General features: G+C 38.6%; 10 protein-coding genes and 1 long non-coding RNA gene across 22 annotated transcripts in view; 4 read left to right on the top strand and 7 right to left on the bottom strand.

The window, feature by feature from the left end:
- The window catches only part of LOC117747834, a 19,877-nt gene extending 5,319 nt beyond the window's left edge, over positions 1–14,558 (bottom strand). For 2 of the 3 annotated variants that reach the window (XR_004611484.1, XR_004611485.1), the window contains exons 1-2: positions 14,428–14,558; positions 14,288–14,323 (exon numbers count right to left, since the gene is read on the bottom strand). Coding sequence is in view for 1 of the 3 variants with exons in the window: in XM_034557323.1 (XP_034413214.1) it covers positions 14,288–14,323; positions 14,428–14,470 (79 nt within the window). In the remaining 2 variants the exon portion in view is untranslated. The remainder of the gene's footprint in view (positions 1–14,287; positions 14,324–14,427) is intronic. The other variant, XM_034557323.1, reaches the window with a different exon arrangement.
- On the top strand, positions 4,548–11,480 carry LOC117747832. Of its 4 annotated transcripts, XM_034557320.1 has the most exons (13): positions 4,550–5,037; positions 5,142–5,177; positions 5,313–5,582; positions 6,358–6,657; positions 7,634–7,891; positions 9,472–9,735; positions 9,847–9,957; positions 10,080–10,095; positions 10,192–10,280; positions 10,432–10,494; positions 10,733–10,789; positions 11,070–11,135; positions 11,267–11,480. In XM_034557320.1, the coding sequence occupies exons 1-13, from the start codon at positions 4,881–4,883 to the stop codon at positions 11,272–11,274; spliced, it is 1,695 nt and encodes a 564-aa protein (XP_034413211.1). In that variant the 5' UTR covers positions 4,550–4,880; the 3' UTR covers positions 11,275–11,480. The 4 variants fall into 4 exon arrangements, 2 of the variants coding, with proteins under 2 accessions (XP_034413211.1, XP_034413210.1); XM_034557319.1 differs by having other exon boundaries at positions 11,070–11,480; XR_004611481.1 differs by lacking the exons at positions 10,733–10,789; positions 11,070–11,135; positions 11,267–11,480 and having other exon boundaries at positions 4,548–5,037; positions 10,060–10,095; positions 10,432–10,460.
- Positions 14,559–17,663: 3,105 nt separating the features above from the next.
- LOC117747835 lies at positions 17,664–23,101 on the bottom strand. Of its 4 annotated transcripts, XM_034557325.1 has the most exons (13): positions 22,985–23,093; positions 22,749–22,820; positions 22,609–22,644; positions 22,171–22,446; positions 20,345–20,641; positions 19,652–19,915; positions 19,180–19,443; positions 18,958–19,068; positions 18,820–18,835; positions 18,635–18,723; positions 18,432–18,482; positions 18,171–18,230; positions 17,664–17,828 (listed from the first exon to the last, which is right to left on the bottom strand). In XM_034557325.1, exons 2-13 carry the CDS (start codon positions 22,789–22,791, stop codon positions 17,821–17,823), a joined length of 1,515 nt encoding a protein of 504 aa, XP_034413216.1. In that variant the 5' UTR covers positions 22,792–22,820; positions 22,985–23,093; the 3' UTR covers positions 17,664–17,820. The 4 variants fall into 4 exon arrangements, 2 of the variants coding, with proteins under 2 accessions (XP_034413216.1, XP_034413217.1); XM_034557326.1 differs by lacking the exon at positions 22,985–23,093 and having other exon boundaries at positions 22,171–22,444; positions 22,749–22,826; XR_004611487.1 differs by lacking the exons at positions 17,664–17,828; positions 18,171–18,230 and having other exon boundaries at positions 18,454–18,482; positions 18,820–18,855; positions 22,985–23,101.
- Positions 23,102–24,231: 1,130 nt separating this feature from the next.
- LOC117747840 (Fc receptor-like protein 4) lies at positions 24,232–29,775 on the bottom strand (the record flags this gene model as incomplete). Its single annotated transcript, XM_034557332.1, has 11 exons — positions 24,232–24,975; positions 25,319–25,378; positions 25,580–25,630; positions 25,783–25,871; positions 25,968–25,983; positions 26,106–26,216; positions 26,328–26,591; positions 28,172–28,435; positions 28,816–29,112; positions 29,279–29,539; positions 29,655–29,775. Coding segments are annotated over 11 exons (1,542 nt in total), but the record flags the coding sequence as incomplete, so codon positions are not given.
- A 3,189-nt stretch (positions 29,776–32,964) lies between these two features.
- LOC117748126 lies at positions 32,965–69,597 on the bottom strand. The gene is made up of 32 exons (XM_034557757.1): positions 69,300–69,597; positions 69,079–69,195; positions 68,733–69,002; positions 67,640–68,023; positions 67,264–67,524; positions 66,801–67,097; positions 66,158–66,421; positions 64,314–64,577; positions 64,092–64,202; positions 63,954–63,969; positions 63,769–63,857; positions 63,566–63,616; positions 63,305–63,364; positions 60,364–60,434; positions 60,155–60,185; positions 58,320–58,616; positions 57,627–57,890; positions 57,159–57,422; positions 56,937–57,047; positions 56,799–56,814; positions 56,614–56,702; positions 56,411–56,461; positions 38,158–38,427; positions 37,257–37,556; positions 36,814–37,077; positions 36,182–36,445; positions 35,960–36,070; positions 35,822–35,837; positions 35,637–35,725; positions 35,434–35,484; positions 35,173–35,232; positions 32,965–33,519 (listed from the first exon to the last, which is right to left on the bottom strand). The coding sequence occupies exons 1-32, from the start codon at positions 69,334–69,336 to the stop codon at positions 33,512–33,514; spliced, it is 4,848 nt and encodes a 1,615-aa protein (XP_034413648.1). The 5' UTR covers positions 69,337–69,597; the 3' UTR covers positions 32,965–33,511.
- Positions 42,811–49,466, top strand: LOC117747837 (high affinity immunoglobulin gamma Fc receptor I-like). 2 transcript variants are annotated; one of them, XM_034557328.1, is made up of 13 exons: positions 42,811–42,925; positions 43,117–43,188; positions 43,293–43,328; positions 43,472–43,738; positions 44,343–44,639; positions 45,621–45,878; positions 47,460–47,723; positions 47,835–47,945; positions 48,068–48,083; positions 48,180–48,268; positions 48,420–48,482; positions 48,720–48,776; positions 49,056–49,466. In XM_034557328.1, the coding sequence occupies exons 6-13, from the start codon at positions 45,662–45,664 to the stop codon at positions 49,181–49,183; spliced, it is 945 nt and encodes a 314-aa protein (XP_034413219.1). In that variant the 5' UTR covers positions 42,811–42,925; positions 43,117–43,188; positions 43,293–43,328; positions 43,472–43,738; positions 44,343–44,639; positions 45,621–45,661; the 3' UTR covers positions 49,184–49,466. The 2 variants fall into 2 exon arrangements, with proteins under 2 accessions (XP_034413219.1, XP_034413220.1); XM_034557329.1 differs by lacking the exons at positions 42,811–42,925; positions 43,117–43,188; positions 43,293–43,328; positions 43,472–43,738; positions 44,343–44,639 and having other exon boundaries at positions 45,561–45,878; positions 49,056–49,121; positions 49,253–49,466.
- LOC117747841 lies at positions 60,191–60,786 on the bottom strand. 2 transcript variants are annotated; one of them, XR_004611489.1, is made up of 4 exons: positions 60,736–60,786; positions 60,597–60,632; positions 60,364–60,434; positions 60,191–60,246 (listed from the first exon to the last, which is right to left on the bottom strand). It is a non-coding gene; the product is annotated as an uncharacterized LOC117747841 (long non-coding RNA). The 2 variants fall into 2 exon arrangements; XR_004611488.1 differs by lacking the exon at positions 60,191–60,246 and having other exon boundaries at positions 60,302–60,434.
- A 1,799-nt stretch (positions 69,598–71,396) lies between the features above and the next one.
- On the bottom strand, positions 71,397–99,222 carry LOC117747831. The gene is made up of 20 exons (XM_034557318.1): positions 99,107–99,222; positions 98,871–98,942; positions 98,731–98,766; positions 98,292–98,567; positions 96,470–96,766; positions 95,777–96,040; positions 95,145–95,408; positions 94,923–95,033; positions 94,785–94,800; positions 94,600–94,688; positions 94,397–94,447; positions 76,150–76,419; positions 75,249–75,548; positions 74,806–75,069; positions 74,174–74,437; positions 73,952–74,062; positions 73,629–73,716; positions 73,426–73,476; positions 73,163–73,222; positions 71,397–71,507 (listed from the first exon to the last, which is right to left on the bottom strand). Exons 2-17 carry the CDS (start codon positions 98,911–98,913, stop codon positions 73,676–73,678), a joined length of 2,697 nt encoding a protein of 898 aa, XP_034413209.1. The 5' UTR covers positions 98,914–98,942; positions 99,107–99,222; the 3' UTR covers positions 71,397–71,507; positions 73,163–73,222; positions 73,426–73,476; positions 73,629–73,675.
- LOC117747838 (high affinity immunoglobulin gamma Fc receptor I-like) lies at positions 82,521–87,452 on the top strand. Of its 2 annotated transcripts, none has more exons than XM_034557330.1 (9): positions 82,521–82,624; positions 83,606–83,863; positions 85,444–85,707; positions 85,819–85,929; positions 86,052–86,067; positions 86,164–86,252; positions 86,404–86,466; positions 86,705–86,761; positions 87,042–87,452. In XM_034557330.1, exons 2-9 carry the CDS (start codon positions 83,647–83,649, stop codon positions 87,167–87,169), a joined length of 945 nt encoding a protein of 314 aa, XP_034413221.1. In that variant the 5' UTR covers positions 82,521–82,624; positions 83,606–83,646; the 3' UTR covers positions 87,170–87,452. The 2 variants fall into 2 exon arrangements, with proteins under 2 accessions (XP_034413221.1, XP_034413222.1); XM_034557331.1 differs by lacking the exon at positions 82,521–82,624 and having other exon boundaries at positions 83,546–83,863; positions 87,042–87,107; positions 87,239–87,452.
- Positions 99,223–100,658: 1,436 nt separating the features above from the next.
- Positions 100,659–115,987, bottom strand: LOC117748124. Its single transcript, XM_034557755.1, has 26 exons — positions 115,873–115,987; positions 115,610–115,681; positions 115,470–115,505; positions 115,060–115,326; positions 114,159–114,455; positions 112,920–113,177; positions 112,299–112,562; positions 112,077–112,187; positions 111,939–111,954; positions 111,754–111,842; positions 111,557–111,607; positions 111,296–111,355; positions 107,434–107,601; positions 107,213–107,329; positions 106,867–107,136; positions 105,774–106,157; positions 105,398–105,658; positions 104,938–105,234; positions 104,294–104,557; positions 102,450–102,713; positions 102,228–102,338; positions 102,090–102,105; positions 101,905–101,993; positions 101,702–101,752; positions 101,441–101,500; positions 100,659–101,097 (listed from the first exon to the last, which is right to left on the bottom strand). Exons 2-26 carry the CDS (start codon positions 115,644–115,646, stop codon positions 101,090–101,092), a joined length of 3,846 nt encoding a protein of 1,281 aa, XP_034413646.1. The 5' UTR covers positions 115,647–115,681; positions 115,873–115,987; the 3' UTR covers positions 100,659–101,089.
- Positions 115,988–119,976: 3,989 nt separating this feature from the next.
- Positions 119,977–130,654, top strand: LOC117748123. The gene is made up of 19 exons (XM_034557754.1): positions 119,977–120,089; positions 120,194–120,229; positions 120,365–120,634; positions 121,236–121,532; positions 121,712–121,975; positions 122,344–122,607; positions 122,719–122,829; positions 122,952–122,967; positions 123,064–123,152; positions 123,305–123,355; positions 123,557–123,616; positions 127,311–127,478; positions 127,583–127,699; positions 127,776–128,045; positions 128,755–129,087; positions 129,203–129,507; positions 129,660–129,710; positions 129,914–129,973; positions 130,315–130,654. The coding sequence occupies exons 1-16, from the start codon at positions 120,053–120,055 to the stop codon at positions 129,457–129,459; spliced, it is 2,640 nt and encodes an 879-aa protein (XP_034413645.1). The 5' UTR covers positions 119,977–120,052; the 3' UTR covers positions 129,460–129,507; positions 129,660–129,710; positions 129,914–129,973; positions 130,315–130,654.
- The last annotated feature ends 12,165 nt before the right edge of the window (positions 130,655–142,819 follow it).

The raw sequence follows: 142,819 nt of genomic DNA, 5'->3' as shown, positions 1-142,819 counted from the left end.
TCTCTTTCATACGAATGTCTTTTTCTTGTTTATTGGGGGAAATATATTTTAGTAATATTACTAAAAAGCACTTTAACTTGACATAAACGTGGCATTTCACACAAGGGGGATAACTGAACTAACTCCGATAGTTAAGGCACTGTAATAAATGATGAAATCCTGTGGTTCTATCTATCTATCTATCTATCTATCTATCTATCTATCTATCTATCTATCTATCTATCTATCTATCTATCTATCTATCTATCTATCTATCTATCTATCTATCTATAAATCTATCTATCTATCTATCTATCTATCTATCTATAAATCTATCTATCTATCTATCTATCTATCTATCTATCTATCTATCTATCTATCTATCTATCTATCTATCTATCTATCTATCTATCTATCTATCTATCTATAAATCTATCTATCTATCTATCTATCTATCTATCTATCTATCTATCTATCTATCTATCTATCTATCTATCTATCTATCTATCTATCTATCTATCTATCTATCTATCTATCTATCTATCTATCTATCTATAAATCTATCTATCTATCTATCTATCTATCTATCTATCTATCTATCTATCTATCTATCTATCTATCTATCTATCTATCTATCTATCTATCTATCTATCTATCTATCTATAAATCTATCTATCTATCTATCTATCTATCTATCTATCTATCTATCTATCTATCTATCTATCTATCTATCTATCTATCTATCTATCTATCTATCTATCTATCTATCTATCTATCTATCTATAAATCTATCTATCTATCTATCTATCTATCTATCTATCTATCTATCTATCTATCTATCTATCTATCTATCTATCTATCTATCTATCTATCTATCTATTTATCTATCTATCTATACATCTTCATTGCAACCCTTTTTAGTTGTATATTGGCATACCATTTTTGCATTGATAATGGTGAAAGGCAATTATACCACATTAAAAACCTACAGTCACATTAATAGTTTTTCACAATGCATAAACATACACACACACACACACACACACACACACACACACACACACACACACACACACATTATAACACATATTTACTAGTCTGCAGTCGGGCGGCTCGTTAAGGCACTTCAAGACATCTTAAAAATACATAGCAAACAAATGTAGTGTCTTAAATCCCCATCTGCTCTGTTTATTCACAAATAAATGCTCACAAATAGTTAAAATGAACTCAAACAACGCGCGTGTTACCGCGTGACCACTTCCGGCCTTTTGAGTGCACCTGCTGCATTCATGGTGAGCTGCACCCCGTAAACAGGAAACGCAGCTTTTACATGACTAGTGCCTCGAGAACTTCCAGTGGATTGAAGATGCTGCTTCTTCTGAGCTGTTGGATGATTGCAGGTAAAAATTAATAATGTTCAGAACCATGTCTATGTGTCTGTAACTATTTATTTGATGCCTCTTAAAGAAACCGGCTGTAATACAATGACAGTCAATTTTAGCATTATGCAAGTAGCTGTTTTTAAGTTAATGTAGTTTTTGTGTTTTGACAAAGTTCCTCTCAGGCCATTCAATTAAATAACTTTGCCTTTATGCTCCTGGTTTTCACGCAGTATAACAAAGACATGTCTTCTAAACTCATTTCATTTGGTTTAATGAGATTTAACATCCTCAAAGTACCTCAAAAAAGTCCTCAAAAAACATATTTTCCATCCACGCATGTATTTTAGGATATTTCTTGTCACATCATTGCTTGATATAACATTTCAAGTTAATATGCTGTGATGTATTTATTGTAATGTGTTGTTTCCCATCAGGGATTACAGCAAAGGACGCTCCGACGACGCGCTTCGGCTTGAAAAACAGTTCCATATGTCTACAAGTTAAAAACTCACCACCATATCATCAACTTATGTGGCTTTTTAATGAGCAAGCTATTGTTTTTGATCAAAAAATAATACCCAAGTACAAAGACAAAGTGACGTATGATCTAGAAGACCACTCGTTGTGCATCAACAAACTTGCTGAGAACGACAGTGGCATCTATAAATTGTCTTTCTTAGATGCTGAATACAAAACATTAAAGGAGTTCTCCAGACTCATTGTTGAAGGTACGTTTTAAATCATTTTCATGTTAAGCTTATGTGTTTTGTGAATATACGACCACAGACGCTGATATACTAAACATTGGGTAAAGCGACTGGATTCTACTGGCAAAATAAATAATATAATATTAGGCATTCGAACATTATTAACATTCAAATAATTGTATAAGTGCACACTTTTTTTTCGTCCTTTTTTCCTATTTAATAATTAATTTTGATTATTATACTTAGTTTGATATGATTTGCTTTTATCAGTATTTGTGTCATGTTCTCGGATGTGTCGTAATGTAACACGTGTGTTCCGTTTGAGCTTTTTGTTTTCGATAAAGTTGGGAAAAAAAGTCGATTAAATATACATAAAAACATTTCACTAAACAGTCGTAGCTGCAGTTTTCCAGGCGGCCGGTTACAGTACCTACTAGCTGCCACTAGAGGGTGCCAACAAATAACCTCATGCCTTTTTAATGCATCTGCTTGGACGGGCGGTGCAGAAACTGTTCCCAGACCTGTCATGAGGATGTCAGGACTGCACTCCAACCTGTCTGACGCATCGTGCAACGTCACGGTCAACTGCTCCATCGGGGACGAGTGGGTGTGGTCTGCCTGTGACGCGGAGGGTTGCGCAACATCTCGGAGATCCCTCCGGAAGGTCAACATCAGCGTATTCACCGAGGACGGCTCCGTCGTCTGCAGGGGCGACAACAACGTCAGCACAAGCCGTGCGTCCGAAGGCACCGAGGCCACGTGTGCGTATTACGTGTGACGATTTATGTGTTTTTTCGACGACGGCTTGAAATCCAGATGAACACATGTGTAAAATAAACGTGTTTCCACGTCTTTCCAGGCCTCAGAAAACCTGATCCTGAACACCAAGAGACGTCGGGGCCCCCCGATGTTATCGCCATAGTAATAATAATTGTGGCGTGTGTGTCCCTCTGTGCCTTTGCTGTCTGTGTGGCAAAGAGGCTCTTTCCCACACAGCATCATCAGCGTCAGGTATTGCATAAGCAATATTGAAATAGATCTTTAAGACAGACATTGACAATGTCCAATTAGAAAGGCGGTGCTTTTGAATGAACCCCTTTCAGAAGCGTTCAACCACAACCTTTCTTCGAGACGTGAAATCGAGCCTTAGCTCAATGCTCCGAGATGTCACATACGTATGTGACATTGTTGGAAAACACATTTCACTGCATTATTTCTAGGGGGAAACACCTGCTGCTCGGATCACACGAAGCCGGCCGGTGGAGGCAAAGTCCCAATCGGTGTCGGGGGTCTCCACCTCCTCCTCCTCCTCCTCTTCCTCCTCCTCCAGTGAAGCCGAGGCCTGTTGCGAACACGTGGGAGCCTCACAGCCCTGCCAGACCATCAGCCAGACCATCAGCCAGACCAGCAGCCCCAGAGAGGAGTCGGGGTCCATCAACACGGTCTACAGCGTTTTATCCATTGTGACTTCCTCTCTGGGCAAAGATCCAGAACGACACAAGACGACACAAGAGACAAAGACTTCCCAGCATGCCACCCTGGACGAGGAGGAGGACATTAACACTCTGTACAGTGTGTTGCAAATCCCCCAAAAGTCACAGCACCACCAGTAGGTCCAAGGAGATGGAGACGAGTGAAAGAAGCCCGATGGGCTCTGGGAAAGAAGCCAGAACGATGGCATGGACACTCCTGCCTTTATGGATTACGCAACTATTGTGCGCAGTCTTTTGGTTTTGTGGTATTTGTTTTTGTCACTGCACATTTAAATGAGGAATGTCCACAGAGGACCACTAGGGGGTGTCATGAACCTGCATTTATGTCTGGGACTCAGGCTGCTGTAGTTATGTCCCAGAGAGCCACATTCTCCATGTAGTACTCCATAACTAATACTTGTTTTAACTGTTTTAATTTTAAAGTCATCACAGTCTTATTTGCTAAAAATAATATCCTGCTTTGCTTAATACCCGGGGGCTCAAGTCCTGGTCGCAAATCTGCTCCAAAAAATACAACCATCTGCTGAGGGTTCATATTCTCAGCACTGCACTGCATGTATCCAATGGTTGGCTATTAAATAATAAATAAACATTATATTGATGCACAATACAGGCTAACGAGCTGCAGGCCTTTCTGTACGATGTCTTTACTGAAGATTAACGACTTGATAATTTTAAAGCAGAAAGAAAGTCGGGAACGTGTACGTCCGATTTTCACAGACGTTTTATTCTATTGCAAAAAGAATTACGAGTTATTGATATAATCCCGATTATGAACTACATTGTGTTTCCTCTTACACCATTGAGGTGGCTACATTGTGGCTGTAATTTAATAATAGTCCCTTTCCTCTTTTGCGGTGTGTTTGTTTGTATTGCGCAATATATATATATATATTTTTTGTCCTTTGCACGTCTGATGCTGCTGTTCAGTCGTGATAAAACAGGCGTCCGGAAATAAGCGACATCTTCCTGCAGTTGCTGTTGTGTAACATTCTGCTGTCGGAGTTCAACACAGGGCTGACGCTGATTATGATTAAGTTAAAATAGGATGTGTTTAATTTCTTTTGGTGTGCTGCAGCAAACTAAATGTATCACTTCCTACTTGAGAACAAAAAGACATGTACACACTCTGTGACGCCATAGGCAAAGGCAGCTTTATGCAGCTATTATCATATTTAAATGTAATGTTCTTCTGTCTTATGAGCATTACAACACGCTGTGTTCCAAGCAGTCTGGTTGTTTGAGCTTTGTGTAAAAGGGAAGGAAACACACGCTGAAAACTCAGAAGCAGAAGTTAAAACTTCAGATCCAATTGATTTATGAAATGCGTCTTCTTTTTCTCTCCATTTCCTGATTTCTTCAATTGCTTCATACGTTTGAAGCTTTCTGTAAAAATCTTTTCTCATAAGCAGAGTGTCAGAGTCAGTGAGGACATGAGGATGGGACTCACTTTAGTTTGTGTGCCGGGGCTTTTCTGTGAGTACTTTCTATGTTTTAATCATAGTTTTATAGAGAAAACCTTTTACATGCCTGATGTTAATAGTTTCAATTTGATGACGATGTTTCTAACTTTATTTTAGTGATGAATATTCTCCTCTACTGTGGACACGCTCAAGGTTTTTATACAACTTATTTTTATATATTCACTCAAGACAATTCTCCACCTATTGTCACTCTTTAACACATTATATTAATGTGTTCTGTTTAGTGAATTTATGATCACTCATTTTCACATTTCCCCTTGTTTCTAGATATTTGGCTGTCCACTGATCCAAACAGGTCCACTTTCTTTACTGGAGAGTCTGTTACCTTCACATGTGACGTGAGGACAGGAGAAGAGACTGACTGGTTGTACTCATTCAGGAGGAATGGCGTTAATTTTCTCGACTATCGCACAGACAAGATAATTAGATCACCACCTGTAACTCCAGGCTTCACTGGGGAATATCAGTGTTATGCAAATCACAAGAGATCACCAGCTGTTTTCATAGAAAGTAATAAAGTGTCTCTAACTGCAACAGGTAAGTGAACAGAGTTTTACCATCATGACCAAAATCACTAAAAACATTTGTTTATTTATTAGCCATGTTGATATAATAAACCTGTCTGTGACAAAGTGCTATTATAATATACCGTATAGTGATGTAAATATTAGTGTAAAATTCATAAACCTTAAAGTTTGACCACAATCCGGAGAACCAATTATCACATAATCTTGATTGTTAAAATAAAAACAAAGACAGATGGACGGGCTTCAGCTGTGTACATAAATACATCTAAGACAAACCATCCAACATTTTATCAATTTTTAGAAAGTAGTCGGTGAATAATTAGTGACAACATGAACGTATCTAACAGAGCAGCTGAGTGTGGCGCCTCCTTCAGGGGAAATGTGCTCATTACTTAGTGAACCTGTCATTTATTACAGGAAGAGTGACTTTGACATCTTCTTCTGTCTCCAACTTAATGTTAAATTATATTTATATTAAAAACATAAATCACTGATACCTTGTAACATTGTTAATGTATTTAAAGTGATTCACTATCCCTCCTCGTTTGAAGGAGAATCCATGTTATGTTCATTTAACCAACAACTTCAGTGGTTAATAAGTGAAACATAAACAAGAGTTCTGTTGATTTCCTTCAGTTTATTTTACGTTAATAAAATACACAGATTCAGAAGTGATTAAATGTGTACATTCACACCTGTTTTACACATTTGGAGACAGGAACATAATGTAGGTTACAAGCGGTGCATGTAACCCACTCACGACTCATAACATGTCTTCCCAACAGATAAACCCAAGCCGGTCCTCACTGTGTCTCCATTGTGGCCGAGTCCTGGAGACTCAGTGACTCTGACCTGCAGGGTTGAACATCCATCTGCAGGATGGAGGTTCTTCTGGTACCAGGCTGTTCCCAAACTACCATACTCCTACAGCTATGAGCTGCTACCTGGTAGCTCCACTGGGACTGAAGAGGACTCCTTCATTGTTCATGGACAGACGCACACAGCAGGATATGTGTGCAGAGCTGGAAGAGGAGATCCAGTGTTCTACTCTTCGTATAGTGAACCTCAGTTCATCTGGTCTGGAGGTAGGTTAGTTCAGACTAACTGTTGTGGTGACATTTGACCTCAAACAAGTTTTCTAAACTTCTCTCTAGAACATTTTAACATGAATGAATCTCTTGACCCTCCTTCTCATCTTCACACACAAAGTGTTCATGTTAATTCTAAACTTTTGAAATAAATAATCCAATTTTTTAAGGCCACGACATTACATATTGACATTTTTTTTATTTCAGTTGGGAATATGCCTTACAATCATATTTTCTCTCATGAATAGCATTTATTATTTCTATTGGTTAATTTAAATTTACCTTAAGACGTGTTTGATTTCAATACATGCAACTAAGGCCATTTACTTTTTGTTTCCCCTCTTTCCTTAAGTCCTTTCCTTCATTCATTTCCCTCCTTCTCTCTTTCCCCCCAAACCTTTAAATACAGCTTTTAGATGTAAGGGGGAGACGTCTAGTTTGGTACATGGCTGCTTTTACATTAGGGTTCACTCCAAAATGCAACTATACAATGACTTGTTATGCTTGCTATGCTAGATCTCTTCTTCAGGTCTTGTTCTTTTGGGATTCAAGGGCAGTAAAGGAATCATCCCATGCATTATTCTTCAGTGCACTTCAGGTTATTCTGCAGCTAACAAACATGAAGTCAGCAGCGTTTAAAAAAGGTGCAGTGAGAAGCACGTTGGTGGATCTAATAGCAGTAATGGAATATAACATTCATGATGGTCATATAGGTATCGTTTTGCTTTCGTAGCCTTAGAATGTCCCTAGGGTGGGGCAGTGCAAGAGAGCTGAAAAAACAGGCACAATCACAAGGTTTAAACTGAAGGGGAAGGTTTATTGTTGCCTGTCTCGGGAGATCAATTTAAACCAAAATAATTTTTTAAAAAGTCCATAAATAAAGATAAAGCGTTCCGGAGGAGAAAGTAGTTCCTTAAACAAAAGGAACTACTTTCTTTGTTGTGCTTTGTTTGTCTCCTCGTGTGTTTTTCAGATTTCCATCCAGCAGCGTCTCTCACAGTGAGACCTCCCAGAATGCAGTTCTTCAGCAAAGAGTCACTGTCACTGAGCTGTGAGGGAAACTCTACTGAGTGGAGAGTGAGAAGGTTTATTAAATACCTGACATACTGTTCTTCCTGGGGAACCATGACTGGATCTACATGCAGCATCAACTCTATTGGGATTAGTGGAGTGTACTGGTGTGAGTCTGAAACAGGACAGTTCAGTAATGCAGCCAACATCACTGTACAGAGTGAGTTTTAATTCATTTAAGAGATATTTGTTTATGAAGTATTTCAACATTCTATTATAAAGTGTTGACATCTATAGATGACTCGTATTAACCAAACTTATTTTCATAATGAGTTTAATAAGCCTGAGAGTCCCCTTCTAAGGACAGACAGATATGTGCATCTGTACATGTGTGCATGTGTATTTTAAGAATAAATAACAAATATAATAACTCCATGTACCATATTAAGCATCAGAGCCTGGTCTACAAGAATAAGTAAACCATTTGTACATGCTCCATACACGCAACTCAACAACCAAAGCCCAATAAGATGTATGATTATTATTGTGCCTTCAGTTACTGTTTTGATGGTGTATGAGTTTGAATTTTGCTTAAACATCTTTTATTCTTCCTTATCAGTATTTTATTCTTATTCTTACTTTCACCACCTATTCATTACTAGTATTATTATTATTCCCTATCTGTGCTGTTTTGATGGTGTATGTCAGCGTCAGTTTGGTTGCTAAAGTGTGTGTCAGCCTGTTGTGAGGAACAAGTGTATACTAATCTTGTCGTTGTAATACCTAATTTTGGCCACACGATGGTGTCAAAGGTTTAAGTCCATGCAGTACCCTCTCTGCCCACTGGGGTATGAGTGTTCGTACCTCTAGAGGCGCTATTTCTTATTTTGAGTGCAGAGAAGCTTCTACTGTACCAGAGGGATACAGCGGTCGATCACTGGGGTTTATAACACCAGTTCACAAATATTGTTTAATTTCTCCTTAACCCATTGTACCATAGACTATGATTTCCCCTTTTATTTCCCTTTTAATGCCCCACAGAGATGTAGTCTGGTCGAAAAACTTCTTCCGAGGAATTCTCAGCACACTTTTGTGTCCTGATACGCTCGGTTTTCAGGTCTCGTTAAACTCACCAAGATCTACAAAACCCACCCGCACAGTGCATTGAAAACAATAAAACTTTCCCTGTGTCCCTCCTCGCCTTCCGCGGTAATAAACTAAACTGACCGCGTCTGAGCCACCGGTCAGTTACAAGAGGTATCCACGTCTTCCCGCGAACTTCAACTTGTATTTCTATCGTCTAAGAGTCGACGTTGGTATCTCTCACGAGCGTCCCTTAGTCCTATTTAAACTCTTTATTCTTTTACCTAAATCCCTACCAGTGGACACTTATTCTCTTTCCCTCTGAAAAGCCCAGTGGAAATATGTGCTTTTACTTTACGTGTGATCAGGGACAACCTATTTCTAAACTACGGACGGAGGCTTATTCTGCTGTTGACAACTCAATTTAGTTTATCCAATCACAGACAGTCTAACTCAAGGTCGTCTGCTCACCTGTTCGTTATGAGGCACCTCTCGTTGTCAACCGCCAAACAGCCGCCGACCCTCGGCTGGGATCCGGGAAACGTCACCGCTCTTTGTCTTTACTCAGGTCAAACAATCACGTCGTCAAATAGCTCTTATGGTTGAGGAGGTACACTCGTTTTAGTCTGGTATGCAAATCTTCGCAATTTTTGTGAAAAAATGCCTCAAGAATAACCTAATATCTATAATAATACCTATTCTTTGTTCTCTTCACAGGCGGTGATGTCATCCTGGTGAGCTCTGTCCGTCCTGTGACTGAGGGACATTCTGTCACTCTCAGCTGCAGGTTGAGGACAGAAAAGGTTCTTTATAACGTGGATTTCTATAAAAATGAAAAACTCATCTCAAATGATGCCAGCGGGGAGCTGTTTATCTCTGAAGTTACAAAGTCAGATGAAGGTTTTTATAAATGTGAAGGAAGAGATTCACCACAAGGTTTCAGGAGTTTGACGTCACCAAAGAGTTGGTTGTCAGTTAAATGTGAGTATAAGATTAAAAACGCTGTTATAAGTTGGTTTAAACTATTTGTTTAAGTCAGACATACTTGTGTATCTATTGATGATTATGTGTATTTGTGTGTATATTCTGAAGCTGCAACAACAAGCTCTCCAGTTCCCGTGCTGTTGGTTGTTGGTCTGGTTTGTGGAGTTTCACTGATTATTCTGCTGCTGCTGGTTCTGTATTGCTACAGAAAGTCAAAAGGTGAGATCTGTTCCTTCTGATATTAGATTGATTACAATCTAAGAAGTCAGTCACAGATATAATGACATGTTGTGTAGTAACAATAGAACAATTCTAAAACAGCAAAAGTCTTTTTCTTCCAGATTCACGCCTCGTGAGGTTGGTACAAAACTCTCTTCTCTCTTTCTGAACATAACAGCAGTACTTTACACGTTCCTCATTAAATACATTTACTTCCTGTTCTGGGTCCACCAGGTCTCAGAGCACCAATCAGAGCCCAGCTACAGACCACGTGACCAACCAGGTTGAAACTCAAAACAATGCATATGCCTCTCTTATCCATGGTCAGCTTTTATCCTGATTCATTTATTAATGTATAATTTACTTTAAACATGAACATTCTATTGTTGGTTATCTGTTAAAGACGATTACATAAAAAAAAGGTCTTGAAGTGCAGGATGGACTCGTCATGCTCTCCTCTTATCTTTGTGACAGGGAAGAATAATGAAGCAGAAGAGAGCGCCGTTTACTCGGACGTGAAGATGTCTTCAGCTGCAGGTACAACAGATCTTTCTAAATAAGTCTTCATTTGGTATTTACTATGGCCCAGTGTCATCAAAAACAACAATATTCAAATCCTACACATTTTTGAAATAAATTGTTGTTAATCTTACTTTTTTAAATTGTAATATCTGACACTACTATGCAATCATAAAATAAACATAACCGCATGACACATTTCATTCATCTGTATTCATTCATCGATATATAACTAAAAATGTGTCTTTTGTTTTAGACGACAATGTGATGTACGCCCAGGTTTACCCTCACAATAAAGACAAGAGAGATGAACGTAAGTAAAGTCTTCGTCCACCTGCAGCCGCTCCTCCTCATCACACTGAGTCTTTGTGTAAAGTGAGTTATGTGTCACTTCAAAACGGACATTGTTTAAATAAAAAAATAAAAAAATAGTTTTAACATATTCTGAAACCATTGCTGTTTATTCCTACTTCCATTATCATTATAACCTATTCTGCCTAATATTGTAATCTATTTTCTCCTGTGTTGTTTTTTTGTATCAGTACAGGGGTATTACTAGTAAACATTATTCAAATTCATCTTTCCATTCATAGGGAGATCAAGATCTGCAGAAGCGGATGAAACTGTTTATTCTGAAATCAAACCAGGAACATCTCGTGGTAATAATGCAGTGATAATTAAACAATTTGTTTTACATATAGTCAATAGTCCAGTAGAGTAACATTTCTTGAAGCACCTTTAAGCACATTTTAAATAACGTTACTCTCTATATTCTTTTGTTCTCTTCCAGATCAATAAAGACATGAAAAACAAAATCTGTTTAATCAATATTTGCAGCTTTTTAAAAAATGTAATCCTTGCGGGCAGCTTTGCTATCTGACGAGTCTTTTGTACAGTTAATCTATTAGAAGATGATTTAAAAGAAATCATCACATGTTTTTAATCTTCTGTATTTTTAAAATGTTGGTTCTTTTAAATGTGTCAATAAACTTTTGTTTCCAATATACCGTCAATATACTTTTAGTTCTTTACACATGCATTTTAATTTGTCTCATAATCTGCACACTGATTTTGCTGATCCAGGTGAGTCATGCTTTTGGGGATAGAAATAATGAAGAAACGTATAACTTTGAACCATCAGGTAAAATAATTTGATCTAAAAACCTATGCAATTGTAAAAAAAAAAAAAAAGAAGCTCTCTTGGGAGAATAAATCCCTTTAATTAAGTGTATCTGTAATTAGTTTTACATCATGGGGTGGACAGCAGATGGAGCATGCTGAGGAACACAAACCTGCATTGCAACAATAAGATTCAGGTTGAAAATGAGTAAAATGGCACTTTAATACTTACAGAAGTTCAGGAGGAGTCTTAGTAAGCTTCCACATGTTGTCTCCCTTGAACTACAGCAAAGAAAATAACTACAGTGTTGTATGTTGTACTTATTATGTATTTAAACTAAACGGGCTGCATTGTATATCTTCAGGGCAATTCCTCACTGTCAATGTACTAAGAAAGTGTTTGTTCTTGCCACCGACGCGCTCAGATTGTTATTATATATATATTTTTTAGGCGTTCTCTTGATCCGGTCTGTTTATCGTCAAGCCGAAGTCTCATTCTGAAAATCTTGCGAGATGTGACTGAATGTTTGTCTGATTTCGACGATGTGTACGTAAAATGACGGTGCCGAACCGGCTGCCGAGACGTCATTACGTCACGTTTCGTGGCTGTAGCGCTCGCGCTCAAAACTGGACCACTACCAACATAAAACCGTTGGGTCGTCTGTTGTAGCAAACTGCTCTAAGATGGTGTATTTTTGGTCCTGCAACACTGTACCACTGAGCCGTATAAAGCGACTTCTGAAAACCACGATGATCAAGCTCCACAGAGACAACTGTGCAAAACTGTTGCCAATCTTTCACAGACATTAACCCCTCCCATCTAGTAACAACATCTACATCCTCTACACTGGCATATTCCTTGCTAGCCCCAAGTGCTACCATACCATTATTATACATAACCCTGTAAACATACCCGTTTAAGCCCTTGTGTTTTATCTCTAAGACCGGGGTCCTCTCAGTAGTAAGACCATCCTTCTGAAGTCTCTGGGGCCGGGCAGCATCCACAGTTGTATTGTTAGGTCTAAAGTCTGCCGACATACCTATAGCACGTCCAGTGGGGGTCTTATCCAAACCACCGGCAGACTGCATCTTGCAAAGAATCCAAATGAGCAGCAACAGAAACAGCAGCAGCAGTCCTGGTCAAAGAAGCAGCAGAAGAGGGGTCCAGAGGTGAAAGAATCAACAATACCTAACCACCCTGTATAATATATTACGTATACGCGCAAATTTACCCTATATATACTACTCATCTGTGCGAACAGGTTTCCTGCAGAGTACACCGTACACCGAAGCTTGTGCTTATCTTGTCCCTCTGCTGTGCGAGCGTGTGTTTGGGTCCACCAACTACACCATATCATAACAGTATGGGAAAAAAATTATGTTAATGTTAATATCCATATTTAACATTTGTTGTACTTGTGCAAAGTTGAATCCTGAATCTCAATTTGATACTATGTACATTTGATAAACACTTTGCCATGTAAACTAACCTGATTTTGCAGTTAGGCAGGATATCACCCCACCTCTTTAATAACAGGAAGTGAAGGAATCCTTACACCGCCAGATGTTAATCAAACCTTTCAAGCAAATGCTAGTTACACTTAATTAAGACACCAATATATATGTATTAGTTTAGAATTTGAAATTCTAAATATTTTGTGTGATTTCTTTTCTTTTTTTGGGTGAGTTTTCCTAATTCAGTTTGAGGGTCTAAGGACAAAGAGTTGTGTACGTTGCACAGATTGCAAAGCTCTTGTGAGTCTGAGTCTCTGGAATATTAATTGACTTATCCGCCACAATTTTAGACAGGGCCTCCTTTTTATTATTTATTGGGCTCAAAAAACGTGTGTGTGTAAGATACTGTATAGCTATCAAATGCATGTTTGTATATTTATCACACAGTGGTTCTCAACCTGGGGGTCGGGACCCTTAAGAGGGTTGGCAGACAGTTCTGGAGAATAAACACAATATTGTAAATAGAATAACATGTATCAGAATGGAAAAATAGTTGACATGACATCACCTGTACCAGTGTTATCATTTGTCTCAGAATCGATTTTATTAATGGTGTGAGTTTCTAACGAGGGATTTTCATTGAGGAAAGGGGGAGAGAAAAAGACCTGAAACGCCTCACAAATCCACAATACTATAAATGTATGATGTGTATTTACATGAACTGTCTGAGCCATCAAACAACAAAAGGTGTGCACCTGTCGACTTAAAGTTGTTAAGTAAAAGAGAAAAGGAAAAGGTGGTCGGAATTTACAAAAGCATGAGCAAAAATTGTCATAAAAAACGTTTCACAATAAAACAATGTTGTCTTCATCTTTTGAAGAAGTTTTACATTACAGTTTTACAAGACTTCTCAGAGGGTTTGCTCTGGGTTCTTCACAGAGTACAAAGCACTCGGTCTTTGTTTAAATGGTACAGATTAAGGACAATGTTGAAAAGAGGACAAAGCATCTGTAGTTTGTCAAGTTCTTTTATTTAGTTTACTACTATCACTAAGTGTGATAGTTTATTCTGCAGCCAAGATCTTGCATAGTGAAAGTCATGTGGTTTGTATTTAAATCTTGAATTGTTATACAACAGTATCAACCTGTATTATTGTGATTAATACACCTCTCAAGTATGGACATGCTGATGGTGATTAGACAAATTCTGTTTTTCTATTTATTCACAAAAGAAAAACCTTGAGCGTGTCCACAGTAGAGGAGAATATTCATCACTAAAATAAAGTTAGAAACATCATCATCAAATTGAAACTATTAACATCAGGCATTTAAAAGGTTTTCTCTATAAAACTATGATTAAAACATAGAAAGTACTCACAGAAAAGCCCCGGCACACAAACTAAAGTGAGTCCCATCCTCATGTCCTCACTGACTCTCTGACACTCTGCTTATGAGAAAAGATTTTTACAGAAAGCTTCAAACGTATGAAGCAAATGGAAAAAATCAGGAAATGGAGAGAAAAAGAAGACGCATTTCATAAATCAATTGGATCTGAAGTTTTATCTTCTGCTTCTGAGTTTTCAGCGTGTGTTTCCTTCTCTTTTACACAAAGCTCAAACAACCAGACTGCTTGGAACACAGCGTGTTGTAATGCTCATAAGACGGAAGAACATTACATTTAAATATGATAATGGGCCGATATTTCAATCTCCTTCCTACATATATGATCATCAGCAAAGGGACAGCAATTATTGATGTTACTGTAAAGGCAGCTGCATAAAGTCAAAGGTTTCCATTCTAGAATTATTAAACTACCCACGTACATACATTATGCATTATACATTATGCATTATACTAAAGATGCAGATGAAACTCAGGTGGCATACTCCCTTTGTAATCCGTGATCTTTCTCACCAAACTGGGTCAATATATAACATGTAAATATGTTTCTTCTACAGTTTGGATAACAAAATTGTCGGCCTATCGTATCACAGAATTTGTACATGTCTTCACTTTATGGTGAAATGATGGTGAAATTTTGCAACGTCTTCAGCCACAGGATGTGACTCAGCTCCAGCAAACAGAGTGAGTCCCATCCTGACGTCCAGCACTCACTCTGCTCCTCTCATTCTGAGAAAGGCGTTTCTAGTTTTTACGTATTCAAGATGTAAAATTAAAGAAACCGTTCTATCATTTTTTGGGGGAAATTAGCGAATAATTGCATACTCATACTAAAATGGCCTTCTCTCTGCAACCACAAGAGCTATTTGAATACTGTTGGTGTTATAATAAAGGCAAAACTTGTGAGATTTGACCAGATGTGTGGATATCAGTATATATGTTACTGGTTAAGAGTAAATGAAGATGGCACACATTAGTCTCAGGCTTGTGTGAAACAATGGACTAAACATGAACAAATATAATAAATAAATATAATGCTGTTGCACACCAAATTAAAGAAGAATACAAGAATGTGTAAGCCGTTTGTTCATGCTCCAAACACAACTCCAACACCAAAGATTGAAAAAAAATAGAATAAAAAGGATAAATAAAGAACTTTCAGGAGGATTATCTCTTTGGAATAATGCAGCTGTGGGTTTAAACCTCTAACAAATAATCGCACAATATGTCAACAGTCTCTCTGCAAAGTTTGACTTTGATAAAGTGAAGCATAATAAAATTAGAGAGGTTTTAGTACAGTGCCATTTCAATGTTCTCATTGACCATGCTATATTTCACTTGTATTTCACTATTGGTGTTCAATACATCCAAATACAGCAGAAACATAGACTAAATAAACCATAATAATGCTCTGTGCCCTCAAATCCTCAGTTTTCTGTCAAATGCTCACTACGATTCGCTGATAAAAAAGTAAAATCTGACTCAATGGACCCCAAGATACTGTTCTGCTCTAACAGGAAGTCAGCCGTCAGTTAGCGACCGTGTGCATGCGCCGCTTAAAGACCACCGATTGTCCTTTTTCAGCCAAAGTAAGTCATAATTCTCTAAGATCGCATTCACTGATGCTTTAGTGGAGAAGAAATTGAAGGAGATCTTGTGAATCTCCAGGTTGTCTACTTTCTAGAAAGCTATTCCGTTCATGTCTAGCTTGAAGCTAACAACAACAACACGAGCCACAAAGCTGCTGCGTGGTCCAACTGTTCGCGAGATCTTTTGATTGATATTTGGTCATTCATAACTTTGGTGTTTGGAGCATACAAACAGCTTACACATTCTTGTATTCTTCTTAACTTGTAAAACATCATTATATTCCTTCATGATTAGTCCATTGTTTCACACAAGCCTGAGACTAGCCCGACTTGGGGGGCTCTCGAGCTTCAACATCGAGCAACAGCTCCAGTAGTTAATACAGGACTCTATATGCAGAGACTTTAGGAATGCTATAAGTATTTTAAAGAGCCACTTTACTAATGTTCAACATTAATCTTCAATATAAGAATCTGGAAATGCTTCCTAGTAATCAGAGATGGCAGTCAGAAACTTGAAGTTTATTGATGTATAAAAAGGTCAAACATAGGAAAACAGATTAAATCTATCCAGATGAAACCAAATTACGTTCAGCACCTGTCAACCCATTGAAAAATAGAAAGGAACTTGAATGTTTTCCAAAAACAGATTAAATGTAGAATCTTTTTCATGAAAAATAAAAGAGAGGATGACTTTATATCCGCATTATCACCAACGTACTGAAGCTCAAAGATTAAACTTGTTCCTGCTTTTTAAACCAGCCTCCATTCAAAGTTGTCTACAAAAAAGTGACTACCAGAAGAGAGAAAACTGTATATACAAAACACTCAATCTTAACATTTGATTTATTATATGTAATAAAGTGAAGACATTTCACCAAGTAAAACTGAATATTAAAGCCATATGATGTATTTTCTTTTAAGCCCCAAGCTATTTTCTAGGTTTCTGCTCGAAATATCATAACCAAACTAAAAAGGGTGTAGCTCTGCAACCACAAAGACTATTTGAATAATGTTGGTGTTATAATAAAGGCAACACATGTGGGCTTCTGTTCAGATGTGTACATATTAGTATATATGTTACTGGTTAAGAGTAAATAAAGATGAAAGACAGCAAAAGTTGAATTTCCAGGTTCGCCTAGAAAAAAAAGCACTTTCAGGATGATTATCTTTTGGAAAGATGCACAGAAACAGCAAAGCACATCATAGATCATAGCACAATATGTGACCAGTCTCGGTGCAAAGTTTGACTTTGAAAAAGTAAAGCAGAACAAAGTTAGAGAGGTTTTAGTACAGATAAATTAGGCGAAATGGGCAATTTGAATTTTCTCATGTACCAAACCTTATATTTCACTTTTATATTACTTATGGTGTTGAATACATCAAAATATAGCAGTCTTTGTTGATTAGAAGAAGAACATTTTTTAAATAAGCAACATTTGTGACTGTAAGTGCTAAATCGATTCATGTTGCTGTGTTTTTTAGCTCATATCTCAGAGATGCTTTGGTGCAGAAGGATTTTGAAAATACATTTAGAATCTGTGTTAAGTCCTCTTGCTCTTTGCTATCTGCCTTTTTCTGATAGCACCGATCTACGGGTTTCTAGTTACGGAAACGTGCTGAGTGGGCTGACTCCTGACAAAATGATGATTATGATATTTTCACAAGTCTTTCAGTTGGTGTTTGAGTTGTGTGGAAGAAGTTCACACAATAATTATAAAAAAAGACCAGGATGTGGTTTTTCATGTTGTCATCCATTCTCTGGTTCTGTCCATAAAGATGTGTTATTGACCTGGAAGAACACAAATGAAAAATAGATTTAAGGTTAATTAAGAGTTACAGGTGCATTTTGACATTTTACTCATGTCGCTGAATATTGTGTAATACAGTTATCTATTGTGTCGCCAACTAATATTTGTGAGACATTAATAATCAGATTTATGTGATATTTATTGGATTAAACATGTCTGTAAAGCAACATGCTGCATGTGAAACAGACAAACTCAAACACATCCAAACTGTTTAAAAGCTCTTATTTACAGTCATTGTTGTATGTGAATTGGTGTCTCCAGCTGGTCGTAATAAAGAAATACACTCAAAGTCGTAGTACAAAGTCTGTTGTACTCGTCTGTACCTGCAGCTGTTCCCATCGTCACATTGGAGTAAACGCTCTCCTCTGGTTCATTATTGTTCCCTGTTAGAAGGATCAGATGAATGCATGAAAAGACCATTTTATGTCCTTTATTTAAAGACTGCTGGCCGACAAACACATTTAAACTATTGCATTTTATTCTCATTACATACTTTTTTTTTACTTAAGGAATTGTCAGCAGTCATTTCATCTTATTTTAGTATTTCTAACAGCTCTGTGATAAACACACAGTATATACTGTACCATGTCCAGGTTCTTCAGAGCCTCTGATTGTTTCATAGAGACAAGAATCACCTACAGAGCCGTGGAAATCAAGACAAGGTCATATCAGTCATTTTAACCACATTATATGAATTATGTAATATTATTAAACAGATAACCAGAAATAGAAATGTCAGTTTTAAATTAAACTATACAGTAATAAATGAATCAGGATAAAAGCTGACCATGGAGAAGAGAGGCATATGCATTGTTTTGAGTTTCAACCTGGTTGGTCATGTGGTCTGTAGCTGGGCTCTGATTGGTGCTCTGAGACCTGGTGGACCCAGAACAGGAAGTAAATGTATTTAATGAGGAACGTGTAAAGTACTGCTGTTATGTTCAGAAAGAGAGAAGAGAGTTTTGTACCAACCTCACGAGGCGTGAATCTGGAAGAAAAAGACTTTTGCTGTTTTATAATTGTTCTATTGTTACTACACAACATGTTATTATATCTGTGACTGACTTCTTAGATTGTAATCAATCTAATATCAGAAGGAACAGATCTCACCTTTTGACTTTCTGTAGCAATACAGAACCAGCAGCAGCAGAATAATCAGTGAAACTCCACAAACCAGACCAACAACCAACAGCACGGGAACTGGAGAGCTTGTTGTTGCAGCTTCAGAATATACACACAAATACACATAATCATCAATAGATACACAAGTATGTCTGACTTAAACAAATAGTTTAAACCAACTTATAACACTGTTTTTAATCTTATACTCACATTTAACTGACAACCAACTCTTTGGTGACTTCAAACTCCTGAAACCTTGTGATGAATCTCTTCCTTCACATTTATAAAAACCTTCATCTGACTTTGTAACTTCAGAGATAAACAGCTCCCCGCTGGCATCATTTGAGATGAGTTTGCCATTTTTATAGAAATCCACGCTATAAAGAACCTTTTCTGTCCTCAACCTGCAGCTGAGAGTGACAGAATGTCCCTCAGTCACAGGATGGACAGAGCTCACCAGGATGACATCACCGCCTGTGAAGAGAACAAAGAATAGGAAGTTTGGCTCAAAAACATCAGCTGGTTGAACAAGCTGCTGTAAATGATGAGGACACATTTATGAGGACTCTTTGATGAGTAAAATAAGTTTGGTTAATACGAGTCATCTGTAGATGTCAACACTTTATAATAGAATGTTGAAATACTTCAGAAACAAATATCTCTTAAATGAATTAAAACTCACTCTGTACAGTGATGTTGGCTGCATTGCTGAACTGTCCTGTTTCAGACTCACACCAGTACACTCCACTAATCCCATTAGAGTTGATGCTGCATGTAGATCCAGTCATGGTTCCCCAGGAAGAACAATATGCCAGGTGGTCATATTTAATAAACCTTCTCACTCTCCACTCAGTAGAGTTTCCCTCACAGCTCAGTGACAGTGAATCTTTGCTGAAGAACTGCATTCTGGGAGGACTCACTGTGAGAGACGCTGCTGGATGGAAATCTGAAAAACACACGAGGAGACAAACAAAGCACAGAAAAATAAAGTTTTAAAAAAGCTATATGAAAATAATCCTATTTATTATACTTTTAATCTTTTTACTTGTGAATAAAAACATAGGATCAAAAAGAAAAATGAATCAAGAGATGACATATGACATATAACTGAAAGAAAATAAAACCCTTTGAAAACATTTAAAGTATCTAGTTCATAAAAGAAAAGAATGCATTGCGGTACAAGATTGTATTATAGATTTCCAAACTGTGAAGGTGAAAAGGAGGGTCAAGAGTTTCATTAATGTTAAAATGTACTTAAAATGTTCTAGAGACAAGTTTAGAAAACTCAACGTTTGGTGCTGTTTGAGGGAAAATGTCACCACAATAATGACATTTCTTCCTCTGAGCAAGAACATAAAAGTCTGAACTAACCTACCTCCAGACCAGATGAACTGAGGTTCACTATACGAAGAGTAGAACAATGGATCTCCTCTTCCAGCTCTGCACACATATCCTGCTGTGTGCGTCTGTCCATGAACAATGAAGGAGTCCTCTTCAGTCCCAGTGGAGCTACCAGGTAGCAGCTCATAGCTGTAGGACTCCAGTTTGGGAACAACCTGGTACCAGAAGAACCTCCATCCTGCAGATGGATGTTCAACCCTGCAGGTCAGAGTCACTGAGTCTCCAGGACTCGGCCACAATGGAGACACAGTGAGGACCGGCTTGGGTTTATCTGTTGGGAAGACATGTTATGAGTCGTGAGTGGGTTACATGCACCGCTTGTAACCTACATTATGTTCCTGTCTCCAAATGTGTAAAACAGGTGTGAATGTACACATTTAATCACTTCTGAATCTGTGAATTTTATTAACGTAAAATAAACTGAAGGAAATCAAGAGAACTCATGTTTATGTTTCACTTATTAACCACTGAAGTTGTTGGTTAAATGAACATAACATGGATTCTCCTTCAAACGAGGAGGGATAGTGAATCACTTTAAATACATTAACAATGTTACAAGGTATCAGTGATTTATGTTTTTAATATAAATATAATTTAACATTAAGTTGGAGACAGAAGAAGATGTCAAAGTCACTCTTCCTGTAATAAATGACAGGTTCACTAAGTAATGAGTACATTTCCCCTGAAGGAGGCGCCACACTCACCTGCCCTGTTAGATACATTAATGCCACTAATTTTTCAAAAGGGATAGCATATTGCACTTATTCTGTAAATGTATTTATGTAAACAGCTGTAGCAAATAACTCTAAAAGGTAATTAACCTGAAAGTAAGTGTCATAATACGTGGTTAATTAAAATAATTGAGTAAAAATAAGGTAGGCAGTAACTCGTTAAAGTTATGTAAATAAACCATCCTACACTATATCGCAGGCCCACAATGGGTTAAATTCAGTTGGTGCCCTGAGGTAGCGCTATCTGGTTTGATTGGATAAGCCAGGTGTCACTCCGCCGATCTGTGAGTTTGATTGGCTGGTTCCTGCTCGGCTGAGGCAGCGACGCACCGGAGCTACGTTTGTTTGGGTGTACGTGAGTGTGTGTGTGTGTGTGTGTGTGTGTGTGTGTGTGTGCCCAATTCTAATGTTACATATCAGCCAATTAGAATGTATTACTATTAGGGTTAATTATTAGTCAAAAATGTATTCAGGATTAGTATTTAAAGTCCTGTTTGTAAGTCTGTTTTGTGTTGTTATTGTCCCCCAAAAGGGTAAATATAATTTAGTCATTAAACTCATTGCTTTTTAACAGAAAGCTGTTTTCTGGGGTCAGTCTTTTAAACTATAGTATAGTATAATTAAATAACCCCATTGCTAAATTAGAGGGGTTCTTTATTATTAGGAAGGTAATATAACTTCCACCAAATACAGGTACGCCTTCGTGGTAGCTACCTTTTTAACAAACAAACCCAAACACCGCCTGATTCCTGTTTAAATATGTTTTATGTAGATCTACTGAGAGAGTGTGGGTGCTACACAGCTGAAGCCCGTCCATCTTTCTTTGTTTTTATTTTAACGATCAAGATTATGTGATAATTGGTCCTTTACTCAAAGTTTAGGATTACATGGTTAAACAGCATCAGTGGTCAACCTTTAAGGTTTATAAATCTTACACTAGTTAACATTCACACAGTATCACTACATTATATTATATTAGCACTTTAAAGGATGTTATATAAACTCGGCTCATAAATAATAAGTACCTTTAGTGAATTTGGTCATGATGGAAAAAACTCTGTTCACTTACCTGATACAGTTATAGAGATTGTATTACTTTCTATTCTTATCAGTGAGACGATCTTGCAAGTTGCAACACATTGGTATTCACCACTGTATTCTGGAGTTAGAGATATAGATATCTTATTTAAAGTGTTGGAGAGAAACTTATGACCATTCCTAATGATTGAACAATCCCAGAGTTTGGGATTGTTGAAAGGTTCTCCCATCCTCACGTCACATGTGAAGGTAACAGACTCTCCAGTAAAGAAAGTGGACCTGTTTGGATCAATGGACAGCGAAGTCTCTAGAAACAAAAACAAAATGAGTGAAATGCGTTTTTTTTTATAGTATTCATCATGAATTAACTAAACAGAACACATTAATATAATGTGTTAAAGAGTGGCAATAGGTGAAGAATTGTCATGAGTGAATATATTTAAAAAAAGAAAGGAAGTTGTATAAAAACCTTGAGCGTGTCCACAGTAGAGGAGAATATTCATCACTGAAATAAAGTTAGAAACATCGTCATCAAATTGAAACTATTAACATCAGGCATGTAAAAGGTTTTCTCTATAAAACTATGATTAAAACATAGAAAGTACTCACAGAAAAGCCCCGGCACACAAACTAAAGTGAGTCCCATCCTCATGTCCTCACTGACTCTCTGACACTCTGCTTCTGAGGAAAGATTTTGTAACTCTTAGACTTTGAGCAAAGTTTTCTTCAGTTAAACTTCCTTCCCTTTTCCATAAAGCTCACTCAACTAGAGAGTAGATATCTAAAAAGTTACACATTAGATTTAGTGGTGGAATCGTGTTGTCTGAAGGAAAACACACACTTACTCTAGATAGCAGAGAAAGGTGGAGAAAGCCACTGATGCAGTTTATTTATTTTAAAATGATTTGGCTAAACCTTTTTGCACATCTTCCTCTCAGAATAAAAGCTGGCAATCATCCAACTATGGTGTATATACAAGATGTGAAAACAAGTTCAGACCGGAGCAGTTGATGAGTCATTCTCAGTCATTATTCTGTTAATTCATCGTCTCATAGTGTGGCTCACATCATCTTTGCCCTTTTTTAGCTCTTCCTCCATTTCCTTTGACATGTCAATCTTTTTTAATGAAACCCAGAACATCACAGGTGTGTCCCTTTTCCTGTCATGTGAGAGAGGGTCACGTTCGTATGGTTTCTAATGTCACTATTGCACGTACCAGTTGAAAGCCTTTCCCTCTTTTTTATCACAGCTCCGATGTTGTTATCACAGCATCAGCGGCCATCGCTGGCCTTTTCCATGATAGCCTGACCATACACCTGCTATGTCTCTTTAGTAGTAATGTCAGCCTTACTATACATATGCTATGCCTCTTTAGTAGTAATGTCAGCCTTACTATACACCTGCTTGTGTCTGTAGCTAATTACACATCAAAGCTGACTAGGATGACATGTGGTGTTCCCCAAGGTTCACTACTGGGGCCTCATCTGTTCAACATCTACATTATTCCACTGGCTCAGATTATGAAAAACAACAACGTGTGTTATCATAATTATGCAGACGACACAAATCCACATAACTATATCACCAGGGGATTATAATCCCATACAAGGGCTAGCTAAATGCATTGAAGAAATCAACAACTGGATGTTCCAGAATTTTCATCAATTAAATAAAGATAAAACAGAAGTAATTGTTTTTGGTCCCAAGGACGAACGACTGAAAGTCAGCGCTCAGCTCCAATCACTGATGTTGAAAACCACAAACCAAGCCCGAAATCTAGGTGTAGTTATGGAAATCTAATTATTTTATTTTTTTGCTAGAGAAATGGCAGTCAGAAACACTGCTGGCAGCTTTTTGCTGGAAGTTTATTGATGCATCAAAAGGTCAAACATAAGAAAACAAACTAAATACATCCAGGTGAAACCAAAGTACACACAGGAGCTGTCAAACCATCCATCCATCCATTTTCAATACCGCTTATCCTCATTAGGGTCGCAGGGGCGCTGGAGCCTATCCCAGCTGACATAGGGCGAAGGCAGGGGACACCCTGGACAGGCCGCCAGTCCATCGAGGGCGAGCTGTCAAACCATTTTTTTAAAATATTGGACAAATGCAAACTCCAAAAACAGATTCAATGTTAGAAATGTGGAAGCTCTATCCTCAAAAATGAAAGAGAGGATGACTTTATATCCGCATTATCATCCATTCAAAGTTGTGTACAACAAAGTGAATTGTGGTGGCTGGGTGTGGTTAGGCTCAGCTGCAGAGGGGAGTGGGGGAGTACGCTCAGGGAACGGTACCAGGTGGAGGCCTAATTGGCCTCACCTGGGTCTAATGATGATTGCTCATTATAAGTGTGCAGATGGACAAAGGTGAGGGGTTTTGGGATTCGGCAGAACGCCGGACCGACGCTGCTGTCCACGGGAGCAGATCAGCGGCAAGCACGACGGAGACCGCATCCGCCTGGAATTAATAAAAACAATTAACTAGCTCCTGTCTCTAGTGTCTCTGTGCTAGGGAGATACCACCCGCGGTAACACGTGTGTGTTACATTAATGTACCAGAAGAGAGAAGAAAACTGTATTTACAAAACACTCAATCCTAACATTTGATTTATATGTAATAAAGTGAAGACATTTCACCAAGTAACAATATTAATATATTAAAGCCATATGATGTATTTTATTTAAATGATGTGCTAATAGGTTAACTGTACAAAATACTGTCTTATTGAAGGAAAGAAGTTGTTCACACAATAATTATAAAAAAGACCAGGATGTGTTTTTTCATGTTGTCATCCATTCTCTGGTTCTGTCCATAAAGATGTGTTATTGACCTGGAAGAACGCAAATGAAAAATAGATTTAAGGTTGTTTAAGAGTTACAGGAACATTTTGACATTTTACTCATGTCTCTGAATATTGTTTTAATACAGTTATCTATTGTGTCGCCAACTAATATTTGTGAGACATTAATAATCAGATTTATGTGATATTTATTGGATTAAACATGTCTGTAAAGCAACATGCTGCATGTGAAACAGACAAACTCAAACACATCCAAACTGTTTAAAAGCTCTTATTTACAGTCATTGTTGTATGTGAATTGGTGTCTCCAGGTGGTCGTAATATAGAAATACACTCAAAGTCGTAGTACAAAGTCTGTTGTACTCGTCTGTACCTGCAGCTGTTCCCATCGTCACATTGGAGTAAACGCTCTCCTCTGGTTCATTATTGTTCCCTGTTAGAAGGATCAGATGAATGCATGAAAAGACCATTTTATGTCCTTTATTTAAAGACTGCTGGCCGACAAACACATTTAAACTATTGCATTTTATTTTCATTACATACTTTTTTTTTACTTAAGGAATTGTCAGCAGTCATTTCATCTTATTTTAGTATTTCTAACAGCTCTGTGATAAACACACAGTATATACTGTACCATGTCCAGGTTCTTCAGAGCCTCTGATTGTTTCATAGAGACAAGAATCACCTACAGAGCCGTGGAAATCAAGACAAGGTCATATCAGTCATTTTAACCACATTATATGAATTATGTAATATTATTAAACAGATAAATAGAAATAGAAATGTCAGGTTTAAATGTAATTATACATTATGAAATTAATCAGGATAGAAGCTGACCATGGAGAAGAGAGGCATATTCTCTTTCTTGAGTTTCAACCTGGTTGGTCACGTGGTCTGTAGCTGGGCTCTGATTGGTGCTCTGAGACCTGGTGGACCCAGAACAGGAAGTAAATGTATTTAATGAGGAACGTGTAAAGTACTGCTGTTATGTTCAGAAAGAGAGAAGAGAGTTTTGTACCAACCTCACGAGGCGTGAATCTGGAAGAAAAAGACTTTTGCTGTTTTAGAATTGTTCTATTGTTACTACACAACATGTTATTATATCTGTGACTGACTTCTTAGATTGTAATCAATCTAATATCAGAAGGAACAGATCTCACCTTTTGACTTTCTGTAGCAATACAGAACCAGCAGCAGCAGAATAATCAGTGAAACTCCACAAACCAGACCAACAACCAACAGCACGGGAACTGGAGAGCTTGTTGTTGCAGCTTCAGAATATACACACAAATACACATAATCATCAATAGATACACAAGTATGTCTGACTTAAACAAATAGTTTAAACCAACTTATAACAGCGTTTTTAATCTTATACTCACATTTAACTGACAACCAACTCTCTGGTGACGTCAAACTCCTGAAACCTTGTGGTGAATCTCTTCCTTCACATTTATAAAAACCTTCATCTGACTTTGTAACTTCAGAGATAAACAGCTCCCCGCTGGCATCATTTGAGATGAGTTTTTCATTTTTATAGAAATCCACGTTATAAAGAACCTTTTCTGTCCTCAACCTGCAGCTGAGAGTGACAGAATGTCCCTCAGTCACAGGATGGACAGAGCTCACCAGGATGACATCACCGCCTGTGAAGAGAACAAAGAATAGGTATTATTATAGATATTAGGTTATTCTTGAGGCATTTTTTCACAAAAATTGCGAAGATTTGCATACCAGACTAAAACGAGTGTACCTCCTCAACCATAAGAGCTATTTGACGACGTGATTGTTTGACCTGAGTAAAGACAAAGAGCGGTGACGTTTCCCGGATCCCAGCCGAGGGTCGGCGGCTGTTTGGCGGTTGACAACGAGAGGTGCCTCATAACGAACAGGTGAGCAGACGACCTTGAGTTAGACTGTCTGTGATTGGATAAACTAAATTGAGTTGTCAACAGCAGAATAAGCCTCCGTCCGTAGTTTAGAAATAGGTTGTCCCTGATCACACGTAAAGTAATAGCACATATTTCCACTGGGCTTTTCAGAGGGAAAGAGAATAAGTGTCCACTGGTAGGGATTTAGGTAAAAGAATAAAGAGTTTAAATAGGACTAAGGGACGCTCGTGAGAGATACCAACGTCGACTCTTAGACGATAGAAATACAAGTTGAAGTTCGCGGGAAGACGTTGATACCTCTTGTAACTGACCGGTGGCTCAGACGCGGTCAGTTTAGTTTATTACCGCGGAAGGCGAGGAGGGACACAGGGAAAGTTTTATTGTTTTCAATGCACTGTGCGGGTGGGTTTTGTAGATCTTGGTGAGTTTAACGAGACCTGAAAACCGAGCGTATCAGGACACAAAAGTGTGCTGAGAATTCCTCGGAAGAAGTTTTTCGACCAGACTACATCTCTGTGGGGCATTAAAAGGGAAATAAAAGGGGAAATCATAGTCTATGGTACAATGGGTTAAGGAGAAATTAAACAATATTTGTGAATTGGTGTTATAAACCCCAGTGATCGACCGCTGTATCCCTCTGGTACAGTAGAAGCTTCTCTGCACTCAAAATAAGAAATAGCGCCTCTAGAGGTACGAACACTCATACCCCAGTGGGCAGAGAGGGTACTGCACGGACTTAAACCTTTGACACCATCGTGTGGCCAAAATTAGGTATTACAACGACAAGATTAGTATACACTTGTTCCTCACAACAGGCTGACACACACTTTAGCAACCAAACTGACGCTGACATACACCATCAAAACAGCACAGATAGGGAATAATAATAATACTAGTAATGAATAGGTGGTGAAAGTAAGAATAAGAATAAAATACTGATAAGGAAGAATAAACGATGTTTAAGCAAAATTCAAACTCATACACCATCAAAACAGTAACTGAAGGCACAATAATAATCATACATCTTATTGGGCTTTGGTTGTTGAGTTGCGTGTATGGAGCATGTACAAATGGTTTACTTATTCTTGTAGACCAGGCTCTGATGCTTAATATGGTACATGGAGTTATTATATTTGTTATTTATTCTTAAAATACACATGCACACATGTACAGATGCACATATCTGTCTGTCCTTAGAAGGGGACTCTCAGGCTTATTAAACTCATTATGAAAATAAGTTTGGTTAATACGAGTCATCTATAGATGTCAACACTTTATAATAGAATGTTGAAATACTTCATAAACAAATATCTCTTAAATGAATTAAAACTCACTCTGTACAGTGATGTTGGCTGCATTGCTGAACTGTCCTGTTTCAGACTCACACCAGTACACTCCACTAATCCCATTAGAGTTGATGCTGCATGTAGATCCAGTCATGGTTCCCCAGGAAGAACAATATGCCAGGTGGTTATATTTAATAAACCTTCTCACTCTCCACTCAGTAGAGTTTCCCTCACAGCTCAGTGACAGTGAATCTTTGCTGAAGAACTGCATTCTGGGAGGACTCACTGTGAGAGACGCTGCTGGATGGAAATCTGAAAAACACACGAGGAGACAAACAAAGCACAGAAAAATAAAGATATAAAAAAGCTATATGAAAATAATCCTATTTATTATACTTTTAATCTTTTTACTTGTTGGTGAATAAAAACATAGGATTAAAAAGAAAAATAACATTTAAAGTATCTAGTTCATAAAAGAAAAGAATGCATTGCGGTACAAGATTGTATTATAGATTTCCAAACTGTGAAGGTGAAAAGGAGGGTCAAGAGTTTCATTAATGTTAAAATGTACTTAAAATGTTCTGGAGACAAGTTTAGAAAACTCAACGTTTGATGCTGTTTGAGGGAAAATGTCACCACAATAATGACATTTCTTCCTCTGAGCAAGAACATAAAAGTCTGAACTAACCTACCTCCAGACCAGATGAACTGAGGTTCACTATACGAAGAGTAGAACACTGGATCTCCTCTTCCAGCTCTGCACACATATCCTGCTGTGTGCGTCTGTCCATGAACAATGAAGGAGTCCTCTTCAGTCCCAGTGGAGCTACCAGGTAGCAGCTCATAGCTGTAGGACTCCAGTTTGGGAACAACCTGGTACCAGAAGAACCTCCATCCTGCAGATGGATGTTCAACCCTGCAGGTCAGAGTCACTGAGTCTCCAGGACTCGGCCACAATGGAGACACAGTGAGGACCGGCTTGGGTTTATCTCTTGGGAAGACATGTTATGATGAGTCGTGAGTGGGTTACATGCACCGCTTGTAACCTACATCATGTGTAATACAGGTGTGAAGGTACAGTGTCTTTAAATATATTAACAAAACTAACACGGCAAATATTCTGTTTACATTCAGCAAAATGAAACAAAGACTCACTGGGAGATATTCTTAATGTGAAAGTATCACTCCACTCTGATGAAGAGGTTTCATGGTTCAGTCTGCCCCTACACCAGTAGTCTCCACTGTGTGATGGTCTGATCATGGGGCCACTTGGGTTTCGAGGTGAACTGGATGTTTCCCATCGATACTCCCACTCAGCTTCTCCTCCGTCCTTTATGTCACAGGTGAGAGTGATGGTCTCTCCGGAGTAAATCACAGGCCAGTCGGGCTGCAGAGTCACAACAGCTCTGTGAGTGACTGTTCACAAATAGAAAAGTTAGAAAAGTGTGTTAGTCTTAATCCTTATTCGCAAATACTCTGTATTATGTATACATTCTGTGTTTTATACCAACTAGCCAGGTTAGTTCTTTACCGGCTGGTGTGCTGTACTCTGTGTAGTAAACTGGGTCTCCACTTCCTCCTCTGCACCAGTAGACTCCTTCTCCTCCTCCTTCTCGTCCTCGTCCTCCTCCTCCTCCTCCTCCTCCTCCTTCTCCTCCTTCTCCTCCTCCTCCTCTTCCTCCTCCTTCTCCTCCTCCTTCTCCTCCTCCTCCTCCTCCTCCTTGTGAGACACCGATTCGTCCGTTTGTGAGGAGAACATCATCTCGTGTGATCAGGGGTTCAGAGGTTTTCTTGCCTCTGTACCAGAAGTATTTCCAACCAGATGAAGATGGTGATGATGAACTCACAGAGCAGGTCAGGGACACACTGCCCCCTACAGGAGAACCTTTGCTCAGTCGGGCCTTTGGTCGCTCTGTTTTCACGGAGAACCAAAACATAACAGTGGTTGTTATTGTGCTTGTGAATTATTATAGTTTCATAAATAATGAAAAGAAATAATATTATACAATATTCTAGGGGGTGCGACAATTCATTGATAAAACAATGCAGAACTCATGTTTATGTTTCACTTATTAACCATTGAAGTTGTTCCTTCAACTGAGGAGGAAGCAGTTATCTTTGTTTTAATGAATCACTTTAAATATATTAACAATGTTACAAGGTATCAGTGATTTATGTTTTTTAATGTAAATATAATTTAACATTAAGTTGGAGACAGAAGAAGATGTCAAAGTCACTCTTCCTGTAACAAATGACATGTTCACTAAGTAATGAGCACATTTCCCCTGAAGGAGGCGCCACACTCACCTGCTCTATTTGATACATTCATGTTATCACTAATTAATCACAGACTAATTTATCAAAATGGATCAAATGTTTAATGGTTTGTCTTATTATGTAAATGTATTTATGTAAACAGCTGAAGCCCGTCCATCTTTCTTCGTTTATATTTTAATGACAATATGATGTAATAATATCTCCTTTACTCAAAGCTCAGGATTACACGGTTAAACAGCATTAATATACATAATATACATTATATTATATTAGCACTTTGCAGATTTATTATATCAACTCGGCTCATAAATAAATAAGTACTTTTAGTGAACTCGGTCACTTACCTGTTACAGTTATAGAGATTGTATTACTTTCTATGATAACAGCTGGTGAGCTCTTGTGAGCCGCGATACACTGATATCCACCACTGTGGCGTGAAGTTAGAGATTGTGATTTAAGTCTCTTCTTCGGGCTGTTGGGGGGAGATCTTTTTCCATCCAGGCTGATGGAGTAATACCAGTCAGGGTTTTCTCCTCTCCCCAGGTCACATACGAAGGTCACATACTCTCCAGTAAAGAAAGTGGACCTGTTCGGGTCAACGGACAGCCAAATATCTAGAAACAAATGCAAAGAGTGAAATGTGTTTTCTTTTTTTTAATGCATCATAAATTAACTAAACAGGACACTTACATATAATGTGTAAAAAGAGTGGCAATAAGTGGAGAATTGTCTTGAGTGAAGATTTAATAAGAAAGGAAGTTGTATAAAAACCTCGAGCGTGTCCACAGTCGAGGAGAATATTCATCACTAAAATAAAGTTAGAAACGTCATCATCAAATTGAAACTATTACCATCAGGCATTTAAAAGGTTTTCTCTATAAAACTATAACTTAAATGGAGACAGTACTCACAGAAAAGCCCCAGCACACAACACAAAGTGAGTCCCATCCTCACTCCGCTCTGCTTCTGAGAAGCTTTTGTAGCTTTTACACTTTGAGCAAAGTTTGAAACTGCAGCATTGGATTGGACGTTTTCTCCACCTTCTTCTTCAGTTAAACTTCCTCCCCTTTTCCATAAAGCTCACACAACCAAACTGGTTTGACCACAGCACACTATTCTAAGAAAAAAGAGGTGAATAAAGCATCCCATAAACACACCTACTATTTAATCTCTGCATGTAATATTGTGATGTGTGCTGTGTGCATATCTTTGAAAGCATGCGTCTCTAACACTCTCCAGAGTAAATGCGATACGAAGGAAATGTGGTCAAGACTTAGCGGTGGACTTGTGTTGTCTGAAAACACACACTTCCTCTGGTATCCGGTTGATACCAGAGGAAGTAGAAGAAAGCTGCTCAACGATGCCGTTTTTACATTTTTTATTATTTGGATCCACTCTTTTGGCACATCTTCCCTTCACAATAAAAGCTGGCAATCATCCAACTGTGGTGTATAGGAAAGGTGTCTCAAATCACTCAGTTGGTAACGCACTCTCTTCTCAATGTGAACTTCATGTTTCCTGTTACATTTACTATATTTCACCACTTATTGAAGGCCGATCCAGTCTCTGAGCACCAATCCGGGCTCTGCTCCACTTAATAAATAATAAACAGCCTCCTCTTATTCTAGATGTACAATTAAACAATAAAGAACGTATGTGTACGATACTGTATGAATATGAAATGCATGCTTATACATGCAGTAATGTATCAACCTGGGGTGGGGGTCGCGAGATGGTTCTGGAGAAGAAAGAAATATTGTAAATATAATAACAAATTTACATTTACACTGGAATAGTTGACATGACATCGCCTGTACCAGTCTTATCATTTGCGTGTCAGTTTCTGACGAGGGATTTCCGTCGGGGGAAGAAGGAAAAAAATAATAATTCTGAACGCTTCACTAATCCAGAGTACCTGGAGCACATTGGACAACATGTATCACACATATATATTAATACTGTAAATGTCTGATGTTAATTTACATTAACTTTCTGCGCCATCAAACAACAAAAAGTGTGACCAGTCAACTTAAAGTTGTTCTGTAAAAGAGAAAAAAAAGAGGAGGTTGAAATGTACAAAAGCCTGCGTGTGACATTTCATTTTGCAGCCAGGATCTTGGTGAATATCGTGGTTTGTATTTAAGTCTTTAATTTTTATACAACAAGCAAAACACTCTTAATCGTTTTTAAGCGTCGCGGTTTGCTCCTCATCCGTTTCACATATTCACATCGAGCAACAGCTGCAGTGGTGAATACAGGACTCTATATGCAGAGACTTTAAGGATGCAGTAATATCATATTTACATAGCTGTGATCTATTCCTGTTTAATTAGATTAAATCATGACCAGGTCAAATACTTTATAAGGGAAATATACAACTGGGAGACAACATGTGGAAGGTACTAAGCTTTAAGATTCTTAACTGTAGTTTAGTAAGTATTTTAAAGGGCCATTTTAATTGTTAAAAACATGAATCTTATGAATAGAATGTGTGGAAATGTGTTCCTAGTAATCTTATCGAATAATATTTTTTTTGCTAAAGAAATGGCAGTCAGAAACACTGCTGGCAGCTCAGTGCTGGAAGTTTATTGATGCATCAAAAGGTCAAACATAAGAAAACAAACTAAATACATCCAGGTGAAACCAAAATACACACAGCACCTGTCAAATCATTTTTAAAAATGTTGGACGAATACAAACTCCAAAAACAGATTCAATGTTATAAATGTGGAAGCTTTATATCCGCATTATCACCATAGTACTGAAGCTCAAAGATTTCACATTTGTTTCTGCTTTTTAAACCAGCCTCCATTCAAAGTTGTGTACAACAAAGTGACTGTACCAGAAGAGAGAAAAACACTATATACAAAACACTCAATCCTAACATTTGATTTATTACATGTAATAATGTGAAGTCTTTTCACAAAGTAAAACTGAATATTAAAGCTATATGATGTATTTTCCTTAGATTATGTGCTAATAGGTTAACTATGCAAAATACTGTCTCATAGAAGGAAAGAAGAAATTCACACAATGATTATAAAAAAAAAAGACAAGGATGTGGTTTTTCATATTGACATCCATTCCACTGGTTCTGTCATTAAAGGTGTGTTATTGACCTGGAAGAAAGCAAATGGAAAAGAGATGTAAGGTTATTTATGTCAGGACCCTCGTCTGACCCATTGAGTGTTAACCTCTGTTTCCCCCCAGTCTCCCCCGTGTGTTTTGTTATGCCATGTGTTCTTTTTCTCGGGCCTCCCTCCAGACACCTCCCATGGCCACATCCCTGATTGGTACACAGCTGTGGACAATCTGGCTCCTTACCACCGGTAGTATATCAACCCTGGCCAAACGGGGGCGCTGGCCAGTCGTGGTTGGGATACTGGTGAGCGGAGCCAAGCCTTCGCTCAACCCCCTACCAAGACTGTTGTTGCCTGTATCTCTCTCTTTGCACTCTTGCCCTCTCTCTCTCTCTTTCTCTCAAATGTGGTGGACCCTGGAGTGGAACAAAATGTCACAGACACAGAATCTATAGCCAGAGTCCAGATTCCCTTAGGGACGCTCGAGTGTCCGCTAGTGGTCACTTCCCTAGACGGCAGCTTCCTGGTCAGAATCACCCACCGGACCCGGCCGCTTCATCTCATCCTCTCTGATAACCACAGCGAGAGTCTTCAGTTTTATGTTTTTCCTCAAAACCGCCTAGTTCTGGGCCTCCCTTGACCTCCGTAATGCATACCACTGGGTGCACATCCGAGCAGGGGATGAGTGGAAAACAGGGTTCAACACCCCCCTGGGTCACTTCGAGTACTTGGTCATGCCGTTTGGACTAACCAACGCCCCCGCAGTATTCCAGGCATTGGTAAACAACGTACCCCCTGAACTGTTTTGTATTTGCGTACTTAGACGACATCCTCATCTATTCAGTGGACCTTCAGGAGCATCAGCGCCACGTCCGGATGGTCCTCCGGCGCCTACTAGAGAATAAGCTGTCGGTGAAGGCAGAGAAGTGTGAGTTCCATGTGAACCTCAGCTCAGTTCCTGGGGTTCATCATCGAGAAGGGTCAAGTGAGGACGGATCCGGAAAAAGTCGAGGCTGTCACATAGATCAAACCAGTGTCCACCAGTGCCCTCCGGCCAGACCCCCAGCACCCGCACGACTCATTGACGGAGGCCCATACGGTCAACAGACTTTTGGATGCTCGCCGTCGGGGTTTCCGATACCTCGTGGACTGGGAGGGATACGGTCCGGAGTAACGCTCATGGGTGCCCCTCTCTAGGATAACTTGACCCCACGCTAATTCAGGATTTCGGTCGGCTGCATCCAGACAAGATGGGCAGATCGCCTGGAGGCTCCCGTTGAGGGAGTAAATTGTCCTTTGACTATTCGTGGACTAGATCTCTCTCCTCTCCGGGTGTATCCGTTCCTGCCTCCGGTGACGAGCCACGGGACATCACACCGGATACTGTCTCTTGTGGTCTTGCTATTGGGTCCTAACCTTGAACTACCGTGACTATTTAAGAGTTGCAGGTGCATTATGACATTTTACTCATATCTCTGAATATTGTGTAATACAGTTATATATTGTGTTGCCAACTCAAACATGTCTGTAAAGCAACATGCTGCATGTGAAACAGACAAACTCAAACACATCCAAACTGTTTAAAAGCTCTTATTTACAGTCATTGTTGTATGTGAATTGGTGTCTCCAGGTGGTCGTAATAAAGAAATACACTCAAAGTCGTAGTACAAAGTCTGTTGTACTCGTCTGTACCTGCAGCTGTTCCCATCGTCACATTGGAGTAAACGCTCTCCTCTGGTTCATTATTGTTCCCTGTTAGAAGGATCAGATGAAAGCATGAAAAGACCATTTTATGTCCTTTATTTAAAGACTGCTGGCCGACAAACACATTTAAACTATTGCATTTTATTCTCATGACATACTTTTTTTTTACTTAAGGAATTGTCAGCAGTCACTTCATCTTATTTTAGTATTTCTAACAGCTCTGTGATAAACACACAGTATATACTGTACCATGTCCAGGTTCTTCAGAGCCTCTGATTGTTTCATAGAGACAAGAATCACCTACAGAGACGTGGAAATCAAGACAAGGTCATATCAGTCATTTTAACCACATTATATTAACTATGTAATATTATTAAACAGATAACCAGAAATAGAAATGTCAGTTTTAAATTTAACTATACATTAATAAATGAATCAGGATAAAAGCTGACCATGGAGAAGAGAGGCATATGCATTGTTTTGAGTTTCAACCTGGTTGGTCACGTGGTCTGTAGCTGGGCTCTGATTGGTGCTCTGAGACCTGGTGGACCCAGAACAGGAAGTAAATGTATTTAATGAGGAACGTGTAAAGTACTGCTGTTATGTTCAGAAAGAGAGAAGAGAGTTTTGTACCAACCTCACGAGGCGTGAATCTGGAAGAAAAAGACTTTTGCTGTTTTAGAATTGTTCTATTGTTACTACACAACATGTTATTATATCTGTGACTGACTTCTTAGATTGTAATCAATCTAATATCAGAAGGAACAGATCTCACCTTTTGACTTTCTGTAGCAATACAGAACCAGCAGCAGCAGAATAATCAGTGAAACTCCACAAACCAGACCAACAATCAACAGCACGGGAACTGGAGAGCTTGTTGTTGCAGCTTCAGAATATACACACAAATACACATAATCATCAATAGATACACAAGTATGTCTGACTTAAACAAATAGTTTAAACCAACTTATAACAGCGTTTTTAATCTTATACTCACATTTAACTGACAACCAACTCTCTGGTGACGTCAAACTCCTGAAACCTTGTGGTGAATCTCTTCCTTCACATTTATAAAAACCTTCATCTGACTTTGTAACTTCAGAGATAAACAGCTCCCCGCTGGCATCATTTGAGATGAGTTTGTCATTTTTATAGAAATCCACTTTATAAAGAACCTTTTCTGTCCTCAACCTGCAGCTGAGAGTGACAGAATGTCCCTCAGTCACAGGATGGACAGAGCTCACCAGGATGACATCACCGCCTGTGAAGAGAACAAAGAATAGGAAGTTTGGCTCAAAAACATCAGCTGGTTGAACAAGCTGCTGTAAATGATGAGGACACATTTCATCGTTTTTTATTGTGTTTTACAGATTCATAAAGTAGCCATTTTGAAAACGATGGCCCTTTGGAAATGTACATGGTCACATCTACAGCTATAATTAATGTTAAATATATTGGGCCAATGTCAATTTAGTGGCAGTGTGATACAGAATGGTCTAAAAAGGGCAAAAACTCTTTGATGAGTAAAATAAGTTTGGTTAATACAACTCATCCATAAATGTCAACACTTTATAATAGAATATTGAAATACTTCAGAATCAAATATCTTTTAAATGAATTAAAACTCACTCTGTACAGTGATGTTGGCTGCATTGCTGAACTGTCCTGTTTCAGACTCACACCAGTACACTCCACTAATCCCAATAGAGTTGATGCTGCATGTAGATCCAGTCATGGTTCCCAAGGAAGAACAATATGCCAGGTGTACATATTTAATAAACCTTCTCACTCTCCACTCAGGAGAGTTTCCCTCACAGCTCAGTGACAGTGACTCTTTGCTGAAGAACTGCATTCTGGGAGGACTCACTGTGAGAGACGCTGCTGGATGGAAATCTGAAAAACACACGAGGAGACAAACAAAGCACACTTTTTAATATTCTTTATTATAACGAGCATAATGAAAATAATATTCGTTGTTTTTTTAATGTTTTTAATATTTTTATTTGCTAGTGAATTTTGAGATGAAATACAACAGTAAAACATTTCCCAACTGAAATATTGAACTAACCTACCTCCAGACCAGATGAACTGAGGTTCACTATACGAAGAGTAGAACAATGGATCTCCTCTTCCAGCTCTGCACACATATCCTGCTGTGTGCGTCTGTCCATGAACAATGAAGGAGTCCTCTTCAGTCCCAGTGGAGCTACCAGGTAGCAGCTCATAGCTGTAGGAGTATGGTAGTTTGGGAACAACCTGGTACCAGAAGAACCTCCATCCTGCAGATGGATGTTCAACCCTGCAGGTCAGAGTCACTGAGTCTCCAGGACTCGGCCACAATGGAGACACAGTGAGGACCGGCTTGGGTTTATCTGTTGGGAAGACATGTTATGAGTCGTGAGTGGGTTACATGCACCGCTTGTAAACTACATCATGTTTTCACTTTAAATATATTAACAATGTTACATGCTATCAGTTACAATGTAAATAATTTAACATTAAGTTGGAGACAGAAGAAGATGTCAAAGTCACTCTTCCTGTAAGAAATGACAGGTTCACTAAGTAATGAGCACATTTCCCCTGAAGGAGGCGCCACACTCAGCTGCTCTGTTAGATACATTCATGTTGTCACTAATTATTCACCGACTACTTCCTAGGATGTGTTGTCCTATATTCATTTCTCAAAATGGATACAACACTGGATGGTTTGTCTTATTATTATTATGCAAATATCTCATGCAACATCTGAACCCTGTCAATCTATTGTGTTCATATATTTATGGTCCTTGGATTACACGGTTAAACAGCTGCATAAAAGCTTTATGTATCTTACAGTAATATTTACACATTATCACTATACGGTATATTATAATAGCACTTTGTCACGGACAGGTTTATTATATCAACATGGCTAATAAATAAACAAATGTTTTTAGTGATTTTGGTCATGATGGTAAAACTCTGTTCACTTACCTGTTACAGTTAGAGACACTTTATTACTTTCTATGAAAACAGCTGATGATCTCTTGTGAGTTGCATAACACTGATATTTCTCAGTGAAGCCTGGAGTTACAGGTGGTGATCTAATTATCTTGTCTGTGCTGTAGAAGAGAAAATTAACGCCATTCCTCCTGAATGAGTACAACCAGCCAGTCTCTTCTCCTGTCCTCACGTCACATGTGAAGGTAACAGACTCTCCAGTAAAGAAAGTGGACCTGTTTGGATCAGTGGACAGCCAAATATCTAGAAACAAGGGGAAATGTGAAAATGAGTGATCATAAATTCACTAAACAGAACACATTAATATAATGTGTTAAAGAGTGACAATAGGTGGAGAATTGTCTTGAGTGAATATATAAAAATAAGTTGTATAAAAACCTTGAGCGTGTCCACAGTAGAGGAGAATATTCATCACTAAAATAAAGTTAGAAACGTCATCATCAAATTGAAACTATTAACATCAGGCATGTAAAAGGTTTTCTCTATAAAACTATGATTAAAACATAGAAAGTACTCACAGAAAAGCCCCGGCACACAAACTAAAGTGAGTCCCATCCTCACGTCCTCACTGACTCTCTGACACTCTGCTTCTGAGGAAAGATTTTGTAACTCTTAGACTTTGAGCAAAGTTTGAAACAGTCATTATTCTGTTAAATCATCGTCTCATAGTGTGGCTGACATCATCTTTGCCCTTTTAAGCTCTTCCTCCATTTCCTTTGACATGTCAATCTTTTTTAATGAAACCCAGAACATCACAGGTGTGTCCCTTTTCCTGTCACCTGCTGTTGTAAATATGTACCTGCGCTGAACAATAGACCCAAAGGACTCTTGTTAATCCTCAGAGCAACGGAGGATTCATAAATAGGTAATGTGTCTATGATTGTCTGTAGTTAGTGTTAACTAATTAGGAATGTATATAAATAATAATAAATATAAATAATTTAAAAAATATAAATAATTAATATAAATAATATCTACATGATTACTCGGTTACACAATTGTATTATAAAATAAATAATCCGTTAAACAAAAGGTAACAGTCCAGTGTATCGAGTGGCAGAATAATCCACTGCAGCTATGTTGGTGACTGGTAGGCCACCCAGATCCCAATAGTTCAGGTTTATGTTAAATAACTGTTTCATTAATAAATGAATACATCTGTTAAGTGCCACCACAAGTTAAAATTCTGGAGAGATTTTGAAATGAAATGTATGTGGTTATGAAACTGTTACTTAGTAGTTGTAAGTTTTCCTAAGAACAGTTAGTCATGCAGAAGACGTTGACAGACGATGTGCCTTTTGCAGTACGTCTTAAATGACTCAAAGAAAGGGTGCTGGGTTCGTGTGTGAGGTTCACTTGTTAATAAAGTTGGGAGATCAGACATGTCGTTCAGGGCTTCCCTCTTTTCTTTAGTTTGACTTTGTACTACGACTTTGAGTGTATTTCTTTATTACGACCACCTGGAGACACCAATTCACATACAACAATGACTGAAAATAAGAGCTTTTAAACAGTTTGAATATGTTTAAGTTTGTCTGTTTCACATGCAGCATGTTGCTTTACAGATGTGTTTGAATGTCTGAAGTCAATAACTACAGACCTGTCTCTCTCCTCCCCTTACTTTCCAAAACTCTAGAGCGAGCTATCTTTAACCAAGTCTCCTCCTTTCTCCACTGTAACAACCTTCTAGACCCCCACCAGTCTGGATTCAAGGCAGGCCACTCAACAGAGACTGCCCTCCTTGCTGTCTCTGAGCAGCTTCACACTGCTAGAGCAGCCTCTCTCTCCTCTGTCCTTATCCTTCTAGACCTTTCCGCTGCCTTTGACACAGTGAACCACCAGATCCTCATGTCCTCCCTCCAGGACCTGGGTATCTCAGGCACCGCGCTCTCACTCTTCTCATCCTACCTCACCAACCGCTCTTACCGGGTAACCTGGAGAGGATCTGTGTCTGAGCCTTGTCCTCTGACTACTGGGGTCCCTCAGGGTTCAGTCCTTGGTCCTCTTCTCTTCTCCCTGTACACCAACTCTCTTGGCTCTGTCATTCGCTCGCATGGCTTCACCTACCACAGCTATGCTGACGACACCCAACTGATCCTCTCGTTTCCCCAATCTGAAACACAGGTAGCAGCACGAATCTCTGCCTGTCTGACCGACATCTCTCAGTGGATGTCCGCTCACCACCTGAAATTAACCTGGACAAGACTGAACTTCTCCTCCTTCCAGGAAAAGGCTCTCCCACCCACGACCTAACTATTAACTTCAACAACTCAGTGCTGGCTCCGACTCCGACTGCCAGGAACCTCGGAGTGACACTCGACAGTCAACTCTCCCTGACTGCCGACATTACCGCAATAACACGCTCCTGTAGATACATGCTGTACAGCATCAGGAGAATACGACCCCAATCGGCTTGTAGCTCCTTCACTTCGCGCTAAAACACTCAACAAAATCACGACTGTTTGCTGTACTGGCTCCTCATTGGTGGAACGAGCTCCCCATTGACATCAGGACAGCAGAAAGTCTCTACACCTTCTGTGGCAAACTAAAAACACATCTTTTTCGACTATACCTTGAATAGGGAAGGTAGAGCCGTAGTAGCACTCTAGTAGCACTTAAATGTCCCTTACCGATAGCACTTTGTTGTTTAGCACTTTAGTAGCACTTAAATGGCACTTACGGATAGTACTCTGTAGTTTGACGTTATTGAAGAAATTGTACTTGCTTGATTCTTGTTGTTCTGAGTTTGGACTCATGGTTTAATGCACTTATTGTAAGTCGCTTTGGATAAAAGCGTCAGCTAAATGTCATGTAATGTAATGTAATGTAATGTTTGATCCATTAAAAATCACATAAATCTGATTATTAATGTCTCAAAACATTAGTTGGCAACACAATAGATAACTGTATTACACAATATTCAGAGACATGAGTAACATGTCAAAAGGCACCTGTAACTCTTAAATAACCTTAAATCTATTTTTCATTTGCGTTCTTCCAGGTCAATAACATATCTTTATGGACAGAACCAGAGAATGGATGACAACATGAAAAACCACATCCTTGTCTTTTTTATAATTATTATTGTGTGAACTTCTTCTTTCCTTCAATAATACAGTATGTTGTACAGTTAACCCTATTAGCACATCATTTAAAGAAAATACATCATCTGGCTTTAATATTCAGTTTTACTTGGTGAAAGGTCTTCACTTTATTACATATAATAAATCAAATGTTAGGAATGAGTGTTTTGTATATACAGTTTTCTTCTCTCTTCTGGTACAGTCACTTTGTTGTACACAACTTTGAATGGATGATAATGCGGATATAAAGTCATCCTCTCTTTCATTTTTGAGGATAGAGCGTCCACATTTCTGTTTTTGGAGTTTGTATTTGTCCAACATTTAAAAAATGGTTTTTGACAGCTCCTGTGTGTACTTTGGTTTCACCTGGATGTATTTAGTTTGTTTTCTTATGTTTGACCTTTTGATGCATCAATAAACTTCCAGCACAAAGCTGACAGCAGTGTTTCTGACTGCCATTTCTCTAGCAAAAAAAAATATTATTAGATAACACATTTCCACACATTTATAAGTCAAATAGCCCTTTAAAATGCTTACTACACTACACTTAAGAGTATTAAAGCGGAGTAGTACCTTCCAAAGAATTAACAGTAATAAATGCATGGACAAGTTTCTCCAAATCCTGTTGAGACACAAGTCCTCTAATCCCTTGATATATACTTCAGGTGGTGGTAGGCTGATTTTGTAATTGTCTTGATATGGCTGTTCAGGTTAAGGTCTGAATCCATAACTACACCTAGAATTTCTGGCTTAGTTTGTGGTTTTCAACATCAGTGATTGGAGCTGAGCGCTGACGTTGGGACCAAAAAACAATTACTTCTGTTTTATCTTTATTTAATTGATGAAAATTCTGGAACATCCAGTTGTTGATTTCTTCAATGCATTTAGCTAGCCCTTGTATGGGATTATAATCCCCTGGTGATATAGTTATGTGGATTTGTGTCGTCTGCATAATTATGATAACACACGTTGTTGTTTTTCATAATCTGAGCCAGTGGAACCATGTAGATGTTGAACAGATGAGGCCCCAGTAGTGAACCTTGGGGAACACCACATGTCATCCTAGTCAGTTTTGATGTGTAATTAGCTACAGACACAAGCAGGTGTATAGTAAGGCTGACATTACTACTAAAGAGGCATAGCATATGTATAATAAGGCTGACATTACTACTAAAGAGACATAGCAGGTGTATGGTCAGGCTATCATGGAAAAGGCCAGCGATGGCCGCTGATGCTGTGATAACAACATCGGAGCTGTGATAAAAAAGAGGGAAAGGCTTTCAACTGGTACGTGCAATAGTGACATTAGAAACCATACGAACGTGACCCTCTCTCACATGACAGGAAAAGGGACACACCTGTGATGTTCTGGGTTTCATTAAAAAAGATTGACATGTCAAAGGAAATGGAGGAAGAGCTAAAAAAGGGCAAAGATGATGTGAGCCACACTATGAGTCGATGAATTAACAGAATAATGACTAAGAATGACTCATCAACTGCTCCGGTCTGAACTTGTTTTCACATCTTGTATATACACCATAGTTGGATGATTGCCAGCTTTTATTCTGAGAGGAAGATGTGCAAAAAGGTTTAGCCAAATAATTTTAAAATAAATAAACTGCATCAGTGGCTTTCTCCACCTTTCTCTGCTATCTAGCGTAAGTGTGTGTTTTCCTTCAGACAACACGATTCCACCACTAAATCTAATGTGTAACTTTTTAGATATAAACTCTCTAGTTGAGTGAGCTTTATGGAAAAGGGAAGGAAGTTTAACTGAAGAAGAAGTTGCAGAAAATGATGCGGTTTCAAACTTTGCTTAAAGTCTAAGAGTTACAAAATCTTTCCTCAGAAGCAGAGTGTCAGAGAGTCAGTGAGGACGTGAGGATGGGACTCACTTTAGTTTGTGTGGCGGAGCTTTTCTGTGAGTACTTTCTATGTTTTAATCATAGTTTTATAGAGAAAACCTTTTACATGCCTGATGTTAATAGTTTCAATTTGAGGATGATGTTTCTAACTTTATTTTAGTGATGAATATTCTCCTCTACTGTGGACACGCTCAAGGTTTTTATACAACTTCCTTTCTTATTTTTATATATTCACTCAAGACAATTCTCCACCTATTGTCACTCTTTAACACATTATATTAATGTGTTCTGTTTAGTGAATTTATGATCACTCATTTTCACATTTCCCCTTGTTTCTAGATATTTGGCTGTCCACTGATCCAAACAGGTCCACTTTCTTTACTGGAGAGTCTGTTACCTTCACATGTGACGTGAGGACAGGAGAAGAGACTGGCTGGTTGTACACATTCAGGAAGAATGGCGTTAATTTTCTCGACTATCGCACAGACAAGATAATTATATCACCACCTGTAACTCCAGGCTTCACTGGGGAATATCAGTGTTATGCAACTCACAAGAGATCACCAGCTGTTTTAGAAAGTAATAAAGTGTCTCTAAATGTAACAGGTAAGTGAACAGAGTTTTACCATCATGACCAAAATCACTAAAAACATTTGTTTATTTATTAGCCATGTTGATATAATAAACCTGTCCGTGACAAAGTGCTATTATAATATACCGTATAGTGATAATGTGTAAATATTACTGTAAGATACATAAAGCTTTTATGCAGCTGTTTAACCGTGTAATCCAAGGACCATAAATATATGAACAAAATAGATTGACAGGGTTCAGATGTTGCATGAGATATTTGCATAATAATAATAAGACAAACCATCCAGTGTTGTATCCATTTTGAGAAATGAATATAGGACAACACATCCTAGAAAGTAGTCGGTGAATAATTAGTGACAACATGAATGTATCTAACAGAGCAGCTGAGTGTGGCGCCTCCTTCAGGGGAAATGTGCTCATTACTTAGTGAACCTGTCATTTCTTAAAGGAAGAGTGACTTTGACATCTTCTTCTGTCTCCAACTTAATGTTAAATTATTTACATTGTAACTGATAGCATGTAACATTGTTAATATATTTAAAGTGAAAACATGATGTAGTTTACAAGCGGTGCATGTAACCCACTCACGACTCATCATAACATGTCTTCCCAACAGATAAACCCAAGCCGGTCCTCACTGTGTCTCCATTGTGGCCGAGTCCTGGAGACTCAGTGACTCTGACCTGCAGGGTTGAACATCCATCTGCAGGATGGAGGTTCTTCTGGTACCAGGTTGTTCCCAAACTGGAGTCCTACAGCTATGAGCTGCTACCTGGTAGCTCCACTGGGACTGAAGAGGACTCCTTCATTGTTCATGGACAGACGCACACAGCAGGATATGTGTGCAGAGCTGGAAGAGGAGATCCAGTGTTCTACTCTTCGTAGAGTGAACCTCAGTTCATCTGGTCTGGAGGTAGGTTAGTTCAGACTAACTGTTGTGGTGACATTTGACCTCAAACAAGTTTTCTAAACTTCTCTCTAGAACATTTTAACATGAATGAATCTCTTGACCCTCCTTCTCATCTTCACACACAAAGTGTTCATATTAATTCTAAACTTTTGAAATAAATAATCCAATTTTTTAAGGCCACGACATTACATATTGACATTTTTTTTATTTCAGTTGGCCTTACAATCATATGCCTTACAATCATATTTTCTCTCATGAATAGCATTTATTATTTCTATTGGTTAATTTAAATTTACCTTAAGACGTGTTTGATTTCAATACATGCAACTAAGGCCATTTACTTTTTGTTTCCCCTCTTTCCTTAAGTCCTTTCCTTCATTCATTTCCCTCCTTCTCTCTTTCCCCCCAAACCTTTAAATACAGCTTTTAGATGTAAGGGGGAGACGTCTAGTTTGGTACATGGCTGCTTTTACATTAGGGTTCACTCCAAAATGCAACTATACAATGACTTGTTATGCTTGCTATGCTAGATCTCTTCTTCAGGTCTTGTTCTTTTGGGATTCAAGGGCAGTAAAGGAATCATCCCATGCATTATTCTTCAGTGCACTTCAGGTTATTCTGCAGCTAACAAACATGAAGTCAGCAGCGTTTAAAAAAGGTGCAGTGAGAAGCACGTTGGTGGATCTAATAGCAGTAATGGAATATAACATTCATGATGGTCATATAGGTATCGTTTTGCTTTCGTAGCCTTAGAATGTCCCTAGGGTGGGGCAGTGCAAGAGAGCTGAAAAAACAGGCACAATCACAAGGTTTAAACTGGAGGGGAAGGTTTATTGTTGCCTGTCTCGGGACAATTTAAACCAAAATAATTTTTTAAAAAGTCCATAAATAAAGATAAAGCGTTCCGGAGGAGAAAGTAGTTCCTTAAACAAAAGGAATTACTTTCTTTGTTGTGCTTTGTTTGTCTCCTCGTGTGTTTTTCAGATTTCCATCCAGCAGCGTCTCTCACAGTGAGACCTCCCAGAATGCAGTTCTTCAGCAAAGAGTCACTGTCACTGAGCTGTGAGGGAAACTCTACTGAGTGGAGAGTGAGAAGGTTTATTAAATACCTGACATATTGTTCTTCTTGGGGAACCATGACTGGATCTACATGCAGCATCAACTCTATTGGGATTAGTGGAGTGTACTGGTGTGAGTCTGAAACAGGACAGTTCAGCAATGCAGCCAACATCACTGTACAGAGTGAGTTTTAATTCATTTAAGAGATATTTGTTTATGAAGTATTTCAACATTCTATTATAAAGTGTTGACATCTATAGATGACTCGTATTAACCAAACTTATTTTCATAATGAGTTTAATAAGCCTGAGAGTCCCCTTCTAAGGACAGACAGATATGTGCATCTGTACATGTGTGCATGTGTATTTTAAGAATAAATAACAAATATAATAACTCCATGTACCATATTAAGCATCAGAGCCTGGTCCTACAAGAATAAGTAAACCATTTGTACATGCTCCATACACGCAACTCAACAACCAAAGCCCAATAAGATGTATGATTATTATTGTGCCTTCAGTTACTGTTTTGATGGTGTATGAGTTTGAATTTTGCTTAAACATCTTTTATTCTTCCTTATCAGTATTTTATTCTTATTCTTACTTTCACCACCTATTCATTACTAGTATTATTATTATTCCCTATCTGTGCTGTTTTGATGGTGTATGTCAGCGTCAGTTTGGTTGCTAAAGTGTGTGTCAGCCTGTTGTGAGGAACAAGTGTATACTAATCTTGTCGTTGTAATACCTAATTTTGGCCACACGATGGTGTCAAAGGTTTAAGTCCGTGCAGTACCCTCTCTGCCCACTGGGGTATGAGTGTTCGTACCTCTAGAGGCGCTATTTCTTATTTTGAGTGCAGAGAAGCTTCTACTGTACCAGAGGGATACAGCGGTCGATCACTGGGGTTTATAACACCAGTTCACAAATATTGTTTAATTTCTCCTTAACCCATTGTACCATAGACTATGATTTCCCCTTTTATTTCCCTTTTAATGCCCCACAGAGATGTAGTCTGGTCGAAAAACTTCTTCCGAGGAATTCTCAGCACACTTTTGTGTCCTGATACGCTCGGTTTTCAGGTCTCGTTAAACTCACCAAGATCTACAAAACCCACCCGCACAGTGCATTGAAAACAATAAAACTTTCCCTGTGTCCCTCCTCGCCTTCCGCGGTAATAAACTAAACTGACCGCGTCTGAGCCACCGGTCAGTTACAAGAGGTATCAACGTCTTCCCGCGAACTTCAACTTGTATTTCTATCGTCTAAGAGTCGACGTTGGTATCTCTCACGAGCGTCCCTTAGTCCTATTTAAACTCTTTATTCTTTTACCTAAATCCCTACCAGTGGACACTTATTCTCTTTCCCTCTGAAAAGCCCAGTGGAAATATGTGCTTTTACTTTACGTGTGATCAGGGACAACCTATTTCTAAACTACGGACGGAGGCTTATTCTGCTGTTGACAACTCAATTTAGTTTATCCAATCACAGACAGTCCAACTCAAGGTCGTCTGCTCACCTGTTCGTTATGAGGCACCTCTCGTTGTCAACCGCCAAACAGCCGCCGACCCTCGGCTGGGATCCGGGAAACGTCACCGCTCTTTGTCTTTACTCAGGTCAAACAATCACGTCGTCAAATAGCTCTTATGGTTGAGGAGGTACACTCGTTTTAGTCTGGTATGCAAATCTTCGCAATTTTTGTGAAAAAATGCCTCAAGAATAACCTAATATCTATAATAATACCTATTCTTTGTTCTCTTCACAGGCGGTGATGTTATCCTGGTGAGCTCTGTCCGTCCTGTGACTGAGGGACATTCTGTCACTCTCAGCTGCAGGTTGAGGACAGAAAAGGTTCTTTATAACGTGGATTTCTATAAAAATGGCAAACTCATCTCAAATGATGCCAGCGGGGAGCTGTTTATCTCTGAAGTTACAAAGTCAGATGAAGGTTTTTATAAATGTGAAGGAAGAGATTCACCACAAGGTTTCAGGAGTTTGACGTCACCAGAGAGTTGGTTGTCAGTTAAATGTGAGTATAAGATTAAAAACGCTGTTTTAAGTTGGTTTAAACTATTTCTTTAAGTCAGACATACTTGTGTATCTATTGATGATTATGTGTATTTGTGTGTATATTCTGAAGCTGCAACAACAAGCTCTCCAGTTCCCGTGCTGTTGGTTGTTGGTCTGGTTTGTGGAGTTTCACTGATTATTCTGCTGCTGCTGGTTCTGTATTGCTACAGAAAGTCAAAAGGTGAGATCTGTTCCTTCTGATATTAGATTGATTACAATCTAAGAAGTCAGTCACAGATATAATAACATGTTGTGTAGTAACAATAGAACAATTATAAAACAGCAAAAGTCTTTTTCTTCCAGATTCACGCCTCGTGAGGTTGGTACAAAACTCTCTTCTCTCTTTCTGAACATAACAGCAGTACTTTACACGTTCCTCATTAAATACACTTACTTCCTGTTCTGGGTCCACCAGGTCTCAGAGCACCAATCAGAGCCCAGCTACAGACCACGTGACCAACCAGGTTGAAACTCAAAATAATGCATATGCCTCTCTTCTCCATGGTCAGCTTTTATCCTGATTCATTTATTAATGTATAATTTACTTTAAACATGAACATTCTATTGTTGGTTATCTGTTAAAGACGATTACATAAAAAAAAGGTCTTGAAGTGCAGGATGGACTCGTCATGCTCTCCTCTTATCTTTGTGACAGGGAAGAATAATGAAGCAGAAGAGAGCGCCGTTTACTCGGACGTGAAGATGTCTTCAGCTGCAGGTACAACAGATCTTTCTAAATAAGTCTTCATTTGGTATTTACTATGGCCCAGTGTCATCAAAACAACAATATTCAAATCCTACACATTTTTGAAATAAATTGTTGTTAATCTTACTTTTTTAAATTGTAATATCTGACACTACTATGCAATCATAAAATAAACATAACCGCATGACACATTTCATTCATCTGTATTCATTCATCGATATATAACTAAAAATGTGTCTTTTGTTTTAGACGACAATGTGATGTATGCCCAGGTTTACCCTCACAATAAAGACAAGAGAGATGAACGTAAGTAAAGTCTTCGTCCACCTGCAGCCGCTCCTCCTCATCACACTGAGTCTTTGTGTAAAGTGAGTTATGTGTCACTTCAAAACGGACATTGTTTAAATAAAAAAATAAAAAATAGTTTTAACATATTCTGAAACCATTGCTGTTTATTCCTACTTCCATTATCATTATAACCTATTCTGCCTAATATTGTAATCTATTTTCTCCTGTGTTGTTTTTTTGTATCAGTACAGGGGTATTACTAGTAAACATTATTCAAATTCATCTTTCCATTCATAGGGAGATCAAGATCTGCAGAAGCGGATGAAACTGTTTATTCTGAAATCAAACCAGGAACATCTCGTGGTAATAATGCAGTGATAATTAAACAATTTGTTTTACATATAGTCAATAGTCCAGTAGAGTAACATTTCTTGAAGCACCTTTAAGCACATTTTAAATAACGTTACTCTCTATATTCTTTTGTTCTCTTCCAGATCAATAAAGACATGAAAAACAAAATCTGTTTAATCAATATTTGCAGCTTTTTAAAAAATGTAATCCTTGCGGGCAGCTTTGCTATCTGACGAGTCTTTTGTACAGTTAATCTATTAGAAGATGATTTAAAAGAAATCATCACATGTTTTTAATCTTCTGTATTTTTAAAATGTTGGTTCTTTTAAATGTGTCAATAAACTTTTGTTTCCAATATACCGTCAATATACTTTTAGTTCTTTACACATGCATTTTAATTTGTCTCATAATCTGCACACTGATTTTGCTGATCCAGGTGAGTCATGCTTTTGGGGATAGAAATAATGAAGAAACGTATAACTTTGAACCATCAGGTAAAATAATTTGATCTAAAAACCTATGCAATTGTAAAAAAAAAAAAAAGAAGCTCTCTTGGGAGAATAAATCCCTTTAATTAAGTGTATCTGTAATTAGTTTACATCATGGGGTGGACAGCAGATGGAGCATGCTGAGGAACACAAACCTGCATTGCAACAATAAGATTCAGGTTGAAAATGAGTAAAATGGCACTTTAATACTTACAGAAGTTCAGGAGGAGTCTTAGTAAGCTTCCACATGTTGTCTCCCTTGAACTACAGCAAAGAAAATAACTACAGTGTTGTATGTTGTACTTATTATGTATTTAAACTAAACGGGCTGCATTGTATATCTTCAGGGCAATTCCTCACTGTCAATGTACTAAGAAAGTGTTTGTTCTTGCCACCGACGCGCTCAGATTGTTATTATATATATATTTTTTAGGCGTTCTCTTGATCCGGTCTGTTTATCGTCAAGCCGAAGTCTCATTCTGAAAATCTTGCGAGATGTGACTGAATGTTTGTCTGATTTCGACGATGTGTACGTAAAATGACGGTGCCGAACCGGCTGCCGAGACGTCATTACGTCACGTTTCGTGGCTGTAGCGCTCGCGCTCAAAACTGGACCACTACCAACATAAAAACCGTTGGGTCGTCTGTTGTAGCAAACTGCTCTAAGATGGTGTATTTTTGGTCCTGCAACACTGTACCACTGAGCCGTATAAAGCGACTTCTGAAAACCACGATGATCAAGCTCCACAGAGACAACTGTGCAAAACTGTTGCCAATCTTTCACAGACATTAACCCCTCCCATCTAGTAACAACATCTACATCCTCTACACTGTCATATTCCTTGCTAGCCCCAAGTGCTACCATACCATTATTATACATAACCCTGTAAACATACCCGTTTAAGCCCTTGTGTTCTATCTCTAAGACCGGGGTCCTCTCAGTAGTAAGACCATCCTTCTGAAGTCTCTGGGGCCGGGCAGCATCCACAGTTGTATTGTTAGGTCTAAAGTCTGCCGACATACCTATAGCACGTCCAGTGGGGGTCTTATCCAAACCACCGGCAGACTGCATCTTGCAAAGAATCCAAATGAGCAGCAACAGAAACAGCAGCAGCAGTCCTGGTCAAAGAAGCAGCAGAAGAGGGGTCCAGAGGTGAAAGAATCAACAATACCTAACCACCCTGTATAATATATTACGTATACGCGCAAATTTACCCTATATATACTACTCATCTGTGCGAACAGGTTTCCTGCAGAGTACACCGTACACCGAAGCTTGTGCTTATCTTGTCCCTCTGCTGTGCGAGCGTGTGTTTGGGTCCACCAACTACACCATATCATAACAGTATGGGAAAAAAATTATGTTAATGTAATATCCATATTTAACATTTGTTGTACTTGTGCAAGTTGAATCCTGAATCTCAATTTGATACTATGTACATTTGATAAACACTTTGCCATGTAAACTAACCTGATTTTGCAGTTAGGCAGGATATCACCCCACCTCTTTAATAACAGGAAGTGAAGGAATCCTTACACCGCCAGATGTTAATCAAACCTTTCAAGCAAATGCTAGTTACACTTAATTAAGACACCAATATATATGTATTAGTTTAGAATTTGAAATTCTAAATATTTTGTGGGATTTCTTTTCTTTTTTTGGGTGAGTTTTCCTAATTCAGTTTGAGGGTCTAAGGACAAAGAGTTGTGTACGTTGCACAGATTGCAAAGCTCTTGTGAGTCTGAGTCTCTGGAATATTAATTGACTTATCCGCCACAATTTTAGACAGGGCCTCCTTTTTATTATTTATTGGGCTCAAAAAAACGTGTGTGTGTAAGATACTGTATAGCTATCAAATGCATGTTTGTATATTTATCACACAGTGGTTCTCAACCTGGGGGTCGGGACCCTTAAGAGGGTTGGCAGACAGTTCTGGAGAATAAACACAATATTGTAAATAGAATAACATGTATCAGAATGGAAAAATAGTTGACATGACATCACCTGTACCAGTGTTATCATTTGTCTCAGAATCGATTTTATTAATGGTGTGAGTTTCTAACGAGGGATTTTCATTGAGGAAAGGGGGAGAGAAAAAGACCTGAAACGCCTCACAAATCCACAATACTATAAATGTATGATGTGTATTTACATGAACTGTCTGAGCCATCAAACAACAAAAGGTGTGCACCTGTCGACTTAAAGTTGTTAAGTAAAAGAGAAAAGGAAAAGGTGGTCGGAATTTACAAAAGCATGAGCAAAAATTGTCATAAAAAACGTTTCACAATAAAACAATGTTGTCTTCATCTTTTGAAGAAGTTTTACATTACAGTTTTACAAGACTTCTCAGAGGGTTTGCTCTGGGTTCTTCACAGAGTACAAAGCACTCGGTCCTTTGTTTAAATGGTACAGATTAAGGACAATGTTGAAAAGAGGACAAAGCATCTGTAGTTTGTCAAGTTCTTTTATTTAGTTTACTACTATCACTAAGTGTGATAGTTTATTCTGCAGCCAAGATCTTGCATAGTGAAAGTCATGTGGTTTGTATTTAAATCTTGAATTGTTATACAATAGTATCAACCTGTATTATTGTGATTAATACACCTCTCAAGTATGGACATGCTGATGGTGATTAGACAAATTCTGTTTTTCTATTTATTCACAAAAGAAAAAACCTTGAGCGTGTCCACAGTAGAGGAGAATATTCATCACTAAAATAAAGTTAGAAACATCATCATCAAATTGAAACTATTAACATCAGGCATTTAAAAGGTTTTCTCTATAAAACTATGATTAAAACATAGAAAGTACTCACAGAAAAGCCCCGGCACACAAACTAAAGTGAGTCCCATCCTCATGTCCTCACTGACTCTCTGACACTCTGCTTATGAGAAAAGATTTTTACAGAAAGCTTCAAACGTATGAAGCAAATGGAAAAAATCAGGAAATGGAGAGAAAAAGAAGACGCATTTCATAAATCAATTGGATCTGAAGTTTTATCTTCTGCTTCTGAGTTTTCAGCGTGTGTTTCCTTCTCTTTTACACAAAGCTCAAACAACCAGACTGCTTGGAACACAGCGTGTTGTAATGCTCATAAGACGGAAGAACATTACATTTAAATATGATAATGGGCCGATATTTCAATCTCCTTCCTACATATATGATCATCAGCAAAGGGACAGCAATTATTGATGTTACTGTAAAGGCAGCTGCATAAAGTCAAAGGTTTCCATTCTAGAATTATTAAACTACCCACGTACATACATTATGCATTATGCATTATACTAAAGATGCAGATGAAACTCAGGTGGCATACTCTCTTTGTAATCCGTGATCTTCTCACCAAACTGGGTCAATATATAACATGTAAATATGTTTCTTCTACAGTTTGGATAACAAAATTGTCGGCCTATCGTATCACAGAATTTGTACATGTCTTCACTTTATGGTGAAATGATGGTGAAATTTTGCAACGTCTTCAGCCTCAGGATGTGACTCAGCTCCAGCAAACAGAGTGAGTCCCATCCTGACGTCCAGCACTCACTCTGCTCCTCTCATTCTGAGAAAGGCGTTTCTAGTTTTTACGTATTCAAGATGTAAAATTAAAGAAACCGTTCTATCATTTTTTGGGGGAAATTAGCGAATAATTGCATACTCATACTAAAATGGCCTTCTCTCTGCAACCACAAGAGCTATTTGAATACTGTTGGTGTTATAATAAAGGCAAAACTTGTGAGATTTGACCAGATGTGTGGATATCAGTATATATGTTACTGGTTAAGAGTAAATGAAGATGGCACACATTAGTCTCAGGCTTGTGTGAAACAATGGACTAAACATGAACAAATATAATAAATAAATATAATGCTGTTGCACACCAAATTAAAGAAGAATACAAGAATGTGTAAGCCGTTTGTTCATGCTCCAAACACAACTCCAACACCAAAGATTGAAAAAAAATAGAATAAAAAGGATAAATAAAGAACTTTCAGGAGGATTATCTCTTTGGAATAATGCAGCTGTGGGTTTAAACCTCTAACAAATAATCGCACAATATGTCAACAGTCTCTCTGCAAAGTTTGACTTTGATAAAGTGAAGCATAATAAAATTAGAGAGGTTTTAGTACAGTGCCATTTCAATGTTCTCATTGACCATGCTATATTTCACTTGTATTTCACTATTGGTGTTCAATACATCCAAATACAGCAGAAACATAGACTAAATAAACCATAATAATGCTCTGTGCCCTCAAATCCTCAGTTTTCTGTCAAATGCTCACTACGATTCGCTGATAAAAAAGTAAAATCTGACTCAATGGACCCCAAGATACTGTTCTGCTCTAACAGGAAGTCAGCCGTCAGTTAGCGACCGTGTGCATGCGCCGCTTAAAGACCACCGATTGTCCTTTTTTAGCCAAAGTAAGTCATAATTCTCTAAGATCGCATTCACTGATGCTTTAGTGGAGAAGAAATTGAAGGAGATCTTGTGAATCTCCAGGTTGTCTACTTTCTAGAAAGCTATTCCGTTCATGTCTAGCTTGAAGCTAACAACAACAACACGAGCCACAAAGCTGCTGCGTGGTCCAACTGTTCGCGAGATCTTTTGATTGATATTTGGTCATTCATAACTTTGGTGTTTGGAGCATACAAACAGCTTACACATTCTTGTATTCTTCTTAACTTGTAAAACATCATTATATTCCTTCATGATTAGTCCATTGTTTCACACAAGCCTGAGACTAGCCCGACTTGGGGGGCTCTCGAGCTTCAACATCGAGCAACAGCTCCAGTAGTTAATACAGGACTCTATATGCAGAGACTTTAGGAATGCTATAAGTATTTTAAAGAGCCACTTTACTAATGTTCAACATTAATCTTCAATATAAGAATCTGGAAATGCTTCCTAGTAATCAGAGATGGCAGTCAGAAACTTGAAGTTTATTGATGTATAAAAAGGTCAAACATAGGAAAACAGATTAAATCTATCCAGATGAAACCAAATTACGTTCAGCACCTGTCAACCCATTGAAAAATAGAAAGGAACTTGAATGTTTTCCAAAAACAGATTAAATGTAGAATCTTTTTCATGAAAAATAAAAGAGAGGATGACTTTATATCCGCATTATCACCAACGTACTGAAGCTCAAAGATTAAACTTGTTCCTGCTTTTTAAACCAGCCTCCATTCAAAGTTGTCTACAAAAAAGTGACTACCAGAAGAGAGAAAACTGTATATACAAAACACTCAATCTTAACATTTGATTTATTATATGTAATAAAGTGAAGACATTTCACCAAGTAAAACTGAATATTAAAGCCATATGATGTATTTTCTTTTAAGCCCCAAGCTATTTTCTAGGTTTCTGCTCGAAATATCATAACCAAACTAAAAAGGGTGTAGCTCTGCAACCACAAAGACTATTTGAATAATGTTGGTGTTATAATAAAGGCAACACATGTGGGCTTCTGTTCAGATGTGTACATATTAGTATATATGTTACTGGTTAAGAGTAAATAAAGATGAAAGACAGCAAAAGTTTGAATTTCCAGGTTCGCCTAGAAAAAAAGCACTTTCAGGATGATTATCTTTTGGAAAGATGCACAGAAACAGCAAAGCACATCATAGATCATAGCACAATATGTGACCAGTCTCGGTGCAAAGTTTGACTTTGAAAAAGTAAAGCAGAACAAAGTTAGAGAGGTTTTAGTACAGATAAATTAGGCGAAATGGGCAATTTGAATTTTCTCATGTACCAAACCTTATATTTCACTTTTTATATTACTTATGGTGTTGAATACATCAAAATATAGCAGTCTTTGTTGATTAGAAGAAGGAACATTTTTTAAATAAGCAACATTTGTGACTGTAAGTGCTAAATCGATTCATGTTGCTGTGTTTTTTAGCTCATATCTCAGAGATGCTTTGGTGCAGAAGGATTTTGAAAATACATTTAGAATCTGTGTTAAGTCCTCTTGCTCTTTGCTATCTGCCTTTTCTGATAGCACCGATCTACGGGTTTCTAGTTACGGAAACGTGCTGAGTGGGCTGACTCCTGACAAAATGATGATTATGATATTTTCACAAGTCTTTCAGTTGGTGTTTGAGTTGTGTGGAAGAAGTTCACACAATAATTATAAAAAAAGACCAGGATGTGGTTTTTCATGTTTGTCATCCATTCTCTTGGTTCTGTCCATAAAGATGTGTTATTGACCTGGAAGAACACAAATGAAAAATAGATTTAAGGTTAATTAAGAGTTACAGGTGCATTTTGACATTTTACTCATGTCGCTGAATATTGTGTAATACAGTTATCTATTGTGTCGCCAACTAATATTTGTGAGACATTAATAATCAGATTTATGTGATATTTATTGGATTAACATGTCTGTAAAGCAACATGCTGCATGTGAAACAGACAAACTCAAACACATCCAAACTGTTTAAAAGCTCTTATTTACAGTCATTGTTGTATGTGAATTGGTGTCTCCAGCTGGTCGTAATAAAGAATACACTCAAAGTCGTAGTACAAAGTCTGTTGTACTCGTCTGTACCTGCAGCTGTTCCCATCGTCACATTGGAGTAAACGCTCTCCTCTGGTTCATTATTGTTCCCTGTTAGAAGGATCAGATGAATGCATGAAAAGACCATTTTATGTCCTTTATTTAAAGACTGCTGGCCGACAAACACATTTAAACTATTGCATTTTATTCTCATTACATACTTTTTTTTTACTTAAGGAATTGTCAGCAGTCATTTCATCTTATTTTAGTATTTCTAACAGCTCTGTGATAAACACACAGTATATACTGTACCATGTCCAGGTTCTTCAGAGCCTCTGATTGTTTCATAGAGACAAGAATCACCTACAGAGCCGTGGAAATCAAGACAAGGTCATATCAGTCATTTTAACCACATTATATGAATTATGTAATATTATTAAACAGATAACCAGAAATAGAAATGTCAGTTTTAAATTAAACTATACAGTAATAAATGAATCAGGATAAAAGCTGACCATGGAGAAGAGAGGCATATGCATTGTTTTGAGTTTCAACCTGGTTGGTCATGTGGTCTGTAGCTGGGCTCTGATTGGTGCTCTGAGACCTGGTGGACCCAGAACAGGAAGTAAATGTATTTAATGAGGAACGTGTAAAGTACTGCTGTTATGTTCAGAAAGAGAGAAGAGAGTTTTGTACCAACCTCACGAGGCGTGAATCTGGAAGAAAAAGACTTTTGCTGTTTTATAATTGTTCTATTGTTACTACACAACATGTTATTATATCTGTGACTGACTTCTTAGATTGTAATCAATCTAATATCAGAAGGAACAGATCTCACCTTTTGACTTTCTGTAGCAATACAGAACCAGCAGCAGCAGAATAATCAGTGAAACTCCACAAACCAGACCAACAACCAACAGCACGGGAACTGGAGAGCTTGTTGTTGCAGCTTCAGAATATACACACAAATACACATAATCATCAATAGATACACAAGTATGTCTGACTTAAACAAATAGTTTAAACCAACTTATAACACTGTTTTTAATCTTATACTCACATTTAACTGACAACCAACTCTTTGGTGACTTCAAACTCCTGAAACCTTGTGATGAATCTCTTCCTTCACATTTATAAAAACCTTCATCTGACTTTGTAACTTCAGAGATAAACAGCTCCCCGCTGGCATCATTTGAGATGAGTTTGCCATTTTTATAGAAATCCACGCTATAAAGAACCTTTTCTGTCCTCAACCTGCAGCTGAGAGTGACAGAATGTCCCTCAGTCACAGGATGGACAGAGCTCACCAGGATGACATCACCGCCTGTGAAGAGAACAAAGAATAGGAAGTTTGGCTCAAAAACATCAGCTGGTTGAACAAGCTGCTGTAAATGATGAGGACACATTTCATCGTTTTTTATTGTGTTTTACAGATTCATAAAGTAGCCATTTTGAAAACGATGGCCCTTTGGAAATGTACATGGTCACATCTCAGAAACAAATATCTCTTAAATGAATTAAAACTCACTCTGTACAGTGATGTTGGCTGCATTGCTGAACTGTCCTGTTTCAGACTCACACCAGTACACTCCACTAATCCCATTAGAGTTGATGCTGCATGTAGATCCAGTCATGGTTCCCCAGGAAGAACAATATGCCAGGTGGTCATATTTAATAAACCTTCTCACTCTCCACTCAGTAGAGTTTCCCTCACAGCTCAGTGACAGTGAATCTTTGCTGAAGAACTGCATTCTGGGAGGACTCACTGTGAGAGACGCTGCTGGATGGAAATCTGAAAAACACACGAGGAGACAAACAAAGCACAGAAAAATAAAGTTTTAAAAAAGCTATATGAAAATAATCCTATTTATTATACTTTTAATCTTTTTACTTGTGAATAAAAACATAGGATCAAAAAGAAAAATGAATCAAGAGATGACATATGACATATAACTGAAAGAAAATAAAACCCTTTGAAAACATTTAAAGTATCTAGTTCATAAAAGAAAAGAATGCATTGCGGTACAAGATTGTATTATAGATTTCCAAACTGTGAAGGTGAAAAGGAGGGTCAAGAGTTTCATTAATGTTAAAATGTACTTAAAATGTTCTAGAGACAAGTTTAGAAAACTCAACGTTTGGTGCTGTTTGAGGGAAAATGTCACCACAATAATGACATTTCTTCCTCTGAGCAAGAACATAAAAGTCTGAACTAACCTACCTCCAGACCAGATGAACTGAGGTTCACTATACGAAGAGTAGAACAATGGATCTCCTCTTCCAGCTCTGCACACATATCCTGCTGTGTGCGTCTGTCCATGAACAATGAAGGAGTCCTCTTCAGTCCCAGTGGAGCTACCAGGTAGCAGCTCATAGCTGTAGGACTCCAGTTTGGGAACAACCTGGTACCAGAAGAACCTCCATCCTGCAGATGGATGTTCAACCCTGCAGGTCAGAGTCACTGAGTCTCCAGGACTCGGCCACAATGGAGACACAGTGAGGACCGGCTTGGGTTTATCTGTTGGGAAGACATGTTATGAGTCGTGAGTGGGTTACATGCACCGCTTGTAACCTACATTATGTTCCTGTCTCCAAATGTGTAAAACAGGTGTGAATGTACACATTTAATCACTTCTGAATCTGTGAATTTTATTAACGTAAAATAAACTGAAGGAAATCAAGAGAACTCATGTTTATGTTTCACTTATTAACCACTGAAGTTGTTGGTTAAATGAACATAACATGGATTCTCCTTCAAACGAGGAGGGATAGTGAATCACTTTAAATACATTAACAATGTTACAAGGTATCAGTGATTTATGTTTTTAATATAAATATAATTTAACATTAAAGTTGGAGACAGAAGAAGATGTCAAGTCACTCTTCCTGTAATAAATGACAGGTTCACTAAGTAATGAGTACATTTCCCCTGAAGGAGGCGCCACACTCACCTGCCCTGTTAGATACATTAATGCCACTAATTTTTCAAAAGGGATAGCATATTGCACGTATTCTGTAAATGTATTTATGTAAACAGCTGTAGCAAATAACTCTAAAAAGGTAATTAACCTGAAAGTAAGTGTCATAATACGTGAGTTAATTAAAATAATTGAGTAAAATAAGTAGGCAGTAACTCGTTAAAGTTATGTAAATAAACCATCCTACACTATATCGCAGGCCCCACAATGGTGTTAAATTCAGTTGGTGCCCTGATGGGTAGCGCTATCTGGTTTGATTGGATAAGCCAGGTGTCACTCCGCCGATCTGTGAGTTTGATTGGCTGGTTCCTGCTCGGCTGACGGCAGCGACGCACCGGAGCTACGTTTGTTTGGGTGTACGTGAGTGTGTGTGTGGTGTGTGTCGTGTCGTGTGTGTGTGTGCCCAATTCTAATGTTACATATCAGCCAATTAGAATGTATTACTATTAGGGTTAATTATTAGTCAAAAATGTATTCAGGATTAGTATTTAAAGTCCTGTTTGTAAGTCTGTTTTGTGTTGTTATTGTCCCCCAAAAGGGTAAATATAATTTAGGTCATTAACTCATTGCTTTTTAACAGAAAGCTGTTTTTCTGGGGTCAGTCTTTTAAACTATAGTATAGTATAATTAAATAACCCCATTGCTAAATTAGAGGGGTTCTTTATTATTAGGAAGGTAATATAACTTCCACCAAATACAGGTACGCCTTCGTGGTAGCTACCTTTTTAACAAACAAACCCCAAACACCGCCTGATTCCTGTTTAAATATGTTTATGTAGATCTACTGAGAGAGTGTGGGTGCTACACAGCTGAAGCCCGTCCATCTTTCTTTGTTTTTATTTTAACGATCAAGATTATGTGATTAATTGGTCCTTTACTCAAAGTTTAGGATTAAATGGTTTAAACAGCATCAGTGGTCAACCTTTAAGGTTTATAAATCTTACACTAGTTAACATTCACACAGTATCACTACCTTATATTATATTAGCACTTTAAAGGATGTTTATATAAACTCGGCTCATAATAATAAGTACCTTTAGTGAATTTGGTCATGATGGAAAAAACTCTGTTCACTTACCTGATACAGTTATAGAGATTGTATTACTTTTCTATTTCTTATCAGTGAGACGATCTTGCAAGTTGCAACACATTGGTATTCACCACTGTATTCTGGAGTTAGAGGATATCGATATCGTATTTTAAAGTGTTGGAGAGAAAATTATGACCATTCCTAATGATTGAACAATCCCAGAGTTTGGGATTGTTGAAAGGTTCTCCCATCCTCACGTCACATGTGAAGGTAACAGACTCTCCAGTAAAGAAAGTGGACCTGTTTGGATCAATGGACAGCGAAGTCTCTAGAAACAAAAACAAAATGAGTGAAATGCGTTTTTTTTTATAGTATTCATCATGAATTAACTAAACAGAACACATTAATATAATGTGTTAAAGAGTGGCAATAGGTGAAGAATTGTCATGAGTGAATATATTTAAAAAAAGAAAGGAAGTTGTATAAAAACCTTGAGCGTGTCCACAGTAGAGGAGAATATTCATCACTGAAATAAGTTAGAAACATCGTCATCAAATTGAAACTATTAACATCAGGCATGTAAAAGGTTTTCTCTATAAAACTATGATTAAAACATAGAAAGTACTCACAGAAAAGCCCCGGCACACAAACTAAAGTGAGTCCCATCCTCATGTCCTCACGTGACTCTCTGACACTCTGCTTCTGAGGAAAGATTTTGTAACTCTTAGACTTTGAGCAAAGTTTTCTTCAGTTAAACTTCCTTCCCTTTTCCATAAAGCTCACTCAACTAGAGAGTAGATATCTAAAAGTTACACATTAGATTTAGTGGTGGAATCGTGTTGTCTGAAGGAAAACACACACTTACTCTAGATAGCAGAGAAAGGTGGAGAAAGCCACTGATGCAGTTTATTTATTTTAAAATGATTTGGCTAAACCTTTTTGCACATCTTCCTCTCAGAATAAAAGCTGGCAATCATCCAACTATGGTGTATATACAAGATGTGAAAACAAGTTCAGACCGGAGCAGTTGATGAGTCATTCTCAGTCATTATTCTGTTAATTCATCGTCTCATAGTGTGGCTCACATCATCTTTGCCCTTTTTTAGCTCTTCCTCCATTTCCTTTGACATGTCAATCTTTTTTAATGAAACCCAGAACATCACAGGTGTGTCCCTTTTCCTGTCATGTGAGAGAGGGTCACGTTCGTATGGTTTCTAATGTCACTATTGCACGTACCAGTTGAAAGCCTTTCCCTCTTTTTTATCACAGCTCCGATGTTGTTATCACAGCATCAGCGGCCATCGCTGGCCCTTTTCCATGATAGCCTGACCATACACCTGCTATGTCTCTTTAGTAGTAATGTCAGCCTTACTATACATATGCTATGCCTCTTTAGTAGTAATGTCAGCCTTACTATACACCTGCTTGTGTCTGTAGCTAATTACACATCAAAGCTGACTAGGATGACATGTGGTGTTCCCCAAGGTTCACTACTGGGGCCTCATCTGTTCAACATCTACATTATTCCACTGGCTCAGATTATGAAAAACAACAACGTGTGTTATCATAATTATGCAGACGACACAAATCCACATAACTATATCACCAGGGGATTATAATCCCATACAAGGGCTAGCTAAATGCATTGAAGAAATCAACAACTGATGTTCCAGAATTTTCATCAATTAAATAAAGATAAAACAGAAGTAATTGTTTTTGGTCCCAAGGACGAACGACTGAAAGTCAGCGCTCAGCTCCAATCACTGATGTTGAAAACCACAAACCAAGCCCGAAATCTAGGTGTAGTTATGGAAATCTAATTATTTTATTTTTTTGCTAGAGAAATGGCAGTCAGAAACACTGCTGGCAGCTTTTTGCTGGAAGTTTATTGATGCATCAAAAGGTCAAACATAAGAAAACAAACTAAATACATCCAGGTGAAACCAAAGTACACACAGGAGCTGTCAAACCATCCATCCATCCATTTTCAATACCGCTTATCCTCATTAGGGTCGCAGGGGCGCTGGAGCCTATCCCAGCTGACATAGGGCGAAGGCAGGGGACACCCTGGACAGGCCGCCAGTCCATCGAGGGGCGAGCTGTCAAACCATTTTTTTAAAATATTGGACAAATGCAAACTCCAAAAACAGATTCAATGTTAGAAATGTGGAAGCTCTATCCTCAAAAATGAAAGAGAGGATGACTTTATATCCGCATTATCATCCATTCAAAGTTGTGTACAACAAAGTGAATTGTGGTGGCTGGGTGTGGTTAGGCTCAGCTGCAGAGGGGAGTGGGGGAGTACGCTCAGGGAACGGTACCAGGTGGAGGCCTAATTGGCCTCACCTGGGTCTAATGATGATTGCTCATTATAAGTGTGCAGATGGACAAAGGTGAGGGGTTTTGGATTCGGCAGAACGCCGGACCGACGCTGCTGTCCACGGGAGCAGATCAGCGGCAAGCACGACGGAGACCGCATCCGCCTGGAATTAATAAAAACAATTAACTAGCTCCTGTCTCTAGTGTCTCTGTGCTAGGGAGATACCACCCGCGGTAACACGTGTGTGTTACATTAATGTACCAGAAGAGAGAAGAAAACTGTATTTACAAAACACTCAATCCTAACATTTGATTTATATGTAATAAAGTGAAGACATTTCACCAAGTAACAATATTAATATATTAAAGCCATATGATGTATTTTATTTAAATGATGTGCTAATAGGTTAACTGTACAAAATACTGTCTTATTGAAGGAAAGAAGTTGTTCACACAATAATTATAAAAAGACCAGGATGTGTTTTTTCATGTTGTCATCCATTCTCTGGTTCTGTCCATAAAGATGTGTTATTGACCTGGAAGAACGCAAATGAAAAATAGATTTAAGGTTGTTTAAGAGTTACAGGAACATTTTGACATTTTACTCATGTCTCTGAATATTGTTTTAATACAGTTATCTATTGTGTCGCCAACTAATATTTGTGAGACATTAATAATCAGATTTATGTGATATTTATTGGATTAAACATGTCTGTAAAGCAACATGCTGCATGTGAAACAGACAAACTCAAACACATCCAAACTGTTTAAAAGCTCTTATTTACAGTCATTGTTGTATGTGAATTGGTGTCTCCAGGTGGTCGTAATATAGAAATACACTCAAAGTCGTAGTACAAAGTCTGTTGTACTCGTCTGTACCTGCAGCTGTTCCCATCGTCACATTGGAGTAAACGCTCTCCTCTGGTTCATTATTGTTCCCTGTTAGAAGGATCAGATGAATGCATGAAAAGACCATTTTATGTCCTTTATTTAAAGACTGCTGGCCGACAAACACATTTAAACTATTGCATTTTATTTTCATTACATACTTTTTTTTTACTTAAGGAATTGTCAGCAGTCATTTCATCTTATTTTAGTATTTCTAACAGCTCTGTGATAAACACACAGTATATACTGTACCATGTCCAGGTTCTTCAGAGCCTCTGATTGTTTCATAGAGACAAGAATCACCTACAGAGCCGTGGAAATCAAGACAAGGTCATATCAGTCATTTTAACCACATTATATGAATTATGTAATATTATTAAACAGATAAATAGAAATAGAAATGTCAGGTTTAAATGTAATTATACATTATGAAATTAATCAGGATAGAAGCTGACCATGGAGAAGAGAGGCATATTCTCTTTCTTGAGTTTCAACCTGGTTGGTCACGTGGTCTGTAGCTGGGCTCTGATTGGTGCTCTGAGACCTGGTGGACCCAGAACAGGAAGTAAATGTATTTAATGAGGAACGTGTAAAGTACTGCTGTTATGTTCAGAAAGAGAGAAGAGAGTTTTGTACCAACCTCACGAGGCGTGAATCTGGAAGAAAAAGACTTTTGCTGTTTTAGAATTGTTCTATTGTTACTACACAACATGTTATTATATCTGTGACTGACTTCTTAGATTGTAATCAATCTAATATCAGAAGGAACAGATCTCACCTTTTGACTTTCTGTAGCAATACAGAACCAGCAGCAGCAGAATAATCAGTGAAACTCCACAAACCAGACCAACAACCAACAGCACGGGAACTGGAGAGCTTGTTGTTGCAGCTTCAGAATATACACACAAATACACATAATCATCAATAGATACACAAGTATGTCTGACTTAAACAAATAGTTTAAACCAACTTATAACAGCGTTTTTAATCTTATACTCACATTTAACTGACAACCAACTCTCTGGTGACGTCAAACTCCTGAAACCTTGTGGTGAATCTCTTCCTTCACATTTATAAAAACCTTCATCTGACTTTGTAACTTCAGAGATAAACAGCTCCCCGCTGGCATCATTTGAGATGAGTTTTTCATTTTTATAGAAATCCACGTTATAAAGAACCTTTTCTGTCCTCAACCTGCAGCTGAGAGTGACAGAATGTCCCTCAGTCACAGGATGGACAGAGCTCACCAGGATGACATCACCGCCTGTGAAGAGAACAAAGAATAGGTATTATTATAGATATTAGGTTATTCTTGAGGCATTTTTTCACAAAAATTGCGAAGATTTGCATACCAGACTAAAACGAGTGTACCTCCTCAACCATAAGAGCTATTTGACGACGTGATTGTTTGACCTGAGTAAAGACAAAGAGCGGTGACGTTTCCCGGATCCCAGCCGAGGGTCGGCGGCTGTTTGGCGGTTGACAACGAGAGGTGCCTCATAACGAACAGGTGAGCAGACGACCTTGAGTTAGACTGTCTGTGATTGGATAAACTAAATTGAGTTGTCAACAGCAGAATAAGCCTCCGTCCGTAGTTTAGAAATAGGTTGTCCCTGATCACACGTAAAGTAATAGCACATATTTCCACTGGGCTTTTCAGAGGGAAAGAGAATAAGTGTCCACTGGTAGGGATTTAGGTAAAAGAATAAAGAGTTTAAATAGGACTAAGGGACGCTCGTGAGAGATACCAACGTCGACTCTTAGACGATAGAAATACAAGTTGAAGTTCGCGGGAAGACGTTGATACCTCTTGTAACTGACCGGTGGCTCAGACGCGGTCAGTTTAGTTTATTACCGCGGAAGGCGAGGAGGGACACAGGGAAAGTTTTATTGTTTTCAATGCACTGTGCGGGTGGGTTTTGTAGATCTTGGTGAGTTTAACGAGACCTGAAAACCGAGCGTATCAGGACACAAAAGTGTGCTGAGAATTCCTCGGAAGAAGTTTTTCGACCAGACTACATCTCTGTGGGGCATTAAAAGGGAAATAAAAGGGGAAATCATAGTCTATGGTACAATGGGTTAAGGAGAAATTAAACAATATTTGTGAATTGGTGTTATAAACCCCAGTGATCGACCGCTGTATCCCTCTGGTACAGTAGAAGCTTCTCTGCACTCAAAATAAGAAATAGCGCCTCTAGAGGTACGAACACTCATACCCCAGTGGGCAGAGAGGGTACTGCACGGACTTAAACCTTTGACACCATCGTGTGGCCAAAATTAGGTATTACAACGACAAGATTAGTATACACTTGTTCCTCACAACAGGCTGACACACACTTTAGCAACCAAACTGACGCTGACATACACCATCAAAACAGCACAGATAGGGAATAATAATAATACTAGTAATGAATAGGTGGTGAAAGTAAGAATAAGAATAAAATACTGATAAGGAAGAATAAACGATGTTTAAGCAAAATTCAAACTCATACACCATCAAAACAGTAACTGAAGGCACAATAATAATCATACATCTTATTGGGCTTTGGTTGTTGAGTTGCGTGTATGGAGCATGTACAAATGGTTTACTTATTCTTGTAGACCAGGCTCTGATGCTTAATATGGTACATGGAGTTATTATATTTGTTATTTATTCTTAAAATACACATGCACACATGTACAGATGCACATATCTGTCTGTCCTTAGAAGGGGACTCTCAGGCTTATTAAACTCATTATGAAAATAAGTTTGGTTAATACGAGTCATCTATAGATGTCAACACTTTATAATAGAATGTTGAAATACTTCATAAACAAATATCTCTTAAATGAATTAAAACTCACTCTGTACAGTGATGTTGGCTGCATTGCTGAACTGTCCTGTTTCAGACTCACACCAGTACACTCCACTAATCCCATTAGAGTTGATGCTGCATGTAGATCCAGTCATGGTTCCCCAGGAAGAACAATATGCCAGGTGGTTATATTTAATAAACCTTCTCACTCTCCACTCAGTAGAGTTTCCCTCACAGCTCAGTGACAGTGAATCTTTGCTGAAGAACTGCATTCTGGGAGGACTCACTGTGAGAGACGCTGCTGGATGGAAATCTGAAAAACACACGAGGAGACAAACAAAGCACAGAAAAATAAAGATATAAAAAGCTATATGAAAATAATCCTATTTATTATACTTTTAATCTTTTTACTTGTTGGTGAATAAAAACATAGGATTAAAAAGAAAAATAACATTTAAAGTATCTAGTTCATAAAAGAAAAGAATGCATTGCGGTACAAGATTGTATTATAGATTTCCAAACTGTGAAGGTGAAAAGGAGGGTCAAGAGTTTCATTAATGTTAAAATGTACTTAAAATGTTCTGGAGACAAGTTTAGAAAACTCAACGTTTGATGCTGTTTGAGGGAAAATGTCACCACAATAATGACATTTCTTCCTCTGAGCAAGAACATAAAAGTCTGAACTAACCTACCTCCAGACCAGATGAACTGAGGTTCACTATACGAAGAGTAGAACACTGGATCTCCTCTTCCAGCTCTGCACACATATCCTGCTGTGTGCGTCTGTCCATGAACAATGAAGGAGTCCTCTTCAGTCCCAGTGGAGCTACCAGGTAGCAGCTCATAGCTGTAGGACTCCAGTTTGGGAACAACCTGGTACCAGAAGAACCTCCATCCTGCAGATGGATGTTCAACCCTGCAGGTCAGAGTCACTGAGTCTCCAGGACTCGGCCACAATGGAGACACAGTGAGGACCGGCTTGGGTTTATCTCTTGGGAAGACATGTTATGATGAGTCGTGAGTGGGTTACATGCACCGCTTGTAACCTACATCATGTGTAATACAGGTGTGAAGGTACAGTGTCTTTAAATATATTAACAAAACTAACACGGCAAATATTCTGTTTACATTCAGCAAAATGAAACAAAGACTCACTGGGAGATATTCTTAATGTGAAAGTATCACTCCACTCTGATGAAGAGGTTTCATGGTTCAGTCTGCCCCTACACCAGTAGTCTCCACTGTGTGATGGTCTGATCATGGGGCCACTTGGGTTTCGAGGTGAACTGGATGTTTCCCATCGATACTCCCACTCAGCTTCTCCTCCGTCCTTTATGTCACAGGTGAGAGTGATGGTCTCTCCGGAGTAAATCACAGGCCAGTCGGGCTGCAGAGTCACAACAGCTCTGTGAGTGACTGTTCACAAATAGAAAAGTTAGAAAAGTGTGTTAGTCTTAATCCTTATTCGCAAATACTCTGTATTATGTATACATTCTGTGTTTTATACCAACTAGCCAGGTTAGTTCTTTACCGGCTGGTGTGCTGTACTCTGTGTAGTAAACTGGGTCTCCACTTCCTCCTCTGCACCAGTAGACTCCTTCTCCTCCTCCTTCTCGTCCTCGTCCTCCTCCTCCTCCTCCTCCTTCTCCTTCTCCTCCTTCTCCTCCTCCTTCTCGTCCTCCTCCTCCTTCTCCTCCTCCTTCTCCTCCTCCTCCTCCTCCTCCTTGTGAGACACCGATTCGTCCGTTTGTGAGGAGAACATCATCTCGTGTGATCAGGGGTTCAGAGGTTTTCTTGCCTCTGTACCAGAAGTATTTCCAACCAGATGAAGATGGTGATGATGAACTCACAGAGCAGGTCAGGGACACACTGCCCCCTACAGGAGAACCTTTGCTCAGTCGGGCCTTTGGTCGCTCTGTTTTCACGGAGAACCAAAACATAACAGTGGTTGTTATTGTGCTTGTGAATTATTATAGTTTCATAAATAATGAAAAGAAATAATATTATACAATATTCTAGGGGGTGCGACAATTCATTGATAAAACAATGCAGAACTCATGTTTATGTTTCACTTATTAACCATTGAAGTTGTTCCTTCAACTGAGGAGGAAGCAGTTATCTTTGTTTTAATGAATCACTTTAAATATATTAACAATGTTACAAGGTATCAGTGATTTATGTTTTTTAATGTAAATATAATTTAACATTAAGTTGGAGACAGAAGAAGATGTCAAAGTCACTCTTCCTGTAACAAATGACATGTTCACTAAGTAATGAGCACATTTCCCCTGAAGGAGGCGCCACACTCACCTGCTCTATTTGATACATTCATGTTATCACTAATTAATCACAGACTAATTTATCAAAATGGATCAAATGTTTAATGGTTTGTCTTATTATGTAAATGTATTTATGTAAACAGCTGAAGCCCGTCCATCTTTCTTCGTTTATATTTTAATGACAATATGATGTAATAATATCTCCTTTACTCAAAGCTCAGGATTACACGGTTAAACAGCATTAATATACATAATATACATTATATTATATTAGCACTTTGCAGATTTATTATATCAACTCGGCTCATAAATAAATAAGTACTTTTAGTGAACTCGGTCACTTACCTGTTACAGTTATAGAGATTGTATTACTTTCTATGATAACAGCTGGTGAGCTCTTGTGAGCCGCGATACACTGATATCCACCACTGTGGCGTGAAGTTAGAGATTGTGATTTAAGTCTCTTCTTCGGGCTGTTGGGGGGAGATCTTTTTCCATCCAGGCTGATGGAGTAATACCAGTCAGGGTTTTCTCCTCTCCCCAGGTCACATACGAAGGTCACATACTCTCCAGTAAAGAAAGTGGACCTGTTCGGGTCAACGGACAGCCAAATATCTAGAAACAAATGCAAAGAGTGAAATGTGTTTTCTTTTTTTTAATGCATCATAAATTAACTAAACAGGACACTTACATATAATGTGTAAAAAGAGTGGCAATAAGTGGAGAATTGTCTTGAGTGAAGATTTAATAAGAAAGGAAGTTGTATAAAAACCTCGAGCGTGTCCACAGTCGAGGAGAATATTCATCACTAAAATAAAGTTAGAAACGTCATCATCAAATTGAAACTATTACCATCAGGCATTTAAAAGGTTTTCTCTATAAAACTATAACTTAAATGGAGACAGTACTCACAGAAAAGCCCCAGCACACAACACAAAGTGAGTCCCATCCTCACTCCGCTCTGCTTCTGAGAAGCTTTTGTAGCTTTTACACTTTGAGCAAAGTTTGAAACTGCAGCATTGGATTGGACGTTTTCTCCACCTTCTTCTTCAGTTAAACTTCCTCCCCTTTTCCATAAAGCTCACACAACCAAACTGGTTTGACCACAGCACACTATTCTAAGAAAAAAGAGGTGAATAAAGCATCCCATAAACACACCTACTATTTAATCTCTGCATGTAATATTGTGATGTGTGCTGTGTGCATATCTTTGAAAGCATGCGTCTCTAACACTCTCCAGAGTAAATGCGATACGAAGGAAATGTGGTCAAGACTTAGCGGTGGACTTGTGTTGTCTGAAAACACACACTTCCTCTGGTATCCGGTTGATACCAGAGGAAGTAGAAGAAAGCTGCTCAACGATGCCGTTTTTACATTTTTTATTATTTGGATCCACTCTTTTGGCACATCTTCCCTTCACAATAAAAGCTGGCAATCATCCAACTGTGGTGTATAGGAAAGGTGTCTCAAATCACTCAGTTGGTAACGCACTCTCTTCTCAATGTGAACTTCATGTTTCCTGTTACATTTACTATATTTCACCACTTATTGAAGGCCGATCCAGTCTCTGAGCACCAATCCGGGCTCTGCTCCACTTAATAAATAATAAACAGCCTCCTCTTATTCTAGATGTACAATTAAACAATAAAGAACGTATGTGTACGATACTGTATGAATATGAAATGCATGCTTATACATGCAGTAATGTATCAACCTGGGGTGGGGGTCGCGAGATGGTTCTGGAGAAGAAAGAAATATTGTAAATATAATAACAAATTTACATTTACACTGGAATAGTTGACATGACATCGCCTGTACCAGTCTTATCATTTGCGTGTCAGTTTCTGACGAGGGATTTCCGTCGGGGGAAGAAGGAAAAAAATAATAATTCTGAACGCTTCACTAATCCAGAGTACCTGGAGCACATTGGACAACATGTATCACACATATATATTAATACTGTAAATGTCTGATGTTAATTTACATTAACTTTCTGCGCCATCAAACAACAAAAAGTGTGACCAGTCAACTTAAAGTTGTTCTGTAAAAGAGAAAAAAAAGAGGAGGTTGAAATGTACAAAAGCCTGCGTGTGACATTTCATTTTGCAGCCAGGATCTTGGTGAATATCGTGGTTTGTATTTAAGTCTTTAATTTTTATACAACAAGCAAAACACTCTTAATCGTTTTTTAAGCGTCGCGGTTTGCTCCTCATCCGTTTCACATATTCACATCGAGCAACAGCTGCAGTGGTGAATACAGGACTCTATATGCAGAGACTTTAAGGATGCAGTAATATCATATTTACATAGCTGTGATCTATTCCTGTTTAATTAGATTAAATCATGACCAGGTCAAATACTTTATAAGGGAAATATACAACTGGGAGACAACATGTGGAAGGTACTAAGCTTTAAGATTCTTAACTGTAGTTTAGTAAGTATTTTAAAGGGCCATTTTAATTGTTAAAAACATGAATCTTATGAATAGAATGTGTGGAAATGTGTTCCTAGTAATCTTATCGAATAATATTTTTTTTGCTAAAGAAATGGCAGTCAGAAACACTGCTGGCAGCTCAGTGCTGGAAGTTTATTGATGCATCAAAAGGTCAAACATAAGAAAACAAACTAAATACATCCAGGTGAAACCAAAATACACACAGCACCTGTCAAATCATTTTTAAAAATGTTGGACGAATACAAACTCCAAAAACAGATTCAATGTTATAAATGTGGAAGCTTTATATCCGCATTATCACCATAGTACTGAAGCTCAAAGATTTCACATTTGTTTCTGCTTTTTAAACCAGCCTCCATTCAAAGTTGTGTACAACAAAGTGACTGTACCAGAAGAGAGAAAAACACTATATACAAAACACTCAATCCTAACATTTGATTTATTACATGTAATAATGTGAAGTCTTTTCACAAAGTAAAACTGAATATTAAAGCTATATGATGTATTTTCCTTAGATTATGTGCTAATAGGTTAACTATGCAAATACTGTCTCATAGAAGGAAAGAAGAAATTCACACAATGATTATAAAAAAAAAAGACAAGGATGTGGTTTTTCATATTGACATCCATTCCACTGGTTCTGTCATTAAAGGTGTGTTATTGACCTGGAAGAAAGCAAATGGAAAAGAGATGTAAGGTTATTTATGTCAGGACCCTCGTCTGACCCATTGAGTGTTAACCTCTGTTTCCCCCCAGTCTCCCCCGTGTGTTTTGTTATGCCATGTGTTCTTTTTCTCGGGCCTCCCTCCAGACACCTCCATGGCCCACATCCCTGATTGGTACACAGCTGTGGGACAATCTGGCTCCTTACCACCGGTAGTATATCAACCCTGGCCAAACGGGGGCGCTGGCCAGTCGTGGTTGGGATACTGGTGAGCGGAGCCAAGCCTTCGCTCAACCCCCTACCAAGACTGTTGTTGCCTGTATCTCTCTCTTTGCACTCTTGCCCTCTCTCTCTCTCTTTCTCTCAAATGTGGTGGACCCTGGAGTGGAACAAAATGTCACAGACACAGAATCTATAGCCAGAGTCCAGATTTCCCTTAGGGACGCTCGAGTGTCCGCTAGTGGTCACTTCCCTAGACGGCAGCTTCCTGGTCAGAATCACCCACCGGACCCGGCCGCTTCATCTCATCCTCTCTGATAACCACAGCGAGAGTCTTCAGTTTTATGTTTTTCCTCAAAACCGCCTAGTTCTGGGCCTCCCTTGACCTCCGTAATGCATACCACTGGGTGCACATCCGAGCAGGGGATGAGTGGAAAACAGGGTTCAACACCCCCCTGGGTCACTTCGAGTACTTGGTCATGCCGTTTGGACTAACCAACGCCCCCGCAGTATTCCAGGCATTGGTAAACAACGTACCCCCTGAACTGTTTTGTATTTGCGTACTTAGACGACATCCTCATCTATTCAGTGGACCTTCAGGAGCATCAGCGCCACGTCCGGATGGTCCTCCGGCGCCTACTAGAGAATAAGCTGTCGGTGAAGGCAGAGAAGTGTGAGTTCCATGTGAACCTCAGCTCAGTTCCTGGGGTTCATCATCGAGAAGGGTCAAGTGAGGACGGATCCGGAAAAAGTCGAGGCTGTCACATAGATCAAACCAGTGTCCACCAGTGCCCTCCGGCCAGACCCCCAGCACCCGCACGACTCATTGACGGAGGCCCATACGGTCAACAGACTTTTGGATGCTCGCCGTCGGGGTTTCCGATACCTCGTGGACTGGGAGGGATACGGTCCGGAGTAACGCTCATGGGTGCCCCTCTCTAGGATAACTTGACCCCACGCTAATTCAGGATTTCGGTCGGCTGCATCCAGACAAGATGGGCAGATCGCCTGGAGGCTCCCGTTGAGGGAGTAAATTGTCCTTTGACTATTCGTGGACTAGATCTCTCTCCTCTCCGGGTGTATCCGTTCCTGCCTCCGGTGACGAGCCACGGGACATCACACCGGATACTGTCTCTTGTGGTCTTGCTATTGGGTCCTAACCTTGAACTACCGTGACTATTTAAGAGTTGCAGGTGCATTATGACATTTTACTCATATCTCTGAATATTGTGTAATACAGTTATATATTGTGTTGCCAACTCAAACATGTCTGTAAAGCAACATGCTGCATGTGAAACAGACAAACTCAAACACATCCAAACTGTTTAAAAGCTCTTATTTACAGTCATTGTTGTATGTGAATTGGTGTCTCCAGGTGGTCGTAATAAAGAAATACACTCAAAGTCGTAGTACAAAGTCTGTTGTACTCGTCTGTACCTGCAGCTGTTCCCATCGTCACATTGGAGTAAACGCTCTCCTCTGGTTCATTATTGTTCCCTGTTAGAAGGATCAGATGAAAGCATGAAAAGACCATTTTATGTCCTTTATTTAAAGACTGCTGGCCGACAAACACATTTTAAAACTATTGCATTTTATTCTCATGACATACTTTTTTTTTACTTAAGGAATTGTCAGCAGTCACTTCATCTTATTTTAGTATTTCTAACAGCTCTGTGATAAACACACAGTATATACTGTACCATGTCCAGGTTCTTCAGAGCCTCTGATTGTTTCATAGAGACAAGAATCACCTACAGAGACGTGGAAATCAAGACAAGGTCATATCAGTCATTTTAACCACATTATATTAACTATGTAATATTATTAAACAGATAACCAGAAATAGAAATGTCAGTTTTAAATTTAACTATACATTAATAAATGAATCAGGATAAAAGCTGACCATGGAGAAGAGAGGCATATGCATTGTTTGAGTTTCAACCTGGTTGGTCACGTGGTCTGTAGCTGGGCTCTGATTGGTGCTCTGAGACCTGGTGGACCCAGAACAGGAAGTAAATGTATTTAATGAGGAACGTGTAAAGTACTGCTGTTATGTTCAGAAAGAGAGAAGAGAGTTTTGTACCAACCTCACGAGGCTGTGAATCTGGAAGAAAAAGACTTTTGCTGTTTTAGAATTGTTCTATTGTTACTACACAACATGTTATTATATCTGTGACTGACTTCTTAGATTGTAATCAATCTAATATCAGAAGGAACAGATCTCACCTTTTGACTTTCTGTAGCAATACAGAACCAGCAGCAGCAGAATAATCAGTGAAACTCCACAAACCAGACCAACAATCAACAGCACGGGAACTGGAGAGCTTGTTGTTGCAGCTTCAGAATATACACACAAATACACATAATCATCAATAGATACACAAGTATGTCTGACTTAAACAAATAGTTTAAACCAACTTATAACAGCGTTTTTAATCTTATACTCACATTTAACTGACAACCAACTCTCTGGTGACGTCAAACTCCTGAAACCTTGTGGTGAATCTCTTCCTTCACATTTATAAAAACCTTCATCTGACTTTGTAACTTCAGAGATAAACAGCTCCCCGCTGGCATCATTTGAGATGAGTTTGTCATTTTTATAGAAATCCACTTTATAAAGAACCTTTTCTGTCCTCAACCTGCAGCTGAGAGTGACAGAATGTCCCTCAGTCACAGGATGGACAGAGCTCACCAGGATGACATCACCGCCTGTGAAGAGAACAAAGAATAGGAAGTTTGGCTCAAAAACATCAGCTGGTTGAACAAGCTGCTGTAAATGATGAGGACACATTTCATCGTTTTTTATTGTGTTTTACAGATTCATAAAGTAGCCATTTTGAAAACGATGGCCCTTTGGAAATGTACATGGTCACATCTACAGCTATAATTAATGTTAAATATATTGGGCCAATGTCAATTTAGTGGCAGTGTGATACAGAATGGTCTAAAAAGGGCAAAAACTCTTTGATGAGTAAAATAAGTTTGGTTAATACAACTCATCCATAAATGTCAACACTTTATAATAGAATATTGAAATACTTCAGAATCAAATATCTTTTAAATGAATTAAAACTCACTCTGTACAGTGATGTTGGCTGCATTGCTGAACTGTCCTGTTTCAGACTCACACCAGTACACTCCACTAATCCCAATAGAGTTGATGCTGCATGTAGATCCAGTCATGGTTCCCAAGGAAGAACAATATGCCAGGTGTACATATTTAATAAACCTTCTCACTCTCCACTCAGGAGAGTTTCCCTCACAGCTCAGTGACAGTGACTCTTTGCTGAAGAACTGCATTCTGGGAGGACTCACTGTGAGAGACGCTGCTGGATGGAAATCTGAAAAACACACGAGGAGACAAACAAAGCACACTTTTTAATATTCTTTATTATAACGAGCATAATGAAAATAATATTCGTTGTTTTTTTAATGTTTTTAATATTTTTATTTGCTAGTGAATTTTGAGATGAAATACAACAGTAAAACATTTCCCAACTGAAATATTGAACTAACCTACCTCCAGACCAGATGAACTGAGGTTCACTATACGAAGAGTAGAACAATGGATCTCCTCTTCCAGCTCTGCACACATATCCTGCTGTGTGCGTCTGTCCATGAACAATGAAGGAGTCCTCTTCAGTCCCAGTGGAGCTACCAGGTAGCAGCTCATAGCTGTAGGAGTATGGTAGTTTGGGAACAACCTGGTACCAGAAGAACCTCCATCCTGCAGATGGATGTTCAACCCTGCAGGTCAGAGTCACTGAGTCTCCAGGACTCGGCCACAATGGAGACACAGTGAGGACCGGCTTGGGTTTATCTGTTGGGAAGACATGTTATGAGTCGTGAGTGGGTTACATGCACCGCTTGTAAACTACATCATGTTTTCACTTTAAATATATTAACAATGTTACATGCTATCAGTTACAATGTAAATAATTTAACATTAAGTTGGAGACAGAAGAAGATGTCAAAGTCACTCTTCCTGTAAGAAATGACAGGTTCACTAAGTAATGAGCACATTTCCCCTGAAGGAGGCGCCACACTCAGCTGCTCTGTTAGATACATTCATGTTGTCACTAATTATTCACCGACTACTTCCTAGGATGTGTTGTCCTATATTCATTTCTCAAAATGGATACAACACTGGATGGTTTGTCTTATTATTATTATGCAAATATCTCATGCAACATCTGAACCCTGTCAATCTATTGTGTTCATATATTTATGGTCCTTGGATTACACGGTTAAACAGCTGCATAAAAGCTTTATGTATCTTACAGTAATATTTACACATTATCACTATACGGTATATTATAATAGCACTTTGTCACGGACAGGTTTATTATATCAACATGGCTAATAAATAAACAAATGTTTTTAGTGATTTTGGTCATGATGGTAAAACTCTGTTCACTTACCTGTTACAGTTAGAGACACTTTATTACTTTCTATGAAAACAGCTGATGATCTCTTGTGAGTTGCATAACACTGATATTTCTCAGTGAAGCCTGGAGTTACAGGTGGTGATCTAATTATCTTGTCTGTGCTGTAGAAGAGAAAATTAACGCCATTCCTCCTGAATGAGTACAACCAGCCAGTCTCTTCTCCTGTCCTCACGTCACATGTGAAGGTAACAGACTCTCCAGTAAAGAAAGTGGACCTGTTTGGATCAGTGGACAGCCAAATATCTAGAAACAAGGGGAAATGTGAAAATGAGTGATCATAAATTCACTAAACAGAACACATTAATATAATGTGTTAAAGAGTGACAATAGGTGGAGAATTGTCTTGAGTGAATATATAAAAATAAGTTGTATAAAAACCTTGAGCGTGTCCACAGTAGAGGAGAATATTCATCACTAAAATAAAGTTAGAAACGTCATCATCAAATTGAAACTATTAACATCAGGCATGTAAAAGGTTTTCTCTATAAAACTATGATTAAAACATAGAAAGTACTCACAGAAAAGCCCCGGCACACAAACTAAAGTGAGTCCCATCCTCACGTCCTCACTGACTCTCTGACACTCTGCTTCTGAGGAAAGATTTTGTAACTCTTAGACTTTGAGCAAAGTTTGAAACAGTCATTATTCTGTTAAATCATCGTCTCATAGTGTGGCTGACATCATCTTTGCCCTTTTAAGCTCTTCCTCCATTTCCTTTGACATGTCAATCTTTTTTAATGAAACCCAGAACATCACAGGTGTGTCCCTTTTCCTGTCACCTGCTGTTGTAAATATGTACCTGCGCTGAACAATAGACCCAAAGGACTCTTGTTAATCCTCAGAGCAACGGAGGATTCATAAATAGGTAATGTGTCTATGATTGTCTGTAGTTAGTGTTAACTAATTAGGAATGTATATAAATAATAATAAATATAAATAATTTAAAAAATATAAATAATTAATATAAATAATATCTACATGATTACTCGGTTACACAATTGTTATTATAAAATAAATAATCCGTTAAACAAAAGGTAACAGTCCAGTGTATCGAGTGGCAGAATAATCCACTGCAGCTATGTTGGTGACTGGTAGGCCACCCAGATCCCAATAGTTCAGGTTTATGTTAAATAACTGTTTCATTAATAAATGAATACATCTGTTAAGTGCCACCACAAGTTTAAAATTCTGGAGAGATTTTGAAATGAAATGTATGTGGTTATGAAACTGTTACTTAGTAGTTGTAAGTTTTCCTAAGAACAGTTAGTCATGCAGAAGACGTTGACAGACGATGTGCCTTTTGCAGTACGTCTTAAATGACTCAAGAAAGGGTGCTGGGTTCGTGTGTGAGGTTCACTTGTTAATAAAGTTGGGAGATCAGACATGTCGTTCAGGGCTTCCCTCTTTTCTTTAGTTTGACTTTGTACTACGACTTTGAGTGTATTTCTTTATTACGACCACCTGGAGACACCAATTCACATACAACAATGACTGAAAATAAGAGCTTTTAAACAGTTTGAATATGTTTAAGTTTGTCTGTTTCACATGCAGCATGTTGCTTTACAGATGTGTTTGAATGTCTGAAGTCAATAACTACAGACCTGTCTCTCTCCTCCCCTTACTTTCCAAAACTCTAGAGCGAGCTATCTTTAACCAAGTCTCCTCCTTTCTCCACTGTAACAACCTTCTAGACCCCCACCAGTCTGGATTCAAGGCAGGCCACTCAACAGAGACTGCCCTCCTTGCTGTCTCTGAGCAGCTTCACACTGCTAGAGCAGCCTCTCTCTCCTCTGTCCTTATCCTTCTAGACCTTTCCGCTGCCTTTGACACAGTGAACCACCAGATCCTCATGTCCTCCCTCCAGGACCTGGGTATCTCAGGCACCGCGCTCTCACTCTTCTCATCCTACCTCACCAACCGCTCTTACCGGGTAACCTGGAGAGGATCTGTGTCTGAGCCTTGTCCTCTGACTACTGGGGTCCCTCAGGGTTCAGTCCTTGGTCCTCTTCTCTTCTCCCTGTACACCAACTCTCTTGGCTCTGTCATTCGCTCGCATGGCTTCACCTACCACAGCTATGCTGACGACACCCAACTGATCCTCTCGTTTCCCCAATCTGAAACACAGGTAGCAGCACGAATCTCTGCCTGTCTGACCGACATCTCTCAGTGGATGTCCGCTCACCACCTGAAAATTAACCTGGACAAGACTGAACTTCTCCTCCTTCCAGGAAAAGGCTCTCCCACCCACGACCTAACTATTAACTTCAACAACTCAGTGCTGGCTCCGACTCCGACTGCCAGGAACCTCGGAGTGACACTCGACAGTCAACTCTCCCTGACTGCCGACATTACCGCAATAACACGCTCCTGTAGATACATGCTGTACAGCATCAGGAGAATACGACCCCAATCGGCTTGTAGCTCCTTCACTTCGCGCTAAACACTCAACAAAATCACGACTGTTTGCTGTACTGGCTCCTCATTGGTGGAACGAGCTCCCCATTGACATCAGGACAGCAGAAAGTCTCTACACCTTCTGTGGCAAACTAAAAACACATCTTTTTCGACTATACCTTGAATAGGGAAGGTAGAGCCGTAGTAGCACTCTAGTAGCACTTAAATGTCCCTTACCGATAGCACTTTGTTGTTTAGCACTTTAGTAGCACTTAAATGGCACTTACGGATAGTACTCTGTAGTTTGACGTTATTGAAGAAATTGTACTTGCTTGATTCTTGTTGTTCTGAGTTTGGACTCATGGTTTAATGCACTTATTGTAAGTCGCTTTGGATAAAAGCGTCAGCTAAATGTCATGTAATGTAATGTAATGTAATGTTTGATCCATTAAAAATCACATAAATCTGATTATTAATGTCTCAAAACATTAGTTGGCAACACAATAGATAACTGTATTACACAATATTCAGAGACATGAGTAACATGTCAAAAGGCACCTGTAACTCTTAAATAACCTTAAATCTATTTTTCATTTGCGTTCTTCCAGGTCAATAACATATCTTTATGGACAGAACCAGAGAATGGATGACAACATGAAAAACCACATCCTTGTCTTTTTTATAATTATTATTGTGTGAACTTCTTCTTTCCTTCAATAATACAGTATGTTGTACAGTTAACCTATTAGCACATCATTTAAAGAAAATACATCATCTGGCTTTAATATTCAGTTTTACTTGGTGAAAGGTCTTCACTTTATTACATATAATAAATCAAATGTTAGGAATGAGTGTTTTGTATATACAGTTTTCTTCTCTCTTCTGGTACAGTCACTTTGTTGTACACAACTTTGAATGGATGATAATGCGGATATAAAGTCATCCTCTCTTTCATTTTTGAGGATAGAGCGTCCACATTTCTGTTTTTGGAGTTTGTATTTGTCCAACATTTAAAAAATGGTTTGACAGCTCCTGTGTGTACTTTGGTTTCACCTGGATGTATTTAGTTTGTTTTCTTATGTTTGACCTTTTGATGCATCAATAAACTTCCAGCACAAAGCTGACAGCAGTGTTTCTGACTGCCATTTCTCTAGCAAAAAAAAATATTATTAGATAACACATTTCCACACATTTATAAGTCAAATAGCCCTTTAAAATGCTTACTACACTACACTTAAGAGTATTAAAGCGGAGTACCTTCCAAAGAATTAACAGTAATAAATGCATGGACAAGTTTCTCCAAATCCTGTTGAGACACAAGTCCTCTAATCCTTGATATATACTTCAGGTGGTGGTAGGCTGATTTTGTAATTGTCTTGATATGGCTGTTCAGGTTAAGGTCTGAATCCATAACTACACCTAGATTTCTGGCTTAGTTTGTGGTTTTCAACATCAGTGATTGGAGCTGAGCGCTGACGTTGGGACCAAAAAACAATTACTTCTGTTTTATCTTTATTTAATTGATGAAAATTCTGGAACATCCAGTTGTTGATTTCTTCAATGCATTTAGCTAGCCCTTGTATGGGATTATAATCCCCTGGTGATATAGTTATGTGGATTTGTGTCGTCTGCATAATTATGATAACACACGTTGTTGTTTTTCATAATCTGAGCCAGTGGAACCATGTAGATGTTGAACAGATGAGGCCCCAGTAGTGAACCTTGGGGAACACCACATGTCATCCTAGTCAGTTTTGATGTGTAATTAGCTACAGACACAAGCAGGTGTATAGTAAGGCTGACATTACTACTAAAGAGGCATAGCATATGTATAATAAGGCTGACATTACTACTAAAGAGACATAGCAGGTGTATGGTCAGGCTATCATGGAAAAGGCCAGCGATGGCCGCTGATGCTGTGATAACAACATCGGAGCTGTGATAAAAAAGAGGGAAAGGCTTTCAACTGGTACGTGCAATAGTGACATTAGAAACCATACGAACGTGACCCTCTCTCACATGACAGGAAAAGGGACACACCTGTGATGTTCTGGGTTTCATTAAAAAAGATTGACATGTCAAAGGAAATGGAGGAAGAGCTAAAAAAGGGCAAAGATGATGTGAGCCACACTATGAGTCGATGAATTAACAGAATAATGACTAAGAATGACTCATCAACTGCTCCGGTCTGAACTTGTTTTCACATCTTGTATATACACCATAGTTGGATGATTGCCAGCTTTTATTCTGAGAGGAAGATGTGCAAAAAGGTTTAGCCAAATAATTTTAAAATAAATAAACTGCATCAGTGGCTTTCTCCACCTTTCTCTGCTATCTAGCGTAAGTGTGTGTTTTCCTTCAGACAACACGATTCCACCACTAAATCTAATGTGTAACTTTTTAGATATAAACTCTCTAGTTGAGTGAGCTTTATGGAAAAGGGAAGGAAGTTTAACTGAAGAAGAAGTTGCAGAAAATGATGCGGTTTCAAACTTTGCTTAAAGTCTAAGAGTTACAAAATCTTTCCTCAGAAGCAGAGTGTCAGAGAGTCAGTGAGGACGTGAGGATGGGACTCACTTTAGTTTGTGTGGCGGAGCTTTTCTGTGAGTACTTTCTATGTTTTAATCATAGTTTTATAGAGAAAACCTTTTACATGCCTGATGTTAATAGTTTCAATTTGAGGATGATGTTTCTAACTTTATTTTAGTGATGAATATTCTCCTCTACTGTGGACACGCTCAAGGTTTTTATACAACTTCCTTTCTTATTTTTATATATTCACTCAAGACAATTCTCCACCTATTGTCACTCTTTAACACATTATATTAATGTGTTCTGTTTAGTGAATTTATGATCACTCATTTTCACATTTCCCCTTGTTTCTAGATATTTGGCTGTCCACTGATCCAAACAGGTCCACTTTCTTTACTGGAGAGTCTGTTACCTTCACATGTGACGTGAGGACAGGAGAAGAGACTGGCTGGTTGTACACATTCAGGAAGAATGGCGTTAATTTTCTCGACTATCGCACAGACAAGATAATTATATCACCACCTGTAACTCCAGGCTTCACTGGGGAATATCAGTGTTATGCAACTCACAAGAGATCACCAGCTGTTTTAGAAAGTAATAAAGTGTCTCTAAATGTAACAGGTAAGTGAACAGAGTTTTACCATCATGACCAAAATCACTAAAAACATTTGTTTATTTATTAGCCATGTTGATATAATAAACCTGTCCGTGACAAAGTGCTATTATAATATACCGTATAGTGATAATGTGTAAATATTACTGTAAGATACATAAAGCTTTTATGCAGCTGTTTAACCGTGTAATCCAAGGACCATAAATATATGAACAAAATAGATTGACAGGGTTCAGATGTTGCATGAGATATTTGCATAATAATAATAAGACAAACCATCCAGTGTTGTATCCATTTTGAGAAATGAATATAGGACAACACATCCTAGAAAGTAGTCGGTGAATAATTAGTGACAACATGAATGTATCTAACAGAGCAGCTGAGTGTGGCGCCTCCTTCAGGGGAAATGTGCTCATTACTTAGTGAACCTGTCATTTCTTAAAGGAAGAGTGACTTTGACATCTTCTTCTGTCTCCAACTTAATGTTAAATTATTTACATTGTAACTGATAGCATGTAACATTGTTAATATATTTAAAGTGAAAACATGATGTAGTTTACAAGCGGTGCATGTAACCCACTCACGACTCATCATAACATGTCTTCCCAACAGATAAACCCAAGCCGGTCCTCACTGTGTCTCCATTGTGGCCGAGTCCTGGAGACTCAGTGACTCTGACCTGCAGGGTTGAACATCCATCTGCAGGATGGAGGTTCTTCTGGTACCAGGTTGTTCCCAAACTGGAGTCCTACAGCTATGAGCTGCTACCTGGTAGCTCCACTGGGACTGAAGAGGACTCCTTCATTGTTCATGGACAGACGCACACAGCAGGATATGTGTGCAGAGCTGGAAGAGGAGATCCAGTGTTCTACTCTTCGTAGAGTGAACCTCAGTTCATCTGGTCTGGAGGTAGGTTAGTTCAGACTAACTGTTGTGGTGACATTTGACCTCAAACAAGTTTTCTAAACTTCTCTCTAGAACATTTTAACATGAATGAATCTCTTGACCCTCCTTCTCATCTTCACACACAAAGTGTTCATATTAATTCTAAACTTTTGAAATAAATAATCCAATTTTTTAAGGCCACGACATTACATATTGACATTTTTTTTATTTCAGTTGGCCTTACAATCATATGCCTTACAATCATATTTTCTCTCATGAATAGCATTTATTATTTCTATTGGTTAATTTAAATTTACCTTAAGACGTGTTTGATTTCAATACATGCAACTAAGGCCATTTACTTTTTGTTTCCCCTCTTTCCTTAAGTCCTTTCCTTCATTCATTTCCCTCCTTCTCTCTTTCCCCCCAAACCTTTAAATACAGCTTTTAGATGTAAGGGGGAGACGTCTAGTTTGGTACATGGCTGCTTTTACATTAGGGTTCACTCCAAAATGCAACTATACAATGACTTGTTATGCTTGCTATGCTAGATCTCTTCTTCAGGTCTTGTTCTTTTGGGATTCAAGGGCAGTAAAGGAATCATCCCATGCATTATTCTTCAGTGCACTTCAGGTTATTCTGCAGCTAACAAACATGAAGTCAGCAGCGTTTAAAAAAGGTGCAGTGAGAAGCACGTTGGTGGATCTAATAGCAGTAATGGAATATAACATTCATGATGGTCATATAGGTATCGTTTTGCTTTCGTAGCCTTAGAATGTCCCTAGGGTGGGGCAGTGCAAGAGAGCTGAAAAAACAGGCACAATCACAAGGTTTAAACTGGAGGGGAAGGTTTATTGTTGCCTGTCTCGGGACAATTTAAACCAAAATAATTTTTTAAAAAGTCCATAAATAAAGATAAAGCGTTCCGGAGGAGAAAGTAGTTCCTTAAACAAAAGGAATTACTTTCTTTGTTGTGCTTTGTTTGTCTCCTCGTGTGTTTTTCAGATTTCCATCCAGCAGCGTCTCTCACAGTGAGACCTCCCAGAATGCAGTTCTTCAGCAAAGAGTCACTGTCACTGAGCTGTGAGGGAAACTCTACTGAGTGGAGAGTGAGAAGGTTTATTAAATACCTGACATATTGTTCTTCTTGGGGAACCATGACTGGATCTACATGCAGCATCAACTCTATTGGGATTAGTGGAGTGTACTGGTGTGAGTCTGAAACAGGACAGTTCAGCAATGCAGCCAACATCACTGTACAGAGTGAGTTTTAATTCATTTAAGAGATATTTGTTTATGAAGTATTTCAACATTCTATTATAAAGTGTTGACATCTATAGATGACTCGTATTAACCAAACTTATTTTCATAATGAGTTTAATAAGCCTGAGAGTCCCCTTCTAAGGACAGACAGATATGTGCATCTGTACATGTGTGCATGTGTATTTTAAGAATAAATAACAAATATAATAACTCCATGTACCATATTAAGCATCAGAGCCTGGTCTACAAGAATAAGTAAACCATTTGTACATGCTCCATACACGCAACTCAACAACCAAAGCCCAATAAGATGTATGATTATTATTGTGCCTTCAGTTACTGTTTTGATGGTGTATGAGTTTGAATTTTGCTTAAACATCTTTTATTCTTCCTTATCAGTATTTTATTCTTATTCTTACTTTCACCACCTATTCATTACTAGTATTATTATTATTCCCTATCTGTGCTGTTTTGATGGTGTATGTCAGCGTCAGTTTGGTTGCTAAAGTGTGTGTCAGCCTGTTGTGAGGAACAAGTGTATACTAATCTTGTCGTTGTAATACCTAATTTTGGCCACACGATGGTGTCAAAGGTTTAAGTCCGTGCAGTACCCTCTCTGCCCACTGGGGTATGAGTGTTCGTACCTCTAGAGGCGCTATTTCTTATTTTGAGTGCAGAGAAGCTTCTACTGTACCAGAGGGATACAGCGGTCGATCACTGGGGTTTATAACACCAGTTCACAAATATTGTTTAATTTCTCCTTAACCCATTGTACCATAGACTATGATTTCCCCTTTTATTTCCCTTTTAATGCCCCACAGAGATGTAGTCTGGTCGAAAAACTTCTTCCGAGGAATTCTCAGCACACTTTTGTGTCCTGATACGCTCGGTTTTCAGGTCTCGTTAAACTCACCAAGATCTACAAAACCCACCCGCACAGTGCATTGAAAACAATAAAACTTTCCCTGTGTCCCTCCTCGCCTTCCGCGGTAATAAACTAAACTGACCGCGTCTGAGCCACCGGTCAGTTACAAGAGGTATCAACGTCTTCCCGCGAACTTCAACTTGTATTTCTATCGTCTAAGAGTCGACGTTGGTATCTCTCACGAGCGTCCCTTAGTCCTATTTAAACTCTTTATTCTTTTACCTAAATCCCTACCAGTGGACACTTATTCTCTTTCCCTCTGAAAAGCCCAGTGGAAATATGTGCTTTTACTTTACGTGTGATCAGGGACAACCTATTTCTAAACTACGGACGGAGGCTTATTCTGCTGTTGACAACTCAATTTAGTTTATCCAATCACAGACAGTCCAACTCAAGGTCGTCTGCTCACCTGTTCGTTATGAGGCACCTCTCGTTGTCAACCGCCAAACAGCCGCCGACCCTCGGCTGGGATCCGGGAAACGTCACCGCTCTTTGTCTTTACTCAGGTCAAACAATCACGTCGTCAAATAGCTCTTATGGTTGAGGAGGTACACTCGTTTTAGTCTGGTATGCAAATCTTCGCAATTTTTGTGAAAAAATGCCTCAAGAATAACCTAATATCTATAATAATACCTATTCTTTGTTCTCTTCACAGGCGGTGATGTTATCCTGGTGAGCTCTGTCCGTCCTGTGACTGAGGGACATTCTGTCACTCTCAGCTGCAGGTTGAGGACAGAAAAGGTTCTTTATAACGTGGATTTCTATAAAAATGGCAAACTCATCTCAAATGATGCCAGCGGGGAGCTGTTTATCTCTGAAGTTACAAAGTCAGATGAAGGTTTTTATAAATGTGAAGGAAGAGATTCACCACAAGGTTTCAGGAGTTTGACGTCACCAGAGAGTTGGTTGTCAGTTAAATGTGAGTATAAGATTAAAAACGCTGTTTTAAGTTGGTTTAAACTATTTCTTTAAGTCAGACATACTTGTGTATCTATTGATGATTATGTGTATTTGTGTGTATATTCTGAAGCTGCAACAACAAGCTCTCCAGTTCCCGTGCTGTTGGTTGTTGGTCTGGTTTGTGGAGTTTCACTGATTATTCTGCTGCTGCTGGTTCTGTATTGCTACAGAAAGTCAAAAGGTGAGATCTGTTCCTTCTGATATTAGATTGATTACAATCTAAGAAGTCAGTCACAGATATAATAACATGTTGTGTAGTAACAATAGAACAATTATAAAACAGCAAAAGTCTTTTTCTTCCAGATTCACGCCTCGTGAGGTTGGTACAAAACTCTCTTCTCTCTTTCTGAACATAACAGCAGTACTTTACACGTTCCTCATTAAATACACTTACTTCCTGTTCTGGGTCCACCAGGTCTCAGAGCACCAATCAGAGCCCAGCTACAGACCACGTGACCAACCAGGTTGAAACTCAAAATAATGCATATGCCTCTCTTCTCCATGGTCAGCTTTTATCCTGATTCATTTATTAATGTATAATTTACTTTAAACATGAACATTCTATTGTTGGTTATCTGTTAAAGACGATTACATAAAAAAAAGGTCTTGAAGTGCAGGATGGACTCGTCATGCTCTCCTCTTATCTTTGTGACAGGGAAGAATAATGAAGCAGAAGAGAGCGCCGTTTACTCGGACGTGAAGATGTCTTCAGCTGCAGGTACAACAGATCTTTCTAAATAAGTCTTCATTTGGTATTTACTATGGCCCAGTGTCATCAAAAACAACAATATTCAAATCCTACACATTTTTGAAATAAATTGTTGTTAATCTTACTTTTTTAAATTGTAATATCTGACACTACTATGCAATCATAAAATAAACATAACCGCATGACACATTTCATTCATCTGTATTCATTCATCGATATATAACTAAAAATGTGTCTTTTGTTTTAGACGACAATGTGATGTATGCCCAGGTTTACCCTCACAATAAAGACAAGAGAGATGAACGTAAGTAAAGTCTTCGTCCACCTGCAGCCGCTCCTCCTCATCACACTGAGTCTTTGTGTAAAGTGAGTTATGTGTCACTTCAAAACGGACATTGTTTAAATAAAAAAATAAAAAAATAGTTTTAACATATTCTGAAACCATTGCTGTTTATTCCTACTTCCATTATCATTATAACCTATTCTGCCTAATATTGTAATCTATTTTCTCCTGTGTTGTTTTTTTGTATCAGTACAGGGGTATTACTAGTAAACATTATTCAAATTCATCTTTCCATTCATAGGGAGATCAAGATCTGCAGAAGCGGATGAAACTGTTTATTCTGAAATCAAACCAGGAACATCTCGTGGTAATAATGCAGTGATAATTAAACAATTTGTTTTACATATAGTCAATAGTCCAGTAGAGTAACATTTCTTGAAGCACCTTTAAGCACATTTTAAATAACGTTACTCTCTATATTCTTTTGTTCTCTTCCAGATCAATAAAGACATGAAAAACAAAATCTGTTTAATCAATATTTGCAGCTTTTTAAAAAATGTAATCCTTGCGGGCAGCTTTGCTATCTGACGAGTCTTTTGTACAGTTAATCTATTAGAAGATGATTTAAAAGAAATCATCACATGTTTTTAATCTTCTGTATTTTTAAAATGTTGGTTCTTTTAAATGTGTCAATAAACTTTTGTTTCCAATATACCGTCAATATACTTTTAGTTCTTTACACATGCATTTTAATTTGTCTCATAATCTGCACACTGATTTTGCTGATCCAGGTGAGTCATGCTTTTGGGGATAGAAATAATGAAGAAACGTATAACTTTGAACCATCAGGTAAAATAATTTGATCTAAAAACCTATGCAATTGTAAAAAAAAAAAAAAAGAAGCTCTCTTGGGAGAATAAATCCCTTTAATTAAGTGTATCTGTAATTAGTTTTACATCATGGGGTGGACAGCAGATGGAGCATGCTGAGGAACACAAACCTGCATTGCAACAATAAGATTCAGGTTGAAAATGAGTAAAATGGCACTTTAATACTTACAGAAGTTCAGGAGGAGTCTTAGTAAGCTTCCACATGTTGTCTCCCTTGAACTACAGCAAAGAAAATAACTACAGTGTTGTATGTTGTACTTATTATGTATTTAAACTAAACGGGCTGCATTGTATATCTTCAGGGCAATTCCTCACTGTCAATGTACTAAGAAAGTGTTTGTTCTTGCCACCGACGCGCTCAGATTGTTATTATATATATATTTTTTAGGCGTTCTCTTGATCCGGTCTGTTTATCGTCAAGCCGAAGTCTCATTCTGAAAATCTTGCGAGATGTGACTGAATGTTTGTCTGATTTCGACGATGTGTACGTAAAATGACGGTGCCGAACCGGCTGCCGAGACGTCATTACGTCACGTTTCGTGGCTGTAGCGCTCGCGCTCAAAACTGGACCACTACCAACATAAAACCGTTGGGTCGTCTGTTGTAGCAAACTGCTCTAAGATGGTGTATTTTTGGTCCTGCAACACTGTACCACTGAGCCGTATAAAGCGACTTCTGAAAACCACGATGATCAAGCTCCACAGAGACAACTGTGCAAAACTGTTGCCAATCTTTCACAGACATTAACCCCTCCCATCTAGTAACAACATCTACATCCTCTACACTGTCATATTCCTTGCTAGCCCCAAGTGCTACCATACCATTATTATACATAACCCTGTAAACATACCCGTTTAAGCCCTTGTGTTCTATCTCTAAGACCGGGGTCCTCTCAGTAGTAAGACCATCCTTCTGAAGTCTCTGGGGCCGGGCAGCATCCACAGTTGTATTGTTAGGTCTAAAGTCTGCCGACATACCTATAGCACGTCCAGTGGGGGTCTTATCCAAACCACCGGCAGACTGCATCTTGCAAAGAATCCAAATGAGCAGCAACAGAAACAGCAGCAGCAGTCCTGGTCAAAGAAGCAGCAGAAGAGGGGTCCAGAGGTGAAAGAATCAACAATACCTAACCACCCTGTATAATATATTACGTATACGCGCAAATTTACCCTATATATACTACTCATCTGTGCGAACAGGTTTCCTGCAGAGTACACCGTACACCGAAGCTTGTGCTTATCTTGTCCCTCTGCTGTGCGAGCGTGTGTTTGGGTCCACCAACTACACCATATCATAACAGTATGGGAAAAAAATTATGTTAATGTTAATATCCATATTTAACATTTGTTGTACTTGTGCAAAGTTGAATCCTGAATCTCAATTTGATACTATGTACATTTGATAAACACTTTGCCATGTAAACTAACCTGATTTTGCAGTTAGGCAGGATATCACCCCACCTCTTTAATAACAGGAAGTGAAGGAATCCTTACACCGCCAGATGTTAATCAAACCTTTCAAGCAAATGCTAGTTACACTTAATTAAGACACCAATATATATGTATTAGTTTAGAATTTGAAATTCTAAATATTTTGTGTGATTTCTTTTCTTTTTTTGGGTGAGTTTTCCTAATTCAGTTTGAGGGTCTAAGGACAAAGAGTTGTGTACGTTGCACAGATTGCAAAGCTCTTGTGAGTCTGAGTCTCTGGAATATTAATTGACTTATCCGCCACAATTTTAGACAGGGCCTCCTTTTTATTATTTATTGGGCTCAAAAAACGTGTGTGTGTAAGATACTGTATAGCTATCAAATGCATGTTTGTATATTTATCACACAGTGGTTCTCAACCTGGGGGTCGGGACCCTTAAGAGGGTTGGCAGACAGTTCTGGAGAATAAACACAATATTGTAAATAGAATAACATGTATCAGAATGGAAAAATAGTTGACATGACATCACCTGTACCAGTGTTATCATTTGTCTCAGAATCGATTTTATTAATGGTGTGAGTTTCTAACGAGGGATTTTCATTGAGGAAAGGGGGAGAGAAAAAGACCTGAAACGCCTCACAAATCCACAATACTATAAATGTATGATGTGTATTTACATGAACTGTCTGAGCCATCAAACAACAAAAGGTGTGCACCTGTCGACTTAAAGTTGTTAAGTAAAAGAGAAAAGGAAAAGGTGGTCGGAATTTACAAAAGCATGAGCAAAAATTGTCATAAAAAACGTTTCACAATAAAACAATGTTGTCTTCATCTTTTGAAGAAGTTTTACATTACAGTTTTACAAGACTTCTCAGAGGGTTTGCTCTGGGTTCTTCACAGAGTACAAAGCACTCGGTCTTTGTTTAAATGGTACAGATTAAGGACAATGTTGAAAAGAGGACAAAGCATCTGTAGTTTGTCAAGTTCTTTTATTTAGTTTACTACTATCACTAAGTGTGATAGTTTATTCTGCAGCCAAGATCTTGCATAGTGAAAGTCATGTGGTTTGTATTTAAATCTTGAATTGTTATACAATAGTATCAACCTGTATTATTGTGATTAATACACCTCTCAAGTATGGACATGCTGATGGTGATTAGACAAATTCTGTTTTTCTATTTATTCACAAAAGAAAAACCTTGAGCGTGTCCACAGTAGAGGAGAATATTCATCACTAAAATAAAGTTAGAAACATCATCATCAAATTGAAACTATTAACATCAGGCATTTAAAAGGTTTTCTCTATAAAACTATGATTAAAACATAGAAAGTACTCACAGAAAAGCCCCGGCACACAAACTAAAGTGAGTCCCATCCTCATGTCCTCACTGACTCTCTGACACTCTGCTTATGAGAAAAGATTTTTACAGAAAGCTTCAAACGTATGAAGCAAATGGAAAAAATCAGGAAATGGAGAGAAAAAGAAGACGCATTTCATAAATCAATTGGATCTGAAGTTTTATCTTCTGCTTCTGAGTTTTCAGCGTGTGTTTCCTTCTCTTTTACACAAAGCTCAAACAACCAGACTGCTTGGAACACAGCGTGTTGTAATGCTCATAAGACGGAAGAACATTACATTTAAATATGATAATGGGCCGATATTTCAATCTCCTTCCTACATATATGATCATCAGCAAAGGGACAGCAATTATTGATGTTACTGTAAAGGCAGCTGCATAAAGTCAAAGGTTTCCATTCTAGAATTATTAAACTACCCACGTACATACATTATGCATTATGCATTATACTAAAGATGCAGATGAAACTCAGGTGGCATACTCTCTTTGTAATCCGTGATCTTTCTCACCAAACTGGGTCAATATATAACATGTAAATATGTTTCTTCTACAGTTTGGATAACAAAATTGTCGGCCTATCGTATCACAGAATTTGTACATGTCTTCACTTTATGGTGAAATGATGGTGAAATTTTGCAACGTCTTCAGCCTCAGGATGTGACTCAGCTCCAGCAAACAGAGTGAGTCCCATCCTGACGTCCAGCACTCACTCTGCTCCTCTCATTCTGAGAAAGGCGTTTCTAGTTTTTACGTATTCAAGATGTAAAATTAAAGAAACCGTTCTATCATTTTTTGGGGGAAATTAGCGAATAATTGCATACTCATACTAAAATGGCCTTCTCTCTGCAACCACAAGAGCTATTTGAATACTGTTGGTGTTATAATAAAGGCAAAACTTGTGAGATTTGACCAGATGTGTGGATATCAGTATATATGTTACTGGTTAAGAGTAAATGAAGATGGCACACATTAGTCTCAGGCTTGTGTGAAACAATGGACTAAACATGAACAAATATAATAAATAAATATAATGCTGTTGCACACCAAATTAAAGAAGAATACAAGAATGTGTAAGCCGTTTGTTCATGCTCCAAACACAACTCCAACACCAAAGATTGAAAAAAAATAGAATAAAAAGGATAAATAAAGAACTTTCAGGAGGATTATCTCTTTGGAATAATGCAGCTGTGGGTTTAAACCTCTAACAAATAATCGCACAATATGTCAACAGTCTCTCTGCAAAGTTTGACTTTGATAAAGTGAAGCATAATAAAATTAGAGAGGTTTTAGTACAGTGCCATTTCAATGTTCTCATTGACCATGCTATATTTCACTTGTATTTCACTATTGGTGTTCAATACATCCAAATACAGCAGAAACATAGACTAAATAAACCATAATAATGCTCTGTGCCCTCAAATCCTCAGTTTTCTGTCAAATGCTCACTACGATTCGCTGATAAAAAAGTAAAATCTGACTCAATGGACCCCAAGATACTGTTCTGCTCTAACAGGAAGTCAGCCGTCAGTTAGCGACCGTGTGCATGCGCCGCTTAAAGACCACCGATTGTCCTTTTTTAGCCAAAGTAAGTCATAATTCTCTAAGATCGCATTCACTGATGCTTTAGTGGAGAAGAAATTGAAGGAGATCTTGTGAATCTCCAGGTTGTCTACTTTCTAGAAAGCTATTCCGTTCATGTCTAGCTTGAAGCTAACAACAACAACACGAGCCACAAAGCTGCTGCGTGGTCCAACTGTTCGCGAGATCTTTTGATTGATATTTGGTCATTCATAACTTTGGTGTTTGGAGCATACAAACAGCTTACACATTCTTGTATTCTTCTTAACTTGTAAAACATCATTATATTCCTTCATGATTAGTCCATTGTTTCACACAAGCCTGAGACTAGCCCGACTTGGGGGGCTCTCGAGCTTCAACATCGAGCAACAGCTCCAGTAGTTAATACAGGACTCTATATGCAGAGACTTTAGGAATGCTATAAGTATTTTAAAGAGCCACTTTACTAATGTTCAACATTAATCTTCAATATAAGAATCTGGAAATGCTTCCTAGTAATCAGAGATGGCAGTCAGAAACTTGAAGTTTATTGATGTATAAAAAGGTCAAACATAGGAAAACAGATTAAATCTATCCAGATGAAACCAAATTACGTTCAGCACCTGTCAACCCATTGAAAAATAGAAAGGAACTTGAATGTTTTCCAAAAACAGATTAAATGTAGAATCTTTTTCATGAAAAATAAAAGAGAGGATGACTTTATATCCGCATTATCACCAACGTACTGAAGCTCAAAGATTAAACTTGTTCCTGCTTTTTAAACCAGCCTCCATTCAAAGTTGTCTACAAAAAAGTGACTACCAGAAGAGAGAAAACTGTATATACAAAACACTCAATCTTAACATTTGATTTATTATATGTAATAAAGTGAAGACATTTCACCAAGTAAAACTGAATATTAAAGCCATATGATGTATTTTCTTTTAAGCCCCAAGCTATTTTCTAGGTTTCTGCTCGAAATATCATAACCAAACTAAAAAGGGTGTAGCTCTGCAACCACAAAGACTATTTGAATAATGTTGGTGTTATAATAAAGGCAACACATGTGGGCTTCTGTTCAGATGTGTACATATTAGTATATATGTTACTGGTTAAGAGTAAATAAAGATGAAAGACAGCAAAAGTTGAATTTCCAGGTTCGCCTAGAAAAAAAAGCACTTTCAGGATGATTATCTTTTGGAAAGATGCACAGAAACAGCAAAGCACATCATAGATCATAGCACAATATGTGACCAGTCTCGGTGCAAAGTTTGACTTTGAAAAAGTAAAGCAGAACAAAGTTAGAGAGGTTTTAGTACAGATAAATTAGGCGAAATGGGCAATTTGAATTTTCTCATGTACCAAACCTTATATTTCACTTTTATATTACTTATGGTGTTGAATACATCAAAATATAGCAGTCTTTGTTGATTAGAAGAAGAACATTTTTTAAATAAGCAACATTTGTGACTGTAAGTGCTAAATCGATTCATGTTGCTGTGTTTTTTAGCTCATATCTCAGAGATGCTTTGGTGCAGAAGGATTTTGAAAATACATTTAGAATCTGTGTTAAGTCCTCTTGCTCTTTGCTATCTGCCTTTTTCTGATAGCACCGATCTACGGGTTTCTAGTTACGGAAACGTGCTGAGTGGGCTGACTCCTGACAAAATGATGATTATGATATTTTCACAAGTCTTTCAGTTGGTGTTTGAGTTGTGTGGAAGAAGTTCACACAATAATTATAAAAAAAGACCAGGATGTGGTTTTTCATGTTGTCATCCATTCTCTGGTTCTGTCCATAAAGATGTGTTATTGACCTGGAAGAACACAAATGAAAAATAGATTTAAGGTTAATTAAGAGTTACAGGTGCATTTTGACATTTTACTCATGTCGCTGAATATTGTGTAATACAGTTATCTATTGTGTCGCCAACTAATATTTGTGAGACATTAATAATCAGATTTATGTGATATTTATTGGATTAAACATGTCTGTAAAGCAACATGCTGCATGTGAAACAGACAAACTCAAACACATCCAAACTGTTTAAAAGCTCTTATTTACAGTCATTGTTGTATGTGAATTGGTGTCTCCAGCTGGTCGTAATAAAGAAATACACTCAAAGTCGTAGTACAAAGTCTGTTGTACTCGTCTGTACCTGCAGCTGTTCCCATCGTCACATTGGAGTAAACGCTCTCCTCTGGTTCATTATTGTTCCCTGTTAGAAGGATCAGATGAATGCATGAAAAGACCATTTTATGTCCTTTATTTAAAGACTGCTGGCCGACAAACACATTTAAACTATTGCATTTTATTCTCATTACATACTTTTTTTTTACTTAAGGAATTGTCAGCAGTCATTTCATCTTATTTTAGTATTTCTAACAGCTCTGTGATAAACACACAGTATATACTGTACCATGTCCAGGTTCTTCAGAGCCTCTGATTGTTTCATAGAGACAAGAATCACCTACAGAGCCGTGGAAATCAAGACAAGGTCATATCAGTCATTTTAACCACATTATATGAATTATGTAATATTATTAAACAGATAACCAGAAATAGAAATGTCAGTTTTAAATTAAACTATACAGTAATAAATGAATCAGGATAAAAGCTGACCATGGAGAAGAGAGGCATATGCATTGTTTTGAGTTTCAACCTGGTTGGTCATGTGGTCTGTAGCTGGGCTCTGATTGGTGCTCTGAGACCTGGTGGACCCAGAACAGGAAGTAAATGTATTTAATGAGGAACGTGTAAAGTACTGCTGTTATGTTCAGAAAGAGAGAAGAGAGTTTTGTACCAACCTCACGAGGCGTGAATCTGGAAGAAAAAGACTTTTGCTGTTTTATAATTGTTCTATTGTTACTACACAACATGTTATTATATCTGTGACTGACTTCTTAGATTGTAATCAATCTAATATCAGAAGGAACAGATCTCACCTTTTGACTTTCTGTAGCAATACAGAACCAGCAGCAGCAGAATAATCAGTGAAACTCCACAAACCAGACCAACAACCAACAGCACGGGAACTGGAGAGCTTGTTGTTGCAGCTTCAGAATATACACACAAATACACATAATCATCAATAGATACACAAGTATGTCTGACTTAAACAAATAGTTTAAACCAACTTATAACACTGTTTTTAATCTTATACTCACATTTAACTGACAACCAACTCTTTGGTGACTTCAAACTCCTGAAACCTTGTGATGAATCTCTTCCTTCACATTTATAAAAACCTTCATCTGACTTTGTAACTTCAGAGATAAACAGCTCCCCGCTGGCATCATTTGAGATGAGTTTGCCATTTTTATAGAAATCCACGCTATAAAGAACCTTTTCTGTCCTCAACCTGCAGCTGAGAGTGACAGAATGTCCCTCAGTCACAGGATGGACAGAGCTCACCAGGATGACATCACCGCCTGTGAAGAGAACAAAGAATAGGAAGTTTGGCTCAAAAACATCAGCTGGTTGAACAAGCTGCTGTAAATGATGAGGACACATTTCATCGTTTTTTATTGTGTTTTACAGATTCATAAAGTAGCCATTTTGAAAACGATGGCCCTTTGGAAATGTACATGGTCACATCTACAGCTATAATTAATGTTAAATATATTGGGCCAATGTCAATTTAGTGGCAGTGTGATACAGAATGGTCTAAAAAGGGCAAAAACTCTTTGATGAGTAAAATAAGTTTGGTTAATACGAGTCATCTGTAGATGTCAACACTTTATAATAGAATGTTGAAATACTTCAGAAACAAATATCTCTTAAATGAATTAAAACTCACTCTGTACAGTGATGTTGGCTGCATTGCTGAACTGTCCTGTTTCAGACTCACACCAGTACACTCCACTAATCCCATTAGAGTTGATGCTGCATGTAGATCCAGTCATGGTTCCCCAGGAAGAACAATATGCCAGGTGGTCATATTTAATAAACCTTCTCACTCTCCACTCAGTAGAGTTTCCCTCACAGCTCAGTGACAGTGAATCTTTGCTGAAGAACTGCATTCTGGGAGGACTCACTGTGAGAGACGCTGCTGGATGGAAATCTGAAAAACACACGAGGAGACAAACAAAGCACAGAAAAATAAAGTTTTAAAAAAGCTATATGAAAATAATCCTATTTATTATACTTTTAATCTTTTTACTTGTGAATAAAAACATAGGATCAAAAAGAAAAATGAATCAAGAGATGACATATGACATATAACTGAAAGAAAATAAAACCCTTTGAAAACATTTAAAGTATCTAGTTCATAAAAGAAAAGAATGCATTGCGGTACAAGATTGTATTATAGATTTCCAAACTGTGAAGGTGAAAAGGAGGGTCAAGAGTTTCATTAATGTTAAAATGTACTTAAAATGTTCTAGAGACAAGTTTAGAAAACTCAACGTTTGGTGCTGTTTGAGGGAAAATGTCACCACAATAATGACATTTCTTCCTCTGAGCAAGAACATAAAAGTCTGAACTAACCTACCTCCAGACCAGATGAACTGAGGTTCACTATACGAAGAGTAGAACAATGGATCTCCTCTTCCAGCTCTGCACACATATCCTGCTGTGTGCGTCTGTCCATGAACAATGAAGGAGTCCTCTTCAGTCCCAGTGGAGCTACCAGGTAGCAGCTCATAGCTGTAGGACTCCAGTTTGGGAACAACCTGGTACCAGAAGAACCTCCATCCTGCAGATGGATGTTCAACCCTGCAGGTCAGAGTCACTGAGTCTCCAGGACTCGGCCACAATGGAGACACAGTGAGGACCGGCTTGGGTTTATCTGTTGGGAAGACATGTTATGAGTCGTGAGTGGGTTACATGCACCGCTTGTAACCTACATTATGTTCCTGTCTCCAAATGTGTAAAACAGGTGTGAATGTACACATTTAATCACTTCTGAATCTGTGTATTTTATTAACGTAAAATAAACTGAAGGAAATCAAGAGAACTCATGTTTATGTTTCACTTATTAACCACTGAAGTTGTTGGTTAAATGAACATAACATGGATTCTCCTTCAAACGAGGAGGGATAGTGAATCACTTTAAATACATTAACAATGTTACAAGGTATCAGTGATTTATGTTTTTAATATAAATATAATTTAACATTAAGTTGGAGACAGAAGAAGATGTCAAAGTCACTCTTCCTGTAATAAATGACAGGTTCACTAAGTAATGAGTACATTTCCCCTGAAGGAGGCGCCACACTCACCTGCCCTGTTAGATACATTAATGCCACTAATTTTTCAAAAGGGATAGCATATTGCACTTATTCTGTAAATGTATTTATGTAAACAGCTGTAGCAAATAACTCTAAAAGGTAATTAACCTGAAAGTAAGTGTCATAATACGTGGTTAATTAAAATAATTGAGTAAAAATAAGGTAGGCAGTAACTCGTTAAAGTTATGTAAATAAACCATCCTACACTATATCGCAGGCCCACAATGGGTTAAATTCAGTTGGTGCCCTGAGGTAGCGCTATCTGGTTTGATTGGATAAGCCAGGTGTCACTCCGCCGATCTGTGAGTTTGATTGGCTGGTTCCTGCTCGGCTGAGGCAGCGACGCACCGGAGCTACGTTTGTTTGGGTGTACGTGAGTGTGTGTGTGTGTGTGTGTGTGTGTGTGTGTGCCCAATTCTAATGTTACATATCAGCCAATTAGAATGTATTACTATTAGGGTTAATTATTAGTCAAAAATGTATTCAGGATTAGTATTTAAAGTCCTGTTTGTAAGTCTGTTTTGTGTTGTTATTGTCCCCCAAAAGGGTAAATATAATTTAGTCATTAAACTCATTGCTTTTTAACAGAAAGCTGTTTTCTGGGGTCAGTCTTTTAAACTATAGTATAGTATAATTAAATAACCCCATTGCTAAATTAGAGGGGTTCTTTATTATTAGGAAGGTAATATAACTTCCACCAAATACAGGTACGCCTTCGTGGTAGCTACCTTTTTAACAAACAAACCCAAACACCGCCTGATTCCTGTTTAAATATGTTTTATGTAGATCTACTGAGAGAGTTTGGGTGCTACACAGCTGAAGCCCGTCCATCTTTCTTTGTTTTTATTTTAACGATCAAGATTATGTGATAATTGGTCCTTTACTCAAAGTTTAGGATTACATGGTTAAACAGCATCAGTGGTCAACCTTTAAGGTTTATAAATCTTACACTAGTTAACATTCACACAGTATCACTACATTATATTATATTAGCACTTTAAAGGATGTTATATAAACTCGGCTCATAAATAATAAGTACCTTTAGTGAATTTGGTCATGATGGAAAAAACTCTGTTCACTTACCTGATACAGTTATAGAGATTGTATTACTTTCTATTCTTATCAGTGAGACGATCTTGCAAGTTGCAACACATTGGTATTCACCACTGTATTCTGGAGTTAGAGATATAGATATCTTATTTAAAGTGTTGGAGAGAAACTTATGACCATTCCTAATGATTGAACAATCCCAGAGTTTGGGATTGTTGAAAGGTTCTCCCATCCTCACGTCACATGTGAAGGTAACAGACTCTCCAGTAAAGAAAGTGGACCTGTTTGGATCAATGGACAGCGAAGTCTCTAGAAACAAAAACAAAATGAGTGAAATGCGTTTTTTTTTTATAGTATTCATCATGAATTAACTAAACAGAACACATTAATATAATGTGTTAAAGAGTGGCAATAGGTGAAGAATTGTCATGAGTGAATATATTTAAAAAAAGAAAGGAAGTTGTATAAAAACCTTGAGCGTGTCCACAGTAGAGGAGAATATTCATCACTGAAATAAAGTTAGAAACATCGTCATCAAATTGAAACTATTAACATCAGGCATGTAAAAGGTTTTCTCTATAAAACTATGATTAAAACATAGAAAGTACTCACAGAAAAGCCCCGGCACACAAACTAAAGTGAGTCCCATCCTCATGTCCTCACTGACTCTCTGACACTCTGCTTCTGAGGAAAGATTTTGTAACTCTTAGACTTTGAGCAAAGTTTTCTTCAGTTAAACTTCCTTCCCTTTTCCATAAAGCTCACTCAACTAGAGAGTAGATATCTAAAAAGTTACACATTAGATTTAGTGGTGGAATCGTGTTGTCTGAAGGAAAACACACACTTACTCTAGATAGCAGAGAAAGGTGGAGAAAGCCACTGATGCAGTTTATTTATTTTAAAATGATTTGGCTAAACCTTTTTGCACATCTTCCTCTCAGAATAAAAGCTGGCAATCATCCAACTATGGTGTATATACAAGATGTGAAAACAAGTTCAGACCGGAGCAGTTGATGAGTCATTCTCAGTCATTATTCTGTTAATTCATCGTCTCATAGTGTGGCTCACATCATCTTTGCCCTTTTTTAGCTCTTCCTCCATTTCCTTTGACATGTCAATCTTTTTTAATGAAACCCAGAACATCACAGGTGTGTCCCTTTTCCTGTCATGTGAGAGAGGGTCACGTTCGTATGGTTTCTAATGTCACTATTGCACGTACCAGTTGAAAGCCTTTCCCTCTTTTTTATCACAGCTCCGATGTTGTTATCACAGCATCAGCGGCCATCGCTGGCCTTTTCCATGATAGCCTGACCATACACCTGCTATGTCTCTTTAGTAGTAATGTCAGCCTTACTATACATATGCTATGCCTCTTTAGTAGTAATGTCAGCCTTACTATACACCTGCTTGTGTCTGTAGCTAATTACACATCAAAGCTGACTAGGATGACATGTGGTGTTCCCCAAGGTTCACTACTGGGGCCTCATCTGTTCAACATCTACATGGTTCCACTGGCTCAGATTATGAAAAACAACAACGTGTGTTATCATAATTATGCAGACGACACAAATCCACATAACTATATCACCAGGGGATTATAATCCCATACAAGGGCTAGCTAAATGCATTGAAGAAATCAACAACTGGATGTTCCAGAATTTTCATCAATTAAATAAAGATAAAACAGAAGTAATTGTTTTTGGTCCCAAGGACGAACGACTGAAAGTCAGCGCTCAGCTCCAATCACTGATGTTGAAAACCACAAACCAAGCCCGAAATCTAGGTGTAGTTATGGAAATCTAATTATTTTATTTTTTTGCTAGAGAAATGGCAGTCAGAAACACTGCTGGCAGCTTTTTGCTGGAAGTTTATTGATGCATCAAAAGGTCAAACATAAGAAAACAAACTAAATACATCCAGGTGAAACCAAAGTACACACAGGAGCTGTCAAACCATCCATCCATCCATTTTCAATACCGCTTATCCTCATTAGGGTCGCAGGGGCGCTGGAGCCTATCCCAGCTGACATAGGGCGAAGGCAGGGGACACCCTGGACAGGCCGCCAGTCCATCGAGGGCGAGCTGTCAAACCATTTTTTTAAAATATTGGACAAATGCAAACTCCAAAAACAGATTCAATGTTAGAAATGTGGAAGCTCTATCCTCAAAAATGAAAGAGAGGATGACTTTATATCCGCATTATCATCCATTCAAAGTTGTGTACAACAAAGTGAATTGTGGTGGCTGGGTGTGGTTAGGCTCAGCTGCAGAGGGGAGTGGGGGAGTACGCTCAGGGAACGGTACCAGGTGGAGGCCTGATTGGCCTCACCTGGGTCTAATGATGATTGCTCATTATAAGTGTGCAGATGGACAAAGGTGAGGGGTTTTGGGATTCGGCAGAACGCCGGACCGACGCTGCTGTCCACGGGAGCAGATCAGCGGCAAGCACGACGGAGACCGCATCCGCCTGGAATTAATAAAAACAATTAACTAGCTCCTGTCTCTAGTGTCTCTGTGCTAGGGAGATACCACCCGCGGTAACACGTGTGTGTTACATTAATGTACCAGAAGAGAGAAGAAAACTGTATTTACAAAACACTCAATCCTAACATTTGATTTATATGTAATAAAGTGAAGACATTTCACCAAGTAACAATATTAATATATTAAAGCCATATGATGTATTTTATTTAAATGATGTGCTAATAGGTTAACTGTACAAAATACTGTCTTATTGAAGGAAAGAAGTTGTTCACACAATAATTATAAAAAAGACCAGGATGTGTTTTTTCATGTTGTCATCCATTCTCTGGTTCTGTCCATAAAGATGTGTTATTGACCTGGAAGAACGCAAATGAAAAATAGATTTAAGGTTGTTTAAGAGTTACAGGAACATTTTGACATTTTACTCATGTCTCTGAATATTGTTTTAATACAGTTATCTATTGTGTCGCCAACTAATATTTGTGAGACATTAATAATCAGATTTATGTGATATTTATTGGATTAAACATGTCTGTAAAGCAACATGCTGCATGTGAAACAGACAAACTCAAACACATCCAAACTGTTTAAAAGCTCTTATTTACAGTCATTGTTGTATGTGAATTGGTGTCTCCAGGTGGTCGTAATATAGAAATACACTCAAAGTCGTAGTACAAAGTCTGTTGTACTCGTCTGTACCTGCAGCTGTTCCCATCGTCACATTGGAGTAAACGCTCTCCTCTGGTTCATTATTGTTCCCTGTTAGAAGGATCAGATGAATGCATGAAAAGACCATTTTATGTCCTTTATTTAAAGACTGCTGGCCGACAAACACATTTAAACTATTGCATTTTATTTTCATTACATACTTTTTTTTTACTTAAGGAATTGTCAGCAGTCATTTCATCTTATTTTAGTATTTCTAACAGCTCTGTGATAAACACACAGTATATACTGTACCATGTCCAGGTTCTTCAGAGCCTCTGATTGTTTCATAGAGACAAGAATCACCTACAGAGCCGTGGAAATCAAGACAAGGTCATATCAGTCATTTTAACCACATTATATGAATTATGTAATATTATTAAACAGATAAATAGAAATAGAAATGTCAGGTTTAAATGTAATTATACATTATGAAATTAATCAGGATAGAAGCTGACCATGGAGAAGAGAGGCATATTCTCTTTCTTGAGTTTCAACCTGGTTGGTCACCTGGTCTGTAGCTGGGCTCTGATTGGTGCTCTGAGACCTGGTGGACCCAGAACAGGAAGTAAATGTATTTAATGAGGAACGTGTAAAGTACTGCTGTTATGTTCAGAATGAGAGAAGAGAGTTTTGTACCAACCTCACGAGGCGTGAATCTGGAAGAAAAAGACTTTTGCTGTTTTAGAATTGTTCTATTGTTACTACACAACATGTTATTATATCTGTGACTGACTTCTTAGATTGTAATCAATCTAATATCAGAAGGAACAGATCTCACCTTTTGACTTTCTGTAGCAATACAGAACCAGCAGCAGCAGAATAATCAGTGAAACTCCACAAACCAGACCAACAACCAACAGCACGGGAACTGGAGAGCTTGTTGTTGCAGCTTCAGAATATACACACAAATACACATAATCATCAATAGATACACAAGTATGTCTGACTTAAACAAATAGTTTAAACCAACTTATAACAGCGTTTTTAATCTTATACTCACATTTAACTGACAACCAACTCTCTGGTGACGTCAAACTCCTGAAACCTTGTGGTGAATCTCTTCCTTCACATTTATAAAAACCTTCATCTGACTTTGTAACTTCAGAGATAAACAGCTCCCCGCTGGCATCATTTGAGATGAGTTTTTCATTTTTATAGAAATCCACGTTATAAAGAACCTTTTCTGTCCTCAACCTGCAGCTGAGAGTGACAGAATGTCCCTCAGTCACAGGATGGACAGAGCTCACCAGGATGACATCACCGCCTGTGAAGAGAACAAAGAATAGGTATTATTATAGATATTAGGTTATTCTTGAGGCATTTTTTCACAAAAATTGCGAAGATTTGCATACCAGACTAAAACGAGTGTACCTCCTCAACCATAAGAGCTATTTGACGACGTGATTGTTTGACCTGAGTAAAGACAAAGAGCGGTGACGTTTCCCGGATCCCAGCCGAGGGTCGGCGGCTGTTTGGCGGTTGACAACGAGAGGTGCCTCATAACGAACAGGTGAGCAGACGACCTTGAGTTGGACTGTCTGTGATTGGATAAACTAAATTGAGTTGTCAACAGCAGAATAAGCCTCCGTCCGTAGTTTAGAAATAGGTTGTCCCTGATCACACGTAAAGTAATAGCACATATTTCCACTGGGCTTTTCAGAGGGAAAGAGAATAAGTGTCCACTGGTAGGGATTTAGGTAAAAGAATAAAGAGTTTAAATAGGACTAAGGGACGCTCGTGAGAGATACCAACGTCGACTCTTAGACGATAGAAATACAAGTTGAAGTTCGCGGGAAGACGTTGATACCTCTTGTAACTGACCGGTGGCTCAGACGCGGTCAGTTTAGTTTATTACCGCGGAAGGCGAGGAGGGACACAGGGAAAGTTTTATTGTTTTCAATGCACTGTGCGGGTGGGTTTTGTAGATCTTGGTGAGTTTAACGAGACCTGAAAACCGAGCGTATCAGGACACAAAAGTGTGCTGAGAATTCCTCGGAAGAAGTTTTTCGACCAGACTACATCTCTGTGGGGCATTAAAAGGGAAATAAAAGGGGAAATCATAGTCTATGGTACAATGGGTTAAGGAGAAATTAAACAATATTTGTGAATTGGTGTTATAAACCCCAGTGATCGACCGCTGTATCCCTCTGGTACAGTAGAAGCTTCTCTGCACTCAAAATAAGAAATAGCGCCTCTAGAGGTACGAACACTCATACCCCAGTGGGCAGAGAGGGTACTGCACGGACTTAAACCTTTGACACCATCGTGTGGCCAAAATTAGGTATTACAACGACAAGATTAGTATACACTTGTTCCTCACAACAGGCTGACACACACTTTAGCAACCAAACTGACGCTGACATACACCATCAAAACAGCACAGATAGGGAATAATAATAATACTAGTAATGAATAGGTGGTGAAAGTAAGAATAAGAATAAAATACTGATAAGGAAGAATAAACGATGTTTAAGCAAAATTCAAACTCATACACCATCAAAACAGTAACTGAAGGCACAATAATAATCATACATCTTATTGGGCTTTGGTTGTTGAGTTGCGTGTATGGAGCATGTACAAATGGTTTACTTATTCTTGTAGACCAGGCTCTGATGCTTAATATGGTACATGGAGTTATTATATTTGTTATTTATTCTTAAAATACACATGCACACATGTACAGATGCACATATCTGTCTGTCCTTAGAAGGGGACTCTCAGGCTTATTAAACTCATTATGAAAATAAGTTTGGTTAATACGAGTCATCTATAGATGTCAACACTTTATAATAGAATGTTGAAATACTTCATAAACAAATATCTCTTAAATGAATTAAAACTCACTCTGTACAGTGATGTTGGCTGCATTGCTGAACTGTCCTGTTTCAGACTCACACCAGTACACTCCACTAATCCCATTAGAGTTGATGCTGCATGTAGATCCAGTCATGGTTCCCCAGGAAGAACAATATGCCAGGTGGTTATATTTAATAAACCTTCTCACTCTCCACTCAGTAGAGTTTCCCTCACAGCTCAGTGACAGTGAATCTTTGCTGAAGAACTGCATTCTGGGAGGACTCACTGTGAGAGACGCTGCTGGATGGAAATCTGAAAAACACACGAGGAGACAAACAAAGCACAGAAAAATAAAGATATAAAAAAGCTATATGAAAATAATCCTATTTATTATACTTTTAATCTTTTTACTTGTTGGTGAATAAAAACATAGGATTAAAAAGAAAAATAACATTTAAAGTATCTAGTTCATAAAAGAAAAGAATGCATTGCGGTACAAGATTGTATTATAGATTTCCAAACTGTGAAGGTGAAAAGGAGGGTCAAGAGTTTCATTAATGTTAAAATGTACTTAAAATGTTCTGGAGACAAGTTTAGAAAACTCAACGTTTGATGCTGTTTGAGGGAAAATGTCACCACAATAATGACATTTCTTCCTCTGAGCAAGAACATAAAAGTCTGAACTAACCTACCTCCAGACCAGATGAACTGAGGTTCACTATACGAAGAGTAGAACACTGGATCTCCTCTTCCAGCTCTGCACACATATCCTGCTGTGTGCGTCTGTCCATGAACAATGAAGGAGTCCTCTTCAGTCCCAGTGGAGCTACCAGGTAGCAGCTCATAGCTGTAGGACTCCAGTTTGGGAACAACCTGGTACCAGAAGAACCTCCATCCTGCAGATGGATGTTCAACCCTGCAGGTCAGAGTCACTGAGTCTCCAGGACTCGGCCACAATGGAGACACAGTGAGGACCGGCTTGGGTTTATCTGTTGGGAAGACATGTTATGAGTCGTGAGTGGGTTACATGCACCGCTTGTAACCTACATCATGTGTAATACAGGTGTGAAGGTACAGTGTCTTTAAATATATTAACAAAACTAACACGGCAAATATTCTGTTTACATTCAGCAAAATGAAACAAAGACTCACTGGGAGATATTCTTAATGTGAAAGTATCACTCCACTCTGATGAAGAGGTTTCATGGTTCAGTCTGCCCCTACACCAGTAGTCTCCACTGTGTGATGGTCTGATCATGGGGCCACTTGGGTTTCGAGGTGAGCTGGATGTTTCCCATCGATACTCCCACTCAGCTTCTCCTCCGTCCTTTATGTCACAGGTGAGAGTGATGGTCTCTCCGGAGTAAATCACAGGCCAGTCGGGCTGCAGAGTCACAACAGCTCTGTGAGTGACTGTTCACAAATAGAAAAGTTAGAAAAGTGTGTTAGTCTTAATCCTTATTCGCAAATACTCTGTATTATGTATACATTCTGTGTTTTATACCAACTAGCCAGGTTAGTTCTTTACCGGCTGGTGTGCTGTACTCTGTGTAGTAAACTGGGTCTCCACTTCCTCCTCTGCACCAGTAGACTCCTTCTCCTCCTCCTTCTCGTCCTCGTCCTCGTCCTCCTCCTCCTCCTTCTCCTTCTCCTCCTTCTCCTCCTCCTTCTCGTCCTCCTCCTCCTTCTCCTCCTCCTTCTCCTCCTCCTCCTCCTCCTCCTTGTGAGACACCGATTCGTCCGTTTGTGAGGAGAACATCATCTCGTGTGATCAGGGGTTCAGAGGTTTTCTTGCCTCTGTACCAGAAGTATTTCCAACCAGATGAAGATGGTGATGATGAACTCACAGAGCAGGTCAGGGACACACTGCCCCCTACAGGAGAACCTTTGCTCAGTCGGGCCTTTGGTCGCTCTGTTTTCACGGAGAACCAAAACATAACAGTGGTTGTTATTGTGCTTGTGAATTATTATAGTTTCATAAATAATGAAAAGAAATAATATTATACAATATTCTAGGGGGTGCGACAATTCATTGATAAAACAATGCAGAACTCATGTTTATGTTTCACTTATTAACCATTGAAGTTGTTCCTTCAACTGAGGAGGAAGCAGTTATCTTTGTTTTAGTGAATCACTTTAAATATATTAACAATGTTACAAGGTATCAGTGATTTATGTTTTTTAATGTAAATATAATTTAACATTAAGTTGGAGACAGAAGAAGATGTCAAAGTCACTCTTCCTGTAACAAATGACATGTTCACTAAGTAATGAGCACATTTCCCCTGAAGGAGGCGCCACACTCACCTGCTCTATTTGATACATTCATGTTATCACTAATTAATCACAGACTAATTTATCAAAATGGATCAAATGTTTAATGGTTTGTCTTATTATGTAAATGTATTTATGTAAACAGCTGAAGCCCGTCCATCTTTCTTCGTTTATATTTTAATGACAATATTATGTAATAATATCTCCTTTACTCAAAGCTCAGGATTACACGGTTAAACAGCATTAATATACATAATATACATTATATTATATTAGCACTTTGCAGATTTATTATATCAACTCGGCTCATAAATAAATAAGTACTTTTAGTGAACTCGGTCAAATACCTGTTACAGTTATAGAGATTGTATTACTTTCTATGATAACAGCTGGTGAGCTCTTGTGAGCCGCGATACACTGATATCCACCACTGTGGCGTGAAGTTAGAGATTGTGATTTAAGTCTCTTCTTCGGGCTGTTGGGGGGAGATCTTTTTCCATCCAGGCTGATGGAGTAATACCAGTCAGGGTTTTCTCCTCTCCCCAGGTCACATACGAAGGTCACATACTCTCCAGTAAAGAAAGTGGACCTGTTCGGGTCAACGGACAGCCAAATATCTAGAAACAAATGCAAAGAGTGAAATGTGTTTTCTTTTTTTTAATGCATCATAAATTAACTAAACAGGACACTTACATATAATGTGTAAAAAGAGTGGCAATAAGTGGAGAATTGTCTTGAGTGAAGATTTAATAAGAAAGGAAGTTGTATAAAAACCTCGAGCGTGTCCACAGTCGAGGAGAATATTCATCACTAAAATAAAGTTAGAAACGTCATCATCAAATTGAAACTATTACCATCAGGCATTTAAAAGGTTTTCTCTATAAAACTATAACTTAAATGGAGACAGTACTCACAGAAAAGCCCCAGCACACAACACAAAGTGAGTCCCATCCTCACTCCGCTCTGCTTCTGAGAAGCTTTTGTAGCTTTTACACTTTGAGCAAAGTTTGAAACTGCAGCATTGGATTGGACGTTTTCTCCACCTTCTTCTTCAGTTAAACTTCCTCCCCTTTTCCATAAAGCTCACACAACCAAACTGGTTTGACCACAGCACACTATTCTAAGAAAAAAGAGGTGAATAAAGCATCCCATAAACACACCTACTATTTAATCTCTGCATGTAATATTGTGATGTGTGCTGTGTGCATATCTTTGAAAGCATGCGTCTCTAACACTCTCCAGAGTAAATGCGATACGAAGGAAATGTGGTCAAGACTTAGCGGTGGACTTGTGTTGTCTGAAAACACACACTTCCTCTGGTATCCGGTTGATACCAGAGGAAGTAGAAGAAAGCTGCTCAACGATGCCGTTTTTACATTTTTTATTATTTGGATCCACTCTTTTGGCACATCTTCCCTTCACAATAAAAGCTGGCAATCATCCAACTGTGGTGTATAGGAAAGGTGTCTCAAATCACTCAGTTGGTAACGCACTCTCTTCTCAATGTGAACTTCATGTTTCCTGTTACATTTACTATATTTCACCACTTATTGAAGGCCGATCCAGTCTCTGAGCACCAATCCGGGCTCTGCTCCACTTAATAAATAATAAACAGCCTCCTCTTATTCTAGATGTACAATTAAACAATAAAGAACGTATGTGTACGATACTGTATGAATATGAAATGCATGCTTATACATGCAGTAATGTATCAACCTGGGGTGGGGGTCGCGAGATGGTTCTGGAGAAGAAAGAAATATTGTAAATATAATAACAAATTTACATTTACACTGGAATAGTTGACATGACATCGCCTGTACCAGTCTTATCATTTGCGTGTCAGTTTCTGACGAGGGATTTCCGTCGGGGGAAGAAGGAAAAAAATAATAATTCTGAACGCTTCACTAATCCAGAGTACCTGGAGCACATTGGACAACATGTATCACACATATATATTAATACTGTAAATGTCTGATGTTAATTTACATTAACTTTCTGCGCCATCAAACAACAAAAAGTGTGACCAGTCAACTTAAAGTTGTTCTGTAAAAGAGAAAAAAAAGAGGAGGTTGAAATGTACAAAAGCCTGCGTGTGACATTTCATTTTGCAGCCAGGATCTTGGTGAATATCGTGGTTTGTATTTAAGTCTTTAATTTTTATACAACAAGCAAAACACTCTTAATCGTTTTTAAGCGTCGCGGTTTGCTCCTCATCCGTTTCACATATTCACATCGAGCAACAGCTGCAGTGGTGAATACAGGACTCTATATGCAGAGACTTTAAGGATGCAGTAATATCATATTTACATAGCTGTGATCTATTCCTGTTTAATTAGATTAAATCATGACCAGGTCAAATACTTTATAAGGGAAATATACAACTGGGAGACAACATGTGGAAGGTACTAAGCTTTAAGATTCTTAACTGTAGTTTAGTAAGTATTTTAAAGGGCCATTTTAATTGTTAAAAACATGAATCTTATGAATAGAATGTGTGGAAATGTGTTCCTAGTAATCTTATCGAATAATATTTTTTTTGCTAAAGAAATGGCAGTCAGAAACACTGCTGGCAGCTCAGTGCTGGAAGTTTATTGATGCATCAAAAGGTCAAACATAAGAAAACAAACTAAATACATCCAGGTGAAACCAAAATACACACAGCACCTGTCAAATCATTTTTAAAAATGTTGGACGAATACAAACTCCAAAAACAGATTCAATGTTATAAATGTGGAAGCTTTATATCCGCATTATCACCATAGTACTGAAGCTCAAAGATTTCACATTTGTTTCTGCTTTTTAAACCAGCCTCCATTCAAAGTTGTGTACAACAAAGTGACTGTACCAGAAGAGAGAAAAACACTATATACAAAACACTCAATCCTAACATTTGATTTATTACATGTAATAATGTGAAGTCTTTTCACAAAGTAAAACTGAATATTAAAGCTATATGATGTATTTTCCTTAGATTATGTGCTAATAGGTTAACTATGCAAAATACTGTCTCATAGAAGGAAAGAAGAAATTCACACAATGATTATAAAAAAAAAAAGACAAGGATGTGGTTTTTCATATTGACATCCATTCCACTGGTTCTGTCATTAAAGGTGTGTTATTGACCTGGAAGAAAGCAAATGGAAAAGAGATGTAAGGTTATTTATGTCAGGACCCTCGTCTGACCCATTGAGTGTTAACCTCTGTTTCCCCCCAGTCTCCCCCGTGTGTTTTGTTATGCCATGTGTTCTTTTTCTCGGGCCTCCCTCCAGACACCTCCCATGGCCACATCCCTGATTGGTACACAGCTGTGGACAATCTGGCTCCTTACCACCGGTAGTATATCAACCCTGGCCAAACGGGGGCGCTGGCCAGTCGTGGTTGGGATACTGGTGAGCGGAGCCAAGCCTTCGCTCAACCCCCTACCAAGACTGTTGTTGCCTGTATCTCTCTCTTTGCACTCTTGCCCTCTCTCTCTCTCTTTCTCTCAAATGTGGTGGACCCTGGAGTGGAACAAAATGTCACAGACACAGAATCTATAGCCAGAGTCCAGATTCCCTTAGGGACGCTCGAGTGTCCGCTAGTGGTCACTTCCCTAGACGGCAGCTTCCTGGTCAGAATCACCCACCGGACCCGGCCGCTTCATCTCATCCTCTCCGATAACCACAGCGAGAGTCTTCAGTTTTATGTTTTTCCTCAAAACCGCCTAGTTCTGGGCCTCCCTTGACCTCCGCAATGCATACCACTGGGTGCACATCCGAGCAGGGGATGAGTGGAAAACAGGGTTCAACACCCGCCTCGGTCACTTCGAGTACTTGGTCATGGCGTTTGGACTAACCAACGCCCCCGCAGTATTCCAGGCATTGGTAAACAACGTACCCCCTGAACTGTTTTGTATTTGCGTACTTAGACGACATCCTCATCTATTCAGTGGACCTTCAGGAGCATCAGCGCCACGTCCGGATGGTCCTCCGGCGCCTACTAGAGAATAAGCTGTCGGTGAAGGCAGAGAAGTGTGAGTTCCATGTGAACCTCAGCTCAGTTCCTGGGGTTCATCATCGAGAAGGGTCAAGTGAGGACGGATCCGGAAAAAGTCGAGGCTGTCACACAGATCAAACCAGTGTCCACCAGTGCCCTCCGGCCAGACCCCCAGCACCCGCACGACTCATTGACGGAGGCCCATACGGTCAACAGACTTTTGGATGCTCGCCGTCGGGGTTTCCGATACCTCGTGGACTGGGAGGGATACGGTCCGGAGTAACGCTCATGGGTGCCCCTCTCTAGGATAACTTGACCCCACGCTAATTCAGGATTTCGGTCGGCTGCATCCAGACAAGATGGGCAGATCGCCTGGAGGCTCCCGTTGAGGGAGTAAATTGTCCTTTGACTATTCGTGGACTAGATCTCTCTCCTCTCCGGGTGTATCCGTTCCTGCCTCCGGTGACGAGCCACGGGACATCACACCGGATACTGTCTCTTGTGGTCTTGCTATTGGGTCCTAACCTTGAACTACCGTGACTATTTAAGAGTTGCAGGTGCATTATGACATTTTACTCATATCTCTGAATATTGTGTAATACAGTTATATATTGTGTTGCCAACTCAAACATGTCTGTAAAGCAACATGCTGCATGTGAAACAGACAAACTCAAACACATCCAAACTGTTTAAAAGCTCTTATTTACAGTCATTGTTGTATGTGAATTGGTGTCTCCAGGTGGTCGTAATAAAGAAATACACTCAAAGTCGTAGTACAAAGTCTGTTGTACTCGTCTGTACCTGCAGCTGTTCCCATCGTCACATTGGAGTAAACGCTCTCCTCTGGTTCATTATTGTTCCCTGTTAGAAGGATCAGATGAAAGCATGAAAAGACCATTTTATGTCCTTTATTTAAAGACTGCTGGCCGACAAACACATTTAGACTATTGCATTTTATTCTCATGACATACTTTTTTTTTACATAAGGAATTGTCAGCAGTCACTTCATCTTATTTTAGTATTTCTAACAACTCTGTGATAAACACACAGTATATACTGTACCATGTCCAGGTTCTTCAGAGCCTCTGATTGTTTCATAGAGACAAGAATCACCTACAGAGCCGTGGAAATCAAGACAAGGTCATATCAGTCATTTTAACCACATTATATTAATTATGTAATATTATTAAACAGATAAATAGAAATGTCAGTTTTAAATTTAACTATACATTAATAAATGAATCAGGATAAAAGCTGACCATGGAGAAGAGAGGCATATGCATTGTTTTGAGTTTCAACCTGGTTGGTCACGTGGTCTGTAGCTGGGCTCTGATTGGTGCTCTGAGACCTGGTGGACCCAGAACAGGAAGTAAATGTATTTAATGAGGAACGTGTAAAGTACTGCTGTTATGTTCAGAAAGAGAGAAGAGAGTTTTGTACCAACCTCACGAGGCGTGAATCTGGAAGAAAAAGACTTTTGCTGTTTTAGAATTGTTCTATTGTTACTACACAACATGTTATTATATCTGTGACTGACTTCTTAGATTGTAATCAATCTAATATCAGAAGGAACAGATCTCACCTTTTGACTTTCTGTAGCAATACAGAACCAGCAGCAGCAGAATAATCAGTGAAACTCCACAAACCAGACCAACAACCAACAGCACGGGAACTGGAGAGCTTGTTGTTGCAGCTTCAGAATATACACACAAATACACACAATCATCAATAGATACACAAGTATGTCTGACTTAAACAAATAGTTTAAACCAACTTATAACAGCGTTTTTAATCTTATACTCACATTTAACTGACAACCAACTCTCTGGTGACGTCAAACTCCTGAAACCTTGTGGTGAATCTCTTCCTTCACATTTATAAAAACCTTCATCTGACTTTGTAACTTCAGAGATAAACAGCTCCCCGTTGGCATCATTTGAGATGAGTTTGCCATTTTTATAGAAATCCACGTTATAAAGAACCTTTTCTGACCTCAACCTGCAGCTGAGAGTGACAGAATGTCCCTCAGTCACAGGATGGACAGAGCTCACCAGGATGACATCACCGCCTGTGAAGAGAACAAAGAATAGGAAGTTTGGCTCAAAAACATCAGCTGGTTGAACAAGCTGCTCTAAATGATGAGGACACATTTCATCGTTTTTTATTGTGTTTTACAGATTCATAAAGTAGCCATTTTGAAAACGATGGCCCTTTGGAAATGTACATGGTCACATCTACAGCTATAATTAATGTTAAATATATTGGGCCAATGTCAATTTAGTGGCAGTGTGATACAGAATGGTATAGAAAGGGCAAAAACTCTTTGATGAGTAAAATAAGTTTGGTTAATACAACTCATCCATAAATGTCAACACTTTATAATAAAATGTTGAAACAAATATCTCTTAAATGAATTAAAACTCACTCTGTACAGTGATGTTGGCTGCATTGCTGAACTGTCCTGTTTCAGACTCACACCAGTACACTCCACTAATCCCATTAGAGTTGATGCTGCATGTAGATCCAGTCATGGTTCCCCAAGAAGAACAGCATGTCAGGTATTTACTTAACCTTCTCACTCTCCACTCAGTAGAGTTTCCCTCACAGCTCAGTGACAGTGAATCTTTGCTGAAGAACTGCATTCTGGGAGGTCTCACTGTGAGAGACGCTGCTGGATGGAAATCTGAAAAACACACGAGGAGACAAACAAAGCACAACAAAGAAAGTAGTTCCTTTTGTTTAAGGAACTACTTTCTCCTCCGGAACGCTTTATCTTTATTTATGGACTTTTTAAAAAATTATTTTGGTTTAAATTGTCCCGAGACAGGCAACAATAAACCTTCCCCTTCAGTTTAAACCTTGTGATTGTGCCTGTTTTTTCAGCTCTCTTGCACTGCCCCACCCTAGGGACATTCTAAGGCTACGAAAGCAAAACGATACCTATATGACCATCATGAATGTTATATTCCATTACTGCTATTAGATCCACCAACGTGCTTCTCACTGCACCTTTTTTAAACGCTGCTGACTTCATGTTTGTTAGCTGCAGAATAACCTGAAGTGCACTGAAGAATAATGCATGGGATGATTCCTTTACTGCCCTTGAATCCCAAAAGAACAAGACCTGAAGAAGAGATCTAGCATAGCAAGCATAACAAGTCATTGTATAGTTGCATTTTGGAGTGAACCCTAATGTAAAAGCAGCCATGTACCAAACTAGACGTCTCCCCCTTACATCTAAAAGCTGTATTTAAAGGTTTGGGGGGAAAGAGAGAAGGAGGGAAATGAATGAAGGAAAGGACTTAAGGAAAGAGGGGAAACAAAAAGTAAATGGCCTTAGTTGCATGTATTGAAATCAAACACGTCTTAAGGTAAATTTAAATTAACCAATAGAAATAATAAATGCTATTCATGAGAGAAAATATGATTGTAAGGCATATGATTGTAAGTCCAACTGAAATAAAAAAAATGTCAATATGTAATGTCGTGGCCTTAAAAAATTGGATTATTTATTTCAAAAGTTTAGAATTAATATGAACACTTTGTGTGTGAAGATGAGAAGGAGGGTCAAGAGATTCATTCATGTTAAAATGTTCTAGAGAGAAGTTTAGAAAACTTGTTTGAGGTCAAATGTCACCACAACAGTTAGTCTGAACTAACCTACCTCCAGACCAGATGAACTGAGGTTCACTATACGAAGAGTAGAACACTGGATCTCCTCTTTCAGCTCTGCACACATATCCTGCTGTGTGCGTCTGTCCATGAACAATAAAGGAGTCCTCTTCAGTCCCAGTGGAGCTACCAGGTAGCAGCTCATAGCTGTAGGACTCCAGTTTGGGAACAACCTGGTACCAGAAGAACCTCCATCCTGCAGATGGATGTTCAACCCTGCAGGTCAGAGTCACTGAGTCTCCAGGACTCGGCCACAATGGAGACACAGTGAGGACCGGCTTGGGTTTATCTGTTGGGAAGACATGTTATGATGAGTCGTGAGTGGGTTACATGCACCGCTTGTAAACTACATCATGTTTTCACTTTAAATATATTAACAATGTTACATGCTATCAGTTACAATGTAAATAATTTAACATTAAGTTGGAGACAGAAGAAGATGTCAAAGTCACTCTTCCTTTAAGAAATGACAGGTTCACTAAGTAATGAGCACATTTCCCCTGAAGGAGGCGCCACACTCAGCTGCTCTGTTAGATACATTCATGTTGTCACTAATTATTCACCGACTACTTTCTAGGATGTGTTGTCCTATATTCATTTCTCAAAATGGATACAACACTGGATGGTTTGTCTTATTATTATTATGCAAATATCTCATGCAACATCTGAACCCTGTCAATCTATTTTGTTCATATATTTATGGTCCTTGGATTACACGGTTAAACAGCTGCATAAAAGCTTTATGTATCTTACAGTAATATTTACACATTATCACTATACGGTATATTATAATAGCACTTTGTCACAGACAGGTTTATTATATCAACATGGCTAATAAATAAACAAATGTTTTTAGTGATTTTGGTCATGATGGTAAAACTCTGTTCACTTACCTGTTACAGTTAGAGACACTTTATTACTTTCTAAAACAGCTGGTGATCTCTTGTGAGTTGCATAACACTGATATTCCCCAGTGAAGCCTGGAGTTACAGGTGGTGATCTAATTATCTTGTCTGTGCCGTAGAAGAGAAAATTAACGCCATTCTTCCTGAATGAGTACAACCAGCCAGTCTCTTCTCCTGTCCTCACGTCACATGTGAAGGTAACAGACTCTCCAGTAAAGAAAGTGGACCTGTTTGGATCAGTGGACAGCCAAATATCTAGAAACAAGGGGAAATGTGAAAATGAGTGATCATAAATTCACTAAACAGAACACATTAATATAATGTGTTAAAGAGTGACAATAGGTGGAGAATTGTCTTGAGTGAATATATAAAAATAAGAAAGGAAGTTGTATAAAAACCTTGAGCGTGTCCACAGTAGAGGAGAATATTCATCACTAAAATAAAGTTAGAAACATCATCCTCAAATTGAAACTATTAACATCAGGCATGTAAAAGGTTTTCTCTATAAAACTATGATTAAAACATAGAAAGTACTCACAGAAAAGCTCCGCCACACAAACTAAAGTGAGTCCCATCCTCACGTCCTCACTGACTCTCTGACACTCTGCTTCTGAGGAAAGATTTTGTAACTCTTAGACTTTAAGCAAAGTTTGAAACCGCATCATTTTCTGCAACTTCTTCTTCAGTTAAACTTCCTTCCCTTTTCCATAAAGCTCACTCAACTAGAGAGTTTATATCTAAAAAGTTACACATTAGATTTAGTGGTGGAATCGTGTTGTCTGAAGGAAAACACACACTTACGCTAGATAGCAGAGAAAGGTGGAGAAAGCCACTGATGCAGTTTATTTATTTTAAAATTATTTGGCTAAACCTTTTTGCACATCTTCCTCTCAGAATAAAAGCTGGCAATCATCCAACTATGGTGTATATACAAGATGTGAAAACAAGTTCAGACCGGAGCAGTTGATGAGTCATTCTTAGTCATTATTCTGTTAATTCATCGACTCATAGTGTGGCTCACATCATCTTTGCCCTTTTTTAGCTCTTCCTCCATTTCCTTTGACATGTCAATCTTTTTTAATGAAACCCAGAACATCACAGGTGTGTCCCTTTTCCTGTCATGTGAGAGAGGGTCACGTTCGTATGGTTTCTAATGTCACTATTGCACGTACCAGTTGAAAGCCTTTCCCTCTTTTTTATCACAGCTCCGATGTTGTTATCACAGCATCAGCGGCCATCGCTGGCCTTTTCCATGATAGCCTGACCATACACCTGCTATGTCTCTTTAGTAGTAATGTCAGCCTTATTATACATATGCTATGCCTCTTTAGTAGTAATGTCAGCCTTACTATACACCTGCTTGTGTCTGTAGCTAATTACACATCAAAACTGACTAGGATGACATGTGGTGTTCCCCAAGGTTCACTACTGGGGCCTCATCTGTTCAACATCTACATGGTTCCACTGGCTCAGATTATGAAAAACAACAACGTGTGTTATCATAATTATGCAGACGACACAAATCCACATAACTATATCACCAGGGGATTATAATCCCATACAAGGGCTAGCTAAATGCATTGAAGAAATCAACAACTGGATGTTCCAGAATTTTCATCAATTAAATAAAGATAAAACAGAAGTAATTGTTTTTTGGTCCCAACGTCAGCGCTCAGCTCCAATCACTGATGTTGAAAACCACAAACTAAGCCAGAAATCTAGGTGTAGTTATGGATTCAGACCTTAACCTGAACAGCCATATCAAGACAATTACAAAATCAGCCTACCACCACCTGAAGTATATATCAAGGATTAGAGGACTTGTGTCTCAACAGGATTTGGAGAAACTTGTCCATGCATTTATTACTGTTAATTCTTTGGAAGGTACTCCGCTTTAATACTCTTAAGTGTAGTGTAGTAAGCATTTTAAAGGGCTATTTGACTTATAAATGTGTGGAAATGTGTTATCTAATAATATTTTTTTTTGCTAGAGAAATGGCAGTCAGAAACACTGCTGTCAGCTTTGTGCTGGAAGTTTATTGATGCATCAAAAGGTCAAACATAAGAAAACAAACTAAATACATCCAGGTGAAACCAAAGTACACACAGGAGCTGTCAAACCATTTTTTAAATGTTGGACAAATACAAACTCCAAAAACAGAAATGTGGACGCTCTATCCTCAAAAATGAAAGAGAGGATGACTTTATATCCGCATTATCATCCATTCAAAGTTGTGTACAACAAAGTGACTGTACCAGAAGAGAGAAGAAAACTGTATATACAAAACACTCATTCCTAACATTTGATTTATTATATGTAATAAAGTGAAGACCTTTCACCAAGTAAAACTGAATATTAAAGCCAGATGATGTATTTTCTTTAAATGATGTGCTAATAGGTTAACTGTACAAAATACTGTATTATTGAAGGAAAGAAGAAGTTCACACAATAATAATTATAAAAAAGACAAGGATGTGGTTTTTCATGTTGTCATCCATTCTCTGGTTCTGTCCATAAAGATATGTTATTGACCTGGAAGAACGCAAATGAAAAATAGATTTAAGGTTATTTAAGAGTTACAGGTGCCTTTTGACATGTTACTCATGTCTCTGAATATTGTGTAATACAGTTATCTATTGTGTTGCCAACTAATGTTTTGAGACATTAATAATCAGATTTATGTGATTTTTAATGGATCAAACATTACATTACATTACATTACATGACATTTAGCTGACGCTTTTATCCAAAGCGACTTACAATAAGTGCATTAAACCATTAGTCCAAACTCAGAACAACAAGAATCAAGCAAGTACAATTTCTTCAATAACGTCAAACTACAGAGTACTATCCGTAAGTGCCATTTAAGTGCTACTAAAGTGCTAAACAACAAAGTGCTATCGGTAAGGGACATTTAAGTGCTACTAGAGTGCTACTACGGCTCTACCTTCCCTATTCAAGGTATAGTCGAAAAAGATGTGTTTTTAGTTTGCCACAGAAGGTGTAGAGACTTTCTGCTGTCCTGATGTCAATGGGGAGCTCGTTCCACCAATGAGGAGCCAGCACAGCAAACAGTCGTGATTTTGTTGAGTGTTTAGCGCGAAGTGAAGGAGCTACAAGCCGATTGGGGTCGTATTCTCCTGATGCTGTACAGCATGTATCTACAGGAGCGTGTTATTGCGGTAATGTCGGCAGTCAGGGAGAGTTGACTGTCGAGTGTCACTCCGAGGTTCCTGGCAGTCGGAGTCGGAGCCAGCACTGAGTTGTTGAAGTTAATAGTCAGGTCGTGGGTGGGAGAGCCTTTTCCTGGAAGGAGGAGAAGTTCAGTCTTGTCCAGGTTAATTTTCAGGTGGTGAGCGGACATCCACTGAGAGATGTCGGTCAGACAGGCAGAGATTCGTGCTGCTACCTGTGTTTCAGATTGGGGAAACGAGAGGATCAGTTGGGTGTCGTCAGCATAGCTGTGGTAGGTGAAGCCATGCGAGCGAATGACAGAGCCAAGAGAGTTGGTGTACAGGGAGAAGAGAAGAGGACCAAGGACTGAACCCTGAGGGACCCCAGTAGTCAGAGGACAAGGCTCAGACACAGATCCTCTCCAGGTTACCCGGTAAGAGCGGTTGGTGAGGTAGGATGAGAAGAGTGAGAGCGCGGTGCCTGAGATACCCAGGTCCTGGAGGGAGGACATGAGGATCTGGTGGTTCACTGTGTCAAAGGCAGCGGAAAGGTCTAGAAGGATAAGGACAGAGGAGAGAGAGGCTGCTCTAGCAGTGTGAAGCTGCTCAGAGACAGCAAGGAGGGCAGTCTCTGTTGAGTGGCCTGCCTTGAATCCAGACTGGTGGGGGTCTAGAAGGTTGTTACAGTGGAGAAAGGAGGAGACTTGGTTAAAGATAGCTCGCTCTAGAGTTTTGGAAAGTAAGGGGAGGAGAGAGACAGGTCTGTAGTTATTGACTTCAGACATTCAAACACATCTGTAAAGCAACATGCTGCATGTGAAACAGACAAACTTAAACATATTCAAACTGTTTAAAAGCTCTTATTTTCAGTCATTGTTGTATGTGAATTGGTGTCTCCAGCTGGTCGTAATAAAGAAATACACTCAAAGTCGTAGTACAAAGTCAAACTAAAGAAAAGAGGGAAGCCCTGAACGACATGTCTGATCTCCCAACTTTATTAACAAGTGAACCTCACACACGAACCCAGCACCCTTTCTTTGAGTCATTTAAGACGTACTGCAAAAGGCACATCGTCTGTCAACGTCTTCTGCATGACTAACTGTTCTTAGGAAAACTTACAACTACTAAGTAACAGTTTCATAACCACATACATTTCATTTCAAAATCTCTCCAGAATTTTAAACTTGTGGTGGCACTTAACAGATGTATTCATTTATTAATGAAACAGTTATTTAACATAAACCTGAACTATTGGGATCTGGGTGGCCTACCAGTCACCAACATAGCTGCAGTGGATTATTCTGCCACTCGATACACTGGACTGTTACCTTTTGTTTAACGGATTATTTATTTTATAATAACAATTGTGTAACCGAGTAATCATGTAGATATTATTTATATTAATTATTTATATTTTTTAAATTATTTATATTTATTATTATTTATATACATTCCTAATTAGTTAACACTAACTACAGACAATCATAGACACATTACCTATTTATGAATCCTCCGTTGCTCTGAGGATTAACAAGAGTCCTTTGGGTCTATTGATCAGCGCAGGTACATATTTACAACAGCAGGTGACAGGAAAAGGGACACACCTGTGATGTTCTGGGTTTCATTAAAAAAGATTGACATGTCAAAGGAAATGGAGGAAGAGCTTAAAAGGGCAAAGATGATGTCAGCCACACTATGAGACGATGATTTAACAGAATAATGACTGTTTCAAACTTTGCTCAAAGTCTAAGAGTTACAAAATCTTTCCTCAGAAGCAGAGTGTCAGAGAGTCAGTGAGGACGTCAGGATGGGACTCACTTTAGTTTGTGTGCCGGGGCTTTTCTGTGAGTACTTTCTATGTTTTAATCATAGTTTTATAGAGAAAACCTTTTACATGCCTGATGTTAATAGTTTCAATTTGATGATGACGTTTCTAACTTTATTTTAGTGATGAATATTCTCCTCTACTGTGGACACGCTCAAGGTTTTTATACAACTTATTTTTATATATTCACTCAAGACAATTCTCCACCTATTGTCACTCTTTAACACATTATATTAATGTGTTCTGTTTAGTGAATTTATGATCACTCATTTTCACATTTCCCCTTGTTTCTAGATATTTGGCTGTCCACTGATCCAAACAGGTCCACTTTCTTTACTGGAGAGTCTGTTACCTTCACATGTGACGTGAGGACAGGAGAAGAGACTGACTGGTATTACTCATTCAGGAGGAATGGCGTTAATTTTCTCTTCTACAGCACAGACAAGATAATTAGATCACCACCTGTAACTCCAGGCTTCACTGAGAAATATCAGTGTTATGCAACTCACAAGAGATCATCAGCTGTTTTCATAGAAAGTAATAAAGTGTCTCTAACTGTAACAGGTAAGTGAACAGAGTTTTACCATCATGACCAAAATCACTAAAAACATTTGTTTATTTATTAGCCATGTTGATATAATAAACCTGTCCGTGACAAAGTGCTATTATAATATACCGTATAGTGATAATGTGTAAATATTACTGTAAGATACATAAAGCTTTTATGCAGCTGTTTAACCGTGTAATCCAAGGACCATAAATATATGAACACAATAGATTGACAGGGTTCAGATGTTGCATGAGATATTTGCATAATAATAATAAGACAAACCATCCAGTGTTGTATCCATTTTGAGAAATGAATATAGGACAACACATCCTAGAAAGTAGTCGGTGAATAATTAGTGACAACATGAATGTATCTAACAGAGCAGCTGAGTGTGGCGCCTCCTTCAGGGGAAATGTGCTCATTACTTAGTGAACCTGTCATTTCTTACAGGAAGAGTGACTTTGACATCTTCTTCTGTCTCCAACTTAATGTTAAATTATTTACATTGTAACTGATAGCATGTAACATTGTTAATATATTTAAAGTGAAAACATGATGTAGTTTACAAGCGGTGCATGTAACCCACTCACGACTCATAACATGTCTTCCCAACAGATAAACCCAAGCCGGTCCTCACTGTGTCTCCATTGTGGCCGAGTCCTGGAGACTCAGTGACTCTGACCTGCAGGGTTGAACATCCATCTGCAGGATGGAGGTTCTTCTGGTACCAGGTTGTTCCCAAACTGGAGTCCTACAGCTATGAGCTGCTACCTGGTAGCTCCACTGGGACTGAAGAGGACTCCTTCATTGTTCATGGACAGACGCACACAGCAGGATATGTGTGCAGAGCTGGAAGAGGAGATCCATTGTTCTACTCTTCGTATAGTGAACCTCAGTTCATCTGGTCTGGAGGTAGGTTAGTTCAATATTTCAGTTGGGAAATGTTTTACTGTTGTATTTCATCTCAAAATTCACTAGCAAATAAAAATATTAAAAACATTAAAAAAACAACGAATATTATTTTCATTATGCTCGTTATAATAAAGAATATTAAAAAGTGTGCTTTGTTTGTCTCCTCGTGTGTTTTTCAGATTTCCATCCAGCAGCGTCTCTCACAGTGAGTCCTCCCAGAATGCAGTTCTTCAGCAAAGAGTCACTGTCACTGAGCTGTGAGGGAAACTCTCCTGAGTGGAGAGTGAGAAGGTTTATTAAATATGTACACCTGGCATATTGTTCTTCCTTGGGAACCATGACTGGATCTACATGCAGCATCAACTCTATTGGGATTAGTGGAGTGTACTGGTGTGAGTCTGAAACAGGACAGTTCAGCAATGCAGCCAACATCACTGTACAGAGTGAGTTTTAATTCATTTAAGAGATATTTGATTCTGAAGTATTTCAATATTCTATTATAAAGTGTTGACATTTATGGATGAGTTGTATTAACCAAACTTATTTTACTCATCAAAGAGTTTTTGCCCTTTTTAGACCATTCTGTATCACACTGCCACTAAATTGACATTGGCCCAATATATTTAACATTAATTATAGCTGTAGATGTGACCATGTACATTTCCAAAGGGCCATCGTTTTCAAAATGGCTACTTTATGAATCTGTAAAACACAATAAAAAACGATGAAATGTGTCCTCATCATTTACAGCAGCTTGTTCAACCAGCTGATGTTTTTGAGCCAAACTTCCTATTCTTTGTTCTCTTCACAGGCGGTGATGTCATCCTGGTGAGCTCTGTCCATCCTGTGACTGAGGGACATTCTGTCACTCTCAGCTGCAGGTTGAGGACAGAAAAGGTTCTTTATAAAGTGGATTTCTATAAAAATGACAAACTCATCTCAAATGATGCCAGCGGGGAGCTGTTTATCTCTGAAGTTACAAAGTCAGATGAAGGTTTTTATAAATGTGAAGGAAGAGATTCACCACAAGGTTTCAGGAGTTTGACGTCACCAGAGAGTTGGTTGTCAGTTAAATGTGAGTATAAGATTAAAAACGCTGTTATAAGTTGGTTTAAACTATTTGTTTAAGTCAGACATACTTGTGTATCTATTGATGATTATGTGTATTTGTGTGTATATTCTGAAGCTGCAACAACAAGCTCTCCAGTTCCCGTGCTGTTGGTTGTTGGTCTGGTTTGTGGAGTTTCACTGATTATTCTGCTGCTGCTGGTTCTGTATTGCTACAGAAAGTCAAAAGGTGAGATCTGTTCCTTCTGATATTAGATTGATTACAATCTAAGAAGTCAGTCACAGATATAATAACATGTTGTGTAGTAACAATAGAACAATTCTAAAACAGCAAAAGTCTTTTTCTTCCAGATTCACGCCTCGTGAGGTTGGTACAAAACTCTCTTCTCTCTTTCTGAACATAACAGCAGTACTTTACACGTTCCTCATTAAATACATTTACTTCCTGTTCTGGGTCCACCAGGTCTCAGAGCACCAATCAGAGCCCAGCTACAGACCACGTGACCAACCAGGTTGAAACTCAAAACAATGCATATGCCTCTCTTCTCCATGGTCAGCTTTTATCCTGATTCATTCATTAATGTATAGTTAAATTTAAAACTGACATTTCTATTTCTGGTTATCTGTTTAATAATATTACATAGTTAATATAATGTGGTTAAAATGACTGATATGACCTTGTCTTGATTTCCACGTCTCTGTAGGTGATTCTTGTCTCTATGAAACAATCAGAGGCTCTGAAGAACCTGGACATGGTACAGTATATACTGTGTGTTTATCACAGAGCTGTTAGAAATACTAAAATAAGATGAAGTGACTGCTGACAATTCCTTAAGTAAAAAAAAAGTATGTCATGAGAATAAAATGCAATAGTTTAAATGTGTTTGTCGGCCAGCAGTCTTTAAATAAAGGACATGAAATGGTCTTTTCATGCTTTCATCTGATCCTTCTAACAGGGAACAATAATGAACCAGAGGAGAGCGTTTACTCCAATGTGACGATGGGAACAGCTGCAGGTACAGACGAGTACAACAGACTTTGTACTACGACTTTGAGTGTATTTCTTTATTACGACCACCTGGAGACACCAATTCACATACAACAATGACTGTAAATAAGAGCTTTTAAACAGTTTGGATGTGTTTGAGTTTGTCTGTTTCACATGCAGCATGTTGCTTTACAGACATGTTTGAGTTGGCAACACAATATATAACTGTATTACACAATATTCAGAGATATGAGTAAAATGTCATAATGCACCTGCAACTCTTAAATAGTCACGGTAGTTCAAGGTTAGGACCCAATAGCAAGACCACAAGAGACAGTATCCGGTGTGATGTCCCGTGGCTCGTCACCGGAGGCAGGAACGGATACACCCGGAGAGGAGAGAGATCTAGTCCACGAATAGTCAAAGGACAATTTACTCCCTCAACGGGAGCCTCCAGGCGATCTGCCCATCTTGTCTGGATGCAGCCGACCGAAATCCTGAATTAGCGTGGGGTCAAGTTATCCTAGAGAGGGGCACCCATGAGCGTTACTCCGGACCGTATCCCTCCCAGTCCACGAGGTATCGGAAACCCCGACGGCGAGCATCCAAAAGTCTGTTGACCGTATGGGCCTCCGTCAATGAGTCGTGCGGGTGCTGGGGGTCTGGCCGGAGGGCACTGGTGGACACTGGTTTGATCTATGTGACAGCCTCGACTTTTTCCGGATCCGTCCTCACTTGACCCTTCTCGATGATGAACCCCAGGAACTGAGCTGAGGTTCACATGGAACTCACACTTCTCTGCCTTCACCGACAGCTTATTCTCTAGTAGGCGCCGGAGGACCATCCGGACGTGGCGCTGATGCTCCTGAAGGTCCACTGAACAGATGAGGATGTCGTCTAAGTACGCAAATACAAAACAGTTCAGGGGGTACGTTGTTTACCAATGCCTGGAATACTGCGGGGGCGTTGGTTAGTCCAAACGGCATGACCAAGTACTCGAAGTGACCCAGGGGGGTGTTAAACCCTGTTTTCCACTCATCCCCTGCTCGGATGTGCACCCAGTGGTATGCATTACGGAGGTCAAGGGAGGCCCAGAACTAGGCGGTTTTGAGGAAAAACATAAAACTGAAGACTCTCGCTGTGGTTATCAGAGAGGATGAGATGAAGCGGCCGGGTCCGGTGGGTGATTCTGACCAGGAAGCTGCCGTCTAGGGAAGTGACCACTAGCGGACACTCGAGCGTCCCTAAGGGAATCTGGACTCTGGCTATAGATTCTGTGTCTGTGACATTTTGTTCCACTCCAGGGTCCACCACATTTGAGAGAAAGAGAGAGAGAGAGGGCAAGAGTGCAAAGAGAGAGATACAGGCAACAACAGTCTTGGTAGGGGGTTGAGCGAAGGCTTGGCTCCGCTCACCAGTATCCCAACCACGACTGGCCAGCGCCCCCGTTTGGCCAGGGTTGATATACTACCGGTGGTAAGGAGCCAGATTGTCCACAGCTGTGTACCAATCAGGGATGTGGCCATGGGAGGTGTCTGGAGGGAGGCCCGAGAAAAAGAACACATGGCATAACAAAACACACGGGGGAGACTGGGGGGAAACAGAGGTTAACACTCAATGGGTCAGACGAGGGTCCTGACATAAATAACCTTACATCTCTTTTCCATTTGCTTTCTTCCAGGTCAATAACACACCTTTAATGACAGAACCAGTGGAATGGATGTCAATATGAAAAACCACATCCTTGTCTTTTTTTTTTTATAATCATTGTGTGAATTTCTTCTTTCCTTCTATGAGACAGTATTTTGCATAGTTAACCTATTAGCACATAATCTAAGGAAAATACATCATATAGCTTTAATATTCAGTTTTACTTTGTGAAAAGACTTCACATTATTACATGTAATAAATCAAATGTTAGGATTGAGTGTTTTGTATATAGTGTTTTTCTCTCTTCTGGTACAGTCACTTTGTTGTACACAACTTTGAATGGAGGCTGGTTTAAAAAGCAGAAACAAATGTGAAATCTTTGAGCTTCAGTACTATGGTGATAATGCGGATATAAAGCTTCCACATTTATAACATTGAATCTGTTTTTGGAGTTTGTATTCGTCCAACATTTTTAAAAATGATTTGACAGGTGCTGTGTGTATTTTGGTTTCACCTGGATGTATTTAGTTTGTTTTCTTATGTTTGACCTTTTGATGCATCAATAAACTTCCAGCACTGAGCTGCCAGCAGTGTTTCTGACTGCCATTTCTTTAGCAAAAAAAATATTATTCGATAAGATTACTAGGAACACATTTCCACACATTCTATTCATAAGATTCATGTTTTTAACAATTAAAATGGCCCTTTAAAATACTTACTAAACTACAGTTAAGAATCTTAAAGCTTAGTACCTTCCACATGTTGTCTCCCAGTTGTATATTTCCCTTATAAAGTATTTGACCTGGTCATGATTTAATCTAATTAAACAGGAATAGATCACAGCTATGTAAATATGATATTACTGCATCCTTAAAGTCTCTGCATATAGAGTCCTGTATTCACCACTGCAGCTGTTGCTCGATGTGAATATGTGAAACGGATGAGGAGCAAACCGCGACGCTTAAAAACGATTAAGAGTGTTTTGCTTGTTGTATAAAAATTAAAGACTTAAATACAAACCACGATATTCACCAAGATCCTGGCTGCAAAATGAAATGTCACACGCAGGCTTTTGTACATTTCAACCTCCTCTTTTTTTTCTCTTTTACAGAACAACTTTAAGTTGACTGGTCACACTTTTTGTTGTTTGATGGCGCAGAAAGTTAATGTAAATTAACATCAGACATTTACAGTATTAATATATATGTGTGATACATGTTGTCCAATGTGCTCCAGGTACTCTGAATTAGTGAAGCGTTCAGAATTATTATTTTTTTCCTTCTTCCCCCGACGGAAATCCCTCGTCAGAAACTGACACGCAAATGATAAGACTGGTACAGGCGATGTCATGTCAACTATTCCAGTGTAAATGTAAATTTGTTATTATATTTACAATATTTCTTTCTTCTCCAGAACCATCTCGCGACCCCCACCCCAGGTTGATACATTACTGCATGTATAAGCATGCATTTCATATTCATACAGTATCGTACACATACGTTCTTTATTGTTTAATTGTACATCTAGAATAAGAGGAGGCTGTTTATTATTTATTAAGTGGAGCAGAGCCCGGATTGGTGCTCAGAGACTGGATCGGCCTTCAATAAGTGGTGAAATATAGTAAATGTAACAGGAAACATGAAGTTCACATTGAGAAGAGAGTGCGTTACCAACTGAGTGATTTGAGACACCTTTCCTATACACCACAGTTGGATGATTGCCAGCTTTTATTGTGAAGGGAAGATGTGCCAAAAGAGTGGATCCAAATAATAAAAAATGTAAAAACGGCATCGTTGAGCAGCTTTCTTCTACTTCCTCTGGTATCAACCGGATACCAGAGGAAGTGTGTGTTTTCAGACAACACAAGTCCACCGCTAAGTCTTGACCACATTTCCTTCGTATCGCATTTACTCTGGAGAGTGTTAGAGACGCATGCTTTCAAAGATATGCACACAGCACACATCACAATATTACATGCAGAGATTAAATAGTAGGTGTGTTTATGGGATGCTTTATTCACCTCTTTTTTCTTAGAATAGTGTGCTGTGGTCAAACCAGTTTGGTTGTGTGAGCTTTATGGAAAAGGGGAGGAAGTTTAACTGAAGAAGAAGGTGGAGAAAACGTCCAATCCAATGCTGCAGTTTCAAACTTTGCTCAAAGTGTAAAAGCTACAAAAGCTTCTCAGAAGCAGAGCGGAGTGAGGATGGGACTCACTTTGTGTTGTGTGCTGGGGCTTTTCTGTGAGTACTGTCTCCATTTAAGTTATAGTTTTATAGAGAAAACCTTTTAAATGCCTGATGGTAATAGTTTCAATTTGATGATGACGTTTCTAACTTTATTTTAGTGATGAATATTCTCCTCGACTGTGGACACGCTCGAGGTTTTTATACAACTTCCTTTCTTATTAAATCTTCACTCAAGACAATTCTCCACTTATTGCCACTCTTTTTACACATTATATGTAAGTGTCCTGTTTAGTTAATTTATGATGCATTAAAAAAAAGAAAACACATTTCACTCTTTGCATTTGTTTCTAGATATTTGGCTGTCCGTTGACCCGAACAGGTCCACTTTCTTTACTGGAGAGTATGTGACCTTCGTATGTGACCTGGGGAGAGGAGAAAACCCTGACTGGTATTACTCCATCAGCCTGGATGGAAAAAGATCTCCCCCCAACAGCCCGAAGAAGAGACTTAAATCACAATCTCTAACTTCACGCCACAGTGGTGGATATCAGTGTATCGCGGCTCACAAGAGCTCACCAGCTGTTATCATAGAAAGTAATACAATCTCTATAACTGTAACAGGTAAGTGACCGAGTTCACTAAAAGTACTTATTTATTTATGAGCCGAGTTGATATAATAAATCTGCAAAGTGCTAATATAATATAATGTATATTATGTATATTAATGCTGTTTAACCGTGTAATCCTGAGCTTTGAGTAAAGGAGATATTATTACATAATATTGTCATTAAAATATAAACGAAGAAAGATGGACGGGCTTCAGCTGTTTACATAAATACATTTACATAATAAGACAAACCATTAAACATTTGATCCATTTTGATAAATTAGTCTGTGATTAATTAGTGATAACATGAATGTATCAAATAGAGCAGGTGAGTGTGGCGCCTCCTTCAGGGGAAATGTGCTCATTACTTAGTGAACATGTCATTTGTTACAGGAAGAGTGACTTTGACATCTTCTTCTGTCTCCAACTTAATGTTAAATTATATTTACATTAAAAAACATAAATCACTGATACCTTGTAACATTGTTAATATATTTAAAGTGATTCACTAAAACAAAGATAACTGCTTCCTCCTCAGTTGAAGGAACAACTTCAATGGTTAATAAGTGAAACATAAACATGAGTTCTGCATTGTTTTATCAATGAATTGTCGCACCCCCTAGAATATTGTATAATATTATTTCTTTTCATTATTTATGAAACTATAATAATTCACAAGCACAATAACAACCACTGTTATGTTTTGGTTCTCCGTGAAAACAGAGCGACCAAAGGCCCGACTGAGCAAAGGTTCTCCTGTAGGGGGCAGTGTGTCCCTGACCTGCTCTGTGAGTTCATCATCACCATCTTCATCTGGTTGGAAATACTTCTGGTACAGAGGCAAGAAAACCTCTGAACCCCTGATCACACGAGATGATGTTCTCCTCACAAACGGACGAATCGGTGTCTCACAAGGAGGAGGAGGAGGAGGAGGAGAAGGAGGAGGAGAAGGAGGAGGAGGAGGACGAGGACGAGAAGGAGGAGGAGAAGGAGTCTACTGGTGCAGAGGAGGAAGTGGAGACCCAGTTTACTACACAGAGTACAGCACACCAGCCGGTAAAGAACTAACCTGGCTAGTTGGTATAAAACACAGAATGTATACATAATACAGAGTATTTGCGAATAAGGATTAAGACTAACACACTTTTCTAACTTTTCTATTTGTGAACAGTCACTCACAGAGCTGTTGTGACTCTGCAGCCCGACTGGCCTGTGATTTACTCCGGAGAGACCATCACTCTCACCTGTGACATAAAGGACGGAGGAGAAGCTGAGTGGGAGTATCGATGGGAAACATCCAGCTCACCTCGAAACCCAAGTGGCCCCATGATCAGACCATCACACAGTGGAGACTACTGGTGTAGGGGCAGACTGAACCATGAAACCTCTTCCACTCTACCAATCAGAGCCCAGCTACAGACCACGTGACCAACCAGGTTGAAACTCAAAACAATGCATATGCCTCTCTTCTCCATGGTCAGCTTTTATCCTGATTCATTTATTAATGTATAGTTAAATTTAAAACTGACATTTCTATTTCTGGTTATCTGTTTAATAATATTACATAATTCATATAATGTGGTTAAAATGACTGATATGACCTTGTCTTGATTTCCACGTCTCTGTAGGTGATTCTTGTCTCTATGAAACAATCAGAGGCTCTGAAGAACCTGGACATGGTACAGTATATACTGTGTGTTTATCACAGAGCTGTTAGAAATACTAAAATAAGATGAAGTGACTGCTGACAATTTCTTAAGTTAAAAAAAAAAGTATGTCATGAGAATAAAATGCAATAGTTTAAATGTGTTTGTCGGCCAGCAGTCTTTAAATAAAGGACATGAAATGGTCTTTTCATGCATTCATCTGATCCTTCTAACAGGGAACAATAATGAACCAGAGGAGAGCGTTTACTCCAATGTGACGATGGGAACAGCTGCAGGTACAGACGAGTACAACAGACTTTGTACTACGACTTTGAGTGTATTTCTTTATTACGACCAGCTGGAGACACCAATTCACATACAACAATGACTGTAAATAAGAGCTTTTAAACAGTTTGTATGTGTTTGAGTTTGTCTGTTTCACATGCAGCATGTTGCTTTACAGACATGTTTGATCCATTAAAAATCACATAAATCTGATTATTAATGTCTCAAAACATTAGTTGGCAACACAATAGATAACTGTATTACACAATATTCAGAGACATGAGTAACATGTCAAAATGCACCTGTAACTCTTAATTAACCTTAAATCTATTTTTCATTTGCGTTCTTCCAGGTCAATAACACATCTTTATGGACAGAACCAGAGAATGGATGACAACATGAAAAACCACATCCTTGTCTTTTTTATAATTATTGTGTGAACTTCTTCTTTCCTTCAATAAGACAGTATTTTGTACAGTTAACCTATTAGCACATCATTTAAAGAAAATACATCATCTGGCTTTAATATTCAGTTTTACTTGGTGAAATGTCTTCACTTTATTACATATAATAAATCAAATGTTAGGAATGAGTGTTTTGTATATACAGTTTTCTTCTCTCTTCTGGTACAGTCACTTTGTTGTACACAACTTTGAATGGATGATAATGCGGATATAAAGTCATCCTCTCTTTCATTTTTGAGGATAGAGCGTCCACATTTCTAACATTGAATCTGTTTTTGGAGTTTGTTTTTGTCCAACATTTTAAAAAATGGTTTGACAGCTCCTGTGTGTACTTTGGTTTCACCTGGATGTATTTAGTTTGTTTTCTTATGTTTGACATGTTTTTTTAAACAAGTAAAATGGCCCTTTAAAATGCTTACTACATTACACTTAAGAGTATTAAAGCTGAGTACCTCCCACATGGTGTCTACAAGTTGTATGTGTCCCTTGTAAAGTAGTTGACCTGGTCATTTTTTAAATCTAATTAAAGGCAAGGCAAGTTTATTTGTATAGCACATTTCAACAAGACAATTCAAAGTTCTTCACATAAGCGAAAATACGAGCTCTGCGATCACATGTCGGCCACACACTCTGGCCAAAGTGCATATTTCAATAAAAAAAAGATTACAGTGAAAGTGCACAGACTTTAATTTCCACTCCACACCCAGTGTTTTGAAAGCTTATCCACGATCAAAGTGCTTTTCGTCTACTGCAGCTGGGTGATTGAAGTCCTTAAGCGCAGTAGCTGCAGGTTGTGATTTGGATTCATTGATATATATTTTCTTCTATATTTTGTTGCCACTTGCTTACAACTTTGTGGCTCCAAGGTGTATCCGTAACTATCGTTATGATTTGTAACGCTGCATAGAAGAGTGAGGGTGAGATACAATATCTAATGTCGATCCAAGCTGCTTCCATGTTAGTCACCTGACTCCAGATCAGCCAATAGCAAATTCAGGTGGAACAGCTGGATTTCAACCATTAGTGGGCGGTCGCTTTGCATATGTATAACGCAATAAGTCGAATGCAAAGTCGACCTGAATCCATCAACAACACTAACTACACACATGGTGTGTACAGTCAGCTGAAAAAGTGCTCTGGGGATTTACCTTCTCGTTAACTATACTGATATTTTAAAATCGGTCAAATTTCCCTTTAAACAAAGCTGAAGACAGACTTTGAGAAGGATCAATTATTCAAGTGTCCAAACAATGAGATGACGTTTGTTTTCTGTCCGTTTCAGTCGTCCCCACTAATGTGGATTTAAGAAAATAACAATAAAAGTAATAAGAAAAACCAACCTTGTCAGTAGTAGTTTCTGCTGTTCTAACGGATACATGATTAATCTAATGATGAATAAACAATATATTAAAGGAAAATATGTCAATGAATAAAATAAACATAAATCTATGTAAGTATTCATGGGCCAACTAAAGTCAAGTTAGACTGAAGCACAATTCTAGAATTCTAGAATTTGTGTCAATCTTGATGGATCAACTCCAACTGAGGAATGAAAAAGTGGGAAACTTGAACCTTTTTTTCATTTTAGGAAATAGAAAAGGTCCCGTTAGACCAGGAAACGGAGAAACTATCACGTTAAACCAGGAAATGATAAACACATTCAAAACAGACGACGCCTTGTTAAAGATATATATGAAGAATATATGTTTATTACAACACAAATCTGATGTCAGAGAGGATCTCGGTAATGCATGTATGGATGGACAAAGTCTTACCAAAAACATAAAGTCTCTTTACATTTCTCTCAGCTTCACATGATGGCTGGATAGATTGTGCTCAGTCTGAATGTTTCTGAGGCCTCTCACATACAATGCACAGATCAGACATTCCTTCATGCCTAATAAATTCATACCACAACAGGAAGTATCACACTCAGAAACACCTTTACATAATTCCTGTAATACAAAATATATCAAATCATCTACTGTACTTCTATACCATAAACAGTGTCATATACATCCATTTACAGCATTTTTTTTTGTAATATCCCTTTATTAAGGAAAGTCAATATATTCCTTATATTATGTACATGTGCTCTACATGAAGTAGCATGTTACATTACCCATACTATTTTCATTCCAGCATGCTCTTTACTCTTCACATCAGCCATATTAACTGTTTATAACACGCCACGTCAGCAGTTTGAGCCTAAAACACACAGATTATTCAGCAATTCAATTGCAATAAAAATTAAAAGGATGCAGAAAAAGCTACATAGTTTTGCAGATTTCGATATTTCTATATATATATAGTTTCATTCGGTCAAATAAATATAAAGGTGTCATAGACTTTCTACCATTTATGATTCAACAACATCAGGACCACAGGAAGAGAATCTCAATGCTGATTGGCTATCACGATAAAGAGTCAAACTTCTCTCTTGAGTTCAAACATTTACTTTACTTTGACCTTGTATGTAATCTTACCGCACTAAAAGTTTGCTTTGCGTTTCATGTGAAAACAGCATCATCCTCATTATGTGTTGATCTTACAACACGTTAATGTTCCTGCTCTGTGTAGAAACAGCAGAGGTAAAACCAGACTGGTGGGGACAGTAAACCAGTCTAAAACCACTGTAAACACACACTCATCACTTGTCCGCAACACTTTAGAAAGAGCCCAAACCAGACCTGCAGCACACCTTAACAAAAGGACTCCCAGTATGGCCATGATGGTGAAGAAAGCCCTTTGCTTTGATTGGTCAACCCTTTCCCTGTCCCCGCCTTGTTCCCCGGGCCCTGGACGAATCAGAATGCAAAGAACAGAAAGGCTGCAGATAGAGATGACGACCAGGGAGAACATCAAGAGGCAGAGACTAAACAATGGTAAGTCTACTAAAGTCTCCGGAGTTGGCACTCCGAAGCAAAGCAGCCAAACACACCCAATGCTGATGTTTCTGATTCTGATCCCTCGCTCTCTTCTCAGGCTCAGGTAGGTGACGGGATGAACGACTGCCAGGTAGCGCTCCACACAGGTCAGGATGTGAAAGACTAGTTGTCCGAACCAGGTGAAATGAAGAAGAAAGAACCCCACATGTAATACAGATACTTGTTTCCAGTAGATAGCACAGCAGCAGATGGTGCACCCTAAAACACCAATCAGCTCGATGGAGGTCAAGTTGTAGGTGAAGCTGTCTGTGTGACTCATCACGGCCACTGAAGAGCTGGAGCGCTGCCGCCGCCATCGTTGGAAACCCAGGTAGAGGACGAGGATGAAGAGGGGGAGGAGGAGGATGTTTGTGATAATGTATATGGTGAAGATTAAGGAGCTTGGTTTGGTGAAGTAGCAATGGATGCTCAAAGTGATGTTAGCATGAAGAAGGGAGTCATTGGAAGAGGAGGATGAGTTTACTGCCATATCTGGAGAAGACAAAGACAATTAAATGGCAATAACTTGATTACTGGATTGATAGACATTTTACTATTTGTTTAAACAAGAAACTTAAATGCAACGTTTTGGCTGAAGTGACTCTACCCGGGAAATTCAGAAAATGCCTCTGGAATGTGAAATTATTTGCTTTCATGGTTTTCTTGGCACATCGGAATAAGTCATCGTGGACCTGAACAAGCTGTTGGAAATTATGTTTCTCAGAGCGTAGTGCTGCTTTTGCCACAATCAATGTGAAAGGCAAATAAAATTGTTAGGTTTTACTAATTCAACGAAGAAAGAACCCTTTGTTTTTCTTCTTTTTTCTCAGGAATACATATTTTCTTGGGAGCAGACTTTTTCCTTTTCCGATGCCAAGGACAGAACATGTTGTTTGATCTGTAGATTACAAAAGCCTTATAGGTGATATTGGGGGTTTCAAAATAATTTAATTAACGGTGGGCTTGTTAACTTGCACCATAATTTGATGATACAGTTACATAACAAACAAAGAACCAATTGTGTCGTCCTCAGCGAACCCCTCGCGGGTTAGCCGCTAGCTGGTCCGCCCCACTCCGACCGTGCTTCCAACACGGATCACGGTCCTCCATCTAGTTACTCCTCTACGCTAATCACAACCCTTGGCTCGATCTCACGATAACACACCTCTTCTCCCACTCTGAACCACCTGAACTCTAGCTCCACCTCTCCCTTTATCTTCACTCACCTCCCCCCTTCTCCTGATTGGCTCCCCACCCTATGGACACCTGAACCAGCCCCAAAAAGTTGGGACACAACAGAACTGATAACAGAAAAGACCACAACACACATGTAACCAAATTAGCAGGGCGCTACATGTACATATCCCAAACGTCGTTTCCTCCACATCTGCAGTGACGGGCATCCGCGGTCAGTTTTCCCCCGGTGCGCATCGAGGATCTCACCACGAGTGGGGAAACAGAGTGGTTCAAAAACATTTGGAAACTACATCCCTCGACGCCAATAAATGTCCGGGCACTTGCAAGCGACCCTCCTCCACCCCAGTCACTTCCAGGCAGCATGTAGTCATACTCCTCATTCACAACTCTTTTCTTCACCACTACCACCAGTGTCTGGACTCCAGGGGGAATTCTGTCGCATAAGAACTCGGCGTCACTGCCCTTTGTTTATCCTGTTTCAGGACAGAGTCTAATCGCCAAAGACTATGCACGATTCCATTTGTTATACCCATGTAATAAAGATTATTGTTGAATTCGGAATAAGTCTCTCCTCATAGAATTGAGAGTGGTTAACAGACGTGACATAGTTATACTGTGGAGTTTTCTAGGAGTTTTTATGCATCTGGTGAATTCTAAAAAATTCATTGACGCACACTTTTCAGTTAATACCTAGAACAGATAACTGGAGATTTAGCAACGGTCACGAGCGACGGTAAGGATGTGCCTTAGTTATTCATGTGGTATTGTTTAGAGTTTGTATGCATCTGGTGAAACCAAGAAAAAGGAAAAGAGGTCCCTAGTGTGTGGATAGATGCAATAGGGGTTCCGAGGGGGGTGCCTGCCGAATACAAAGCCCAAAGTGATATAGCCGCTGGTTTTGAATCCATTTTCCCCATGATAACGGCAAACAAAAATGTAGCTTGGATAAATTACAATTATTACAATCAACAGCGTTTTGTGAATTACACTAGAGATGCATTGCAGGTAAAACAGAATGGCCCTAAACATAACACAAAGGGGGGGCTTGTGTTATGTTCGGTGATTCATGTTGTTATTCATCAATAATTGTGACTGTATAAAGACGATGTCACATTATCTTTTTCTGGGTCAGCTCTCCTGGAGCTCTGGTCATTCAATTGAATTATTCAAAGTTTCTGTTGAATACATACTTAAAGATATTTAAATGTTTCGACATCACACTGGTTTCTCTGCCATGCAAAAGGAAATATATAACATCAAACACCTGGTATGTAAAGTTATTAATACTGAGTGTTGGACCACCTAGTTGTTCAAATAAAGGATGACGTTTGTTTTTTGTCCGTTTCAGTCGTCCTCCCGACATGTAGATTTAAGAGGATGATATTAAAAGTAAGAAGACCAACCTTGTCAGTAGTAGTTTCTGCTGTTCTTCACTCTGTGGACTCATGTGTCTGAGAATCTGCTCCAACTATTCTGTTCTGGCTGTATATCAAAGTCACTCCTCTACCACCTCCTCCTCTCCCCTCTCTCTCTCTCTCTCTCGCTCTCACTCTCTCTTGAATCCAAAGTCAAATGTTTCATCTGGATGAAAACATAGTGGAAATGTCAAACTGTTTGACAAGTGATTAACCTACTGATATAAACAATATATCAAATGGAAGATGTGTCAATAAAATAAATAAATAATAAATAAAATGAACATAAATATATGTTAATTTTATTAAGTTTAAGTTTTCATTGAACAACTCATAAATGCTATGAACACAGACACTGAACCTGAGCATCAAGTAATTTGTTTTCCTTTGTATTCTACATTCTTTTCTGCTATTTGCATACTGTTTCGATGAACTGAACATCTTGATGGATCAACTCCAACCGGGAAATTAAAAAGAGTGAAACGTAGACCTTCTTTTCATTTTAGGAAATAGAAAAGGTCCCGTTAGACCAGGAAACTGAGAAAGGATCAGGTTGAACCAGGAAATGATTGTTAAAGTTTTCGTGAAAAAAATTGCAACGAACACTTCGAGATGTTTCAACATTACATTTAATGTAAATCTTTTTACTTTTGTTCATTTCAATGAAAGAAACATTAAACGTGGTGAGCCTCAGTTTGAATATATGTTTATTACAACACAAATCTGATGTCAGAGAGGATCTCGGTAATGCATGTATGGATGGACCAAGTCTTACCAAAAACATAAAGTCTCTTTACATTTCTCTCAGCTTCACATGATAGCTGGATAGATTCTGCTCATTGTGAAGGCTTCTGAGGCCTCTCACATACAATGCACAGATCAGACATTCCTTCATGCCTAATAAATTCATACCACAACGGGAAGTATCACACTCAGAAACACCTTTACATAATGGTAACATAACAGGTGCCCAGAGTAGGTTTCACTTGAGAAAGAGCCCATACCAGACCTGCAGCACCTTTTGACACCAATACTCCCAGCTTTGATTGGTCAACCCTTTCCCTGTCTCCACCTTGTTCCCCGGGCCCTGGACGAATCAGAATGCAAAGAACAGAAAGGCTGAAGAAAGAGACGACGACCAAGGAGAACATCAAGAAGCCGAAATGAAACAATGTGAAGTCTACTGAAATCTCCAGAGACGATTATCCGAAGCAAAGCAGCCAAACACACCCAATGCTGATGTTTCTGATTCTGATCCCTCGCTCTCTTCTCAGGCTCAGGTAGGTGACGGGATGAACGACTGCCAGGTAGCGCTCCACACAGGTCAGGATGTGAAAGAACATTCGTCCATACCAGGTGAAAGACCGAAGAAAGGACCCCACAAGTAATACAGATAATTGTTTCCAGTAGATAGCACAGCAGCAGATGGTGCACCCTAAAACACCAATCAGCTCGATGGAGGTCAAGTTGTAGGTGAAGCTGTCTGTGTGACTCATCACGGCCACTGAAGAGCTGGAGCGCTGCTGCCGCCATCGTTGGAAACCCAGGTAGAGGACGAGGATGTAGAGGGGGATGAAGAGGAGGATGTTTGTGATGCTGAATACAATGAACATTAAGTTGTTTGGTTTGGTGAAGAGGCAATGCATGCTAAAAGTGCTATTAGCATGAAGAAAGGAGTTATTGGAAGAGGAGGAGGAGTTTACTGCCATATCTGGAGAAGACAAAGACAATTAAATGGCAAGAATAACGTAATTATTGGATTGATAGACATTTCTACATTTCTATTGGTTTTACCAAGTAATTAAACTCTTGCACCATCTCCGATGTGAGGGTGCAAGGACAGAGGATGTCGTATCCTGTACAGATTATAAAGCCCTTACAGGCAAATTTGTGATCAAAATATATTGAATTAACGGCTGGCTAGTTGATGAGCTAGCTTGCTAATTACACCATGATGTCATTCTACAATTACCCGACAAAGAAAGCACCAGTTGAACTGCTTGTCTAGGTCTACGTTACTTTAACATGTGGTACATGTCAAGATTTGGACTTGAATCGATAACCGTTAGATAATTAAGAATTATTCCATTTTGACGGCGCAGCTTTTCTAGCCTTTACGGCACTCGTTCAGCGGTTCAGGAAACCCCGACAACGTAACCAGAGCCTTGAACTAAGAATGGAGAGACTCTTCTATGTTTATTCTTCACATTGAAAGTTCAAAGCCAGTGTGTCTCAAATGTGAAACGCAATTACGAGACCGAGCACACTTTTGAGCCAATGTACACACAATCGAAAATGAAGGCACATAACAAACATTTTTTAAAAACAATGTACTTCACACATGAATGAACTCAATTTAAAGCTGCAGGAGAAAGACAATTCAGTTAAATTAATTTTTGTATATATTTCAAGATAAACATTTTTCAAAAGCTTTCTGTTATTTAATTTATTCTTTAATGCATCCCTTATTTTATTTGAAATAAGAGGTCATATATATATTATTCGAGTATATATTATTTCCAGTTGAATTTAAAAAGTGGCAATTTCACTTTATTAGATTTGACAGTCAGTAGTTGACTCCATACAGACGTTAATATAACTGTTGGGCTACTTCAATAATTATGGCACTAAATCAGAGCACAAGTAAGACATTAGGGTGATGCTCCGGACATTTGCTTTAAGGACATTCTCTCTAACTGGGTCTCGTTCAATTTTAATTGAATACCCCTGATCTATACATTCAGCTATAAAAGTGGTTATGGGATTTACCTTGTTTTTAAGTAATCGATATTGTGAAATCTGTCAAGTACCTTTACATTGCTGGAGGGAGTTTTTTACCACTACGTACCATTTTTGTCCAGCTATTAACTTTCAACCCATTTAAAACGGACGACTTGTAAAAGTAGTAGGTCTATTATTTGAACAGACATTGAAGTCACAACACTCTTGATGTGGAAAAACTTCTACTCTTGATATGGTGCCAAGATCCTGCACAGTGAGGGACTCTGAGTCCTCTCAAAAACCAAATAATGACAATGCACCTTCATGTCTCATACATTTATACCACATCACAACGACCCGTCTGCAGTTCATTTTATCTGTCCATTGAATGGACGCTTCACAGAATTCAAATGATGGACAGACGAAGCCTGCTGTGTATTCAAATTTGACTGTTTTGCATGGTCGTAATATTAAAGCACGAACCATCACACTCAGAAACAGCTGAACCTGGCATGTGATGTCTGAAAACAATTCCTGTGTAATACCAAATTATCTACTATATATATACAGAATCACAGTTATAGCTATTTTATAATTAAATGTTGTTCACAAATACACTACATGTATTAGAATAATTTTTCCATATTAGCTTATTTTCTCATTATTTCCTTTCTTCCTCTGTTGCTCTGCTTCCAGTGCAGCTTGTTTAAGGAGAAATGTTATCCAATCAGATGACACCTCTATGTCTCTATGTAAGAAGAGAGGCCTGAGGCCTTCTAGGTAGCCTTTGCAGATTAAAGTACATGGAGACGTTATCGTTGATTGTCATAGTCTTCAACCAATCAGATCTTTAGTTTGACATGCTGGGCGTATTCTTTGATGTGCCAGAGCTACCTAGGTACCCTGTAAGTACGTCAGCATTAACCATGATTGGAGCTCCGAGAGGTAAAAATATGTGAGTCCCTGAGTCATGTCCAGGACCACTCTCATTCCTTGATGGCTTCTCCATCAGGCTTCATGTGTAGACTTGTAAGTTCCAAGCATAAGAGGAAGTGGCATCCCAGATCTTCATGCAAGAAGACCATTACATTTCACCATTTGTTGTACAGACATAACTTGCTAGCTGCTGACGGGCTGGTCCTGTGGCTCCTCTTCCTTTTGGAACTAGCTGATGCTCAATCTCATCCTCTTCTTCAAAGTCACTGTCAGATCCTCACGTTCTGAAAACTTCGTTCTCCACATCTTCATCAAAAGCTTCTCGCCATCTTGATCCGTTGTGATAAGGAACCACACGGGCAAAGCTATATTTATTGTGTCACGCTCCCAAATCTGCAACTGGGATATAATATGAGCAAATAATGACTGGTTCAACAAGACACAGGGTAAAATCAGCGGGAAAGTAAGAGCAGACAGGTGTCGGTACTTAAATGTACCAACAATGTTGCAACCTTGTGCGGGAACGGCAGGGGCACACACACACTCACACACACACACACCCACACACTCACACACACACTCTCTATAAGCAGCCCACAGGGGGACAGCGTAAAGATACTCAGGACCTACAATGTCCACACTCTGAGCCCCCCGGGTCCTGTATGTAATATAAATGTCAAAAATATTCCTATGTATTCCTAATAATTCTTTAGTCCAGGTAAAATGAGGTGCTGTATTTGTTTACTTGGTGTTTTTTTCCGCAGTTGGCCACAAGTTGACCGAGACAACACAGCTGCCATTGTGGATGCAAAAAAGAGTCTGTGGTGGTAATCACTTGCTTGACTCAACTTGAACCCCCCATTCGTCACACCCGCAGGCCTCCCAGTCTTACCTTAACTTTACTCTCACATTTGGAAAGTAAGAACGCGACAAAACGTCCTCACTATCCAAAAATGTCCTCACTAAACCTGCAGTCCTCACAAAGATAGTCCTCACTAAACCTGCAGTCCTCACAAAGATATAATCAAAAGATCACACACACACACATTCACAGGGTGAATGACACTATTTGGTCTGAATAAGCAAAAGTTTTAGTTAAAGGTCATTTGAATCCTGTCAAGCTGAAGATCAAGGAAAGCTGTCAATAGAACTTCCGATTAATATCACTTAACATAATATCTTAATATATATATTTTTATATATATATATATATATATATATATATATATATATATATATTGCTGCTAAGACTGAGGTTGAAGAGATGATTTATAACTTCCTTTGGAAATGACAATATTGAAAAATTAGCTCTATAATCAATTGATTTAAAGGTTAGTACATATGCAGATTCTGTACAATAAATTGAAAATATAATGCATAGTTGTGGGATGCCGTTTGTCAGCCAAAATATTGGGTTCAAGAGTCTTTGAGCAAGGCACTGGATTTGTAAGAGTGCTGCCTGGACTGCAGCCAACACCTGTGCTCTAAAAAAAGTTAATTTTTTTAGAGCACAGGTGTTAATAGAAATAATTTGCCTACTGTGACCACAACAAAACCCACAGTCCTGCTCACAGAAAAAAACATACTGATGCGTGCATTAATATACACATAAAGCAGACCAGTCTTTGGAGAAAGTAAGATCTGCAAAAAAACAACTCTTTACAAGATTGGTGTCTTTTAAATATTATGATAGCAAATTTACTGTTATACAGGGCTGTACAACTAAGATCTTTGGTCGCATATTAAATCCATATTTTAGTGAACTCAATAATGTAAATCTGCAGCTTGTGTGAACACATTGTGTGTAGTCTTGCTGTGTGACCCTTAAAAGATGCAAAGATGACTCACAATGCTTCTAAGGTTGATATATTTATATTATATTTATCTTCGCAGGGGTGACATTTATCCAGAACAAAGCAAATATGTTACATCGTGGTGATGTATTTGTTCTCCTTTCCTCATTTTTTTTTGCAGCTTTTGTGAGAATCCTAACGTCACAATGCATTATGCAATGTCGTAAGGAAAGATTAGGGATCTCAAAATTGGCCAAACCAGCGTCATGTAATGTATGATGTTTTATTTAGCAATGAATCTTGGATATTGTAGTAATTATTGAACCTAGCCTGGTAACATGATTTGGCATATTTAGATACCATTCATGGTCACCTAGAGATGATGAACTGTTTCCTATTAGGTTTTAAAGGAAACATAAATGCTTTCAGATTATGTTTGGTACACGCCAAAGAAGCGATAGGTAGTTTGTCAGGGCTGAATGGGGGAGAACTGGGGTTTTACTCATTAAATATGTGCTCATACATTTCCAAAACAGAAATATCAACATTGGATGAAGCCAGTTTTGAAAGTCTTGTTTAATTTGTTGACATATTAGATTTAAAGGTTTTTACCAGGCGGCAACATCCGATTCTAAAAAGTGAAGCCAACACGGAAGTGTCTTTAAAACCTGCATTCTCTCTATTGACCACCAGGGGGCGACGCCTCTGGTTGTATAGAAGTCTATGCTTCACGTCTTAAACCTGCATTCTCTCTATTGACCATCAGGGGACGACGACTCCTCTGGTTGTATATAAACTGTAGGGCGGGGCTACAAGGTGATTGACAGGTCTCTAAGAGAGCCGTATACAGCATCCCTATACGTCCCTCCTCAGCAGTCCAAATATGGTCACTTCCTGTTCACTGGTTGCAAAAAAACACTTTGTACCAAAATGATGTGATTGTCTTTGATTTGTCTGAGCGACATCAGACTATTAAGCTAAAGTGTCCTCACATATAGCCTTCTATTTGAGGGATGAATTCACCCGAGCAGTTCCAACCGTGTCTTCTCTTTAAACAACATCTCCAAGATCGGGAGCAGAAAGCTCCAACATGTGTCCCAACCGCATGCCATTAGATTTTACTGAATGGCCCTTGATGCAAATCGGATGAACAACTGTGCCGCTGGGCGCATTTACATCTCTCAGTGAACGCACTGCTGAATTTGAAATGCCGAGAAAATATCATGACTTTTTTTTTTTAGGTGTGTTTATTTTTTGCAGAGTCTGCCACATTCCCACTGCCTCATTATTAAGCCCTCGTTCAAGTCACCTGACTCTCTGGTCCACCTGCTCACCTGTTTCCTCTTTCCCTCACCTGTCCACTTTGCACTAATCTCCTTGTCATTGTTGATTGGTGCTCTCGCC

The sequence above is a fragment of the Cyclopterus lumpus genome, chromosome 18 (assembly GCF_009769545.1).
Source record: "Cyclopterus lumpus isolate fCycLum1 chromosome 18, fCycLum1.pri, whole genome shotgun sequence".
Classification (NCBI taxonomy): Eukaryota; Metazoa; Chordata; class Actinopteri; order Perciformes; family Cyclopteridae; genus Cyclopterus; species Cyclopterus lumpus.
Note: the sequence above shows the minus strand (reverse complement) of the source record. Positions and strands in the feature narration are given on the sequence as shown.

Coding starts and splice junctions, on each gene's coding strand:
- LOC117747832 (XM_034557319.1), top strand. CDS start 4,881: ATGAAATGCGTCTTCTTTTTCTCTCCATTTCCTGATTTCTTCAATTGC. Junction 10,495..10,732: donor GAAGATGTCTTCAGCTGCAG/GTACAACAGATC, acceptor CTTTTGTTTTAG/ACGACAATGTGATGTACGCC. Junction 10,790..11,069: donor TAAAGACAAGAGAGATGAAC/GTAAGTAAAGTC, acceptor TTCCATTCATAG/GGAGATCAAGATCTGCAGAA.
- LOC117747835 (XM_034557325.1), bottom strand. CDS start 22,791: ATGAGGATGGGACTCACTTTAGTTTGTGTGCCGGGGCTTTTCT. Junction 20,642..22,170: donor AATCTCTATAACTGTATCAG/GTAAGTGAACAG, acceptor TCTTCCCAACAG/ATAAACCCAAGCCGGTCCTC. Junction 18,483..18,634: donor ATATGCCTCTCTTCTCCATG/GTCAGCTTTTAT, acceptor ACGGCTCTGTAG/GTGATTCTTGTCTCTATGAA.
- LOC117747837 (XM_034557328.1), top strand. CDS start 45,662: ATGCAGTTCTTCAGCAAAGAGTCACTGTCACTGAGCTGTGAGGGAAAC. Junction 48,269..48,419: donor ATATGCCTCTCTTCTCCATG/GTCAGCTTTTAT, acceptor TCTTTGTGACAG/GGAAGAATAATGAAGCAGAA. Junction 48,777..49,055: donor TAAAGACAAGAGAGATGAAC/GTAAGTAAAGTC, acceptor TTCCATTCATAG/GGAGATCAAGATCTGCAGAA.
- LOC117748126 (XM_034557757.1), bottom strand. CDS start 69,336: ATGGGACTCACTTTGTGTTGTGTGCTGGGGCTTTTCT. Junction 67,098..67,263: donor CACATTAAGAATATCTCCCA/GTGAGTCTTTGT, acceptor TCTTCCCAAGAG/ATAAACCCAAGCCGGTCCTC. Junction 60,435..63,304: donor GACGATGGGAACAGCTGCAG/GTACAGACGAGT, acceptor TTTTGTTTCTAG/AGACTTCGCTGTCCATTGAT.
- LOC117747838 (XM_034557330.1), top strand. CDS start 83,647: ATGCAGTTCTTCAGCAAAGAGTCACTGTCACTGAGCTGTGAGGGAAAC. Junction 83,864..85,443: donor AGCCAACATCACTGTACAGA/GTGAGTTTTAAT, acceptor TTCTCTTCACAG/GCGGTGATGTTATCCTGGTG. Junction 86,253..86,403: donor ATATGCCTCTCTTCTCCATG/GTCAGCTTTTAT, acceptor TCTTTGTGACAG/GGAAGAATAATGAAGCAGAA.
- LOC117747831 (XM_034557318.1), bottom strand. CDS start 98,913: ATGAGGATGGGACTCACTTTAGTTTGTGTGCCGGGGCTTTTCT. Junction 98,568..98,730: donor CTACTGTGGACACGCTCAAG/GTTTTTATACAA, acceptor TTTTGTTTCTAG/AGACTTCGCTGTCCATTGAT. Junction 96,767..98,291: donor AATCTCTATAACTGTATCAG/GTAAGTGAACAG, acceptor TCTTCCCAACAG/ATAAACCCAAGCCGGTCCTC.
- LOC117748124 (XM_034557755.1), bottom strand. CDS start 115,646: ATGGGACTCACTTTAGTTTGTGTGGCGGAGCTTTTCT. Junction 113,178..114,158: donor TCAGTTCATCTGGTCTGGAG/GTAGGTTAGTTC, acceptor TGTGTTTTTCAG/ATTTCCATCCAGCAGCGTCT. Junction 107,137..107,212: donor ACTCTTTTTACACATTATAT/GTAAGTGTCCTG, acceptor ATTTGTTTCTAG/ATATTTGGCTGTCCGTTGAC.
- LOC117748123 (XM_034557754.1), top strand. CDS start 120,053: ATGGGACTCACTTTAGTTTGTGTGCCGGGGCTTTTCT. Junction 120,230..120,364: donor CTACTGTGGACACGCTCAAG/GTTTTTATACAA, acceptor CCTTGTTTCTAG/ATATTTGGCTGTCCACTGAT. Junction 129,088..129,202: donor AGAGTACAGCACACCAGCCG/GTAAAGAACTAA, acceptor ATTTGTGAACAG/TCACTCACAGAGCTGTTGTG.